Below are 144,179 nucleotides of genomic sequence, written 5' to 3'. Positions count from 1 at the left end.
TTTTCTTGTATATTTGAACAGTGAGAAGAAATCACTGGCCAAATAATCTCAATTACTTAAACATCAGACATACCATAACACCTAAAAAGCACTAGTAGTGGACAAAATCACCATGGACGAGAACTAAAATTTCTCTAGCCAATAGAACTCTGTTATATATTCACTCAAGCATATATCTAAGATGTAACAAATGGCTTGAGGCTGCTGAGCTACTCTCCTACCTGTTGCAGATTCGAAAGCCCTCTCCTGATCAAAGTGAAGAGTAGAGAGATGGGTGAAGAAGAAGCCAAGGGTGGTCTTGTGGTTCCCGATCAAGTCAGTGCTGAAGAAGAAGAGAAAGGGAACCGAGGAATGGGCCCTGTAGGCGAAGAAGCAAGAGGTTGATGCCGCGAAGAAGAAGACTGGAGAGAATTGAAAGCTTATCTTCAAAAGAGCAATGCAGTACGCAAAAGAGTACGACGAGCAGCAAAAAGAGTTGATTCAGTTGAAGCATGAGTCTAAATTGAAAGGAGGATTTTATGTCAATCTAGAGGCTAAACTATGGTTTACCATCCGAATCCATGGAATCAATGCAATCACTCAAAGGCCAGAAAGACTTTGAAGCTTTTACGTTTAAGACAAATATTTAATGGTGTCTCTCTAAAGGTAAACAAAGCAAGAATGAACATGTTGCATCGGGTGGAGCCTTGAAGAGTGTTCGTAAATTGATCTACAAGAGGGGTACCATTATGGGAAGCTAAACAAACAAAGAATTGCATTGAATGACGATTCAATTATTGAACAGGCTCTATGGGATCATGACTGTTGGTCCCCACTTTAAGAGGCAAATAACTTCTTATGGCCATTTAAGCTCAAGGCTCCATTGGGTGAATGGGTGGGTTGAAAAAGAAGAGCATCCATTATGTTGAGGGAGGAGATGCTAGAAACCGTGAAGATTACATCAACTTGGTGGGGTGGCTTTATTTTCAATTCACAGGGAGGAATGATTGAATGATAAAGAACTCAATAGACAGTAGGTTGCTTGGTACAGTTATAATCGCAAGCAGTGTCTAATGCCCAACATCCACAATTTGTTTACAAAGAAGACCAGAACTGATTCTTCCAAATCTGTGTCTACTCATGATGAGAGTTACATTTGTTATTGCTTTTGGGACCAAAAAAGAATTATTGGATTGGATTGATAATTTAAGAGAAAAGGGTTTTTTAAAGAGAAAAGGACAATAAAAAGAAAATAAAGAAATTTTTGATGGGTATTTTGGTAATTTAATGGATTCCGTCATATGGCTTAATGGTTAGGGAGGTATTTTGTCACACGGTAAAAGTTAAGGGGGTATTTGTCGCAAATTAAAGTATAGGGGGGTTTTTGTCACTGACCCCATAGTACAAGGGGGCCTTTGTAATTTACCCAACTTATTATTTTATGGATCTACTAGCAGGGACCGTGTGATGCACGGATTTATTAAGCGAAAGCTAAATAATAGAAAAGGGTCATTTACTAAAATGCTCTTTCTAGTTTCATGGATTTAGTAAAATCTACCCTATAGTTAGCATTTTACTAAAACACCACTTATAATTTGCAATGGATTTAATCAATCTTCCATCAGATGACAGTGGAAAATGACAGTGTTGACCCTAATGTTCATTTAAATAAATTTAATCAAAAGAAAATAAAAATAAAAATACAAATTTTCCCTTAATAAGATATGAGCAACTACTCTATTGGCTATATTTGGTCAATTTTGTTTTCTGTACAAAAAAAGTGTTAAGGGTATTTTTGGAATAAAAAATAATGGGTCTAATGGAAAAACAAACACTCCTTAATGAAATATTGATTAAGTAAATAAGTTGTAAAATATATGGGATGCTTTAGTAAAATGAAAACTATAAAGTAGGTTTAAGTAAATATGTAAAACTATAAGGAGTGTTCTAGTAAATGACCCTAATAGAAACACATAAGAGTATACAATTGTTTTATATTTTCAACTTTTAAAATAATTAATAATTATTCATATTATATATACTACTTTAATAAATATTTTACAATACAAAAATAACAATAATTAACTTCAGTTAGGTTTATTCATCAAACTGATGAAACCAATCAATTCGACTCGAGTTAGTCAGTTTTCTAGTATTTTAGGTCGGCTTTGGTTAAAAAATTTCTCAATTTGACCAAGTTGGATCAATTTCACTTTGGCCATTTGTAAACCGACCAAAATCAAACGACCTAACCATGGATATATATTAATATTTTATTTTTTAAATATAATTTTTAATATGGAAAAGTGGGAAATTTCCCATATTTCTTAGTATAAAATGTTTTATATCATAAATCTAATTTTTAAATTTATTTTTAATAATTTCACTATAATTTTTAAAATTAAATTAAATTTTTAATTTTAAATCTTTTGAACCGATTGACCAAATCAAAAAAGTTGACCCAAACCAATACAACTTGAGTGGGTTGGGTTTCACAAAAGGTCAGTCAGTTTTAGTTGACCAACTCCCCAACCTGAACAAGTCAATTTGGTTGGCCAAATAGCCTATGACTGAACTGAATCAACTCATGAATACTCATAATTTCAGCTAAATTAATAATCTCATCTCTGATAAATAAAAATAGTTTAATCTCCAATAATTAGAGAAAATTTATAGCGAAAATACACAATTATTTAAAATATATTGATAATGGAAAAAATACAATAATTACAAAAATACAATAAGCACTAAAAATATATTAACTTAGCCAATAAATAGTATAATCTCGAATAATAGTTTAATCTCTAATAAATATTAATCAATAAGTTGTAACACAAATACAATAAATACAATAAGTACAATAAAATAAATTTAAAAATTTCAATAATAGTAGTTTAATCTCCAATAATTATTAAAAGTTTTTGTTAAATAACAAAACAAAATAAATTTATACATAATCATTGAAAATACATTTATCACAAAAACCAATAAATAATTACTGAGATACAATAAATATTAATTTTTGTATATATAATTATATAATAAATACAAATTAAGAGTTTAAAATTATTATTCATAAATATTAATTTTTTTGAAAGTTATTTTCTCGAATTATTACTTGATACAAGTGAAATTAGTTATTTACAATATTATGTAAAAATATTAAATTATTATTAATTTCAATATTATTTTATAATTATTTTTCTACTTTTCATAAATTTTTTAAATTTATTACATAATTTTTTTTTTTATTTTAACTATTTAAAATCTAGTTATGTTAAATATTTTGTTATTTAAAACATTTTTAAATACTTAAATAATAAGTAAAATATTTATTATTTATTGAATTTAATTATCCATAAAATCTTAATTTATACTATTATTACATAATTTCATTCTTAATTTTGTAATATATTAAATTATTATTAATTTCAGTATTATGTTATAATTATTTTTCTACTTTGAAGAAATTTTTAAATTTATTACATAATTTCCTTATTTTAACTATTTAAAATATAGTTATGATAAATATTTAAATAATCTATAAAATGTTGAAATTTTTTTTGTTATTTTAATTTTATTTCTTTAAAGCTATTACATATTATTAAATATTTGAAAAACATTGAAATTGATAATTCGGAAAAACATAATTTAAATTATTAGTACATAATTTTGTGATGTATTTTGTAAAAGTGTAAAATTATTTTTTTTTTGTTTTTAATAAATATTTTAAAGATATTATATAATTTTGTTAGAATATTTAAATAATTCCTAAATTTTTTAATCCAAACTTTCTTTAGATGCATCTAGATAAAAAGTAAGGGAGAGGATAAATAGGAATTAGAGATAATTTATGAGAGAAACTCTCTATTAAATTAGAGATAATTTTGGAGATAAATAAGAATTAGAGATAATTTAGAAGATAAATAGGAATTAGAGATAATTTTGGAGAAAGTGGGGCATAGTGGGGGAGGTAGTTTAGGAGAAATTTTAGGAGAAGAGATTATTTAGGGTATTAAGAAAGTGCATCTCATTAGTTGTTTAAAAAATGACATGAAATTAAAAAATAAAAAATTCAAAAAAAAAAAGAAATTTTCTAGACTTCCTTGTTTTAATATATTAGCGGGGACCTGTGCAATGCACGGGATTTATTAAGCGAAAGCTAAATAATAGAAGGGTCATTTACTAAAATATCCCTTATAGTTTCACGGGTTTACTAAAATCTACCCTATAGTTAGCATTGTACTAAAACACCACTTATAATTTGCAATGTATTTAATTAATCTTCCGTTAGATGACATTGGAAAATGATAGTGTTGACCCTAATGTTCATTTAAATAAATTTAATAAAAAAAAATAAAAATAAAAATATCATTTTTGCCATTAATAAGACACAGACAACCACTCTATTGGCTATATTTGGTCAATTTTGTCTTTTGTACAAAAAGGTGTTAAGGGTATTTTTAGAATAAAAAATCATGGGCCTAATGGTAAAATAAACACTCCTTAATGAAAGGTTGATTAAGTAAATAAGTTGTAAAATATATGGGATGTTTTAGTAAAATGAAAACTATAAGGTAGGTCTAAGTAAATATGTAAAACTATAAAGTGTGTTCCAGTAAATGACCCTATAGAAACACATAAGTATACAATTGTTTTATATTTTCAACTTTTTAAATAATTAATAATTATTCATATTCTATATACTACTTTTAAAAAAATTTTCATAATACAAAAATAACGATAATTAATTTCAGTTAGGTTTATTCATCAAACTGATGAAACTGATCAACCTGATCAATTCGACTCGAGTCAGTCAGTTTTCTAGTATTTTAGTTTAGTTTTGGTAAAAAAATTTTCACAATTCGACCAAGTTAGATCAGTTTCACATTTGGCCATTTGTAAACCGACCAAAATCAAACGACCTAACCATGGTAATATATTAATATTTTATTTTTTAAAATATAATTTTTAATATGGAAAAATGGGAAATTTTCCATATTTCTTAGTATAAAATGTTTTATATCATAAATCTAATTTTTAAATTTATTTTTAATAATTGCACTATAATTTTTAAAATTAAATTAATTTTTTAATTTTAAATCTTTTGAACCAATTGACCAAACCAAAAAAAAATTGACCCAAACTGATTCAACTTGAGTGGGTTAGTTTTTACAAAAGGTCAGTCGGTTTCAGCCGACCAACTCCCCAACTTGACCAGGTCAATTTGGTTGCCAGATTACATACGACCGAATCGAACCAACTCATGAACACTAATAATTTCAGCTAAATTAATAGTCTCATTTCTAATAAATAACAATAGTTTAATCTCCAATAATTATTGAAAATTTATAGTGAAAATACACAAATATTGAAAATATATTTATAACAAAAAAAATACAATAATTATAATATTTACAAAAATACAATAAGTACTAAAAATATATTAACTTAGTCAATAAATAGTATAATCTCAAATAAATATTAATCAATAAGTTATAACAAAAAGACAATAAGTACAATAGATTAAATTTAAAAATTTTAATAATAGTAGTTTAATCTCCAATTATTATTGAAAGTTTTCTTTTAAATAACAAAACAAAATAAACTTATACATAATCATTGAAAATACATTTATCACAAAAAAATAATAAATAATTACTGAAATAAAATAAATATTAATTTTAGTATATATAATTTTATAATAAATGCAGATTAAGAGTTTAAAATTATTATTAATAAATAGTATTCTTTTTGAAAGTTATTTTCTCGAATTATTACTTGATATAAGTGAAATTAGTTATTTTCAATATTATATAAAATATTAAATTATTATTAATTTCAATATTATGTTATAATTATTTTTCTACGTTTTAGATTTTTTAAATTTATTATATAATTTCTTTATTTTAACTATTTAAAATCTGGTTATGTTAAATATTTGGTTATTTAAAATATTTAATTATTTAAATACTTAAATAATATGTAAAATATTGAAAATTTTAAATATTAATTATTTATTGAATTTAATTATCCATAAAATCATAATTTATACTATTATTACATAATTTCATTATTAATTTTGTAATATATTAAATTATTATTAATTTCAATATTATGTTATAATTATTTTCTACTTTGGAGAAAATTTTTAAATTTGTTACATAATTTTGTTATTTTAACTGTTTAAAATGTATTTATGATAAATATTTTATTTTTAAATATTTAAATAATCTATAAAATATTTATAATTTTTCTTATTTGAATTTTATTTATTTAAATACATTACATATTATTGAGTATTTGAAAAACATTTAAATTGATAATTCGGAAAATTATAATTTAAATTGTTAGTACATAATTTCATGATATATTTTGTAAAAATATAAAAATATTTTTTTGTGTTTTAATAAATATTTTAAAGTTATTATATAATTTTGTTAGAATACTTAAATAATTCTTAAATTTTTTAATCCAATCTTTCTTTAGATAGATGTAGATAAAAAGTTGGGGAGAGGATAAACAAGAATTAGAGATAATTTAGGAGGGAAACTCTCTACTAAATTAGAATTAATTTTGGAGATAAATAGGAATTAGAGATAATTTAGAAGATATTTAGGAATTAGAGATAATTTTGAAGAAAGTGGGGAGGTAGTTTAGGAGAAGAGATTATCTAGGTTATTGGGAAAGTGCATCTCATTGGTTGTTTCAAAAATGACATGGAATAAAATAAATAAATAATTCAAAAAAATGAGATAATTTCTTGACCGCTTTGTTTTAATACACACACACACACACACACACCAGAGGTAGGGATGGAAAATTTTCTCCATCCCTACCAAGTACCCGACCTCCTATACCTGATTGGGGACATCGAGACGGGGAGTGAAGTCCACACCTCGCCCCAACCCTAATTATATATATTAAATAAATGTGTATTTATATTATATTAAATATATAATATTATTTATGTTATTTACAATCTTATTTATATTATATATATATATCAAACTGTATTTAAAATAGTTTTTATTTTAATTTTACCTTTATTTTAAATAAATACCTTTCTAAAAACAAACTTTTAATTAAAAAATTCAAGGATTTAGGTCCCCGATGAGGAAGCCCTCTCTATCGATGACCAGGGATCTAGGCTAAAATTTTTGACAATGATTAATTTAAAACTCGAGGTCTAGATGGGGAGTATGATCCCTGCCCCAAACCTGCCCATTGCCATTCCTACCCTGGGGTTATCCTCTAAACCTATAACACCCCCCAAAACCATAAATATAATTCCATTATTTATGGTAATTATAAATGTAGTATCCAATACTTATGGAAATTATTAAAATTTACCAATTATTTATTTGAAAAATTAGAACTTTTATAATTTTAGTTTTACTAAATTAAAATAATCACTAATTATTGCTAAAAAATTATAGTAAATATCAAAATTATTGAAAATATAAATATAAATTTATATTTATTGAAATTAAATTTCCACTAAAAATTTTAATTATTAAATTTGCATTTATTAATATTTTAATTAATTACTTGTAGGGACCTGTGCGATGCATGGGATTTATTAAGTGAAAGCTAAATAATAGAAAGGGTCATTTACTAAAATACCCCTTATAGTTTCACAGATTTACTAAAATCTACCCTATAGTTAACATTTTACTAAAACACCACTTATAATTTGCAATGGATTTAATCAATCTTCCGTTAGATGACAACGGAAATGACAGTGTTGATCCTAATGTTCATTTAAATAAATTTAATCAAAATAAAATAAAAATAAAATACCATTTTTTCCCTTAATAAGACACGAACAACAACTCTATTGGCTATATTTGGTCAATTTTGTTTTTTGTACAAAAAGGTGTTAAGGGTATTTTTGAAATAAAAAATCATGAGCCTAATGGCAAAATAAACATTCCTTAATGAAAGGTTGATTAAGTAAATAAGTTGTAAAATATATGGGATGTTTTAGTGTGTTCTAGTAAATATGTAAAACTATAAAGTGTGTTCTATTAAATATGTAAAACTATAAAGTGTGTTCTAGTAAATGAATCTAATAGAAACACATAAGAGTATACAATTGTTTTAGATTTTAAACTTTTAAATAATTAATCATTATTCATATTTTTATACTACTTTTAATAAATTTTTTATAATACAAAAATAACAATAATTAGGCCCCGTTTGGTTTGCAGGAATAGGGGTCTGGAGCTGGAATCGGAATGGGCTATTCTGATTCCAACTATTTGGTTAGGCAGAATTGGAATCCCATTTCCATTCTTGCGGGAATGGCATTGCCCCATTTGAGGGAATGGCCATGCCCTGGTCCTCCCTTAGGAATGAAATCCCATTCCTACTAATTTTAATTTTTATTCCCATTCCTATTTGAACCAAACAGACTATGGGAATAGACCATTCCAATTCCGATTTTGAAGGATTTTGATTCCAATTCCAATTCTGAAGGATTTTGATTCCAATTCCAATTCTGATTCTGGATGTGAACCAAACGGACTCTAAATTTCAGTTAGGTTTATTCATCAAACTGATGAAATTGACAAACCCGATCAACTCGACCCGAGTTAGTCAGTTTTCTAGTATTTTAGGTTGGCTTTGGCTAAAAAATTTCCCAATTGGACCAAGTTGGATCTGTTTCACTTTGGCAATTTGTAAACCGACCAAAACCAAACGACCTAGCCATGGATATATATTAATATTTTATATTTTAAATATAACTCTTAATATGGAAAAGTGGGAAATTTCCCATTTCTTAGTCGAAAATGTTTATAGCATAAATATAATTTTTAAATTTATTTTTAATAATTGTACTATAAGTTTTAAAATTAAATTAAATTTTTAAGTTTAAATCTTTTGAACCAACTAACCAAACAAAAAAAAAAATTGACCTAAACCGATACAACTTGAGTAGATTGGTTTTACAAAAGGTCAATCGGTTTCAACTGACCAACTCCCCAACCTGATCAGGTCATTTGGTTAGCCAAATAGTCTACGACCATACTGAACTAACTCACGAACACTCATCATTTCAACTAAATTAATAGTATCATCTCTGATTAAAATTTATAGCAAAAATCCAATAATAAGTTCTATAAGACGAGAAAATTCACTTTTGTCTGCTCCCCACCATTCTTTCAAAATACTCATGCCCCAAAGATCTAATTAATTTCTCCAATATTTGAAATCCTCTAGTATTATTATTGTTGCATCCATAAAATTTCTTATCCAAATATTTCACTTCCTTCATGTTTGCCATAACCAATTGTTTCAATGAAGGCAGACTCCCAAAAGGAGGGAGGAACTTGCACTTATTGAAATTTTGAAGTTCCACAACAGTCAGGAGATCATAGCACATGATGAATTTCGGCATAATTATCCATGTTGGAAATCTTAACCCATCATAACCATATTGAGACCATCCTCAAAATTCTAAATGTGCAAATCACATTCTGAAATAAAAAAACAAGCATCTATTTACAGACAGATCATTTCAACTCCCATACTTTTGCATCGGTATAGATTAAATTACACTTTAGCATGGCAACAAACCAGTAGAAACAACCAAATTTGACATGCATTTCAGACTTTCTACTATATCTATATAAAAAATACTTTGTTAGAAGGAAAACGGAGGAAGATCTGCAGTGAAAAAGAGTGTGAGAGAGAGTGTGTGAACTCTAATAGCAAAAAGAAATCACCCTGATCCGGTCTGGTCTACAATAGCAAAACAGGGGAGGAATGAAAAAGAGAGAGAGAGAGAGGGGGGGGGGGGGGGGGGGGGAGAGAGAGAGAGAGAGAGAGAGAGGATAAGAAGAAGAAGAAGAAGAATAGGAGAGGAGAGAGAGCAAAATCGACAGCGACTTACCTTGCCATCGTCGGAGCTTCAGTCCAAATCCGTTCTTCTTCAGCTGCAAGGAGAGAGAAACGAAAGATGAGTGAGAAAGGGGTAGAAAAGTTGGAATCGGGTAGTGAAAAGGGTTTAGGGCATACATTTTGTTTTTCTTTTGTTATTTGAAGAATTGGGAATGGGATTACGATTCCTGGGGGTGGGTCGGGAATGGCCATTCCCTCAAATGGGGGGGATTGCCATTCTGCTTGAAATGGAAATCGGATTCCAATTCCACCCAACCAAACGTCTGAATCTATTCCGATTCCGATTCCAGACCCCTATTCCTACAAACCAAACGGATCCTTAGTTTAATTTTCCCCTCCAATAATAACTGAAAACGTCTCTTCTATTAATTTCATTGAGAATTAACGGTAACTTGAAACTTATGGGCGGATTTGTTACTCCAAAATAATTCAGCACCTTTTTGAATTCCGCCAAACCCAAATTGAACTGAAGCCTTCCTGCCCATTCGTGAATATTCCCCATTCATTCCTTTCCTCTCAGCCAAGCTCCCTTCTCTGAGTCTCTCAATAACTCTACCCTCATTTGAAGAACTTTGGAATTCACGGGCCACCAAGATAGAGATCATTTCTCATATAAAAACCATTATATGAGAAACAAACTTTAGGTTTTTTGGTCGAAGGGTAACAAACTCAAGCTAAAAGAAAAAGAAATCAATCATTTCAAAAGATTGAACTATTGAACCCCAGCTCTAAAGAACTGTACATCTCAGCTTCCATGTAATGTTCAAATGAGAATAACCATCCACCAAGACGAGCTACACCACATGGATGACTTTATCTTGCGCACCTGAAGAAAAAACATGAATATGTAGATTGATGTGTACCAACCAGAACTATGCATTCATCGATGGGTTTTTTCCATGTCCATAGGGAAATTTTGTCTATAGATTACAACATCCCTCATCCCTCTTTCACTGCAAATGATCAAGAAAATTTTTCTTGATCAAAAAGGCGCTGAATTATTTTGGATCTATCACACAAATCCACCCATTGGTTTCAAGGTAGCATTAGTTCTCAATGAAATTAATAGAAGAGGCGTGTTCAGTTATCATTGGAGGCCGCACGATGGGTCATGCACAAGGTTTTAAATTTTGTCGGTCGATACGTATTGTTTTGGAAGAGTTTTGATATACGGAAGATGTATAATTAGATGGTTTCATATTTTTTCGTCAGTATCGACTTCGTACATTAATAATATTAGCATTTAATTTCCCTTTCCTTTTTAAATTTAGGGAAATTATCTAAAATTCACCATGAGTTTTCAGCACTTCTCTTAAACACACAACTTTTTCAAAATGTCTAAAACTCACAGTGTCACTAACTTGACGTTAAACAGGCTAATGGGTGTTAATATATTACCATTTTAACCATCATAGAAAAATATAAAATATATACCAAATAAATTAACGGATATTAATATATTACCATTTTAATATTTAGACATTAAAAAAGGAAAAAGTTCAAAAAATATTTTCAAATATAAAATACATAAAAACATAAAAATTACAAAAATTAAAAAAAATTATAGAAATTGCAAACAAAATAAAAAAATTATTTTCAAATTATAGAAACTATAGAAATTGAAAAACAAAATCAGAAAATAAAAAATTGTAGAAAAAACACCAAAAATTATAGAAAAACACAGAAATTGTAAATAAATAACAAAAATACAGGAAATTTTATAGATTGTAGAAAATAGAAAAATGTAAAAAAACAGAAATTATAACAAAACACTAAAAATGCAAAAATAAAATAAAATTGAAAATTGAAAAAGACCATTTCTCCTCTTACTCACCATTCAAGGGTAATTTGGTCATGAAATTTGTTATTTATGCTGACATGGACACCTTTGCTAAGAATCATTTACGACATTTTATATGTCATTAAATGTTATTTAAGTCAAATAACTTGTTAAAACGACATGTTTTAACCGCCCTTAGCAGGACCTTAATTGCTTATTATAACAATTATTAATTAACCATTATGCCAACCTTAATTGCTTATTAAAACAACATGTTTTTTATATTTAAAGTAATCTTTCTTGCCTTGGTGGATGTTTCCCAACAAATGTTAAAATTTGATTATTAATATTTGTTAGGGGGCGCATCAGGAAGGTAGACGTTGAGGCATCCTGCCGAGGTGATTCCTACGAGAGAGAGAAGACGAAGGCCCGGTGGCGGGCCCCTTCGTGGAAGTCCCCCTCGAAGCAGCGGGAAGACCCCTTTGATCACCTCCCTTAGCAGGACGACCCTTCTGCGTCTGCCTCTTCGCCGGAGGTGCAGGCAGCACCTCGGCAGGCCTCTTTTGGCCACTCTCCCTCAGCTAGTTCTCCTCGGCCAGCTTCTTCCCTTGGCAGCCCCCTACTCTGTCGGGGGCCTGTGGTTGGGAGCTTCCCCCAGTAGGTGCGGGCCTCCTCTCCTCTCTCGCAGGAACTGCCTCAGCAGGTTGCCTCGGTGTCTGCCCTCCCGATGTGCCCCCTAGCTGGCCCTTCTTCCATGCCAGGACACTCTCTAATAACATTCGCTTGGCGTCCATTGGTATCTCTATGGAAAAAAGAAGCAAAAGGTTAGTGCACCAAAAAGAAGAAATAAGCCGAGCGTGTTAAATGGTTGTAGCAGGACTTCTCCTACCGAGGGGAGCGGAGCTGAGCCCTGCGAACACCAAAGGGAGCTCCGCCTCCACTAAGGGCTTGGCCTGGATCCTCCCCAGCACGAGTAGGTGGGATACCTCATCGACCTTCTCGTCCCGGAGTTGGAGGGGGGGAGCCTCTAGGACACCACACACACTTTCCCCCATTTTGGACGAATAAGGGGTTGACTACAAGTTTACCCTTCTGAGGCTGAAGGTAGTATACGCCAGCCTCAGTGGAATGCTTCTTTGGCATGAAGAGGGCACGGAATAGCTTCGTCGTCAGCTCTACATCTCGAAGCCAAGACACTACCAGCATGGCTACTATGGTCCTAAGGGCATTAGGGGCTAACTCGCTAATGGTGATCCCATACCACTTCAACAGCTTGGAGATCAAAGGATGGAGAGGAAATTTGATGCCAGACTCTAGGAAGTGCTAGTACACACAGATCTCCCCCTCCTCCAGAGTCCACACCCAGTCACCGATGTCGGGAACCCTAAGACTATAGGACCGGGGAATATGATATCGCTTGGCCAGGGACTTCACTTGGTTGACGTCCAAAATACTGTCGTACTCCGAATGTGGTAGGCAACCTATTGTCACCCCTCGGGCAGCGTACACAGCCACCGTCCACGGGCTGGGCTCAGGAACCTCTTCCCCCATTACCACCTGGAGGCATCCCTCGGTGTCGCGGATGCAGCACTTTCACAGGGAGAACCACCACCTCATTGGCTGCCCTTGGCACCCCTAGAGGCAGTCCTCTCCCTCAACACTTCAACCTCACGCCTCGGGGCAGGGACCTCGGCTACCGAAGAGCCTCGGCCGGAGCTAGCAAACGTGAGAGTCTGATAGGAGCTCTCTCCCGAGAGGTCGGGAAGCTCATAGCACTCGGGACCAAAATTAGAGCAAGACATGGAGACAAGGTGTTTACCTAAGGCGAGGGCGAAGGCTGAAAGAAACTAAGGTAGGCGATCTAGTTGAAGGCTCTAGAGGCAAAGGTCACTTGACAGCAAGGGCATCTAGAACCAAATGGAGAGAAAAATCATGACTAAGGCCCCTATTTAAAGGAAAATGGATGGTGCAGATCGTGCTCGATCCAACGACTGTGCAACAACCGCCCTCACGGCCCCGTTTTTCGACCGACACGCGTCACTTGCCTTGAGAAGATGAAATGACGCTGAGCGAACCAATGGGTCTGTTCGCCGTGACCCACCGGCCCGTCCGGTCATGCGGGCCAAGCAAGCGTGCGACCCAATTTACCTAGGATTATGTTTCCTATACGAGCGCAACTCCATGACCCGTCGCGGGCACAGTCCTGACCTGCCAGTTCGAGGACCCACGCCGCGCACGGCTCTGACTTGCTCCCACAGCAATTGAGTCATTAGCTCGGCCACCTCAACGTCCCCTCTTGGTTTCCATAGCCGAGGTCGAGGCCCCTGTGGCCCCACCATCACGATGACAAGGAACTGGGGCAGGGGGGAAAGGCATCCCCTCAGCCGCCCATGGATATGACCTCGGTCAACTGCGAATGCAAGATCGAGATGACACCACCACAGGGCTTACCTCGTCAAGAGGCCCAATGGTGCCTCCTGGCACTATCGGCACTCCCTTCGGTTGAAGCTGAAGCCCTCAGCCTAGACCTCCACCTCGGCCTCGAGAGTAGGGGCAAATGATGTAGGTGCATTCGGCTAAGCCAATGGCGGGCCTACATGTGTCAAGCGACGAAGCCCAGAGCGGAGCCAATCAGGGCACGTGCAGAGCCAAATTTGGCACCTTGCATGGGACCAATCAGGGCGCACGCGGAACTGGGCCTAGCAGGCCGCAAAGCCAATTGCGCAACGTCACCTAGCGCCCTCAAATGATTGCACCCCTTAGTATGGACTACATCCAGACCGTCTAAGGTTACTCGCCTCTAGACAACCTCAAGCATAAATAGGGGGTGACCCCCACAAGGTAAATGACCCAGAACTTAAGAACTCCCAAGCGCTCTTATCGCTCTTTGAGATCTCCTACTTTCCAGTGGCCTCGTCTGGGTGCTCATACCCAAGACCTCGCCCACCTTCCACCTCTTATTACTAACTTGACCGTTAGAGTCTCCGCCTCAGGTACCAACCCAGGGCCTTTGATGTGCTCTCCTACCTTGCAGGATTGACCTATCCGCCCTCGGCCGCCTTGGACACCTCGGCTTCGGGCACCTCACACCTCGGCTGCACACCTTAGCTTAAGGGTGAATGGACAGTGTTGACCTCGGTCAATCTAAGCACCAACAATATTTATATAATAATAAGATGAATACAAATTATATTTATTTATTAAAAATTAAGATATATATTAACTTGTATACATAATAAGTATTATCTAAATCTATATATAATAAATATTAGTATATATACACACATACATTTTAGTTCTTCTATTATTTTTCAATGGTTAGTTATTATATCTTGATACTTTATATAAATCATTAAAGAATGGTTTTTATGTTTAAATAAATTAGTTATAATCACATAAAATTCATTTTTATTGTTGTTCATATTTTTTAAGGATTTTTTTTTAGATTTTCTAGTGTATCCATGCGTATCTTGATTTTTCATCCGTATCTATACGTTTTCAAAGCGTATCTCGATACATCTCTTAAAATTACCATTCCGATACACCTTGTGTTTCTGATACTTTGAGCCTTGGTCATGCAGCAATTGATGTTGTCGTAGATGAGTGTTCTCTCACTCAACCCATCGAATTGACATCAAATTTAATTTGTTTACTTATTTTTCTTTTCTTTTTTTAGTTTTAAAAAATAAATTTTGAAGATATAAGACCTAAACTTATTGTTTAATTTTCACACACATGTGACAAACCGAGCCATGTGAAAGCGTGAGGTGACTAAGTCTATTTGATTGCACAAGCCAATTGAGGGGTGACTGGTACGTTAGATTGGGTATCAGAAAAAATAGCAAATCTCTTAAAGTATTCTTAATTTTAGGAAATTGACTTACTCTACCCCTATCCCTATTGTTTCCATATTGTCTTAGTACTCCCAAATTTTCTGACAGTTGACGTGATGTATATATCTTTTTTTTAGTAAAATCTAATATTACCCTTTGTGGATGATGCCCTACTTTCTTTAAGGGTTTTGTCCCGGTCACTTAAACCTTCAAAACCCTCGTCCTTTTTGAACAAACTCACCTCTGGCTGCTTCTGTTTCATCTTCTGAGACGATTACATTACAACGAAATCCAGAGAAGGAATTCTGTTTTCCAAATAGGTACAGAGGAAAGGGCTGCTCATGAGTTTTTCTTTAATGTGGGTATCCCACAATGTTCTTAAGCTTCCCTTATTGTCTTGAAGCTATTAATGAAATTTGCAAATAAAATCCACAAATTGTTTACAGCCATGCTTACCATCACAACTCCAACGCATTCTTGCATATGCGTAATTGATAGTAGACATTACATGAATCTTTACAAGGAGCAATTGGTGAATGCACGGTTTCTCTGTGCCTGAAAATTTCAGCAAAAGACTTGACATGCAAATAAAACAAAGATATCCAGTTTATCATTTCACTATGTCAATTTGTAGCTGTGATCAGGTTAAGAGACAGAAGCAAAAGTCGTATTGACTTTGTCTTTTACCATTACAATGGTCTCTGTTTTGATAGCTAAGCCATATTAGTTTGAGCATAATTTAGAATCCGATTATATAATAATATTTTACAACATCAAAACTTAAAAGCAGCTGCATTTTTTTTATCCTCCACTTAGAGTCGCATTGTTTTTCCCAATTTGGGAGGACTAGGTAACCTGTATAGAGACTTGACTACATCACCTTGCAATGATGGCATAATTTCTCTTATTTCAGAGCCTACTCTCAAGCACTACAAAGCTGCTTCTACTCTTCTGCTAATACTTGATCCAGCAACTCAACATCACCTACACTACTTGCTACTTCTGCAATCATTTTAAAAACTTCAGGCTTTAATTAACCCAACCAGAAGGTTTTTTCTCTCCTTTGAAGAGGGACAACAAGCATGGAACCTCTCCCTCCCTTTCACATTTCTTATTATAAAAATATTTCAGTCCGCGAGTGTAGTTTATTCCATCTCCGGTGAAAACATGCAGGTCTTTCAAATAGTTGTCTTGTCTGAACTACTCTTGAAGATTTAAAAAAAGAATAAAGGGTAAAATAGTAATTTTAACATTTTCATTAATAATTACCTTTGAATGTCAATTCTGAGAAAAATTAAGAATTAAGAGTGCTCTAGTAGACTTGATAGCCAAAAGGCAATGTGAGTTATTGTATTAAAATTTTAGTAGTTTGAAAACCGTTTGGTTAAGATGTGTTCTTTTGCACGAAGACATAATAAAAAAGTCGAAAAGCTCTATTTGGAGCCTCCCAAAAATAGCTTAAAATGGGTTTTTCACATCTTTTCAGGCAACATATTTTTTTCCAACCAAATGAGAAAAAACCAAAACATGATCTACCAAGCTTTTAAACAACCCACTGCCCGTGGTGAAAGATGCACCAAATAGGGCCCAAGCTAATTTATTAAAAATTAAGGATAATTTAAAATTGGACAAATTTCTTAAATCTTAAGACTGAAATCTGGCCCAAGCGGCGAAGCTTCTTTGATCTAAATCTTGGCTCTATTCTGACTCGGTGGAAAGGAATCTACTAAAATCTTGTCATTCTTTCCCATGCCTCTGCCTCTTGAGCTCCTCTCTCTATCTAGCTTTCTTGTTTCTCCAACTTCATTCTTCTTCTACTCACTCTCTCATTCTATCTCCACCAACGCTACTGCAACCACCGACAGCTTAGGGCCACTGACATTCTCAAACTAATGGCAACAAAGGGTTAGAACCCTAACCCTGTAAATCTTTTGGGCCTAAGCTTTGAACGTTCGATTCCAAGTGCCTAATATGAATTAATAATTTGCAGGATTCCTATTTGACTTACATGGAGACCTCAAGATGATATTGTTATTGAGTATTTGTTTTGCAGTTAATTACAACTAATATGATTATTTCATATTACAGATTCCATTATGACATTCTCCAAATGTATGTAAAAAGCGGCGGGGAGATTCGGCAGAATTGGAGGACCAACGAAACTATCGAGTTTCGATCATCGGGGGATGCAAATGGTCATGGAACTCACACGGTGAGGGATGCAAATCGCTGAGGGATCAACGAAACTGTTGCTTCTGACTTGTTACACCACCGGCCGAAAGTTGCAACGGTAACTGTTGCAGGCATGTATTTATCTTTCACGCGATTATTAAACTTTAAGGGTAAAATAGACATTTCATCTTTTTTATTACGATATGCTATTTAAAATTTTACCCCAAAAAAGAAATAATATATCGCCTAAGGCTACTGAAATCTAGGCACCCCAGTCACCACTTTTTTATCACATTCACATCACAAGAAATCCCTGCTTCCATTTATTCGTCATCGAACCTTGACACGCCACCGGAAGCTCTAAGCCTCTGACCGCTAAGTGCTAAGTCTCCTCTTAAAAACATGGTTTTTCAAAACCGGATTGGATCACACGGTTGGACTGGAAAAGCTGAAAATCGGTCATTTGATTGGTTTCGTTTTTCCCCAGAATTGTTTTTTCCTCCAAAATCATTGATTTTGATCAATAAATCAAATCGGCTGGTTAATCGTTCAAATGATTGGATCGTTCGAGTCGAATGGTTGAACCGTTCGAACTAGTAACCGGACCCCTGACTAGTTCGGTTTTAAAAACCATGCTTAAAAACAATTGTAACCTGAGGCTTTGGAAGACACTGGCAAGATAGACAAACAAGGATTAAAAAAAGCACCCTAAAACCTTAGTGGGTAAGGCGAAGTGATTTGCCAACTTGGCTACTAAAGAAAAGCACCCTAAAATTCCCCATTAGTTACCTGTACTTGTTTAGTGTCACTTTGGTCCCCAAACTTTAAAATGCGACAACAGAGCACTTGAACTTTCAAAGCCTGTCAATCCAATATCTACCATTAACCAATTGTTAATCAACCATTAAGTGGCATTTGAAAAAGACACAGATGCCTTTTAAGTATCATCTCATTTTCTTTATCAATCATCTAAATGTTGAAAAAAATTTAACAATTCTAAATCCTTACCTCTTCTATTTAAGAAAATTGGGGTTATGTCTTAGTGGCCATTTTGGTGACCTCAACATTATTGAACGAAGAAACAAGGATTTAGAATTGTTAAATTTTTATCAATGTTTGGATAATTGATCATTAAATGATAATTAAAGGATATTTGTTTTTTTTTAAATATCACTTAATGACTAATTAATAGCTGTTTAATGATATTTCAGATACTAAATTATCATATTTTTAAGTTCGGGACCAAAATGTCACTAGACAAAAGAATGAAAACAATATAAGGCGGAGAGTCTACGGTGCCGAGGGAGGAGAGGTCATTAGACGAGAGATGGGAAAGACCAAGTTGGTGGGAAAAGAAAATAATTGATTCGTGGAAGGAGAAGATAGCTTCTATGGCTAAAATTGCCATCGAGATTCGAGAGATACAGGCGCAATCCGGGTTTTCGATTCTTGCGTGAGAGGATCTCTGATGCCTTTGAAGTGAACTTGATTTCCGATCTTCAATTCTGGAGACCTGATTAAGAACATCATGATTCATGCCTCTTATTAATCAAACGTAAGAGTCACCATGTTTTTCCTGTCTATGTCCAAAGCACGGTGATTGATAGTCGGTTTTCAAGGAACATGGTGACTCTGTTTCTGGAGCGGATGGCTAAACGAAAGGAACTTGTGTAATTGTGTTTAGGAGAGAACAAAACCGGTATAAGAGGGAAAGCAGATGATCCAAACAATAAACAAGCAGGCATAGGGTGAACGATAATCTGCTCAAGGAGATTACAATTTAATCCCAAGAACAAGAGGATTTAATTTTTCCAATAAGTTCTAATCAGTTAGGCATGTGATGGATCTCGGATAGGCCAACCGGTGCCACTTGATCGGAGATTACATTCTCGGTGGGTTCCTTCGCTGTCATGTGGCGCTCGAGAGATCGTTACCTGGGCTTGGAAGTTGCCGCCACGGAGATCGATAAGAAGCATCTAAGCCACAAGGTGAATGATGATTTGCTCAGGAAGATTAAATTCTCAGGCCTCAGCAACACCCGACGCCCCAACATTTTTCGCCTTCATGAAGCTACAAGGTGGCATGGCCTTTTTTGTTCCGTAGTTCACGTTCTAGTAATCGGAGGGAGTTATTGAGTTTTCCTCCAAACTGCACCTTGTTTCATACTGTTGCAAATGGGGCGATCTTGCTACTTACGTTCATCGTCATAGAAGATAAGCCATGGCGAAGCATTTTATGAGGCAATTAGGTATGATAAACCCTGCTATTAACTTAGGGCTTCTATTACAGTTATCTCGTTTTTCTTGATGCATGTGGAAAAATGACAGAGGTAACTGATGCTTGTGCTATTATTAGGTTATTTTCTTCATCTTCAGTATTGCAAGTTCGTCAAAACAATCTGCTACATTAGAGATTTAAAATCACAGGCATAATGGGTACTATTTACAAACTAGTCTTTGTTGATGTTTTTCTGTGTTTTGTTGTGAAGACGTTCAATTGGACTATTACAAAATGAAGCCGAGAATGGACTATTGCAATGAGTTCAAGCCAGGAGATTTTAGTATTGGACTTGCAACCTAAGAGGTTTAATTTTAACTATGAAACTTAATTCATCCCATTGGATTCCTTCTGCCAAGGGCTTTACTCCATTGATGTGATTTGCTTCATTTATTTGTTCTATTCGGCTAAAATTTACAGAACCTAATGAGAATATGAGACAATCCAGTCCTAAAAGTTGGAGATTTTGGTGTTGCAAGGTGAGATATAGTTGTATAGTAGACCTTGAATCTGCACTTCCTTTCCATTTATATGGGACTTGAAGGTTTCTTTCCTTTAATTTACACTGCTTATACACCACAAGAAATTGGGTCATGTTGTTTACTTAATCTTGTTATGATGGACATGGCTGCCCTTTGGTGGGAGCCTTGTCCACTTGGCTGCCCTTTGTTTACTTAATATTGTTCTTGTTCTTGTGATACTGGAACTTTTATGAAATACATCTATATTCAGTTTGGGAAAATAAATCTGTAAGGCATGTTCTTTTCAAAGAGAAAGATCAAAATCTATTTTGATATCTGTGAGTAGAGTTATTGAAAGGAACAGTGAACTGGCTGAATTATCCTTAACCACAAATAATAGTGGCTGAAATGCACCTTCTGCACCTCTTACAAAGAACCAAGTCATCATTTTTAAACTCATAGTAGAGATAACTTTCTACTCCCACGATGTTGTACGATGCTCCTCCAGCAAAGAGTTGTTTAAGTATAATTGATGCAGAACCAAGGAAATAATTTATGGGAAAAAAACCAATATTCCAATTCCTGTACCAATTTCAGAATTTTTGGGTTATGGGATATTGGTATTGTTTCAGTTTTTTTTTTATTTATTTTATTTATTTATTTTCTAGTGTCTGGTTTCTTAAGAACATGGCTACTTTTTTTTAGATTTGCATGTTCTGGTTGTTGCAAGAAATTTTTCTTTTTTTCCCCTTTCTCTCACCTGTTTCTTCTAGGTGATCTATCCCATTGCTGTTTACCCTAACAGCAAGAGTCCTTTTCTCTCTTCTTATCAGTTTAAATCTCACGTTTCTAGACACTACTAAGGAGATCTGGAACCATGTCAAGCAACTTTATGGACAAGATAATGTCACAAGAACATATGAGTTGTACCAACTACCAAGATTATATCTTTCTCCAACAAGAGGATAAAAATGTGGAAGAATATCATGTTTCTTTGAAGAATTTAAGAAATGAACTTGATGTCCATCAGCCCTTGTCCACTGATTTAAGGGTACAATAGGAACAAAGGGAGCACCTAGATATTGTAAGGTTTTTATCAGGTTTGAGGACTGAGCTTGAATCAATATGGGCACAAATTTTGGGTAGTTTCCAGAGAAGGTTTAGTAAATCCATGTCTCCTGTATAAGGAGGGCTTCAACATCTCATGAGTTAGTGACCATGTTCCTACCTCATAGAGGTCAACCTAAGTAGTTTCCGGAGAAGGTTTCAAGGCTGAGGAGTATGGGGAAGAGTTAGAGGTGTCACAAGAGGTTTTGGCCATGGGCCTAGGGGTGGTTGTGGTGGGGGGGGAGAGAAGTAGGTGGTCAGTGGTGTAGGGGGTGGTGGTAGTGGTGGTAGAAGTTGTGGTGGACGAGGTTCAGTTTGTGAATGCTCACATTGTGGAAGGGAGGGTCACACAGTCAATTTTTGCTATGATTTGTATGTCCCCCATCCTCTTTAGGCTAACCATTGCTATGGAGGAAGATGATCTTGGTAATCGAGGCATCACAAATGATATGTCTACTTTAAGTGTTGGCAATGACAAAGGGACACTTTTCATGTTCTACTTCTTCTGGTATACCATTGCTATACTTGTGAAGTCAGGTACAATTTGTCTTATTTCTAGTTCCAAACCTTCACCCTAAGTAATTGATTCTGAAGCCTCAGATCCATAGTTTTCAAGGTGCCAAGGTGAGGCTAGGCGACAGGGGGGTGCCTTGTCACCTAGGTGGGCGCCTAGGCGGTGGATTTTTTTAAGTAAAAACATGTATCCTAGGGTAGTTCCCTAGGTTCCATAATCATATTTCCTTAATAAGTATCCATAATTTTCATAAGAAAAGTATAAATTTCATGTTAAAGTATAGAAAATCAACATATTCCAACATATTCATGAGAAGAAAAAGTAGAAAGAAAAGAAAATTAAAAAAATATAGGGGCTGAACCCCTATTTCTGTTATAGGAAAAGAAGAAAAGAAAAGGTGGAAGAAGAAGAAGAAGAAGAAGAAGAAATTAGTATATAAACACACAAAATTAGTAAAGAAAAAGAAGAAATGTGTTGATTGGACAACATTTTATGTTCTTCCTTTCTTATTGGTTCAGGTTTTGAAGTCTTTGAGGGTTCAATACAGCATTTTATGTTTGTGTTGTAATATGATGTTTTTCTTTTAGGGTGGGGTAAGAGTTTTTACCCCCCCTCCTTTTGTATTTTCTTCCTTCTCCTTTATTAATAAAAGTTTCTGTTATTGATAAAAAAAAATGTTTGTGTTGATTAAACTCTAACAAATAAGAAAATAATAAAAAGAAATTAGTATATAAACACACAAAATGAATATTTTAGTTTAAAAATGTATTTTATAATTATAACCTAAAAAAATTAAGAATATAAAAGATTTTTAAAAGATCTTTACAACACACTATAGAAAACTGCTTGGCGATTAGGCAAGGCAAGCCTCCAAGGGCGCCTGCCTAGGTGTCACCTTGACAACTATGGGTGAGGCTAGGCGACAGGGGGCGCCTTGTCGTCTAGTTGCCTAGGCGATGGATTTTTTTTTTTTAATGTAGAAAACATGGATCCTAGGGTAATTCCCTAGGTACTATAACTATATTTCATAAGTATAGAAAAGCAACATATTCATGAGAAGAAAAAGGACAAGAAAATTTAAAAAATATAGGGGCTGAACCCTTATTTTTGTTATAGGAAAAGAAGAAAAGAAAAAAGTAGTAGTAGAAAAGAAAAGAAGTGTTGATTAGATAAAATTTTAAGGTCTTCTTTATTGGTTCAGGTTTTGAAATCTTTGAGGGTTCAATACAGCATTTAGCAATGTTTGTGTTGATTAAACCCTAACAAATTAGAAAATAATAAAAAGAAATTAGTATATAAACACACAAAATGAATATTTTAGTTTAATAATGCCTATTTTATAATTTTAATGTCAAAAAATACAGAATAAAAAATATTTTATAATAGAAAGTACAAAGCTGCTTGGCGATTAGGTGAGGCGAGCCTCAAAGGGCGCCTTGTCGCCTAGGCGTCGCCTTGACAACTATGCTTAGATCATTTGACGGGCTCCCCAGACATATTTATGTCAATGTCTCCTCCCTCCACGTCCCAAACTGTCACTTTAGTTGATGGCTCTTCTTCCTTTATTACTGGTATTGGTAATGCGTCTCTCGGTTCTGACCTTAATTTACAATATTTTTTATGTATCTAAGTTTCCCTTTAGTCTCTTATCTGTGAGTAAACTTACCCAAGCTCTTCATTGTTTAATAATCTTATATCCTTCTATCTATTGCATGGTATTTGTGGTAGATTCATCCCCGGCAAAGACCAAATTTACTCCCTTTTGGTCTTCACCAGCCCCTGGGTTCGTTAAACTGAATTTTGATGGTAGTAGTGAAGTTTACCCGGGGTCTTCTGGCATAGGTGGAGCCTTTAGAGATGAAGAAGGAAAAGTCATTGCTTTATATTCTGGTCATATTGGTGTTAGTGACTCACTCCGGGCTGAGATCTTGGCAAGTGATGCTAATGAAAAAAGATTGTTTAATCGGTTAGCACAAGCTTATTGTTGAAGGGGATTCAAAACTGGTTATTGGCTGGCTGAAAAGAAGATAGTGGTCTATGGAAGTATGCTAATGAAAAAAGATTGTTTAATCGGTTAGCACAAGATTTGCAAATTTAGTTAAAGTGGGTAAAGAGAAGTTCCAACTCCTTCGTGGATACTCTTGCTAAGCAAGGGGTGGGAAGGGAACAACTGTTTTGGGCTATGTTGTAATTTGCTTGTTGCTTTTCCTAGGGGAGGGTTAAGAGGGTTTACCTCTCCCCTTTGTACACTTTTTCTTGAATTTTTATTGAAAGTTTTCTGTTATTCATAAAAAACAGAGTGCAATTGAAGATGATCTGTTTATTGTTTATTCTCTATTCTTCTGAACATCATCATTCTTGAGTTTCTCTTGATTGGCATTCAATTATCATAGATTGATTTTTTAATGAGTAACTTGATAATATGATGTTAGTACGATGGATAGGAATTATAGGGTTTAGCTTTAGCACGCAATGCAACTATAAATCATTAAATCTAAAATATAAATTTATTATACCATAACCATATGCAGTATAAGAAATTGGAAAACCCCCTTCTCAAGCAAAAAAAAAAAAAAACTACTGGGCAAGAAATTGTTGCTGCACAAGAAAGCCCTTTCCACTTATTTGCTTGACAAATCAACCATAGAATTCATTTCTCTTTTAAAAACCAGCCAAGAGGTTGAACCACTGTTCTCTCCAGGTCAATGGGTCAGCTGTTCTCTCCCATTAACTCCTATGTTTCATATAAAAATTACAAGATTTATAACTTGATCATTAGGTTGAAAGATAACAAATCCACCAATATGCCATGTTTTATCAATTTGTCATGAATGGATTTTGTGAATTTTTACATTTATTCATTTTTTCTTCTTAGTCAATTCTTGTCAATAAATGTTAAAATATTGATTATTAAGAATTATATGAGCCGTTTGATAGTTGCTGGAGATTCTGAATCGAACAACTTATTGCTTTGCCTTTTGGTGGATGAAAATAATATTCCCAACTTCAGCTTCAACAATTATGGAGCCTACAAGGCCACAACCTCCTTAAAAACTTATTCAATAAAAGACAAATAAGCTTTTTAGTTCAGCCACTTTAATTCTTATAACATGGTACCTTATAAATTTAAACACATTTTTAAGAATTAAGATATATACACCATTATTTAATTCTTCCATCAATGTTTACCAAGTCTTTCCTGATGCTTTGCACTTAATATAAACTATTAAAGTATGCGTTTTTTAATGTTATATTTTTTGAGATTTATTTGTTTTTATAGCTGATCCATGAGTATCTTAATTTATCCCCATATCTAAAACAGATTGTAATATGAATCTTAAAGCTCAGGGATCAGCATATCCTACATATATTAGATATTTAGATTATCAGTGATCAGAATTCTGCAGTCGCTTAACTGATTATTAATTTTTTTTGGTAAAGCAAACAACTGTTTAAATGAAAGGAATAAGGAATTCCTGTGTAAGAATGGCTATATCCTTTTTTTAATCTGTATATAGATTCTGTGCTTTGTTAACAAACGAAAATGTATAGAGTTCTGGTAATCTAAATTCTATTTTTTCTTTTCTCTTTTCTATTAATCGTTCTTTTGGTCATTGGCTGACCTACCCGTAAAATACTCGATTTAATCAAGTATCTTTAGAAGATTCAGTAAAATGATTTTACGTCGTTGCTAACGTTATGACTTCTGATCAAATTCAGCTACTTAGAATCAATAAAAATTTCGATTTAGACCCAAATGACCCAACATGGCCCTCTAGTCATTTTCTAATGAAAGATTCCCTTGTTCATGTTTTCAGAACCGTTCATCCGGGTTGGGTTGGGAAGAGGGCTTATTCTGTAGCAACCGGTGTCATGTAGAATCATCCTCGATATGTTCTACATTTTAATTTTTTGCTACTAAATTACCTAAACAGTTTACTTTAATTACTTGTAAGTTTCGTACCCTCTCATTCCTAGGTTTTGCAAATATGCTAAGAAATAATACTTTAGGCTGCGTTTGTTTTTAGTGGAAAATTCATCCACTTAATGGATGGAAAATTCAATAAATGGGTTTAAAATTTTTAGTGGACTGGGTGTTTTTTTTTTTATGTGATAATTGATATAAATATATATGATTATTGATGGAAAAGTCAACCAATGGGAAGGTTTATATTGAAAATAAACGTGTGAAAATACATACTAGGAGTAGAGTTTTACATTGATCCGTATTTATACTGAAAACAAGAGTTTTACATTGATCCGTATTTATACTAAAAATAAATGTGTAAATGTGAACCGATGGTGGAGTTTTACATTTACACCAAAAACACCTTATGCATGAATTCATGAAGTAAGTTTATGTGATATTGTGATTCTATTTTTTATTTTTTGATTAAAGGAGAAAAATATGCAATTACGTTGATTTTTTTTTTTAGGGTAAGTGCAACCTTGCTGTTTGAAAATTGACTAACATTACCCCACTATTTTTGACAATTGACTAGCTCTACCCTTATCATTAACATCTGTTAATATTCCGTTAAAACCCATACAGACGTGACCTTTAAAATTTTTTAAAACCCAATACTACTCTTGTCCCTTCCTTTCGACCCGGCACACCCTTCCTCCTCTGACCTCTTTCTCTTCCTTCTATCTTCCTCCCACAGTCTCCATCAACACCAGATCACCGGAGAGAACTGCACCATATCCACACCGTATGCACAGGACAAAGCCACAGTCTCAGACATTAAACATTGGCTTTGTCCTGTGTATTGAGATGCCTCATGCTCGCAATCACTTTGCACATGGGATGAGAAAGATGAATCACCAATGTGCTACACCTAACAAAATTTGGGAAGCTCATTTGAAACTGAAGGATGAATACAAGGAGGGTGAAAGAAAATTCCAGGATATGGTATATTCTTTCGAGCTAATGCATCCTTACGTTTATGAACCATCTCTAAATTCATTCTTTGAATTTCACTAGAAATGTGTTGTCGAGAGGGCTCAAACACACAAAAGAGCACTTTATCCTCTTTCTTCTTTAATAATGGAGGTGCTTTGTTGAAGAAGTAGAGAATGAGTGAATTGAATAGGGGCGGCGACGGTAGCAACGGAAGTGGTATGAGCAAACTGAATAGGGGCGACGATGGCGAAAGTCCGATCTTTCTCTCTCTCTTCTTCCTCCAAGCAACGATGGCAATGACAACCCCCTCTAAAGTCTGATCTTTCTCTCTCCTTCCTCTGGGCGAGGACAGTAAAAACCCCTCTAAAGTTCGATCTTTCTTTCTCTCTCTCTTCTTCCTCTAATCGACAGCAGTGGTAACCCCTTTGAAGTCCGATCTCTCTCTCTCTCTCTCTCTCTCTCTTCTTCCTTTGGGTGACGATAGCATCGACAACCCCTTTGGAGTCCGATCTTTCTTTCTCTCTCTTCTTCCTCTGGGCGATGGCGGCAACATTCACCTCTGAACTCCAATCTCTCTCTTCTTCCTCTGGGCGAGGACAACAATATTTGCCTCTGAACTCTAATATCTCTGTTCTTCCTTTGGGCGACAATGGCAGCACTGCCTTGTAACTCCACCCAGTGGTGGGAGTTGCAGGGTTGTCTTAGAACTCTATTTTTTAAGTTGCAAGGCAATTTAGGCATTTTGCACAGGTTTTGACAGAAGTTAAGGGTAAGAATAGAGTTAATCAATTGTAAAAAGGGTAGAGAGTAGCCTCAATCAATTTTCAAACAGTAAGGGTATGGTTAGTCAATTAGATAAATTATATGGGTAGTTTAAAAAATTTACCCTTTTTTTTACGGGATCGCCCCTCCCCGAAACCCCAATACTCTCGACCCCATTGACGACGGCGGGATTGAATCCCAAAATTCCAAATCCCCGCTACGACCAGCCAAGGACATTGTTGCTGGAAGTGGAACGTGGAAGACGATAGGGTTGGGAATGTAGGAATTTGGGGTGGGCCGCTCTCTCTTGTCTAGTCTATTCGCCTTTGAAAAAAATAAAGTTTTCCTTATTTCTTATAAAGTAGATGATAGTTGACGAACCGTCACCATGATTATGGAGAAAAGACAAATTAGGGCTTAAATTTTTATTAATGCTTTATTAGGTAGTCTTTTCAAATGTTCATGTAGTCTTTTTGCATTTACCAAAGTGAATTTGCAGGGTCCAACTGTTCAAGTCATACGAGAATCAAGCAAATGTAGAGATATATACTACACACGTACACGATAAGTTTCGTGAGATTTAGCTTTAGGACCTAAAATTAATAACTTCAGAAAAAGGGAGACAAAGAATCACATGCAAGAAGCAAAGGTTTTCTTTGCATGATTGCATGCCTTATGACGTTGAAGCTTCCCCTTCCAAACGTATCCTCTTAGGACCCTTCTCCTCACCTTGGCTGTAGGCATTTGCCACTCTGTTCTCTTTGGCTTCAACTGAACACCTTTTATAAGGTTTAAATCCTGTCCTCCGAGACTTGAGCTTTGCATGTCCAAGCTCGGTAATGAGAAGTCCTGTCTCAGTAGTACTGCCGCTGCTTATCAGTAACTCGTTCTTTTTCGTCCCTGGACGTTCCGGAGAAGCCTCCCATGTCTTACAGCACAGGTCTAACTGCAACTTGTCATCTTTATCTTTCTCGTCCGACTTCTGCTTTTCTTTTTCATTGGTGCATTTTGGAGGTTCTTTGCTATCATGTGGTGGTGAAAAGCTCTGCGGCAGCACTTCTCTGGAGAATAGTGCTTGAAAGGCTAGCCGTCCCTAACGAAGTGAGAAGAAAAAAAATCATAATAAGCGGAGAAGATATGAGCATTGAAAATGAATACAATAAAAATGCCATTTTTAAAGAAACCATCCAATCACTACCTCCTCCGAGACCTCCTTCCAGGATTCATTCGTGTTGCTGGTGTTTCTACTGCGACGATTATTAGGCTCTGCAGATGGATGGCTTAAATCTGGTTCTTTTGAATCTTCCTCTTCTTTCTCATGCTTTTTCAATGCATCTGTCTCTACTTCACTGCCAGACGGTGTATTAGAGCCACATGAAGAACGATCAACTTGTTTTCTGGTCTTTATCTTGGAGTCAAGGAACCCATTGACCAGTACTGGCTTCTGCACCTGGACTTTTAACTCGTTGTTTGACCTTACACCACCACTCTCAGAGTCGGAAGATGACAGAGGTGGTGATTTGGAATCTAAGCGTCGTGTTTCCAAAGCCTCAGAGAATTCTGGATCCAGCTGTTGATCTTTCCATGGAGGATCTTGAAGAGTATTTTCCATTTTTTCTTTGTTGATAACCGGAGGTTGGACAGTATCTGTCGATGGGGTTGCAGCTGTGTATGGAGGAATGCATGTAAACCCAGGGTGAAGAGGAGGGCACAGAGGCAGCAATCCATGGGCTGCCCACCATGCAGAAGCAGCTGCCACTGTAGCAGCAGCAATTGCTGCCAAACTAGGAGATGGGCTCATGTGCCTGGCTTGAAATTCTCCAACAGTACCAGGAGATTCCAGAGGAGCATCGGCATTGGTGCAGGGCCAGAATGATGCCGCAAGGCTTGCTGCAGCATGAGCTGCTGGGTTTTGCAGCAAAGTAGATACAACAAGGCTTGAAAAAGTGGAGGAGATGTTGATAAACGACCGGTAACTATCCTGGTTGTTGCAGAGTGGGGTGAAGGGAGGCGGAAAAGTAGGCAATGGTTGATGAAAGGAAGACCTTGAGGCATTGCTTTGATGTTCATTAATTATAGAGGCCGTTGGATCCATGAACTTTGGATTTCCATGAGCTCCTCCCACTTGATGAATGACAGATGCTGGATTTCCATGAATTCCTCCCAATTGATGAATGATAAATGCTGGATACGTCATGTCAGGGGACGGAATTTGCATGCATGGTCCTGAGATTCCATCCACAACATGCACGGGCACATGCCTTGGGTAGTTTTGATTGGTCTGCATCTCATTTTTTGACTGTGGATCAAGTTTTTCTGACTCCTTTCGTCCATCTTTCCTCTCTCCTTTTACCTGTTGATCTTCTGAATTTAGGCAGGATTCCCCCGAGTTTGGAGGCTCACTTACACCATTAAGGTCTGTATGGTCTGCATCTGCTGTGCCCGGTTTTTTATTCTTTTTGGCTTTGACAGTCAAATATGATTCTTCTATTACACCCCGGTCTTTCATCTCTTTCATTGAAGGCGTAGACTCCCTTAGGGTACATGGTTGACTGAGAACCAGAGGTGCTGCTATGGAACTTTTGCTTGATGAAGTCATTGAAACACAAGGAGCCTCTTGAAAAAGCGTAATCATTTCTGAGAAATTTTCTTCATTCATAGTTTCTTTTGATCTAGCTGATTTTTCAGCTTCAGCAGCTCCCTGATGAACATGCCATGACAAAAATAAAAAAAAAAACAGTTATGAAATTAAAGAAGAAAATGTAACAAAAACTGGAGACAATAAAGAATTGAGGTATAACCTCTGGTTGCGGGTCACTCTCCAAGTCCAGCATTTGTTTACCAGGGTACAAAGAAGATCCTGACGTCAATTGTTTTGGATCTTTAACTCCAGCTGGAGAGGATGTAGGTGCACCTGTACCAGTTTTCCGAGGGTATGGATTGCTTGGCTTCCTTTTAGGGCGTGGAGGAGGTATATCTATGTCAATAGCTTGCCCTAGAGGTATGCCTTTAGAAAGAGCCTCTTTTTCTAACTGTAGGAAAGTGTTTGTTAACAGTGGAGCTTCATTTACTATTCAATTACAAATAGATGGAGATAAGAAAGTTGATAATTACTGGATATGTGCACATATATTAGTGTCCTATGCATGTACAAATGATTTAGGAACTATCACAATAATCTGAATGAGAAAAGATAACTGACTTTGATATTGACATATATAGACAACAGATAACCTGCTCATAACCATATCCAATAACATCTTTTCTTTTTCTACTTTTTTTTTTGAACAAAAACCTTATGTGCTCTTCAGCTAATCAAACTACCCTTTAAATCAAAGAACTAGTTATCAAGTAATCTTGAGTAACAAGGAGATATATCTCTTGATCAATGCCAATCTAACAGAGATTATTAAGAAATGACGAATATGTTATTTATTACCAGTATATGAACTCACTAATAAAACCAGTAGGCCACATTAAATATAAGAACAAGAAGGCTCATGTATACATTAAACTATATTACTTTCTTAAATGTAAAGGCAATTGCATGTATGGATGAATCAAATGTTACTTTAATTGTGCAGAATTAATATGGTAGAACTATAACTTGCCTTTTGGTCTAGACTAACAAATTACTTGAGCAAGGAAACCTTTTATAGGTGGGTTATTCTTTTCTCATTCCTAAACAAGTTTCTCTTTTTTTGTCACATGGAAATATGGAATGATGAGTCCATATCATTGACAAGTTAGGTGACCATCTGAATTGCTCAAGCCCTTGTCAACACCAGCTATGTATGACCAGCCCTTGTCATACAATAAAGATGTTAAAGAAAAGGATGGCATGAAAGACACATTAGAAATACTAGACATTGATGATGTAGTACCATTAGCAAGGGCAACAGATTGGGATTCCAATAATGAGATGAGGAAAACACACATTGGAGATCTAGTCATATAACCAAAAGCCTTGGAATTAATGACCTAAGTGGAAGGTTGGGACCTTTGAGAAGACAGACAAGCCATACCTGTCCTGGGTAAAGTGACAATGTTATTGGAGGGAACAGACTAGAGCATTAGATACGTCATCTCTTTCCCTATAGTAGTACCAGAGGTAGGCACTATAGTATTTGACTATGGATCCATGTTAGCAACTGCATCCTTAGATAGCGTGCCATGATTTGCCAAATTGGAAGGTGGACCATAAAGATCATAACAAAAAATAATTGTATACCCATGAAGGCCACAATAGGTGCATTTCCTAGGACCACCACACCCCCTCTTCTACGACTTCTGCTATCTCTCAGTCACCATGTCCAACTACCATTTTTGGAGTAGCATGTCTTCATGTTACCACATCCCATGTTTTCAACCTACCGTTGACCCAAATAGTCAAACTATTTGAACCGTCACCTAGTCCAATTTCCGGGTATGATTTTCCTAATATTCGGAATTGACCAAAAATCATTTGACCTAGGCGGTTGATCCATTAACCAGTTCAACCTAGTCATTGGGTCACAAGTTATATACTAAAACATATTGAAACTTCCAAGGGCCATAACTTTGTGCTTGGTTATTGGATTGGGGTGATTTTTTTTTTTTTTTTTAATTTTTCAAGATCTACATGTTTCCAAGGTGCCTTTCCCCACTATTTTTGCCAAAAAACCCACTATATTAGGGCAACCCAACTTAATAATAAAAAAGAATAGAAGTTCAAGTTTGCCACTGTGGCACAAAGAATAGAAAAAACATAGAAAAAATAACATAAAAGCTAACTGATTTTAACAAAAACCATATGTATACATATTTTACATGTAGAAAAGAATTATGCATTATTTTATTGATATGTACATATTTTAAAACATTGATATATGCATATTTCATACATGCCACGGTCTGACCCAAAATCTAGAGGAAAAAACAGTTGAGCCTCTGTGTCAATTTTTAAAACATTGACCACATCCACCCCTCATGTTCTACATCCTCCACCTTACCTTTAGTAACTACAAGAGTAGAATGATCCACTATTAAGGGGTCAATCCTTGTATGTTATGGAAATAGTCTAGAGAAAATCTCAACTAAGGGAAGAAGGCCACTACCTAGGATTTTGGCATGAAAAGGTTTTATATTCTAGCTTGAGTCTGGATATCGATTGGGCTACATCCAACTATTCTCTTTGTTGTTGCTGTATTTTTGAATCAACTATAATGGGTTGGTGAACATTTAAGTCACTCCAAAGATTTTGGAGGGTAGCATTGTTAGTCCTAGATACTTTTGTCACCTTGTTGAAGTGAAATAATTTTGGTATAATTATTGATAAAAAAGGTCTTGATACAACTGAATATTGATATACCTTACTAACATTGTTCCATCCAGAATATAGCCATTGTACATGTTTCTACATCTCTTTTGTTATGTCCAAAACATAAGATTGATGTTTATTTTAGTGTCCATACTATTCCACAGCCATGTTATAATTTGGGCATTTGCTTGGATCTCCTTAGTGTATCCACTAGAACCAAGTAATGGCTGAGGATCAAGAATATATTGGAGTTTCCTTTTTGTTGTTAGGGCAACTTCTATAGACTTGTCCCAATGAACATAGCTCTCACCATTCAGTTTGATTTAAGTCATTTGAATAATAAAATAGTTTGGTGTTATCATCAGTCCAGGTTTTGGTTCATCATTGGAAGAAGCTATTTTACTTCATTATATTGACCTCTAACAATCTGAACACCAACTTATTTCAAGGACTAGTCCAAGAAACCTGGAAGAATAGAAAAACTGTAGAAACCTTGCAGTATGATTAAGATTTAATAAAAAGTAGAAGAAAAAGGATTTAGACCAATAAGAGAAAAGAGAAGAAGAGAGGGTTTGGAGAAGAAGGATCTTGGCAGTCTCCCAGCCTCCTAATTGTATTTCCTTAGATCTAAACACAATTAATAGTAGAATTACAAGAATTCCCCCAATAGGGTGGTGGTAAGAGTAAACACATAAAATGAATTTTAGGCCAATTACACCTAAGGCCCATTAGTGTAATAAAATAAGGAAAAGATAAAGAACTGAAAGGCTTCATATCCCAATAGCTCAACACTCCCCCTCAACCTGAGCATAGATGTCAATCATGCCCAGGTTGCTAATATACTATTGCAATTTGGGCTTTGGAACTCCCTTAGTCAATACATTGGCTAGTTGTTCCTTAGATGTAATGATTGGTGGACAAACTTATTTAGATGCAACTCTCTCCTATATATAGTGTCTATCTACCTCAATCGTTATGTTACATCATGTTAAATAGGATTACTTGTTTTAAAAATAAATAAAAATGAAAAATTTATTAAAAGGGCAAATTTCTTAAAGTACCCTTATGGTTTAGCTAATTGACTAACTCTACCCTTACTATTTACATATTGTCTTAAAGTACCCCTACTATTTCTAACAATTGACATTGTTGTTAAGTGCTAATGAAAAAAATGAAATGTCGAATTTTCCCTCCACTATTCCTCAAATTTTCAAAATAAAACCCAACTAATGAAAATTTTTCCCTCCTCCCATCGGTCACCGACGCCACCAACTACTACCGCCACCACTAACAGAGCTCCCTCTCCTCCTTTCTCTCTCCAATTGGTGAAGTTCCCAGTCAAAGTTAACAACCAAGGATAACATGATCCGAATAGTGTTCATTTTAGCAAATGGGGCAAATGTTTCTGTATAGTCAACTCCACACGTGTGTGTACCCTTTTGCAACTAACCTAGCCCTATATGTCTCAACTGTCCCATCTGTTTTGTGCTTTATTGTGAATACTCATTTACATCCCACTGGTTTCTTGCCTTTAGGAAGATCCACTAACTCCTAGGCGTTGATTTTTATGCAGAGCACAAATTTCTTCATTGCATTTGTCCATTCAGATATAGATAAGGCTTTTGCAACACTTTTGGGAATGGAAACACAATCAATGACAGTTAGAAAAAACACAAAATGAGAGTGAGATGTTTTCATAGGACAAAAAGTGGGTAATGAGGTGCTTAGTAGTACATGATCTAACACCCTTCCTGTGAGCAATTGGGACATCAAGATTATTGGTAGAATCATCAATAGCAATAGGTTTAGTGACATCAAGGGGAACAAGGGTACCTGGGTTCTCCTCTAAGGGGTCAGATGATGTTGGATGTATAGTTTCTGGTTGCTCCACACCCTTTGAACTTAGCTGTCCCTTACGGTGCCTCAGGAAAACACTGAATGGTGACGAGTCAGGAATAAAAGGGAGAGAAACCTGAGGAACTTGCCTCTCCACACTATTCTCCTCCTAAGTAGAGGCCTAGAAGAAAGATTTAGACTCAAAAAAGGGCACATCCATTGATACAAAGTACTTGTGTGTGACAGGATTAAACATTAAAGCATGTGTAGTCCTTTTAGGAAGATGGACCAAAAAAATACAAGGAATAGACTTGGGGTCCAACTTACCCCGGTTGGGAGATAAGTCATGAACAAAGCACTTACAGCCAAACACACATAAAGGGATAGAAAATATAGGAGATTGAGGAAAAAGGAGTTGATGTTGGGCCTTGTATTTTAAGAGACGTGATGGCATACGATTGACAACATAAGCCATGACCATCATAGCATCAACCCAGAATCATTTGGGAACATTAATGCGTAGCATCATACTACGGGTAACTTCGAGAAGATGTCGATTATTCGTTTCAGCAACACCATTTTGTTGTGGTGTTTTGGCACAAGAGCTTCTATGAAGAGATCGATGAGATGAAAAAAAAATCAGCTAAATCATGATGAAAGTATTATTTCACATTATCTGATTAGAAAATTTGAACTTCAACATGGAATTGAGTAAAAACTATGTGGTGGAAGTCTTCCACAATTCTAGGTACCTCTTCTCTAGAACACATAGGATATATCTAAGTGTATCTGGAATAATCATCAATGAAGTTGATAAAAATACTTGTACCTACCCTTAGTGGGTATGTTCACTAGGCCCCAAACATCATAAAAGACATGGAAAGGCAAAACAGATCTTGTATTACTTGAAGGAAAATTTGTTCTAAAATGCTTGCTCAATTGACATGTTTAACATTGCAATCCAATAATAGACATAGACTTAAAAAGTTCAAGAAACATAACTTTCAAAGACTCAAAAGACAAATGACCAAGGCGATTATGCCACAGCCACATTTGACTTTTAGTAGACTAACTCACTAACCAACTCATAAGACTCATAAGAGCTGATGCCGTAGGACCAGCTTTATTCTCTAAGATGTAGAGGCCATCAACCATATCTCCTTTACTAATTGTCCTTCCTGAGGCCAAATCCTGAAAAACATAGGAACGAGGAAAAAAAAGTTACACAACAGTTTAAGGATTGGGTAATACTACTAATGGACAACAAGTTTATAGGAAGTTTGGGAACATGAAGGACATGGGATAAAACAAGTCCATCCGGAAATGATACATATGCTTGACCAGAAATAGTGGAGAAGGACCCATCAGCTCGGCTCACTTTGTCCCTACTAGAGAGAAGAGTGTAAGTCTAAAATAAATTTGACTTATCAGTCATATGATTTGATTCCCTTGAGTCAATGATCCAAGGGGAATCTGGAATAGAGTCAGACACATGAAATGCAGAAGCACTTTTACCTAATGTAGAAGCAAAAGATGTAGAAGGGATAGAAGCCGACCTATCCATCTGTCCAAGGGTGCTACCATATAGTTCCAAGTGATGTCTTCCTTAGGGTCAGAACCAATAGAATGCTCTTGGGAAGTACCAGTAGTCAAATTTTGAGAATCTTGTGCAGCCAGATTTGCAGAGGTAAAATTTCTTCTGAGTAGGCTTCTTTGATGTATCTTGACTTTTGGTTGTCCACTTGGGCTTCCCCACTAACTCCCAACAGGTTTCACGAGCGTGTCTAGGCCTTTGGTAGTGAATGCACCACAATTTATCCTTGTCATCATTTTTCCTTGATTCTCCATTTTCCATTCTAGTTTTACCCTCTCTTGCAGCTAGGGTAACTGACTGCTCCTCCTTAGAAACATTCATTAGATTTTTTCTACTTTCATCATATTAAACCAAGGCATACACCTCCTGTATTGAAGGTTCTCTACTTCCCATGTCCCATGGAGTTGTTGAGATTCTATGGATAAAGAATATGTTGAAAGAATTGAGTTTTATGTCAATGGTCCTATGCCACTCTATTGTGACAACAAATCTGCCATTAACATTGCAGCTAATCTAGTCCTACATGATAGAACTAAGCACATAGAAGTGGATAAACATTTTATTAGAAAGAAGCTTGAAAGTGGGGAGGTGTGTACACCTTATGTCAGTTCTGAAGACTAGTTGGCCAATGTACTTACAATGGATCTTTGCCACTTGCGACATAATGATCTTTGTGACAAGTTTGGGCATGATAGATATCTATGTCACTTCAAAGAAGGGAGGGGAATCCAAGACTGAGAGGAGCCTAACTGTAAGAGAGCAGTCTGCTCTGGTGAATAGAGTGAGAAGTGGAAAGTGAAGGGAGAGATAGAGGAACACGACGAGAGCATTCATGGTAATTTAAGAAAAACTAAAAGGGCTATTTCGAGAGGCCATAATGCTGGTGGTAGCGGACATAATTTGGAAAACCACAAAGTGGTTAGGACCCAACTGAAGACAACTAAAATAAATAAAAAAAAGGGGACTAGTTAATTCACGTGGTTTGCATTAAAGAAAAAATGTCAGTGGATTTTGAGAAATCGATTGTGAAAGCTAGTATAATGGAGATTTAGGTGGGACCCAGGTAGTGAATGTTGAGTGTTTGGATAAGGGGAATACTAACCGACTTAGGAAGTCTAGAAGGTACAATAGAAATGTCTAGGTCTTTTTAGGCCAAAATTTAAAAGAAGCGGGGCATTGAGAAGGAGTGGCTCAATTGAGAAAAGGGTGGAAAAGTGGGTTTGGGTGATTGTCGAGTTTGATAAAAAATGGAAATAAGAGGATAATGTTGGTGACTTCTTTTGTTTCGAGGAGGTGAAGGTTGGAAAATTAGGTGTTGATTTGGGTCAAAGGGCCAAGACTGAAGAGAAGGAGCTGTATAACAGAGAGACTTGCAAGAAACCCCGTAACTTAAAAAATCCTAATGTTGTGCATGTAACGAAAATCTTCTCTAGGTTGAAGCTTGGTCTAGTGGAGGTAGGACCTACTAAAAACTACAAATGGGTTTATAGGAGAAGAGGCAAGAGAGGCATTTTGACTTTTGGAGCCGATTCTGGGGAGACGATAATGAAGGATCAACCTTCGGAATCCCACCTGGGGAAGGAGATCCAGGACAGTAAGGAGAGTGGTGTTGGCCCTGATTCTAAAACAATTTTGAAGGTGCAAAGTAATGATATCAAGGATAATGTCTTGGGATGCGTGACTCTTCGGAAGTTAGTCAATAGGGAGGTCACGATTGGAAAAAGTTTGGGTTTGTTTGTTTGTGGTGGTGAGGAGTTGGCTAGGAGGGCCTTTGAGGAGTTTGGGAGGAAAATTTGGAAGAGAAGATGAATAGAAAAGCATTGGGGAGAGGAGCCGAGGCTTGGAACGAGGATTTTTTAGACCAAGAAGTTGAGTTCATGGATGAAAACTAAGCCCTTATTTTTCAAGGCTTTTTGTTCTTTGCTCGAGTCTTTCTGTCAAGTCTTTAGTTTGTAAATTGCATGGTTGCATATCTAGGTGGGTTAAAGGTCTTGTTGTTTGTTGGGTCCGTTTGTTGTGTTCTTCTCTTGGGTGGTATCTTGTCACCTTCCTATTATTACTTTTTTCCCTTTTTAATGAAATTTTCTTTTATCTTTAAAAAAATGATAGATATCTATGTCCCAACTTGAGGGGGACTGTTATGTACTTATAACTATATATGTCGTAGGGGCATTGCTATCTTTTTACATTCTTTTTATTAGATGGATTGTCATCCTGCTATATATATTAATAGAGGTTTTGCTAGCTAACACTTTTGGCCCTCATTCTTTTCTCTTTTCCTCTCTTCTCTCTCTCTCTTCTCTCCCTCTCTTCATCTCTGTTTTCTTCCTTTATTGTTGATAAGAGGTAGCAACAATGTGTTTATGGTGGGTCTTAGAAAATTTACTTGAAGGTTCAAGGTGGAAGAGATGGCAAAGGATACCAGTTGTCATATTTTTTCCCTATCCATAGAAATAGAAGATTCACCTTTGGTAGCAGAAGCATCAATAATCACTCTATCCCTCAGTCATCTGATATGCACGTGGCCGATTCTTCTTTTGAGTTCCCTTGGGTGGAGAACAAGGCGATCTGGAATAATATGACCATGTTGTTTACAATAAGTACAAACATTCTTTTTCTTGCAATAAGTAGTGTGTCCAAACACTTTACACTCATAACACTGGGTTTTAGAAAAATCCTTGATAACAGATTTCTTACTCCCTTGTGGAATAAAGACTGTATTAGCCCCTGAATCTATCAGTTTTCCATCAATGTTTGTAGCAGTTGTAAGTCTTAGTCTCTTCTCTTAGCAGCTTCCCAATTACCGAATCCAAGTCTGGAAGTGTGCCCTTACTCAAAATGTTAGACCTTATTATTTCATATTCAGGTTGAAACCTCATAGGGAACTGGTTCACCTCTCTTCTCAAAACGTTTCTGAAGGTACTTAACACACTTAGAAGAGTCAGAAGGAACAATGTCAACTAATTCATATTCAGCCCACAAGTCAAGGAAGCCAACATAGTACTCCTATATCTTCTTATCTCCTTGAGAATAAGCAAAGATTTCAGATTCTATTTGACTAATGATAAACTTTCTTCAGGTAAGTATACATCTCATAAGCTGTACTCATTCTCCTCATAGGTACAACAACATGAGTCACAATAGAACTAAGGATCCAAGAGAGTAGTTTCCTATTGTTAAGCTTCCATTGCTGAAAAGCTTTCACTTCAGTTTCATCTGGTTTAGTAACAGTCCCATTCAAGTAACCCTCTAATCCTTTTCCTTTAACAAAGAAGTCGAAATAGAATATCCACATGCTTTAATTAGTTCCATCAAACTTCACAAGCATGACATCCATTTTTTCAGCCATCTTCAAGAAATAAACAGTCTGGAGGGAGGAAACAACACTGAAATTGATACTAAAACTGAGAAAACCAAGAAAACTAGTAAACTACCAATCAAAATTGATCAGGGTTCAATCTAGACACTTGGGGAATACCAACCACTGAAAAAGAAAAGGATTCTTCAAGGAAAAAAATCCTTAGCAACAATTTTGCAATGATGATATTCCAAAAAAGGAAGGTTACAGGACTGCTGATCCAAAGGAGGGATCAAAAACCCTTGAAAAAGTATCCACACTTAAGCCAAACAATAGATATGATAGATAACCCTAGGGCAACACCAGATCTGAAATCCTAGGCTGATTGGATCAGCTGTTTGAGAAAAAACAATAAAAAACCAACCTGCTAGGCATCTTCTCCAGGTGGAACACCAGCTTCTTGGACTGATCAAAACAATCTCCAAAGATCTCTCAATCCAGCAATCAAAGATGGAATAAAAAGCTCTTGAAACATTCTTCTAAACCAATGAATCAAACTTCTTTCATTGCTGAGTGAATCACCTACTCTGATACCATGTCAACTTGGTGAATTGAACAAGAGAGAAAACAAACAGTTCAGGGGTGTCAATAGAATGAATCAACCCCCACCCCAAAGAGTCCTTTATATATATAAAGATATGTACAATACCCTTACAAGGCTAAAGAAAGAGAAAAGAAAGAAATAAAGAATATGTAAGGTACAACAGGGACTATGATAGTACAATATAACATCATGACTCTTCACAACATATATGTATATATACTGCATGTCATAAATACTACTATATATATAATATATTTTACAAATTATATTATACTTGATTGTGGCGGATGGATGGCAAGTTCCTTATTTTTTAAAGAAAATAGCCAGGGTTCAAGCCTCTTAGCTCACTTTTTCTTTGAAATATGTGTAATAAAGTAATATATACAATAAAATTAAAGAGTTATTAATTAATAATTGAGCAATATACATAAATTAGAAGTCATGGGTTCAAGTCTTTCCATAGGCATTTTGAAATTTCAATTATTTAGTGACTCGGGTGGTTTCATGAAACTGGGACTAGTTCACCGGTTCTTCGGTTAAACCATTCAGTCAACTGGTTTTGACCAGTTTTCTATCAATTCCAGTTTCTAGGGTATGATTGAACCGGTTAGTGCTTGGGGTCACGATTCAATCAGTCTGATCAGCTAGTCCGGTTTGGTTTTCTAAACACTGGGTGTTACAAGTTATTTCATGGAAATGGAGGATTCAACCACATCTAGTGTATGAATCAATTCTTTGCTACGTGTGGTACCGTTCGTCAAAGCTTTTGCCCAAAACACCTCAACAAAATGGTGTTATTGAGAGGAAGAACAAGAATCTTTTGGTGGTCATTTGTGGCTTGATGCTTCGGATGCATGTTCCTAATAAGTTTTGGGCCAATGCAGTCCTTATAGCTGCTAGTTGATCAACCTCTCTCAGGTTCTACAACTTAGGGCCCCATCAATTGTTGTTTCCTATTCCCAACCTTATATTCAGTTCTATCATTGTTTTGTTCACAAATTGGGTATCCATCCATTTAAAAGGGTTATAAGGGTTAATAAGGAGAATGTTTCCATAGAATTAGTAGGATGGACAAAATGGAGGGGTGCCTCTAGAGTTTTTGTGATAGGTGAATACTACTTATGTCGAAAGGAACATTTATAAAATAGTTGTACTGCCATCAATGCCGTATGGAGTAGGGTGCAACATGTCCAAAAAATTAGCATGGTAGAAATGCATATGCTAAGATGGATGAATGGAAAAACTAGAAAGGATAGGATACAAAATGAAGTCATTTAAAGGAACATGGGGGTACCTCCAATAAGTGATAAAGTGAGAGACAATAGACTAAGATGGTCTGATCACGTGAATGGAAGATCATCTACTGATCTACAACACCCACAAGAATAAGCAATCCATTGTAAGTTAAGGGGCTAGAAGGGCTAGGGATTGACCAAAAAGGAAATGGGTTGTATTTAAGAAATGATTTAGGCATTCATAATTTAACAATGGATATGGCACTAAATTGAATGGAATGATGGACAAGATTCATGTAGCTGGCCCAGTATAGTTGGGGTAAGGCTTGGATGATGACGATGATTCAGTGTCCTAGAGAATCTACATATCTATGGATGTGCCCTTTGAGTCTGTAAATTATTTGATCAGACTTGATTTGCTTCCTGAAATAAAAAGGAAAGAGAGAAGAAGAAGGGAGGAAGAAGGAAAAGAAGAGAGGAAGAGAGGAAGAGAGGAAGAGAGGAGAAGATGAAGAGATGGTTCGGATGGTCTCTAGAAGAGAGGAAAAAAAATCAGTCTCCTAGCCAACCATAATAATATATATATATATATATATATATATATATATAGATTTCTAACTTTTAAGTACAAAGACCTTTGTGCCCCTCTTTATGTATGGGACACTTCAATCTCAGACACAATAGACAAAACAACTTAAAGTAAAACATTATGGAATGACTTAAACACCCTTGGACAGTTGATTCTAAATACTCCCCCTCAAGTTGGTGTGTATATATCATATAATCCCAGCTTGTTACATATATAATTCACTTTTCCCCAACTCAACCCTTTTATAAACAAATCAGCCCACTAACTCCTTGTGTCTCTTACAAAATGATAGTCAACTTCTATGTATTTTGTTCTCTTAGGGAAGACTGGATTAGATGCGATATGAACTGCAGCTTAGTTGTCACGGTACAACTTCATAAGATTGTTGAGTGTATATCCAATCTCATGGAGGGGGTTCTTTAACCACACTAACTCACAAGTTGTGTGTGCCATGGATCTATATTCAGCTTCAACAGTTTGTTTCTTGCTCTTCCACATTACCAATTTTCCTCCAAGAAAAGTACAATATCTTGCAGTAGACCTATCAAACATTGAGCCGGCCCAATCTGCATCTGTATAACCCTCTATTTCAAGACTTCCTCTTGATTTGTATAATAATCCATGACCTGGAGCCCATTTCAAATACTGTATAATTCTCAGAACTACATTCCAATGGGGAACCCAGGGCTTTGCATAAATTGGCTGACTACACTCACTACTGCAAAGGAAATGTCTGGCCGGGTAATAGTCAAATAATTCAACTTACCCACTAACCTCCTGTACCTCCCAGGATCATCAAATTCTTCACCTACATCAGTGCTTAATTAGAGGTTGGGCTCCATAGGTGTTTTGGTTGGTTTAGTACGCAACAATCTTGTCTCTTTTAACAAGTCAAGTACATATTTCCTCTGACACAAATTTATGCCATGCTTCGACCTTGCAACTTCTATCTCCGGGAAGTATTTCAATTTGCCAAGATCTTTTGTTTGAAAGTGACCATGCAGAAAAGCCTTTTATCAATCCCCAACTTATCACTACCTGTAATGACAATGTCATCTACATAAACCACCAACATAACCTTTCCTGCTTCAAAATCATAGCTGAACACCAAATGATCAACCTAATATTGCTTCATACCGAAATCTTTAACTACCTGACTAAGTCTACCAAACTAGGCACACGGAGTGTTTCAACCTGTAAATTGCCTTTTTAAGTTTGCACACCTTACCATCCTCCCCTTGAGCAACAAACCCTGGTGGTTACTCCATATACACTTCTTCACTAAGATCACAATGCAAGAAGGCATTTTTAATGTCAAGTTGAAACATGGGCCAATCTAATGTAATACAGGAGAAGGCCAATAAGTTCTATGCATGTTGGGACCACTCCAAGACATATAAGAAGTTGAGATGATGTTATTGATCCAATCGAGTAAACAGTTACCAAGTTAGCACCAAAACGGAATTTCTATCTTAGTTTAAATTTACCAAGTTAGCTCTAATGCAAAACTTTTACCGTAGTTCGTAATTACCAAGTTACTGTTACATCGTGATTTCCAAATTTTTGTTCAATTAGGACTTTTTTTGAGGAGTTTTAGTAGGATTCTATTAAGGAGTGTTATCATAGATTAGGAAACTTTCTTGTAGAAGCCATAAGGGTGTAAGTCTATATAAAGAGTAGCTAGGGCAAAGCTATGACAATTTTTGGTTGATTTTCTCTTAATTATTCAGTGAAGAATTCTTTTTCTTATTTATTTCGACATTTGCTCTTTTCTTTGAAGTTTCTCTAAATGTGGTTTATTTTCTATGCCATTTGGTATCAGAGCTCAAGTTTGATCCTTCTTTAGATGGTGACTCTTAAGAAGAAACAAGTGGCTCACATCATGGAGCAGAAACTCAACAACAAAACACAAGAAGAGATGGCATAACTAAAAAGACAAGTTGAGGCCCTTGCTTAGGAGTTGAAATCATTGCATTTTTGTTTGGAACAGGGGCAACAACTCCAATGCAAGTATCTCCACTTGTTCCTTTCCATCATCAAGGCAAGTAACCAGATCGGCTGTAGTTGCAGGTGGTGACCAGAGATAGTGGAAAACCGGTCTCAAGATTAAGATCCTAAAATTCCATGGATGTATACTTCAAAAGAATTCATGGACTAGCTTTTCGTGGTAGAAGAAATCCCTGAATTCAAGGAAATTCCAAAAAATAAGATTGTATCCTTAAGAACCTCTCGGTTTAGAGGGCGAGTAGCAGCATGGTGGCATCAAATGAAGGTTATGCGACAGAAAAGAGGCAATGAAAATATTAAGACATGGGAGGAACTCAAGGGTTGAAATTGATATAGTATATGAATACAAGGATTGAAGTATTGGTATCGAGTATCGTATTGGACAGCTTAGATACGGATACAAATACAAATACGCTTTGGAAACACATGGATACGCTAAGGTAACACATAAAAATTTTATAATAAATTAATAATATTAAATTTAAGGTTAAATAATCATAAATAATGTATAAATATATAGAGAATGTATATTTTAATAGTGTATATGAAAAAAATATATTACAATTAATATAATATGATGCATAGATATCATACAATTTTATTGATAATGTATCAATCAAGAGTCCAAAATGCAAAACATATTTTCCTATTATATTTTAATTATTATATCAATTATTTTCGGTTTTACTATTTTTACTTTATTACATTAACAAAAAGGTCAACCAAATATTAAATTCAATTTATAAATTGTATAATCTCAACATAAAATCAAATCTATTAAAATTTCTAAGATACATATCATATGCAAATTCACAATTTTTGACTTTTAAAATGATTATTCCATTATTATATTTTTATTCCTATAATTTTCTAATTAAAAATCTTTGTTTGGTATAAATGTAGATTAGTAGATTTGATAGGTTCAATTTAAGATTATATTCTTGAGTATTTTGTAAACAGTTTGTTTATTTCCTAAATAACAAGTATGATTTTATGTAATGTAAATTAATATATATATATATATATCATGTTCAAATTTATAAACACAAAAGGCGGAGTGGTGTGTTGGTTTATAGGTGTGGACGTTGAGCTCTCCCAGCTTTTGACAAGATTTCGATTCCCTCCACCCTTCTTTTTCAGAAGAATATGCACATTCGCATCTTGCGGGTGGCATATTGTTCTATATCGGTCCGTATCAATATGTATCGGCCGATGCAGTCCGATACGGACCGATACACACCCGTATTAGCGGGATACACATGATTGGCACGATACATATCTAGTCGTAGCGTATCTTGTGCCGGACACTAACGATGCCAATACGATACGCCCTGTATTAGACGTATCGTATCGATATTTCAATCCTTTCATATTTTATCAAGAGATAAAAAATCTAAGGCAAGGAACTGATATAGTAGATGAATATAAAATGAAATTTCATCTATTGGTGGCACATAATGAATTAGATGAAAATTGAGACTAATTGGTGGCTAGGTATATAGGTGGGTTGAGACCATATATTTGGGATGTATTAGACCTATTTGAATGCTATGATGTCTCTATGGCACACCAACATGATTTGACCATAGAAAAGCAAAGCAACAGACCTAACCAATTGGGCCAAACCCAAACTAATGTGGCCAGAACACCCCCATATAGTAACCTACATCCACATCTAAATCTAACTACCAGCCGTAGTCCGGTGGGCTGAACCAAAACCAAGGTCGTGGACCTAATCAAAATCAGGTTGGTTTACCTGAGCCGAAGTGTTTTAAGTGTAGTGAACCAAGCCATAAATTTGTTGAATGCTCAAGGAGAGATAAAAGAAAAGGGGAAATGTTTGTATAAGGCGAAAGTGAACCCCAAATGGAAGCATTTGACTATTCAACCCCACTTGTATTTGACTCTTATTATAATGAAGAAACCTTAGAGTGAGAACTGGTGTATGGAGATGTGGAAGAGGCCTTGGTGATGCAACGATTATTCCTAACTCCTAGGGATGAATTGTTGGATTGGCTAAAAATAATATCTTCCACATCACGTGTATTATGGGTGGAAAGATAACAAGCCTTGTAATTGATAGTGGGAGTTGTGAGAATGTTATAGCAGAAGAAGCCGTCCACAAGTTGAACCTGAAAACTCTACTACACCCTCACCCGTACAGGCTTGCATGGTTAAAAACAAAGAATGAGGTCTTAGTCACACAACGGTGTTTAGTAGGCTTTTCTATTAGCAATAATTATAGTGATTGTGTGGTTGATGTTGTATGCATGGATGCTTGCCATTTGCTACTTGGGTGCCCGCGGCAATTTGACCACCATATAGTGCATGACAGGCGAAAGATCACCTACTCTTTTGAGTTTAAAGGGAAAAGGTTGACTTTATGTCCATCACGAGAGACTCTAACTAAATCGAAACCCGGGGAGGGTGCTAGCCTCTTTGCCATGGCTGAATTCACAAATGCCTAGAAAGAGACTGGTGTTGTTTATACTTTAATTGAGAAGGGGCTTGAGCTGAAAAGTATGGGGGTTCCAGAGGAGGTGAGACCTTTGCTTGATGAATTTAGTGATGTGTTTCCTGAAGACTTACCTGCAAGATTACCACCATTAAGGGATATCTAACATTGCATAGATTTAACACTGGGTGCTATCTATGGATTTTGACCTTAGTTAGGTATACAAAGGTTGAAAACATTATTTTTTTATTTTCGTTTGAATGATGGGGCAATCTGGAAGTGAGATGAAGCAGATCCTGGTGTTGGGGGTTGGTTCCGTAGATTCCATTCTGATAGGGGTGGCTACAATTAAATTTGACAAAACAAATAACTTAGCTTGGGCACAATTTGTTAAGATCCATGTCTGTAGTAGAGGTAAATTCTACATAGCCCCATGTAAGTCAACACTATCTTTGGGTCCAAAGAAGTGCAATTGGGCTAACTGATGGTTTAGCAAAACAGGGGGCATTGAGACAACAATTGGTTTGGGTTGCACTGTAATGAGGGATAGAATAGAGTTGTATAAATACCTCCCTAGACAAGAAATGTTTACAATCTGTATTTTAATAAAATACATGTTTATTGATAAAAAAAAGCAACAATTTCTACTACAATTGGAGGCATGAATACGTCCCTAGACAAGAAATGTCCATTCCTTTTTATTCTCTCTTTGATCCTCCATGTAATCACCAAGAAACCTCAAAGTCGATGTGCTGAAGGCATTGAAAAGAGAAAAAAATCTGGGAAGAAAAAGCTCTAATACCATGTTAGTTATTCGATTAAACCTGATTTACTTCCCGAAATAAAAGGGAAAGAGAGAAGGGAGGAAGAAGGAAAAGAAGAGAGAAAGAGAGGAGAAGATGAAGAGATGGTTCGACTAGTCTCCAAAAGAGAGGAAAAAAAGCAGTCTCCCAGTCGACCAGAATAATATATATATATATATAATATGGATTTCTAACTTTTAAGTACAAAGACCTTTGTGCCCTTCTTTAAACACTCTAACAGAGCCTTAGTCTTGTTCTCTTCTCTCATTAGGGAAAGAAGTGTAATCTGCTTGAGGAGAGGCAACTCAACTACCTTTGCCTATTCTCATGTCCTTCCTTTGCTTGGAGTCTAAGTTTGAGCCTACTCTGTGTTCAATCTCATCTACACAAGGATCAACACATGTATCAAGGTGTAGAACAACTTGAAGCTATGCAACATTGCAACCTTTCCACCAAACTATTTTTTAGCAAACTTGAAGGTAGCACAAGTCCATCACAATTAAGTATTGTTTCTTTGATGATTATAATATTCCCATCGCCCTTCATGAAGGTATACAATCTGAGGTTGTATTGAGGATCCCTTCCCTTTTAGGTTAGCTTCTACTATCTAATCCCTTTTGATTGCATTTAGTTACATTTTACAAAGTGCTGTACCCTTGAAACTAATGTAGTTCCATTAATTCCTTCCTTGGATAAAGAGTTAGCTGAGAAATTGATTGATTTTTTACACCATGTGGAGGATGTTCTCTTGGCTAATTTCATTACTTCTCTCATGAAAGTAAAACAAGCATATGATGAATTCTATCAAGGTAAAACAAGCATTAATGGAATGAAGAGGTCCAAAATATGATCTAAGTAAAACAAGCATGTTACAAATATTGGCAACAAACTAAACAAAAAGTAGAAAAGTTGGAAAATTTTAAAAACCACAAAAAAGGAAGTAAGAAAAAAGTTAAATAAAAATGAAGGTATATTATGAATTTTATCATAAATTAGCAAATATGAGAGAAAGAAAAGGTAAATATTTAAATCATGTTAGGTGCATCAGAGAAGAAGAGCAGAGTGTTGGTAAAAGTAAAAGATGAGGAAATCAAGGAAAGATAGACAAACTATTCTGAAAAATTATTAAATGAAAAATGTGTAGAAATTGCCAATAGAAAAGAGGTAATTGACTCTAGTAGTACTAAAAATAACATGTAATAATGTTTTAAAAGTGCAAGGTGCATTTTACACTCGAGGCGCAAGGCGAGATGCACACCTTTTAGAAACAAGACGCAAAAATGCAAAAAAAAAAAGCAAAAATTTTAAAAAAATAAAACATTAAACATAATATTAATTAAAAATATAAACTTAAATTTTCAAATAAATGTTTTAAAAAATTCTATTATCTCAAATTAAATACATAAACATAACGTGTAAAATACATTCAAAATGAAAATTTAAAAATAAAATCAAACATATATAACATATTCAAGCATGTAAAACTCTCAATCTCTCTATTTTTTTCTCAATTGCATTACTTCAAATAGCTAATGCAATATTAAACATTTTTTGCATTCTTGATTCTATGAACGACTTTTGTACCAAGCCCCCTGAGGCAAGCCCAAACAATCCCATGTTAGGGCTGAAGTGCAAGGTGCATGCCTAGGCACACTAGGCATATGCCTTTTAAAAGTGTTGTGCTTGGGGCCTAGGCAAGGTACACACCTTAAAATGTGCCTTGCCTGTGTGCCCAAGTGCACCTTTTAAATCACTGCATGTACTTTGTAAAATTAGAATTACTGAAGTAAAGGGGGCACTAAATAAGATGAAGAAAGGAATAGTGTTAGGACCTCATGGTATTCCAATGAAAGTGTGGAAGGTAGGGGAGAGGTAGGCTTATTGTTTCTAATCAAAACATTTAATAAGATAAATGGTGGTTATATTTATAAATAAAGGTGTTATACAAAGTTGTAATAATTATTGAGGGATTAAACTCATGAGCCACAATACGAAACTTTGGGAGAGAATAAAAGTTACAACATGAAAAAAGTATATTAGAAAACAAATTTGGGTTTATGCCAAGGAGATTGTTGAGAGTGTAAGGACATTTATGTCCTTTCATGCCTTTTGTATTTGGGTTCCTATTCAAGGGCCCATTTGTAATTTTCTTCAAATGTTAAGAAAAGGCATTCTTCAGGGTGTGAATAGTAACACACCTAGTACTTTAACTTGGTATCAGAGTGTCAGAAGATCAAGGAGAGCATCAGTTGTTGGTTGTGACTCGCAAATGATCCTGCTGACATCAACACGCCGCCGGTTGACGTCAGTAGCCTGTACAGTTGGCGGCGTCTATTTGCGGTTTTGACACCCATTGATGCCCCTCATTTTTGGAGGAATTTTGATATGTATATGGAGGTATGAATCTCTTTTACATTTTTCTTGGATTTTTCAGATGAAAATTGGAAAAAAATATAGATTTGGAGTTTAGGGCTTGCATGCTCGCATGGTGGGCTGGTTGCTGTTAAATCCAGTTGCGTTTGAACTGTAGTAAATTTTTGAGATTACAAGGAAGCAGTCTCATATTTTTTTTGGAGCTCTAAAACTTTTTTGGGAATTTTTTTTCTTCCCCTATTTTGCCGCCAACACCTTTTTTCTTGTTTTATTGCTGTAGCCCGTGTTTAACCTTCAAGGAAAGGTGTTTGGGTGTTCAACTAGTGTTGGGAGATTGTGATATTGGTGAGAAAAGTGTTTTTAGAGGGGTGGTGCTCAATGGACTCACACAAGGATGTGTACATACGTACCTGTCCTCCTAAGAAGTAATGACAGTGCTGGAGGGCAAATTACTACTGTAAAACTTAATGGAACAAATTTTCTTGAATGGTCTCAATTAGCTAAGCTTACAATTAGAGGAAGAGGTAAGCTTGGGTTTATTACTGGTAAGGAAGCTAAGTCGAAGCCTGAAGATCCAAATTATTTATTCCAAATGGGAGCAAGATAATTTGTTTGTTATGTCATGGCTTGTATGCTCTATGCAACATCACATTGCCTGCAACTATATGTTCCTTTGAACAGCTAAGGACATTTGGGACAAGTTAACTTCAACTTATTCTCAAGTGAAGAACACAGCTAGAATCTATCAGTTGCGAAGAGAAGCATGTAATATGCGACAGGGGGAGAAATCGGTGGCCATGTATTTCTCTTCCTTACTGTTAGGTTGAAGGATTTTATGTATTGATGGTTCGGCTGATAAGTGTTCTTATTAGCTTGTATTTGTGTTTAAGTTGTTATGTACTGGGCCTATGTTAATGGGCCTAAGTTGGTGTTTTAAGTAGTCTGGGTGTCCCATCACTAATCAGAGGTATTCCAGACATTTCTTGTAACATTGTACTGTAATTTAATATATATGTTAGTACTGTCGACTGGGTTATGCAATTCGACATTCTCAACACCTCTTGGTCTCCTCTTCTCTTCTACAACTTCGGCTACAACATTTCAGCTTACATGGTATCAGAGCATTAAGCAATTTCCTGGTTATAGCCGACGCCATCTCCTCTCTCTTGCTGTCTTTCTTTCTTTTTTTTTATCTTGGTTGCTGCAGTGAAACCCTAAGGTTGCAGGAGAACAATACAAGGTTCGAACCTAGGGTTTCCCTTGGTTGTAGGGTGCAAGGGAAGTAAGACCCAAAAGTTGATGTCCTACTAGACTGTTTCTAGTAGTGAGTAGCCATTCAGCTGCTAAGTGATTTCAGCAGTCCTAGTATTGGCCGTAGGGGGGAACACTCTCTACAGTTGCAGTAATCGAAGCCCAAGAGAAGTCTGCATAGTGCAGTGGTGGAGAGCTCTCCACTTCAGGTCGGTTACCAGCTCACAGGACACCTTATTTGCTGCTGTAACTGAACTTCTTCAGAACTGTGATAGTCTCGACAAGTCTGAACCAGTGTTGCGAGTTGTCAAAACCTTCTTCAATACTGCAACTAGTCTTTTTTCAGCACTGTGAACACTTTGGCTAGTTTGAAACAATGTTATCTACACAGAGTCTGCAGACAAGATGTCTTCAATATCCAGAGAGGTCTCTTCTAGGGATATCAGACCTGGTGGGAGGTCTTCAAATCTGGAAAACCCGAATCTGCACAGCTTGTAGATTACAAGTGTGCTGCTGGATGAACACAACTTCAAGGAGTGGTCCATCTCTGCAATGCTTTTTATTACTTCCCGTGATCTCACAGGCTACTTAGATGGGAGTAAGAAGAAACCTGACGTTGGCAGTGCGGAGTATGCAGTGTAGCGCAAGGAGAATGCCACAGTTATGTCCTGGCTGCTTGCCTCTATGACTCCACGAGTTGCCAGGACTATTCAACACTTTCCCACAGTAGCCAAGATTTGGGAAAAAGTGTCTAAAACCTATGGACAGAAGAAAAATAATGCTAGAATCTATAGATTGAATCAAGACATTACTGCCTTAAGGCAAGGGGATATGACAGTTGCAACATATTTTGCAACTCTGGAAGGACTTTGGGAAGAACTTGACCATCACTTGATTTTGGACTGGGAAAATGCCAGGGACAAGGAGAGACATGATAAGCAGATTGAAGAGAGCAGAGCCTTTAAGTTCTTGGCTAGCCTGGACCCAGTGTATGAGGGCATAAGGTCACAAATTCTAGGAAGAGATGAACTGTCCGAGTTACATCATGTTTATTATCTGGTAGGGAATGAAGAAGTCAGGAGAAAGGAGATGCAAGTTGACTCTCAGATTCAACCAGTTGAACAATTTGGTGAACATTCAGCCTTGATTTCCACTAAGGGAAACAAACATCCAGACAAGAAGCATCTTAAGTGCACTCATTGTGGGGATGAGAGACATGCAAAAGAAAAGTGTTGGGTCCTATATCCTCACCTGAAGCCAGTTGCATTGAGAAAGGACAGGAAGCAACAGAAGGGTCATGCGGCGAGTGGGAACCTTGTCACTAGTAACAATGGTGACAACTCACAGAGTATACCAACAATGGCTTCTTCTCCCATGGGGCAGGTTGCTGATTCCTCTAGAGCCGGTGCCTTGGGCTTCACTGCTAGTGAGGTAGAGGTCCTTAGCCGGGCTTTAGCCTGTCTAAGGAGTAATTCTTTTGCTTCCACCTCTCTTGCCAGATCAGGTATAGTCTCTGCCTTTAGTGCAACTAGTTCTATTGACTCTACTTCTTGGTTTATTGATTCCGGTGCAACTGACCACATGACACATATGTCCTCCTTATTCTCTTCATATCAATTGTTGTCTGGTCAGGATAAGATGAGAGTTGCTGACGGGTGATTGACCTAAGCAAGGACCTCTCTCTTAAATCAGTTCTACATATTCCCAGTCTCACCTCAAATCTTTTGTCTGTTTCAAAACTTACAAAAAATTTGAACTGTAGTATAACCTTTTTTCCTACCCATTGTGTCTTTCAGGATAGATTGACGAGGAGAACGATTGGGAGCGGTCATGAGTATGGAGGCCTCTACTATTTTGATGCAGACATCGGTTCAGCCTTACAAGCATCTGTTGCTAGTAGTCCGGAGAGTGTGGAGTCAATAGCTAGGTTGCATCTGTGGCATGCTAGGCTAGGTCATTTACCTTTCTCTTCATTAGAAATGTTGTTTCCCGAATTGTTTAAGGGCATTTCAAGTCAAAGTTTAGTCTATGAAGTATGTCAAATGTCAAAACAAGGTAGAACTGTTTATCCAATTTCCAGTAATGAAATTCGAGCTCCTTTTGATTTGGTTCATTCTGATGTTGGGGCCCTTCACCTATTGTTTCTATTGATGGCTTTTGTTACTTTATCAGTTTTATTGACCTCTACTCTCGATGCACATGGATCTACCTGTTAAAAGGAAGAGATGAAGTGCCACGGATAACTATGGCATTTTGCAAAATGGTTGAAACACAATTTGATAATAGGATTAAGCAATACTGGTCAGATAATGCTGCTGAATATTTTGAAAAATCCTTGAACTTATTCATGGAAGATGCTGGCATGTTACATCAATCATCCTGTGCTAATACCCCTCAGCAGAATGGGGTTGCTGAGCGCAAGAATAGACATCTATTGGAGACAATTCGAGCCTTACTATTCCAGCACAAGGTTCCCAAGCAATACTGGTCTCAAGTTGTATTTACTGCATCATATCTGATAAATCGGATGCCATCTAAGGTGTTGGGTATGAAAATCCCTTTATCTGTTCTATGTCCTACTCTTCCAGACTTTCCTCTTCCTCCACGGGTCTTTGGCTGTATATGTTTTATACATGTGAAGGATCCAAAGAAGTCCAAGTTGGATCCTAGGGCTACGAAAGGAATATTTTTGGGGTATTCTCCTACACAAAAGGGTTACAAGTGTTATGATCATGTCTCCAAGAGAAAGTATGTCACCAGAGATGTGGTCTTTTTTGAGTCTCAACCCTATTTTCAGTCTTCTCAGAATCCTCTTCAGGGGGAGACTAGTGGGATGGAAGAGGATTCTCATTCTCCCTCCTTTTTTGTTCCCCTATCTGCCTCGGGCCTTCCATCCTCTTCTTCTACTCCTAGTTGTGGCATCCCGGGTCAACCTAGTGAAGCTCCCACTGTGCCGATTACCTCTCCCGATACTGCAAATATCCCTGAAGGCTCCAGTAGGGAACAAAAAGAGATACGAATCACCTACAACAGAAGGAAAAAGGGCCCTTAAACTCATGACAACAACCAGTTGGACTCAGATCAATCTATCTCTGCAATTCAAGGTAATTCCAACACACATACTTCTGATTTGGATCTTCCTATTGCTCTCCGTAAGCCTATCCGTTCTTGCACCACTCGACATCCCATTGCTGATTTTGTTTCTTACTCACATTTATCTCCAGCCTATCACTCCTTTGTATCTGCTCTTTCCTCTGTTCATGTTCCTTCTAGGTACTCAAAGGCCGTGTCTGATCCAAGGTGGAAAGAAGCTATGAATGAAGAAATGAAAGCCCTAATGAAAGCAAGAACTTGGGAATTAGTGGATCTACCAGAGGGGAAGAGCATTGTCGGGTGCAAGTGGGTGTTTACTGTAAAGCATAGGGAGGACGGGTCCATTGAGAGGTACAAGGCCAAGCTTGTGGCAAAGGGGTTTACTCAAAAAGAAGGGATTGACTACAAAGAAACCTTTGCCCCATTAGCAAAGCTCAACACAATTCGGGTCCTATTATCATTGGCAGCAAATTTTTCATGGGAACTTCATCAGCTAGATGTGAAGAATGCCTTCCTAAATGGTGACCTTCATGAAGAGGTATTTATGGAACCTCCACCAGGCTATGACTTTGATAGAAAGGTGTGTAAACTGAGGAAAGCATTATATGGTTTAAAGCAGTCTCCTCGTGCATGGTTTGAGAGGCTTTGTGGGGCCATGAAGAAAGTGGGGTACACTCAGAGTGGTGCAGACCATACCTTGTTCATAAGGAGACAGGATAGCAAACTTACAACACTCATTGTTTATGCGGATGATATGGTGATTACCGGGAATGACTTGGAAGAGATCAAAAGACTGAAGGAGTTTTTAACTTCTGAATTTGAGATCAAAGACTTGGGGCATTTGAGATATTTTCTTGGGATTGAAGTTGCTAGGTCAAGAGAGGGAATCTACATATGTCAGCAGAAGTATGTTCTTGACCTCCTAGAGGAGATAGGCATGATAGGGTGTAGACCAGCAGATACTCCAATAGAACAGAATCATGGCCTACAGGAATCAGTAGGGGAGGACTACTGTGATAGAGAGAGATACCAAAAATTGGTAGGGAAGCTGATATATTTATCTCTCACTCGACCAGATATTGCTTATGTTGTGCATGTTGTCAGTCAGTTCATGCACTCTCCAAAGATCCCTCATATGAAAGCAGTTGAAAGGATTCTCAAGTACTTGAAGACTTGCCCAGGAAAGGGAATTATATTAAGAAAAAACAATAAAATTGAAATTGAAGCTTATACTGATGCAGATTGGGCCGGTTCTGTTGGGGACAGAAAATCAACTTCAGGATATTGTACATTTGTGGGAGGGAACCTAGTTACATGGCGTAGTAAAAAGCAAAATGTAGTTGCTAGATCAAGTGCCGAAGCTGAATATCGAGCTATGGCTCACGGGGTTGCTAAACTCCTATGGCTCAGGACTCTTCTTAATGAGCTTGGCATTAAAGCTGAGGGCCCTCTCAGACTGTATTGTGACAACAAGACTGCCATCAACATTGCAAATAACCCTGTGCAACATGACATGACAAAACATATTGAGATTGATCGACATTTTGTTAGAGAGAGAATAGTCTCAGGAGAACTCTGCATTCCTTATACTCCATCTGAGATGCAAATTGCAGATGTATTGACTAAAGCGTTGGCTGCAGCAAAATTCGTAGAGCTTCTTGGCAAGCTAAACATGATTGACATCCATGCTTAGCTTGAGGGGGAGTGTTAGGTTGAAGGGTTTTATGTATTGATGGTTCGGCTAATAAGTGTTCTTATTAGCCTGTATTTGTGTTTAAGTTGTTATGTACCGGGCCTGTATTAATGGACCTAAGTTTATTTGGTGTTTTAAGTAGTCTGGGTGTCCCATCACTAATCAGGGGCATTCCAAACATTTCCTGTAACACTGTACTGTAATCTAATATATATGTTAGTATTGTCGACTGGGTTATGCAGTTCGACATTCTCGGCACCTCTTGGTCTCCTCTTCTCTTCTACTACTTCGACTACAACATTTCAGCTTACACTTACAATCAGTTTGGGAATAAATGAATCATTTAGAAGCTTTGGAGTGGAAGGATCCTATTGATGCTGAACAATACAGGAAGTGCATTGAGAAAAACCAAGTTTTTGATTTCCTTGCTGGACTGAATGCCACTTATGATTTCACCAGGCAACACATCCTTAGTGCTGATATTTTGCACTCTCCACAGCATATTCTTTGGTGTAGAATGAAGAGAGTAGGAGGATTGTCATGACACAAGTTCCTGTCAGTGAGCACACAACTCTTGTGTCTACAAAACCCAAACAGAGTTCTGGTAAACCTGTAGCGGTAGTTTGTGGATATTGCAAGAAGCCAAGGCACACCAAGGATAGGTGTTGGAAACTAAATCCCCACCTAAAGCCTGAGAAGTTTAAAACCGGAAAGAAGGTAAATGCTCATGTTGCTACAGCTAGTCATGATTCTCAGACTCACGTACTTGAGGGAAATTCTTCTGCTCAAGCATCTACTTATGACACCTCTGATGTGATGGAAAAATTGAGAGACAACTTGCTCCATCTTGAAAAGAGTGGGTTGCCTACATTTGCTGGTTCACATACACCTTCTAGTGCCTTGGCAAAATCAGGTACTGTACTTGCGTGCCATGCCTCATCCTCTAGCTCTTGGATAATTGACACAAGAACCAGTGATCATATGATTGGTATGCCTTCCTACTTTACCACATATAAACTTTTTTTAGGGAAAGGTAAGATTATTGTTGCTGATGGATCTCAGACCCCAAACTCGGGTTTGGGTGAACTTACCAACAACCTTTCTCTAAAATTAGTTCTCCATGTCCCACAACTGCATAGAAATCTCTTATTTGTTAGCTCACTTACAAAGTCTCATAATTGTTCTATAACCTTCTTTCCATCTTATTGTGTCTTCCAAGATCTAAGAACAGGGAAGACGATTGGCAATGGACATGAAGCCGATGGAGTTTTTCTTGATCAGTCTCCAAAGTTTGGGTTAATGTGTCAGTCTAACCTATCATGATGAAAAACTAAGTCAATTGAAATTGTGGCATCACCGTCTTGGGCATGTGTCTTTTGGTTCATTGAAGTTTTTGTTTCCTAGTTTGTTTAAGTCCTTGTCTAGTTCTGGTCTACAATGTGAAGTCTGTCAACTAACAAAGCAATGTAGAACCACATATTTTGCAAATAACAAGAGAAGTAATGTTGCTTTCCATTTAATACATAATGATGTTTGGGGACCTTATTCTATTCCATGTATGGGTGGTTATAAATATTTCATTCTCTTTGTTGATGACTACTCGCGGTATACCTGGTTGTATTTGATGAAGAGCCAAGATAATGTTCCTTCAATTATAAAAGGCTTTTTTAATATGGTGGAGACAATTTGAAAAGAAGATTAAGATTATTAGATCTGATAATGCCAAAGAATAATTTGAGAAGCACTTACAAACTTTCCTTGAAGATAAATGAGCAATTCACCAAAGTTCATGTCCTCATACCCCCCAACAAGATGGGGTATCAAAGAGGAAAAACAGACATGTGGTTGAAGTTGCTAGGGGATTGTTATTTCAGGATGTATGTCCCAACTCGGTGGGGGGATGCTGCACAAACAACGTATATCTTATTAACAGGCTTCCTTCGCGAACCCTTCATCTCCAGTCTCCTCAATCCTCATCAGCTTCTTTTTTCCTAATGAGGATACCTTCTATCTTCCTCCTAAGGTCTTTGGGTGCGTCTATTTCGTCCATGACATGAGTCCTAGGTTGAAATTTGATCCAAAGTCTATTAAGTGTGTCTTCTTGGGATATTCTTTAGTCCAAAAAGGGTACCATTGTTATGACCCTCACTTTGGACAAAGTTATGTGTCGAAAGATATCACATTCTTTGAGTCTACTCCCTTCTTTTCCTCTTCTCGTCCTTCTCATCAGGGGGAGAATGCTAGTGAAGATCGGACTTGTCACTAGTGGTTCGTTAGACAGAAAAAGAGGATGACTCCAGAGATTGAATGTCTATTACAATCCGATTTCCCAGACTAAGGTAATCAGGATTCTGAACCTCCTTTTGTCTTTGATACTTGCGGTGAACCCGTTACTAAGCCTCCTAGTGTGGTTTTTTACCTTAACCTTCCTATTGCAGTTCATAAAGCAAAAAGGACGTGCTAAATATCCTATCTCAAATTATGTCTCCTATGATACCTTATCTCCCTCTTATTGTGCCAATATCTCTTCCATTGCTTCTGTTTTTATCCCTCACAGTGTTACTAAGGTAGTGCAGTTCCCTCATTGGAAGGATGCTATGAACCAGGAAATGGAGGCGCTTGAGAAAAATCAAACATGAGAAATTGTTCATCTTCCAGTGGGCAAAGTTCCTGTTGAATGTAAGTGGGTTTACACAGTAAAGCATAAAGCTGATGGCTCAATTGAAAGGTATAAAGCTCGGCTTGTGGCAGAAGGGTACACTCAATATTACGGCATTGATTATCTGGAAACCTTTGCTCCAATAGCCAAGATGAATTCAATTCAAGTTATCATGTCTCTTGTTGCCCATTATTCTTGGCCCTTGTATCAAATGGATGTTAAGAAGGCCTGCCTTAATGGCAAGCTTCAAGAAGAAGTTTACATGGAACTTCCTCCTAGAGTGAACATCCCTGGGAGTGAAGGAAAGGTTTTTCGTTTGAAGAAATCTCTTTATGGCCTTAGACAGTCCCCTAGAGCTTGGTTTTATAGATTCAGAAAAGCTATCTTAAAATTTGGTTTTTCTCAATCTCAAGCTGACCATACCTTGTTTATCAATCTCAAGCTGACCATATCTTAAAGTCATTGAGAAACCATCCGGCCCCGGAGCTTTGGATCTATCCATCAAGAAAATTGCTTCATGGACCTAGTTGAAAAGAGAGGAAGAGAAAGAAGAAGAAAGAAGTTTCAGCAATAGGTTGTGGAAGAAGAAAAGAAGGGAAGAGAGAAAAGAAGAATTTGAACCTATCTCTAGCCCCCTTTAATCACTTTTATTAATAATTCTAAGTCTGAGTACAATTACTTGGATGCCCTTAATGGGGCGACCAGCACTAAGGAAATAATTAAAGAAAATAAAAGAAGGCCCATAACTAAGAAACATAACTTTTAAATACTACTTAAAAGAAATAAAGAACACTAAGGCCCATTCGGCCCATTCTCACTACACTCCCCCTCAAGCTGCGCATAGATGTCAATCATGACTAGCTTGCTTACATAATGTTGAAGCTTTGCCTTTGGGACTCCCTTAGTTAGAAAATCTGCTAGTTGCTCTTCTAATGCAATGAAAGGTAGGCACACCTCTCCTGAAGCCACTTTCTCCCGTATAAAGTGTTTGTCTACCTCAATGTGCTTAGTTCTATTATGTTGAATTGGGTTGTGAGCAATGTTAATAGCAGTTTGGTTATCACAATACAACATCAGTGGTTCGTCACATGAAACACCCATCTCATTAAGGAGAGATCTAAGCCACAACAACTCAAAAACACCATGGGCCATAGCTCTATACTCTGCCTCAATGAAGATCTAGCAACCACTGATTGCTTTTTGCTTCTCCAAGAAACAATATTTCCGGCTACCACAGCACAATATCCTGATATGGATCTCTTGTCATCCACATTTCTTGTCCAATCAGCATCTGTATATGCTTCTACCTTCATGTGTCCATGTTTAGCAAATAATATACCCTTCCTAGGGGTTCCCTTAAGGAAGCATAACACCCTTTCTGCAACGGCCATATGTGTGTCTCTAGGAGCATGCATGAACTGGCTGGTGACACTCACAACACATGAAATGTCTGGACGAGTCATACATAGATAAAGAAGTTTCCCCAATAATCTTTGAAACACTCCCCTGTCAGCTAACAGTTTATGATTCACATCAATAGGGGTAGAGGCAGGTTTAGCACCAAGTTTTCTAGTCTCAATCAAAAGGTCTAGCACATACTTCCATTGAGAAATAAATATACCTTCCTTGGACCTAACAACCTCAATGCCCAGAAAATACCACAACTCCCCTAAATCTTTAATTTCAAATTCAGAACTGAGGAACTTCTTGAGAGCATTAACTTCTTTTGTATCACTGCTAGTAACCACAATATCATCTACATAAACTATAAGAAATGTCACTAGAGTGCCTTTTCTCTTAACAAAGAGGGTATGATCTGATTGAGTCTAATTGTAACCGAATTGGACAAGAGCATCCCTAAACCTGTGAAACCAAGCATGTGGAGATTGCTTCAGGCCATAAAGAGATTTCTTCAATCTACACACCTTACCCTACATTTCCTTGCCATATATACCAGGAGGAAGGGACATATATACCTCTTTAGTGAGATCACCATTCAGGAATGCGTTCTTAACATCAAATTGATACAGAGGCCAATCATAGCTCACTACTAAGGATAAAAGAACTTTCACCAAAGTCATCTTAGCAACTGGAGAAAAGGTCTTAGTGTCTATTCCATATACTTGGGTATATCCCTTGGCAACAAGCCAAGCCTTATACCTCTCAATTGACCTATCTGCACAATACTTGATAGTGAAAGCCCACTTGCACCCAACAGGTTCCTTCCCAGCTCACAAGTCAACAATATCCCGGGTATTGTTTTTATGAAGGGCTTTTATTTCAGTACTCATAGCATCCCTCCAATCTGGTGTGGCTAAGGCCTCTGAAACAAACTTTGGGATGGATTGAGAGGAAATGGAGGCTAGAAAGGCATAGTAGGATGGGGGTAGCAAGCTATAGGAAAGGTGTTTGGAAATACAATGAGTTGTACATTTCCTCTTACCTTTTCTCAAAGCAATGAGTAGGGGGTGCTGGTGGGATCAACCTGTGTTTGCCTTGGCCTTTGCCGTTGGTACCACCTCTGGAGAATAGGATGAGTGGAAACAACTAGAGGACTAGAAGGAGGAGGGGGAGGAGTAGGAGTGGAAGACCTCAAAGGAAAGGATCCCTCCATGGGAATGGGAGTAACTGTGGAGGGCTCGACACAAGACTCAATTGGAGTTGGCAAAGGAAGGGATGAAGAAAACAACTCAAAAGATCTCTCCCCCTCAAAAGGATGGCTATCAAAAGGAATTGACTCTGCAAAGGTGACATCCATGGAAACAAACCGGGTGACACTAATGGGATCAAAACAATAGTACCCTTTCTGTGTGGTAGTGGTGAGGAAAAAAAACCGAAAAACCAAACCGACCGAAACTGAATCAAAAAACCGGTTAACCAAACCGGTCGGGTCGGTGTTTTTAAAAAACCCAAGGTATCGGTTTGGTTTCAGTTAACCAATATAAAAACCGGCGGTTAACCAAACTGATCGGTATACCATGTTTTTCTATATATTTTATATGTATATTATATATACTTTATATATTATAAATTAATAAACATGCATTATATTTAAATATATATTTATAATATATTATATATTATCTATTATTTAAAATATAATGTTTTATATATATTTTTATAATATATATTATAAAAACTAAAAACCCGAAAAATCGACGAATCGAACCGATGGTTAACCGAACTAGCCAACTAGTTAACCGATTGGTTTCGGTTCGGTTTCGGTTACCAGTTTTCCAAAAACCGGTACTACCAGTTCGGTTAAAAAAAAGGGCCACGGTTCGGTAACCGAACCGTGAGCACCCTTACTGTGTAGAGGAATAACCAAGGAAGATAAAATTTTGAACCTTAGGGGTCAAACTTGTGTCTTTTGGAACTGAGAATGTGGACATAACAAGTGCAACCAAAGACCCTCAGAGGAATAGAGAAAATCTCAACATCAAGAAAGAGGACTTCAAAAGGAGATTTTAACCCCAAGAATTGAGAAGGCAAGTGGTTAATAAGGTAGGTAGTTGTTAAAACTACATCACCTCAAAACTTTACAGGAGCATGGGTAGCAAAAAGAGTGCTCCTTGCAACTTCCACAATGTGTCTGTTTTTCCTCTCCGCTAATCCATTTTGTTGTGGAGTGCGTGCGCAAGAATTCTGATGAATAATCCCAAACTTCTCAAGATAGGAGGTAAGGTCCTTCTCAAAAAATTCCTTATCATTATTTGACCAGAATATTTTGATGTGGGTATTAAACTGAGTATGTGTTCATGGAACTGTTGCACAAGTTTAGGCACTTCAGCCCGAGAGCACAAAAGGTAAATCCAAGTATATCGTGAAAAATTATCAATAAATAGGATGAAATATCCATACCCGCCCATACATTGTAAAGGATAAGGCCCCTACACATCAGAGTGAACAATATTAGAAGGAACAGTTGATCTTTTATTACTTGAAGGATAAGTGCTCTTACAATGCTTTCAGAACTCACAAGGCTCACAATGAAGACTCGATAGACTAATTCCTTTAAATAACTCTGGAAACAACTAACTCAATAAAGAAAAGGACAAATGACCCAAACGACTATGGCATAACATAATACAACTAATGGACTTTGGAACAAATGCAATTCTCTTAGGTTGTACTTGGCTCTGCTCAGGCATGTCTAACAGATAGATCCCATTCACCTCATGGCCACTCCCAATCACCTTCTGAGATTCCATGTCCTGAAAAACACAATATGAAGGAAAAAATGTTACACTACAATTCAGGGATTTAGTCAAATTACTAACTGAAAGTGGCTACATTTGCATTTCTACATTTTTCTAGTTTTAACCCTTTTTCCACCATTTTCTTTCTTGAATCTAATAGGAACGAGCTCTGGATGCAGCTTCCAACACGTGTCTTTAGTGTGTTTAGGCTTCTTGCAGTATCTACAAATAACATCTTTCTTCCCAATGCTAACCTTTGGCTTCATCCCATCATTAGCATAGTGATCAACCTGCAGCTCACCAGTTTCTATCCACAGGTAATGCTGACTAATGTGTAGTTGTATAGAATTCACTAACCAACCCACTACTGTGTAGTTTTCCTACATCCACCTTTCATAGGTAAGATCATCCTCCTCCGGTTTCTTCTTGCTCCCGGTAATATAACCCCATTTTTCTCTACTACACACTTGTATCTTAATAGATTGAGACCAAGCTAAATAATTAGTCCCATCTAGCCTCACAGTAGTCACAACCCCAAAAAGATTCTCCACTGACCCCCATGTCCAAACCCGAAATCTATGGAATATTTGGTCTCTCCTCTAGTTTGCTCCGCTGAGTAAACGGATGCAAATGAAAATCAAATTAGGGCTTTACTAGGCTAGATTTACTGTTCTAAGCAAAGAACAACCTTTCAACCCCCCCAAAATTAGGGTTTCACAGGGTCCTACGGGATGGGGAGAAAGAGAGAAACTTCAACCGCCCCTTCCAGAGGTACTAGAATTCAATCCAACCAAAACCACCCCTAATAGAAATCAAAAGGCTTGCCTCTGATCCCCAAGCGCCTGGTTCGAACTGTCTCTACGACCTGTAACAAGGTTTCTCCTGTTATTTAGGGTTTTCGGGAAAAAACTCCAATAACTTGACCTAGGCTTCAACTAAGGATGAAAAACCTCTACAAAACTCTCCAAAAACCTTCCTAACTATGTATGGTAAAGAAAGGAGAAAAAAGTCGAAAGTGAGAACCCACTCTGATACCAAGTTGAAAATTACACCTACAGTAATTCAGGTAATGCAAGAAAAGAAGAAAAGAGAGAAAGAGAACGAAGAAGAAGTTTCAGCAATAGGCTGTGGACGAAGAAAAGAAGAATTTGAAACTCTCTCTCTAGCCCCTTTTCATCACTTTTATTAATAATTCTAAATCTGAGTACAATTACTTGGATGCCCTTAATGGGGTGGCCAGAACTAAAGAAATAAGTAAAGAAAATAAAAGGACCATAACTAAGAAACATAACTTTTAAATACTACTTAAAAGAAATAAAGAACACTAAGGCCCATTCGGCCATTTCTCACAACAGACCTCTACACTGAAAACTCTTTCTAACAGGGCAGCTTTGGATTCCGACACTCTATCCCAATGTGATTCTTCCAATTCCAAATTGCTTTCAACCGAGGAGGCAAGCATTGATTTGAAATGATCCCACAAAGCACCTTTCAATTTCCTCCTTTGAGTTTATTGCTCTTCCCTCCACCTCAATGCTAGAGATTTGATTTTTTCTTCTCCCATTTGCTAGTGAATGGAAAATTTTGATGTTTCCGTCCCCCTCCAGAAGCCATTTACACCTTGATTTTTGTCTCCAAGAAATTTCTTCCTTCCTTAGGATCTCCTCTTTACGGGCTTCCTTTTGGTCCAATTTCTCTATTTTCCTAGCTAATTCCTCCTTTATGACCTCGAGTTTTCCAAATTCTTCTCTGTTCCACTCCTTAACATTTTCCTTCAATCTTTTCAACTTCTTGATGAATTTCACCCCTTTCTCTCTAGCCCTAATCCCACCTTCTGATCACCCATCTTTTACCTTTAGCAAAAAGTTTGGAACTTCCAGCAACATATTCTCAAATCTAAAGGGTGTAGGGCCTCCAATAAGGTTTTAAAATAAGTAGGATTAAAATAGAATATATGCTATGTAATTTTAATAATAAAAGGATTGCAAATTAGGGTAAACTTAGAATTGGAGATTCAAAGATAACTTAATGTAACCAATTCCCTTACCTTGGTTTAATAAGTCATAACAAGGGAGAGAATAACAACTGAGGTTAAAATGAAAATTCTATAAAGTAGTTGTAAGGCTAGCAAGGCTATATGGAGTAGAGTGTTGGGTAGACAAGAAGCTATTAGCTAAGTAGGGTTTTGTGCAAACTCCAGGAGATAACGACTAGGAGGTGTATTAAAATGAATACCCCGGCCTTTAAAGGGCAAGCTTTATTAGAGGGTACTTGATATATACAATTAGAAGCATGCTCCTATTGGGCTATATACAAATACAAGATACAATTGAATACAATAGGACACCAAGAAATAACATATTTTAAATACAAGTTTTGTAACACACTTCTCTTCAAACTAATGCGGGGTAAACATTTTTTGGTAATAAATAAAAAAGAAAAATTTTATTAAAATCAAAATTAAAGAGTACATCCCCAAGAGGTGATGAAGAATCACCAAATAAAAGCACAAATTACAAAAATATGACCTCCCAAATTCTAACTCTAATGAAGACCAAAAATTATTTTCAAAGCCTTCCTTTGAAACACCTTCAAATTCTGGTAATATCAAGGCCCAACCCCTAAATCACTTTTCATTCAAGAAAACAACTCGATCCTTACGCTTATTGGTCATCAATGATTCTTCATTTTCTTCCAAAATTCCTAGAAAATAGCAAAAGGAATGCAGCTCCAAACAATCTTTGCATCCTATTTCCCCTCAATATAGGCTAGTTATCGAATATTTTTGTAGGCGATCTTGGATTCCACATGTCAAGGTTAAAAGGCTAAATAAGTAACCCCATAAATACTTTGAGAAGTGGCAAGCAAAAACAAATGCATCACGCTCTCTTCAGACAAACATAGATAGTATCTCCAAGCCAACTGAATTTCCTTAATTTTAATATGGTCTTGACTCTTGAGTAAGAATGCTATCCGATGCCACCAACCAAGCAAAATCCTGCACCGGATTTCCCTAAACCCCCTTACCATCAGACTTCCCCACCTAACTTCTTTCCAAATCATTGTAAAAAGGTTTTATCAAGAAAACACCATTCCTACTTTCTTTCCACCACCTCATATCGCTTATTTTTGCTTAGATTTCCATCCATTGTAACTTTGCCATAAGCTCCACAAGTCACTCATGATGAACATGTGTTATACACTTGGTAAGGAGGTCAACAAGCTGAAGTTTGGAAGATATGAGGAAGCATGATAATGCCAACAAGAGACAATGGTTAGTGATAGTGTCAGCAAGGGCAGCTTGATCAGATATTTAGGTGGAGGTTTCATGTAAACAGTTTCCTTCCAAATACCATCAGGAAATGCAATAGTTATGTCCATCTAGAATATTGGCCAATGATGAATGGCAAACAAAGCAAGGATGAGATAAACAATGGTCATCACAGGGGAAAAGGTGACCTCATAAGCAATGCTATGTTCTTGGGTGTGTCTTTGAGTAACTAGGCAAGATTTGTGTCTCTCAATACTTCCATCTAACTTCAGCTTGACTAAGAACATCTATTTACTACCAATGGAGTAGAAATCGGCTGAAAAATAAAAAACTGTAGAAAGAAGTGAAAGATAAGTAGATTTTTGTGAGAGAAGAGGAGAGAGAATGGAGAATGGAAGAGAAGGCAATCTGATCTGGCCTCCCTCTTCCATTAATATTTATACTTTAAATAAAAAGTATGTACAATGATAGATATGCCATTAAAGGGGCGGCTTATGCAAATAACTTAAAAGAAACATAAAAATTGCTATTCTAACAACTTCCAAATAATGGGTTGTGGTCCCCACTTACGTAGGTCATGTTTAAGCTTGCTCTTTGCAACCCCCTTGGTAAAGACGTCAACCAACTGTAAGTCAGAAGAGACATCAATATGCTGTCCTATCATGCTGAATTGGGTTGTGGGCAATGTTGATTGCTGCTTGATTGTCATAGTATAACATTATAGGCTCCTTTGCGTCAATCCCAATCTCACTCAACAAGGACCTAATCCAAAAGCAGTTCTGAGACACCACCTTCCATAGATCTATACTCGGCTTCTTTACTTGATCTTGCCACCATTGATTATTTTTTACTTTTTCATGAAACCATATTTCCTCCCATAAAGGTGCATGCCCTTGATGTAGATCTCTTATCATCTAGGCACCTTGCCCAATCCGCATTTGTGTAAGCCTCCAGTTTCAAGTTCCCATGATTAGCAAATAAAATTCCTCTACTAGGATCTTTCTTTAGGTTATCCTATCAATAGCCTCCCAATGCTGAACCCAAGGAGCATGCATATATTGGCTCACAACACTGACAACATAAGAAATGTATGGATGTATTATGCACAAATGTAGTAGTTGGGCTACCATTCTCTGATATCTCCCTACATCCTTAACCAACTCACCATTTAAATCTATGGCTTTGGTCAATATGAGTATCAATTGGTTTAAATCCTAGCTTCCCTATTTCCTATAGTAAGTTTAGCACATACTTTGAGAGATGAATATCCCATGCTTGGACCTTGCAACCTCAATTCCCAAAAAATACTTCAGTTCACCTATGTCTTTAATTTCAAATTCTTGTTGTAATGACTTCTTTAGTGCATCAATTTCACTCAGACCATTCCCTGTAACATATCATCCACATACACAACCAAAATTGACACAAATGATCTTCTCCTCTTCACAAAGAGACTGTGATCCGACTAGATCTGTGTGTATCTAAAATGGATCAATGCCCCCCTAAATCTGTCAAACCATGCTCTAGGTAATTGCTTTAAACCTTATAAAGATTTCTTCAGCCTACAAACCTTTACTTTACCAACCTCCTTATAAAAACTAGCTAGAAGGTCCATATACACCTCCACTTGCAAATCATAGTTAAGGAAAGCATTTTTTATATCAAGCTAGAAGAGTGGCCATGAGTTAGTAGATGCTAGAGATAAAAGAATCCGAACTGAACTCATCTTAGCCACTGGTGCAAAGGCCTCCAGATAATCTATTCCATAGGTTTGTGTATACCCTTTTGCAACCAACCTTGCCTTATACCTCTCTATACTGCCATCTACCCTATATTTCACAGTAGACACCCATCTCCATCCAAATGTCTCCTCTGCAGGAAGATCAACTATTTCCCATGTCTAATTCTTAATCAAAGCTTCCATTGCTTCTTACATAGTTGTTCTCCGCTCAAGTTTAGGGAGAGCCCCATTGACATTCCTAAGTATAGGCATAGAATCTAGGGAAGAAATGAAGGCATGGTAGGAGGGAGATAAGCCACTGTAAGAAAGATGGTGTGGAATGCAATGGGCTGTACACTTTCTCTTTCCCTTGCGGAGGGCAATGAGAAGATCAAGATCAACCGCAACATCAGTGTTAGGTACAAGAATATCATCAATAGGATTAGAAACAATAATAGGCTCAAGGGAATACCTAGAACCATAGTTGTCAAGGCGACGCCTAGGCGACAAGGCACCCTTTGAGGCTCGCCTCGCCTAATCGCCAAGCAGTTTTATACTATGTATTACAAAATACTTTTTTATTCTTTATTTTTTGGCATTATAATTATAAAATAGACACTATTAAACTAAAATATTCATTTTATGTGTTTATATACTAATTTCTTTTTATTATTTTTCTTATTTGTTAGGGTTTAATCAATATAAACATTGTTAACATTGAACCTCCAAAGACTTTAAAACTTGAACCAATAAGTAAGGAAGAACTTAAAATTTTGTCTAATCAACACATTTTCTACTACTACTACTACTACAAATAAGGGATCAGCCCCTATATTTTTTTTGAATTTTCTTTTCCTTCTTTTTCTTCTTATGAATATGTTGATTTTCTATATTTTAACATGAACTCTATACTTTTCTTATGAAAATTATGAATAATTATTAAGGAAATATGGTTATGGTACCTAGGGAACTACCCTAGGATCTATGTTTTCTACAGAAAAAATCCATCGCCTAGGTGACAAGGCGCCCCCCTGTCGCCTAGCCTCACCTTGGTGCCTTGAAAACTATGCCTAGAACTGTATTAGTTGAACCTAGAAGCTCAGATGATCTGATGGAGAGTGGTGTGGGTTCCCTTGTTGGAGCATGTGGAATCATCCCTCTTGCATTGGTGTTGAAAAAACTGAGTGCCAAGTCGTAATGGGTCAGGTAGTGACACTAAGGCTGAGTTTGGAAGGAGTACAAATGCAAATATGTAGAGTGCAAAACCTTATATTTTGTATGTATTTACGCTGTACATATTTGATGGTGGAATTGGTGGTGGAGCTTGTGGAACAAAAGGAATAGGAAGAGGAATAGACTGTAAACTCTCTTCCTCAAAACACTCCCACTAAAGAGAATCACCAGAGAAAAATATGTAGACTTAAAGAAGGTAACATCTATAGTGACAAACCTGCTCCCTGACATTAGGTCATAACAACAGTATCCTTTCTGCTTTTGAGCATATCCAAGGAAGACACATTTCTTGGCCTTAGGGTCCAACTTTCTATGATGATGACCAAGAATGTGAACAAAACAAACACACCCAAAAACTCTCAAAGGTATGTGAAATATCTCCTCCTTTGGAAACAAAAGACTATATGGCACCATAAACCCAAGAATGTGTGAAGGTACATGGTTGATCAAGTAAACAGCTATGGTAACTACATTACCCCAAAATCGAACTAGAAATTAAGCACACACCATAAGATTTTTTGCCACCTCCACAATGTGTTTATTTTTCCTCTTTGCTACCCTATTCTAATGTGATGTATAAACACAATTGCTCTGATGAATCACTCCATGCTCTAAAAAATGTGGCTAGATCCTTTTCAAAGTACTCTCTAGCATTATCTCATCTAAAAATCCTAATCCTCACTCCAAACTGTGTGAGAACCATTTGATGGAACTGTCGTACCAAAGTAGGTACCTCATCGTGTGATCTCATCAAATACATCCAAGAATATCGAGTGTAGCCATCCACGAACAAAAGAAAATAGCGGTAGCCACCCATGGAAGAAAGTAACCAAATGATCCTTGATGATATGCATGTAATTGGAGTGAATGGATATAACTGGAGTGAATGGATAAGATAGATTAGGTTAAGAAGGGCCTTGGGGCTGAACTACAAGTCTGTCCTAGAACTATGAAAAGTTTTTATTGAGGAAAAATAGATGTAGACTGTAGAGTTGGAAATCTTAATAAAATTTTGTAGGCAAGTTTAGGATGTAAAAATATACAGGGCAATGAAGTCTTCTAGGGTTTTTAGTATGTCTTACATAAAAGGCTGAACAATCTGCTTTGTAATGAATAGTATTTTAAAAAACAATAAAGGCTTGAGAAAAAGGGCCTCAAAGATCAACCTTAAAGCTCATGCCTAAAAGTATAAAGCACATTCATGACACCTATGGGTGCCTTTATTTTTTGTGTTTATATATGTGTATGCACATAATGAGCTTGTACCTCTTCTTTAACATATTTAAAGTGATTTTGCAATGCTATTTAACATTTAGAGCTTCTTAATGGTTATGATATGCCTTTCTCTAAAGCTCTTAATATTCTCAACTCATTTATTTGTATGATCATTTATTAATTTGTACATTTTTCTTAGACATAACCATACTCCTTTCTTTGGATATTTATATACTTTTCCTCATACTAGTTTGATAATTTTATTAAAAAAATGGAAACCCATGCATTAAGGCTCACGAATTGATGGTTATACCTCGCACATCTCAAGGTCCTTGATCCTAGCATCTTGCCTCCACATTTTTAAACATTGTTAAAGAAAACCTAAATTTTTTAGACAACATCAAATTTTGTATATCAATCTTTTATCACAATAAATGAAATTCATGTTTGTTACCACTCAAGAAAATCTAAAATTTTTAAAATCTAGGATTCTAGGAGAGTTGTGCTTCCATTCTCCACACTGTTAAAAAGCAAGGTTTTTTTATCCTTTCTTTTGCAGACACAAAAAATAGGATATTTATCTAATACTGTTTAACCAGTTTTACGCATGTTAAACTGTATACAGAATGGGCTGTTTTAGATTACCATAACCTAAAAACTATTTAATTATCACTTAATATAATATTTTTATATTACCTTCAATATCATTGAGAGACAGTTAAGTGCTAATTTGACTTAAACATAACTCATGCATTAGAAACATCTAAGAAAACTAAGCACTAGTTTGTAAAATTGCATGCTTGTATTAGGACTGCAAAAAAAAAAGGGGCTGGTTTGACCAAACAGCATTACTGCTTGGTCAAACCAGCCCCCTTTGTTTCAAGAGAGATTTAAGTTTATCAAACCAAGTATGTCAGAATTTGACAGGGTAGAGAGTTTCTTGTTCTTATAGGATTTGTAGAACCTCTCCCCTCCCCCCCTCCTTATTCTGCTCAGTAGAATGTAGCAAATCCAGGATATCCGTTATTTATTGTTGGATCTATTTAAGTATTCAAGTCACCCTAAAGGACAGTTTATTCATTGTAGCTAATCAGAGTAAATAGGGTGCTTAATGATGGGCAGTTAAGTAACTTTCCATCTTTTAGGGCATGAGAATCAAGTTAGATTCTCAACCCATTTTCTCTTCCTATCTTTTCTGTTTGATTTCTCACGGAAAACACATAGTAATCATTTGATTACGGCTCATCTTGGAATTAGAGCACCCTTCAAGTTCAATCTGCTCTAACATGGGTGCTAATGGGGCAAGGGAGAAAAGATAGGCATTCACACCAGTCACTCCAGAAACTTCTGCATTGATGAGTTAAACAAACCCTGAGCACCAGTCCCAATGTGTCCCAACAATTTTTACTCACCTCTTGTAGAGAACCTTTGGGTTTCTCTTGATTTTTGGGCAGAAGCACTAGGAAACACTTCTAGGCAGCAAACAAGACTTGAACCTTTCTCCATCAGAATGAAAAAAACCCTACTTTACTGTAAAATAAGGCAACATCAATAGATGTGATCAGCACCTTCAAACACCTATATACTCTGCTAATCCTAGGAATACATGGTTTACGACAATAAAGAAAAGAGAGAAAAACCCTACTTTGCTACCAACTTGACATTTAGAGTAGATAAATCAAAGAAAAAATAAAAAATAAGCTGCTGAAATCAAGAAACATTTGCAGCAAAGTAGAGAGGAAAGAGAGAGAAGAGAAGAGAATGAGGAGAAAGAGCACTTCAATTCTGCCCATAATAAGCCAATTCGACAGAAATAAAAATAATAGATGAATTCAAGGCCCAAGGCCTACTAACAGCCCAATAAGAAATAAAAACTGATCCAACAGATCAAAACTAATATAAATAAATGAAATATATTTCCTAGTTTGTTCTCTCAATGATCTCATTTCTCAACACTTCAAGCATACCATTTATGAATTTTTAAAGTGTTAATGCTATAAAGTATATCCAGAAGTTCCCATGCAGTAACCAGTGTTGAATTGGATACATATTGTGTCCAATACTGATATGCTAGGCATGTACGGAGTATCCAGGTATCATAGCATGCACATCTTCAAAGAACCATGCCTTCATAGGATAGAAACTACACCAAAGGAATAATCATCACTTTTGTATGTGGAGAAAGTCACGATCCATAAGGTAAATATGATCCCTTTCCTGAACCCCCTTGGGAATCTGGAAATCCCTATTAATTTTATAAAATTACCTCTTCATACATTATCATTAGAAGAGTGGGTTCATACGGTTGAAACCTCCCACAAATTGCAAGTGATTACTGGCAGAAATATCCTTGGGGTTCAACCAAGTAATTTAATTCTTGCCTTAGGAAATTGTTGTTTTCACAACTAAAAACACCCCATATCAGATGCCCAAAATAGAATTCTTTGTATGGGAGAATCTCAAACTCAACAGTCCTTCCTCTAGAGTATAGAGGGAAAACTTTATGGTGTCTTATCACCTCCTCTAGTGCCCTTCTTTTTTCCAGTAAAATCCTATTATTTCTTTCCTCCCAAACCACCCAACAGATTTCTTCCTTTGTAGTTCTCCAAAGAACTTTCCCTCTTTTTTTAGGTTGCCTCAAGTAGTCAGGATTGAAAATGCCCACTACATCTTGAGGGGGGTCCATCTGCAACTAAAAAGAGAACAGAAAAACTCCCAAACTCGAAGCACAAAAGCACAGAAGAACAGTAAATAAGATAAGGTCTCACTACTTTCCTTGCATAAGGAGCACATGTGAGGAGAAATTCAAGCAAAAGGCCCTCTTCTCTGCAGCATATCACTAGTTTTACCTTGCCAAGGAACATTTCCCAATAGAGAGCTTGAACTTCAGGTGGGACAAGCTTACTCCATATTTCTTTCACAGGGAAGTCCACTAATTAGGGGTTAAGTGAGACGAGGAGTTTGAAAAAAGAGGAGCGAGAGGAAAGACTGTCTAGTGAGCCTAACCAAATTTTAGAGTCCACAAGGGACGGGTCCAGCAAAACTTGACCTAGCAAATCCAGTAGCTGGATCAAGGAAGAACGTTCATTTTCCCTTAATCCTCGTCTATAACCCAGGTTACAATTTAAGCCAGTTGGACCAAAAGTTCCCAATCTAGAAACAATTTCCCCCTTGAAATCAGAAATATAAAAGAGATCAAGAAAAGTATGTTCAGGGATAAAGTTCCACAAGCTATAAAGAACTTTCATCACATGATATTTACACAGTTTCATGTCGACACTCAAATATTACATTCATATAATGCAAAGGAGTATTTCAGAAAAGAAGTTATTGAGTACTTGGGAAGTAATGGTGTACTACATCAAAGTTCTTGCCCTCACACACCACAACAAAATGGTGTTGTTGAGTGGAAGAATAAACATCTCTGGAGGTTGCCTGCAATCTTTCATTCTAGATGAATGTTTCAAAGTGTTTATGGGCTGATGATGTTCTTACTGATGCCTACCTAATAAACAACATGCCATCTCGCATATTGTAATTTAAGGCCCCACATCAATTTCTCTTCCCTACCTCTCTGTTGTTTTTGTCCCTAGTTTTTTGAAGATAAATAAAAAAAAAAGGAAAATTCATTAAACTCAAGAAAAAAATCAGCAACCTTACAACTCCAGCTGATTAGACATCACCTAAAAGCAACAATAGGAAACAAAACAACAAATACCAACTCAAATCCCCCTCCCCCCATCAAGAATTGCCAAGCCACATCATCTCCAACTTAACAAATAGCATAAAACCTATCCACACCCCAAGCAACAAAGCACCCTTACTTCCTATCCATTCCACCTTCATGATCCAACTTATTCCATAAAAGTCCTTCCTTGCAAAATCCTCCTTACCCGCAAAAACAAGACCCTATCTGACTCCTTAGATAGAATTGAAAGTGTCAAAACCCCCCACCTCCAAGATCACTTGATTCTGATTAGTTGGTAATCCTTTTTATCCCCCTTTTATTCTTGTCTTTGGATTTCACTTTCTTCCTCCAGTACAATCTCTTAAGTTTATTACAAGGACCTGATCCACAAATATTTCAAACTGGAGAAGACCTTCCTAAGATGGACCAACCGAGCATTATTTGGTCCCTTTAACCTTTTTGGATTCAGCAGAACTTTGCAATTGGTTCTGTCCTCCTTAAACACTTAACCCTTACCAACCTCCAACCTCTTCCTTCCCGAATCACCACCCAATCTCCCAACTATCACATCAACAAATTCTCCTTTAATAGGCGAAACCTCATTCCCACCCCCCTTGTAATTTTCACAAATCTTCTCACCACTTACAATTGCTAGCTCTATCAAAACAACTTCATCTTCTGAGGTTGCCATCTTTGACTTTCCAGTTGCCCTAGCCTCATCTTCCTTCCTTACTAGAATGAGGTTCACCACAGGGCAAGAGACTAACTCCTTCCTGTCAACTTCAAATTGCTAGCTTTCAACTTCACCTCCTACCAACTCCTCTTTCTCTAGAACTTCAACCAGATAGAAAGCAAACTCCCCTCCCTATCAACAATTCTAACCTCATACACAACACCTTTATGACCCTCTATGGGATGGTCACCATTTTGAGAACAGTTTGGAGAGAATCACTACAAGTTGAGGTTAAACCTACCTAACCACACTCACTTGCATCACCAATGATTTCCTTCCTCTTCACCACCCAAGAACCTACCATTGATGAAACAAGGAAAGGATGTGCTCATCTCCAAACAAATATGCTTGTCAAAAGCTTTTTCCGTGCCATGTTGGAACCCACCATTGCACCTACTATCAGTTGTCTACAGCTGATGCAAGTTAGGAAACGTTCTTACTAGGATCACTCACGACTTCCACTAAACATGAACTATATCAAGCTTTTGCATTGCTTTTCCAAACCCGGTGATAACCCACACCCACTCTTCCTCTTCTTTTCCTTTGTACATAGGCCTTCCATTGTCCCTCTTTGTGATTTTCATTATCAATATTATGTTCAAAACTCGTCTCCTTCCTCAGGTAAATCAGATCCTCGGTCTATACCCTGTATTTTCCTTGGTTACCTATCTACACAAAAGGGATACAAATGTTATGACCCTGTGTCTAAAACGGTGTGTATTTGTATAGATGTAATGTTCTTTGAGTCTCATCCCTCTTCCCTACCTCACCTCAAGGTAATAGTGAGGTGAGTCTCTCTCTTTCCATTCCTATCACTCATTCTTCACAGACTTCACCTTTGTCATAGATGTCTCAACCTCCTCAACCTTTGAAGCAAGTCTACATTCATTCCTGTCACCACAAGAATCAATCATCAAATTCAAGCAAGGAATTGGAGGTGGTGCTTTGAATGCCAGCAAAATGTCATGAGGCAGATCTGCACATCAGCCCTTTCCTCAACTAGGTATTCCTGAACCCATCCCTAATGATCTTAATTTACCTATTGCAATCTGTAAGGGTGTGACGTCTTGTACCAAACATCCTATTTCTCATTTCACTTCCACTGCTACTTTGTCTCCTTCCTACTATGCCTTTGTTTTTTTTTTACCGGTAGAAAAAAGATTTTATTAAAATTTGGAAAGAAGAAAAGAGAAGTACAGCTTTTTAGCCTCTATTCTGGGAAGAGTTATTTGCTATCAGGGGTTTACGGGAAGGCCCTAGGTGCATATGGGGAGATTTTAATGTTATCAGATTCTCGAGGGAAACAAATAATCCTAACCAAGTGATCACTACTAGTATGAAAAAATTTAATGCTTTAGTGGACACCCTTGAGCTAAAAGAGCTTCCCTTATTGCAAGCAGACTTTATGTGGTCAAACTTCCAGTCCCCCCCTACTTGTACCAAGTTGGATAGATTTCTTTTCTCTATTGACTGGGAGGAAATGTGGGGTACCCTAATCTCCAAAGCCTTGCCTAGAGTGACTTGGGATCATTGTTCCATTAGCCTTGAAAAGGAGCATTTTGGAGGAGGTCCATACCATTTAAATTTGAAAATATGTGGTCTGAAGACTATTCTTTCAAGGAAAGATTGAAGTTTTGGTGGGGAGAAGTCAGATCCTTAGGAAGTGATAAATTAGTGTGTTTCAGCAGAAACTTTAAGAGACTAAAGGAGAGAATTAAAGCTTGGAACAAAGAATTTTTTGGAAGAGTAGAGGAAACCAAGGAGAAGATAACTTTGAGAATTGAAGAGTTGGACAAAAAAAGAGGCTCAACAAACTCTAGCTGAAGATGGAAGGGCAGAAAGGTGGAAACTAAAGCAATCGCTAGAAGAGTTATTAAGGAAAGAAGAGATTTGCTATAGGCAAAAATATAGGTGCAAATGGTTGTTGGATGGGGATGGGAACACACAGTTTTTTCACTCTAGGCAAATGGAAAATGGGAGAAGAAAGAAAAATACCATTCACAGTGTGCATGTGGAGGGTCAGGAGATAACAAGGATCTTTGTAAATCATTTTAAAGCCCTTTTGCAGGCCCAATTGGGGGAAGTACAAGGCTACCGGATTTGGACTGGGATAGAGTGACAGTGGACCAAGTACAATTTTTGGAAAGGAGATTTTCATTGGAAAAGATTGAGGAAGCAATTTTCTCAATGGAGAGATCAAAAACCCCGGGACCAAATGGTTTTTCAATGGCTTTCTACCGGAAATGTTGGGATTTTTTGAAAACAGACCTCTTGGAAGTCTTTAATGATTTTTTCCACAAAGGGGAGATCCCCCCCCCCCTGGAGTAAATTCCACTTTTATTGCCTTGATCCCAAAAAAGAATGGGGCAAAAACCACTTTTATTGCAGTGTATCTATTCCCAAAAATGTTGCAAAGGCTTTAGAACTACCTAAGTGGAAGAATGCAATGCAAGAAGCCTATGCCCTTCATAAGAATCACATAAGATCTTGTTGTTCTTCCAAAGGGAAAGAAGCCTATAGGTTGCAAGCAGGTATAGTCTATGAAGGGATTTTCTTAGATGTATGGATTGATTATACAAAGACTTTTGCCCCTGTTGTTAAGATAAACACTATAAGAGTTCTCTTGTCCTGGTTGCAAATTTTTCTTGGCCACTACACCAATTGGATGTGAAGAATACATTCTTGAATGGTGACATGGAGGAAATATATATGATCTAACCACCAAAGTGGTTCAATCTCCTACGGTGTGGTTTGGGAGATTCAACAAAGTGGTTCAGTAAGTTGGTTTTAAGTAGTGACAAGTAGATCTCACGATATTTATAAAGAGAAAGGGCGACCTTGTTGCTATCTTGATTGTGTATGTGGATGACATGGTCACCACTGAAAATTGGAAGAGATTAAAAAGCTGAAAGATTTCCTTGCATCTCAATTTGAAGTTAAAGATCTTGGTCCTATAAACTACTTCCTTGGCATTGATGTGGCCAGGTCAGAGAAGAGTATTTTCATCTTTCAAACTATATATTTTTTTTTTCTGATAAATTCATCTCTCATAGTATATACTTAAAAACTAGGCTGTAAATCGACTAATACCTCTATGGATGTTAATCATAAACTTGGTGATAATAGTGGAGAGGCATTACCTAACCCTCAGACATTTGCAATGAGTGTCCCAAGCTAGTACATGCACTCACCTAACAAGACCTCTCACATTGCTATTGCTGAACAGTTCCTTAGGCTCAGTTTGGAAGTGGTAAAAATACAAATATGTAGAGTGAAAAACCTTGTATTTTGTACGTTTTTGTACTATACATATTTGTATTTGTACTCTTTCCAAACTGAGCCTTAGTTACTTAAAGAGACAACATGCTAGGGGTGTAAATTGCTACCCAAATTGAAGTATTTACACTGCATTGGGCCCAGGCTTTCGGGATGGGCTCCATTGAAATTTTGAGAATTTCCCAACCTAAACCCACCCAAGTTGCACCCTAACCCAGGAAAAGGGAGTCTCTTCTCTAAGTAGGGACATATTAAGGTGGAAGGGTATGGTAATGCAAATTAGGCAGGACCTATGGATGACAAAAGGTCCACCACTGGATATTGCATATTTGTAGGAGGAAATCTAGTTACAATGGAGAATAAACAAAAGGTGGTAGCAAGATTAAGTGCAGAAGCTGAATATAGGGCCATGGCTCAAGGATTTGCAAAGGTCCTATGGCTAAGAAATCTCCTTGCTGAATTGGGATTTTAAACACCAAGTTTTATTTCTTGTATTGCGACAAGGAAGCCATTAGCATTGCACACAATTTAGTTCTTCATGAAAGAACCAAGCATATAGAAGTTGACAAACATTTCATCTATGAAAGAGTAGAAAACAAGGGAATTTTGCATACCTTTATTAATTCTAATGAGCAAATTGCAAGTGTGTTTACTAAGAATGTTATTACCTTGTGCCACTATGAGTTTTGTAACAAGTTAGGTATGTATGACATATATGACCCAACTTGAGGGGGAGTGTCATAGGAAACAGTTTATATGTATTTCTAGGTGTAAGGGTATTATTGTAATTTGACATTTTTATTTAACACTCTTGCCGGTGCCACCACACCCGATCATTGGATTCTCCACACTTTCTTCTCTCTTGTCTGACTACTCATCTCCTTTCTAGTCCTCCTATTAGAAATGACAAAGAAGAAGAGTATGATATTTTATTTAGTAATAAGAGAATAATAGGTCTCTTACATGTTTAGATACAACTAGAACCCAGTAATTCATGAATAATTCCATATATTGAAACGGCCTTTCGAAACAAAAACAAAGAACTTCTAGGCATGTCCTTTTTAGCCTGCCCCAAGCTCTTCTAGGCACTTAAACTTGAAATTACTATACTTCCCTTACATGTTTAGATGCAATCAAAGCCATAATAATTCATGAATAAAACTTCATATATCTAAACAGTTAAGTGAACAGAAACAAAGAACTATTGTTTTTATATAAAAAAACTTTGTTATCATATAAGAACATATTATATCAATTATTTGAGTTAACTTACAAAATTAACTCAACTCAATTTAATTGAGCCATGTTACAACCATATTGGGTTGACTACATGAGTTCTGTCCAACACTTCCACCATTCCACTTTGTTAATTGCTATATCCATTGTTAACTTATGGGTCCTAGAATAATTTCTCACTATTTCAACCCATGTGCTTTTTTTAGCCTACCCCAAGCTCTGCATGCGACAAAGCCATCTTAAACTACTATTCTTCATTCTATCACTTATCGGGGCAATTCCTAGGTTCTTACAAATATGATCATTTCTCATCCTATCTCTTCTAGTTTTTGCACCCATCTCCACATTTCTACTACAATAATTTTTTTGGACATATTTCTTGGCTGCCCTGCTCCCTACAAAATTTCTAGCCTTATAACCATTTATAAATGTAAGGAAAATTTTATATAATTTCCAAAGTTAAATCATAATTATTATATACTCTTTATCACCAATAAGAACAATGATATTAATTATTTGAGTTAATTTACAAAAGAATTTCTATTGATATTTGTCTTTCTTAGAGTGAGTGAGTGAGTGAGTGAGAGAGAGAGAGTATTGATTATGATTGAGTCACAAGTAATAGAAAAAGGAAAACAGGGAGAGGTAAAAGATTACGAGGAAAGAAAAAGAAAGGGAAAGGGAAGAAAGAATGTAAAGATGAAGATTGTATGTTGGAATCTAAGAGGCCTAGGAGGTCGAAGAAAGACAAGAATGGTCCTATGCCCCTTCTTGGGGGGCTTCTAGAGGTATTATAGCTATGTAAACATGGACCTTTATGAATGTTTGGAGGAATTTGTGGATAAATTCTCGATGTCAATGAAACTAGGGAATAAGGAAGAAGGATTTGAATGGGTGGTAACGAATATTTGTGGACCCACAAAGTACAAAGAAAGGGGGAGTTGTAGGCAGTGAGAGGATTATGACAAGGACCTTGGTGCTTGGGAGGTGATATCAATGTGTTGAGATATATGCATGAAACAACAGAGCCCAACCAAAGGCTAAATACCAGTATGAGAAAGTTTAATTCGTTCATAGGTTCTTGTAAACTGAAAGAACCACCTTTGCTCTGAATATCTTTTACTTGGTCCAGTTTTCAAGCCAACCTTATTTTCTCAAAGTTAGGCAAGCTCCTTTTTTCAGTGGACTAGGAATCCCTTTGGGGAAGCTTAATCTGCAAAGCATTGCCAATAACAATATGAGATCACCATCCAATTCTATTAACCCAAGAGATATTCTCTAGAGGCCCCTCCCCTTTTGAGTTTGAGAAAATGTGGATGACACACTCATCTTCTGCAATATAAGATCTTGGTGGGCTGAAAATGTGAGTGGAAGATGGAAGAAGTATAGATTTATAAAAAAATTACAAGTTTATAACTATTGAAGTCAAGGCTAAAGAGTTTGAATAAGGAGGTTTTTGGACCTGGATGCAGTAATTTGGACATACAAAGACAACACCAAGAAACAGGGATTAAGACAAGGGACCCACTATCCCCATTTCTTTTTGTCATTATTACTGATGTGTTAGGGAGACTCGCTATTAAAGCCATAGGGGCAAGACTATTTTAAGGCTGGAAGGTGAGAAAAGAGGAAACTATGTTAACACATCTGCAATTTGCTCATGATATAGTGTTGTCCAGTGAGGATGTCGGGGTGGAAGGGGCAGAGAATGTAAAATCCTTGATAAAATGTTTTGGATTGGTCTCAAATCTGAAGGTGAAGATTGAAAAAAGTTGTGTAGCTAGAATAAGCATGAACAAAGAGGAACTAGGAAGGATTGCAGTGGGTGGCAAATACAATATCTTGGTCTCCCTCTAGGAGGAAATCCAAGAAGCAGTGGATTTTGGGATCCAATTGTGGAAACGTGTACAAAGAATTTGTCAACTTGGGAGGGGTATTTTTCACTAGGCAGTAGCATAACCTTGATCAACTCAACTTTAGCAAACCTACCAGCATACTTCCTTATGTTCAGGATGCCAAGTGTAATAGCTAAGAGTGGAGAAGATCACGAGGGATTTTTTATAGGAGCAAGGAGACTCCAAGAGGGATCACCTTTTAGACTGGAGTATTATGTGCAAAGGTTGAGGGATAGGAATTCAACATTTCTAAGGAAATGGTTATGGAGATTTCCAATAGACTCCGGAAAGCTTTAGCATAATGTGGTAGCAAGTAATCATGGAGACACTCAAATGGTTGGTATGCTAGTTTAAATGCAAGGGCATCTTCCTTCTCCCCTTGGAAAGCTGTGATTCTATTGCTTCTTCATTTCCATAACCATACCCAGCTTTTTGTCGACTCTAGGAATAAGGTCACTTTTTGGGAGGATTAATAGTGGGGAGACAAACCACTCAAGAAAGTTAACTTGATCTTTACTCTATCTCCTCTCTCAAAGGTAGACCTATTTTTTCTTCTACATCCTCCTCTCTGGCTGTCTTGGATTTGATTAGTTCCTTAGAGTTTTTCTTTCAAAATCCTTCTACCTGATTCAGAATTTGGACTGCCTCCTCTTCTGGTGTATTCTCTTGCGCTTCCTTTTTTCATATCATCGCTTCCTCTTTACCTCTCATTCATAGCTTTTTATTTAAGGAAATCTGGGCTAAACCTATTCCTTCCAAAATTAGACTTTTTGTTGGGAGGTGTATGGTGTAGCACCAAGGATCTTTGACACTTTTGGACATAGGAGAGAGCCAATCGACATTGAGTCCCTCTTTAACAACTCTTTCTTCCTGGTAGCCTCTAGGAGAGCCAGGATGATATGGAAGTGCTTGAGGGGAGCAGCCTTTTGGGTGATATGGAAGGAAATAAACAACAGGTTATCAAAGAAAAGAAATGAACCATTGAAATGGTGAATAAAAGTATACAAATCACAGCCATACATTGAATCAAAACATTGAGGAACTCCATTTTCCAAGTGACAATCTGCCAAGGAATATGAGTGTAATAGCAGCCACCCTCTCCAAAAAGATGTGATATCATTGAGTTGGTCTCCCCTAGCAGCTGGTGGAGTTAAACTTTGATAGATGTAGTTTGTAGTTTGGGTAACCCAGGAGAATCTGGTATAGGTTGGGGCATTAGAGATCAAAAGGAAAGCATCATGGCACCATTTTCAAGACCTATTGGGGTGGAAAACTCAATAAAGCATAACTTCTAGAAGTATTGCATGGTCTAAGAATGGCAATGTCTCTAAATTTGAGAAATGCCGTAGTAGAGGGGGATTCAAACGTGGTTTAATGGCTTCAACAAAACAGGTAAGCCCCTTGGCAATATTGGTATCAGTTGAAGGAGCTTAGAAAGTTGGCAGGTTAAGTAATTGCAAGGTTATGAAAAGAAAAAGTAATTGCAAGGTTCACTTGGACTTACATATCAGCAAATGAACACTGATGCAATGGCTAGGAAAGGGATGAACAGTGCATATATGCTTTGGGGTAATCAGTTGTAAGAAATTATATGTAGGGTGAGGAAATACCTCACATAAAGTGATCAATACCACAAGGATGGTTACTCAAGTCTCACCATCTTGATACTACTATGTGCATTAACATTTTTGCAATTAATAAAGTTTTCACTGTTACTGGTCAGGAGAGAGAGAGAGAGAGAGAGAGAGAGGTTTGAGTCACATTTACATGTCTTCACTCTTTATTGAGAAAGAAGATAGGCGAACTCCATAGCAGATAAGATTTTGATAGGATGAGTGCTTTCCGTATAAGTTTCCACAATTTTCAAACCAAAACAAATCAACTTACATAAACTATTTGTGATGAAACAATTTTCAAGTTGTGAAGTAATTCAACACTTTCAAAAACTAAGTTGTGCTGTTTAGGCAATCCAGGAGAGCCAGGAGTTGGAGGGGTAGTAAAAGATGATAGAGGAAGCATATCACTAAACTTTTCAGGGGCTGTAGGTTTTTGCAATTCCTTGAGAGCAGAATGCTAGCTATTATTCAAGGCTGCAAGTTGATAGTACAAATACCAATGTTTTAAAACATGGGAGCATGAAACAAGGTGCTACACTACCTGGAGGCATGACGCATAGTTCAGAACGTAAGAGGCATAAACCTCCTTAAGAAGAGGGGGATGAGGAGGAAGAAGAAGAGGAAGGAGGATCTCATCATTTTTTTATTCTATCTTATGAAAGATATCTTGTATTAAGAAGAATGAAAATGCATAACAGTAGTTGAGGGGGATCTAGGGGGCAAAGCCCCCCAGCCAATGGGGTCTGAGGGCTTCGCCCCTGACCCAAACTTTCTTTCCCTTTTCTTTCCTTCCCTTCCCTTTCCTTTTCTCTTTTTTTGTTTTTTTTTTTTTTTTGATAAGTTCCTTATCTTTTCTCTTTTATTCATCTCTTTCTTTCTTTCTTTTTCTTTCCCTTCCCTTTCTTTTCTTTTCCTTTCCTTTCTTTCTTTTATTTTTTCTTTCTTATTTTATCATTCTGTCTTTTTTGTATGAAGCATGCACGAGGCACATGAAGTGTACGCCTCTAGCATACCTCATGCAAAAGGCATATGAGATATACGCCCTTAAGGCATAAACGCCTTTGGTAGTGTTTTAAAAGCACAAGGCACAAAAAAAACACACAAGCCATTTTGCACCTAAGGCACAAGGCACAAGGTAGGCCACAAACCTTTCTGAAGCAACGTGCAAATTTAAAAAAAATTCAAAATAAATTAAGAAAATATTATAAGTAGTATTAATTAAAAAATCAAGATTTAATTTTAAACTAAATGTTTCAAAAAGCCTATTAACTTAAATTAAAATACATAAAAAACATATTCAAAGTGAAAATGCAAAAATAAAATAAAAAGTAGCATATAAAACATATTTAATCATATCAAACTTTATTTATTTCCCAATCACATTATTTCAAATAACTAATGTGATGTTAAACATCTTTTGTTCCTAAATTTACAAGCTGCCTTTGTACCAAGCCCCTTGAGGCAATCCCAAACAAGTCCATGTTAGGGTCTTAAAGTCTTAATCCCTACAAAAATGATTTTATAATTTTAATTATCCTTTAAAAATATCATTTATTAGGATGAACAAATGAACAACATTAGCAAATAAGGGTTCTTATAGCAAAATGCACAAATTTCAAAAAGGCACACACTTCGGCGAGCACATAGCCCCAAGCGCAAAAAGCACCAGGCATGCACCTTTAAAAGTGCTACTCATGAGGTGCTCCTCGAAGCACTTTAGGGGCACAACACCTTGCGCACAAAGTTGGAATGTTGTGATCATCAAGGGAGACTACCAAATGGAATGTAGCTTACGGTTGAAGTTGAAAAATAAAAAATAAAAAAAAATGATCGATTGCTAATTGAATGATGATGTCTCACATAAACAAGTATAGTTGTTTTGGTCAGCCCTACATGAGAATTCATGGCCCAATATGAGATTTTTCTCTTTTTTCTTCTCTTTCATTCTTTTTTTTCCTTTCCCTTTTCTTCTTTCTTTTTTCTATCTATCTTTTTTGTATGAGGCACATGAGACTTACGCCTCTAGCATTCCTCATGCAAAAAGCATATGAAGTGTATGCCCCAAAGGCACCAATGCCTTTAGCATATGCATCAAGGCGTTTTGGGGGCAGCTCACTTGGAGGTGTACACCTCCCACACCTTTTAAAACATTGAGAACAACAGAGTTGGAGTGCTATAATTATTGAGGGAGACTATCAAGTTATCATATATCCTAGCTAAATTTAGAGGAACCACCCTGGAGGTTCAAAGCAATGGTTAGAGAAGCTAAAGCAATTGGAAGAAGCCTGAACTGCTCGTTCAGGTGGATTACCAAACCAGCCAACACTCTAGCTAACGGCTTAGCCAGAGCAGGAGTAACAAGACAAGGGTGTATATGGAGCATGCCAAGACCTGGGATCGATGTGTAATTTTCTAGCTGTCTTCTATTCATTGTATGGTCGGGTCAATGCTGTGTTTTGTATAGTCTCTACTGTCTAGCCTAGACAGCCCAGGGACATTGTTTTTTAAGGCACTTAATACAAATACCTCGGTTGATTATTAAAAATAATTGTAAATGCAAAAAGGAAAAGATGAAAGATGTTAAAACATGATGACCATCTGATTAAATTCTAATCATACTTGAGATAAAAGCTAATAAAAATAGTGAAACACCAAAAGTATGCCTGTTTGAATTGTTCATTGGCAAGACTCCTCCAAAAAGAAGCACTAATCAACTAATAGAACTTTGGAGGAGTAGGTTATAAAACAATTCAAGAATTAGTATATTAAACTAATTAGAGATGCCAAAGCTTCTTATCAAATGCAAGTTTTAACTGGAATTGTCCAAGATTAATATGATCGGGTTTGATAAACCCATAAAAATGTAAAGTGACTTTTTGAAATTCCACAACTTGCACACACCAATGCAGAGTCCTTACAGAACTTAGGGTATCAAGATTGACAACCATCAGCATAGTTGTGGAAAAAGTTGTGTTGCAGATAAAAAGTACCAGCTATGATTTATGGACTAAGAAATCTTATGTAGATATAATATTCCCATAACAAGCATAGCAGCAAGAAGGTAAAAGTAGACCTTTGAAAAGAACTTTTGTGCATGACTTCTTATCTGCACGGCAGTCTTTGTTCCAATATGTTCTGCATACCACAAAAATAAAAACAGAAGAGAAGGAACAGATCTCCAAGTAAGCGAAAATACAGATCAATAGAGCGTTTTGGGTAATTCCTAACACGAAATATAAATGGATCCAAATCCATGGCTCAAAACAACAAAAAGAACTGATCATGGCAGCCACCTCAAGGCAAAAGGAACAATTCTTCTGCAGCTGTATGCAAGGAAGTAACCTGAATTTAACTTTCTAAACTAAACCAACACAAGGAATTAAAGACTGAACAAAACAGAACCTTCTATACGCTGCCATGCTCGCCCATACAGTCTCAATGCTTCTAGGAACTTGTTGTGCTCCTCCTCTGTCCATCTCTCTCGTTGTTTAGTTATTGTATACGGCTTCCTCGTCTACTATTGGGGAAAAATCAAAATTCAGGATCCTGAGCAAGATAATGGTCTAATTTCATAGTTGATATTATCAAAAGGAGGAAAGAAAGGGACTATGAAAAGGGGGATATGAATTTTTCACTAACAGTAATCACCTTTATGATCAAGTCTTCACCAGAAGAATAGACGTCCATTACAGGACGTCTGCAGCTAATCGCTGCTTCAAATCTTCTCTACAAGCAAGTGATGCATCCTCGTTCTTCCATCTCTCTCGATGTTGTATGCTCGAAACTAGTCGTGCTGCCGCAAACGTAACCTCATAACTTAATTCTACTGCAAAAGAGCAACAAAACACCGCGATAGAGATCCGTCTCCGCAACTAACAACAAAAGCTACTACAAGATAATAATACTGATCCACTAAAAGAAGAACCAAAATAAAAAAGAAAATCCCATTTTTTTTTCTTTTTCAGAATCCACCGCAGCAGAGACGCTTTTCTGAATCCGAAACAACTTTAACAAATCCACTAAAAGAAAATTCCCTTTATCACAATCCTCACCAAAACGAACCGGATGACGCCGGAACCTTAGAACGTAAAAGGAGCTGAATCAGTAATCAACAACGACCCGTAAAACGAGCCATCATCAGTTAGACGTCCTCATCAAAATCAGAAAAGTGAGGAAGTCTCAAAAGAAAAAAAGAAATAAAAAGAACTAAAAAATCCAAAACTCACCTTCCGAGACAGCCATTGAATGCTTAGACTGCCGGTGCTCTGACCTGGTCCCTGAGGTCTGATCATGAACAGAGTGAGTTCATCGGAGGTTCGCTGGTTGGAAAACAAAGATATTCCGGCAGCGATGGATCGGAATCTGAACCAATTAGTCGGGGAAGGAGGGCCCTAGCTGATAGGACAGTAGCAAAGAGGGGGGAGAGAGAAAGAGAAGGAGAGAGAGCGAGCGAACGAGAAACAAAGCAGTAGTAATTTGGAGTTTGGAGTCAGGCGTTTCAGAGAGAGCTAAAACCAGAGACGCCCTTGGCTCACAGAGACAAAACACTGAGACGCAACCTCAGCCACTACAATTTGTTGTGAATTTATTTTTGCAAGAAAAAATGGGGGATTTATTTGAGGCTGGCATGGAAGGAAAGGTAACCGGCTAGGGAGATGGGGATGTCAAGAGGAAGGAGTTCACAAGATGGTGACAAGTGGCATCACCGTAGTGGCGGAATGCTAACTTGACAAGAGCACCTCGCGCTTTTCCTGCAGGAGAGAGAAAAGGCGTAGACAGTAGAGCCGTTGTCAATCCTCATCCACAAACACCCACAAGCTGGGCCCTCGGGATACCTCCTCCAGGCTCCAGCGAGCCCGTAAAAGCGTATCTTCTATTCCTACAGGAACATTACAGCCACGTGGCGGCTGAAGGAAACTGTCGGTATCCGGTCATCTCGTTCTGTCTGAGTACGGGTTCTCTATACCGCCGTTCCATGTGCTTACTATTCTCTTTTTTATTAATTAATTAATAATAATTATGGTTATATTTGGATAAGCTTCTGCTTCGTGTTTGACTGTTTTCCGAACAACAAAAACAAACAAGCATAAAGTTTGCTTGGTGTTTTTACTGTATCGTTTTGTAATTTGGTGAATATTGTTTTTACCGGAAGTTGTTTAGATAATAGCATAAATAAGTGTTGAGGTTAATAGGTTATATTGTCTACCAAGTGTTGAAATTTATGATATAAAAATTGTCAATTGGGCCATGCGGAACTTATAAACGAGTTCATTAGAAAGTCATTTGAAGCCACAAGCTTAGTTTGGGGATAGTGCAAATAAATTGTATACTTCCCAAATTCAGTCGTAAGAACTAGTAAAAAGAGAAACAAAAACCTCCATCACAAAAGACTTCTCATTGATAAAGTTCCTGTTAACCTAGACAAGTCTACAATGCAGATCTGCTAAGCTATAAATGTCATTCAGAATCGGCCAAGCCTCAGGTGGGAAATCGAAAGACTTTTCATTGATAAGATTAACTATAGTTTTGGAATCACAAAAGATCAAAATACTTTGAATGCCCTTACTAGTAGCAAAGTAGCACCATTCTTTCACTACAAGAAAAATGAGCTAGGTTGGCGCTTACTAAACCGCCGGCATAGATATGAGCTGGTGGTTCAGTGGTCGCCTTCTATAATTGCGTCGCCCTAGGTCATGGACGCTAGTCTAGAAGACAAAGACACCGCCATCCTAGGGACCTGGTCCAACCATTCATTTGCTAGCGGTGTTTAGAGAACCGTCGGCTTATATAATGCACGGTGGCAGTCCAAACCGCTGGGACAGGCGGCCTTGACCACCGGTTTAGTTATTGATTTGGCCTTACAGGGCCCACAAGTAGCAAACAAAAAAGAACCAGAGTCATCTCTCACTACAAAACCAAAACCACTAGATACCGGGTTTGAGAACCTTCCATCTATATAGGCTTTACAAAGAGAACCCAAAAAAGATTGTTGTACTGCAGCTTGAGCTTGAGGAGAACTATGATGCAAACAATCTGCTAATTCTTGTTGGGAAGCTTTCTCTACTTTCCTCATCAAACTGTTAGCAGACAAGATAGTGAAGACAACATTAGGGATTACACTATTGAAAACAAAATCATTCCTCACCTTCCAAATTAGCCAAAGCATTATAGCTGAGTACTCCAAAGCAAAGTGCACAAAGGATGGATATGAGTCTAACTAAGCTATCCACTAGCCCCACCATTCTGCAAAGGATGAAGCAAAATCTAAGTTGGTAAACTAGAGATTGAGTCTACCACCAAACCATGGAGCTCCGGCATGATTACAGAGTCTAAGAGAGCATGAAGGATGCTTTCATTGGATCCACCACAAAAAGTGCACCTCTCATTTGACCCTATACCTCTATTCAAGGTTTTAAAAGACTAAAGGCGTAGTTGAGGTGCTATATCCCTAAAAGGTGAGGCGTAAGCCTTAAAAAAAATAATAATTACAGTTTATACATGGTAAAATTAATCTATGAAAACCAAGATAAAATGAAAAAGAATAGGATACAAACATCTAAATTCCATAAAACTGAAATTTTATAGTTTATATAACCAATAAGTCCAAACATCATGTCATCTTCATTCTTTTAGGGGGTGTTCTTTTTTCGGATTTTGAGAGGGGGAAAAGTTGGTCAATAGGATTTTGATTTCCATTGACCAAGAAACCCATGTTCTTTTATCAAATTTATGTGGGCATTAGGGAAAGTTTATTTTCCTAGGTATCACTTACCTGGTAAATAACTTTCCAACCTAGGGGGAAAATTGCCAACACTTGAATTTTTATGGACAAAATGGTCATTTCCTTATTTACATGAGAAATAAAAGAAATTGGGTAAATGCATTTACCCGGGTAAGTCTTTTCTAGGAAACACTTACCCGAATAAGTAACTTACCGAAAAGCGAATAGGGCCTTAGTGTCATATGCATATCCCAAGGTTTCATAAAAGAAATCTTCTCCATGGGATTCACCTTTTGCAACCTATCAAGAAAACATAAACCTTTTCCATGGTTTCATCAAAAAAATACCTTTCCCATGGATCTCACCTTTTCAATCCTATAAAAGAATCATAAACTTCTCCCATGGTTTCACAAAAGAAAAAAAACCTTTCCCATGGGATTCACCTTTTCAAACCTATCAAAAAAGTTATAAACTTCTCCCATGGTTTCATAAAAAAAAATTAAAAAATAAACATTTTCCATGAGATTCATCTTTTTCAAACCTATCAAAAGAAATCATAAACCGTTTACATTTCAGCTTTCAAATCCCCAAAATCTCAAATTATTTAAATTATCAAAAAGCTTCCATCATCATAATTGGCTTCATCCATAGGATCATATGAATACTATATATTTTTTCAAAATAGTATATAAGAAAGTAATATGGATTATGGAGAAAGACTCCCTTTTGGCTTTTGAATTTTTATTTGCATTTCTCTTTCTCTTGGAGGATGATTTATCTTCCTCCATCACCTCATCAATATAATTTTGATCAATCCCAACATCATGAAGAAGTGATTCAAAAGTAGGAAGTTGTTCTTGGGCATTTAATGCATCATTTTCAGTTATCCACTCATCATCAGATTATATTTCATCTAAACAAAGTGGATCCTCTATTGTTTTCTTCCTTGCTTCTCTTTGTCTCAACTTGAGATTGTACATGATATACAATGAGTTAAGTCTCTTTTGTTGTAGATGGTTCCTTCTTTTAGTGTGGATCTATTTTTTTTTACAAGTCACAAAATATTAAATTAAAATTTACAACTCATTAATATAGCATCAATCTTAACATTTAAATGTTAAATTGATTACCTGATTGAAAGAGCTCCAATTCTGCTAACAATTGAATGAACTTCATGTGAGACTTAACACTTTCATAGCAAACTTTCATAAATAAAACATTTTTTCCCTATTTCTCTTTCCCTTACCTGAGGTGCTTACCTATAAGATAGTGATTAGTCCATTCAGGGTCGTTTACCTATAGAAGAAGGCAGAGTTTGTTCCCTCTCGAAATTCCAAAAGCATACTTGAGAAAAGTCAGTTGTTGATCAAGGGTTCTATAGTCGAATTTCCTTTGGACCTCCCAAACCATAGTAAAGCCATCATTCTTGTCCAAATTGGGCTAGAATTGTAGTTGGTGAAGCATAGTAAATTCCCTGTGAATAATGCTTGATCCGGCATAAAACAAAGGTATCATCCTAACTTAGTGCTTTGTTGATTAATCAAAGAAGGGATTGGAAGCTATCCTCAATTATTTCTCTTTCCTCGATGATCCCATGAATTCAAAAAAGTCACTAATTAACCAGTTGAGCTTATGCATTAGACTTTTTTTAGCAAACTAGCCAAATCCATAGGATACACCTCAGGGGTCATCAAAGGGCTAAAAAAATGATGAAAGAAAAATAAAGAGGAGAAAAGAGAGAAGGAAAAAAAGAGAGAAGAATGAGAGTACTTGAGGGGTTTTTGCTTGGCATATATTATGTTCAACATGTGCTTCTTCAATATGTGACGTACAATCGATAATGAGATGAAGGGAGGCCATCATTGGCCGCTTGTTTGACCTTGTGCATTCAATCCTTGTAATATAAAGAAAAGTCCCCTACTTGGCCCTTTGAGCTGTTATGTCAACTTTTTTTTCATAATAAACACTTCCAAGCAAGTGGGCATCTAAATAAGCAGAGTGCAATTAGAGTAATCGAGCAAGAGATCAAACAAAAAAGGAGAAAAATAAAAATGAAAGGAGGAGAAGGGTAAAAATAAAAAACAAGAAGAGAAAGAAGAAAAGAAAAAAGGAATGAACTTTTGACAATTTTGTTGAGAATGAAATAATCAAGGAAGATTAATGCATTGGCAAAATGGAGAATCAAGAAATAGTCAGAAGAAACTGGAGCAGTTAAGGTAATTTTATAGCCATGGGATCCTTTGTGATGACATCTACGCATTAGTTCTGATTTTGCCTACCTATTTACATTTCATCCCAAAATAAAGTCATCTCTGATTAATAAGAAGGTACAATTCATGTTGATGAAGAATATGAAGTCACCACCTAAATTTTTGGGAATTTGGGAATTTAGGAAAACCCAAAAATTTTCAAGAAAAATGTTTTAGTTTTCTTTCAAATTCGTAATCTGACGGAGATGAGATTCTTAGAGTCCAAAGACCAAGGTACGGTGTGGGAAGGTGTTAGGCACCCCACACATGCTCAATTGCACTGACCTCTACTTCACCAATGTTCCAAGGAAATTTTCAAAACATTTGAGCTTGAAATAAAGTGATAGATAACACACTAAATTGACCAAAAAAACTATATTATACTAAATTAAACAAGAGAGAAAAGCTAACAATGATCTAACAATTAAGAGGAGAATAATAGTTAATAAGCATTAAACAATGAAAGAACACCTCAGTAATTAGCTAGAAAATTCAAATGACAATTTTGGCGCACAAATTCTAAGGTAGGAAACCACAAATAATAATTTAAAAACAAATAGAAATGGACAATATGCAAGGAATTCTAATTTGACCTAATACATATGCAGGGGATGAAATGAGATTAGCTACTAATTTGATCTGATGCTAGTAAAGAAGAAGAAATAATTGAAGACGATGTTTTTTTAAGTCATGCTGAAGGATGTAAAAGACAAAAATTAAAGTTGTAGTAAAGAGGATTCCAACTAGAGGGCTTGGATTGAATCTTGCTTTGGGTCTCAAGATGGAGTGGTAAACAGTGTCGGAGTTGGATGATCTTGGTACCATTGGACTCAGGATTTCGAGATCTATCCATGTATAAGGCTGGATTTCAAATTTCATGTGGCATAGGGTTCAGGATAAAAAAATGATCCCGATTGGAATCGATTCTAGTTTTGGATCTTGAGATGAAGGGGTGAATGGTGTCGGATTTGGGTGATCTTGATATTGTTGGATTTGGGTATTTTGTATCTACATACCTATGGTTTTGGATTTCTGATTTAATGTGAAATGAGGTTCATGATCAAAATGATTATGATCAGACGATCATAATCGATTCCAGCTTTGGGTCTTAAGATGATGGGGTAAACAGTGTCAAACTCAAGTGATCTTGGTGTTGTTGGATTTGAATTTTTGGGCTCTACGATCGGAATCGATTTTGGCTTTGGGTCTTAGGAGGAAGGGGTAAACGGTATTGGATTTGGGCTATCTTGATGTCATCGGATTTGGATTTTTGGGCTCTACATACCTATAATTTTGGATTTCTGATTTGATGTGAAATGAGGTTCAGGATTTTCTGGTATCGGGTGCTAAGATGAAAGGGTAAACGATATTGGATTTGGGTGATCTTGGTGTCGTTAGATTTAGATTTTTGGCCTCTACGTACATGTGGTTTTCTAATTTGGTGTGAAATGAGGTTCAACGTCAAAATGACTCACATCGGGCAATCGGAATCGGTTCCAACTTTGGGTCTAAAGATGAAGGGGTAAACAATGTCGAATTTGGGTGATCTTAGTGTCGTTGGGTTTGGTTTTCTGGGCTCTACATATCTATGGTCTTGGATCCTTGAGGCCTCGACTTTTGTAAAATTCAAGAAAATACCCCTAGGTCCACTACAAGGTTAGATGAAGCATGCTTGAAGCTCAAAATAATACAGAAAGACTACGAGGCACAAAAATTGAGTGTCTATAAGGGGAGCCTTAATGAAAAGAAAAAAAAAAAAAAGAGAGAAAAAGAGAAAGAAAAGAAAAAGATGATGAGAGTAGCACTTGAATTAAATTTCTAAAGATATGATCCAAACATCCGATTCCTATATTAATTATTATTTGAGCCTTTTAACCCATCATTTGTAAACTCCATCACGTGTCGTGTTTCATCCTAAAATATAAGGCCTCATCGGTCTTTGAAAAATTGATAAATTAGCACTGGACAGACCTATGTGGCTGACAATGAAGGTAGTGAATTTCAACTGTGTTTGAAATCCGATTTTGTAAAATATATTTATGATATATATATATATATATATATATTAATGTTTTATGAAAAATGTTTGTAAAAGGTTTTAATTCCTAGGATCCATCTAAATATGGAGTGTGACACTGCATCTTGTAGCCAAATGAGAGATCCTTTCTTGTCGGGCAACGTTTGATCATTATGGATCGAGAGGTAAGTGCAAGAGACCATTACATGACTGATTACCTAATAGACTTTATCTTATTTAAGTCCATTATCCTTGGGCCTTCATAGGATGACTGAACTTAAGGATCTTTCTAATAATACCACTATAATTTATTAAGTATAAATAATTTGAATAAACAAACCAAACTGAAAATAGACCCAAATTGATACAACCAGAGCTGACGGGTTTTCACTAATGGTTAGTTGATTTTGGATGACAAACTCCCAACTTGATCAGGTCGATTTGGTTGGTAGAACAGCTTGCAACCGAACTAAACCAATCCTTAAACACTCCTAATTTTAGCTAAATTAATAGTTTAATCTCCAATAATTATTGAAAAATTATAGCAAAGATACACAATTATTGAAAATAAATTTATAATGAACCAAGTCAATTTGGTTGGCGAAACAACTTGCAACCAAACCGAACCAATCCTTGAGCACTCCTAATTTCAACTAAATTAATAGTCTAATCTCTAATAAATAACAATGGTTTAATCTCCAATAATTATTGAAAAATTATAGTAAAAATACACAATTATTGAAAATAAAGTTATAATTGATATCTAATAAAAATACAATAAATATTAATTTTTTGAAAGTTATTTTCTATAATTATTAATTGATATAAGTGAAATTAGTTATTTACAATATTATTTAGTTATTTAAAAAATATTGTTCTTTAAATTTTTATGATATTTATTATATATTGAATTTAATAATCTATAAAATTATAATTAGTACTACTATTACATAATTCGTTATTAATTTTTGTAAAATATTAAATTATTATTAAATATTACAAAATCTATTATAATTATTTTTCTATTTTAATAAAACTTTTAAATTTATTACATAATTAACTTATTTAAATATTTAAGTAATATGTAAAATAAAAAATTTTAAATTATTTGAATTTTATTTATTTTAAAGTTATTATATAATATTAAATATTTTGTTATATAATTATTTAGATATTTTTAATACTTTGTTATTTAAGATTTTTAGGTAGTTAAATGTTTAAATAATGTTTTATTTTTTAATGTTAAATTTATTATTTGAATAACATTTAAGTTGTATACCTCATAAAATTATAATTTATATTGTTACTACATACTTTCATGATGAATTTTGTAAAAATATAGAATTATTAATATTATCAATATTATTAAATCTATTATAATTATTTTTTTTTTGTTTTGAATAAATATTATAGTTTTATTATAATATTTAAATAATTCTGAAATTTTTTAATTAAAACTTTCTTTAAATAGATGTAGATAAAAAGTGGGGGAGTGGATAAATAGGAATTGGGGAAAAGAGATAATTTAGGAGATAAATAGGAATTAGAGATAATTTAGGAGAAAGTGAGGGATAGTAGGGGTGGTAGTTTAGGAGAAATTTTAGGAGAGGATATTATTTAGGATATTGGGAACGTGTGTGTGTGTGTGTGGGGAGAGAGAGAGAGAGAGAGAGAGAAGATAATTTTTATGGGAAAGGAAAGCATCTCATTAGTTGTTCAAAAAATGACATGGAATGAAAAATAGAAAATTCAAAAAAAGAGAAAATTTCTAGACTGTTGTCTTTTAGTATATATACTAGTTGGAACCGATGCAATGCATGGGATTTTCTAACCAAATTGCAAATTAAAGTCAATGGACTTTTAAAGAGCCCTAAATACTTATAAACCCCTTACCACAAAATTTCATTACAGATATCATCCATTTAACCCTTCATCACATTAAGATTTTAATTTGGGCTATCTCATTGGCAAAGATATTCATTTCTTAAATGCCCTTGATCATACCATTTATGGACCAAATAAACCCCACCAAATGATCCAAGAGACCAATACCTCTAGAAACCCCATTGTCAGCACCCGATTTTGCTCAATTTTTCATCGAAACCCCAATTTACCCTAGACACCCGATCACACCGTTTTTGGTCCTTCTGAAGTACCTAAAAATCCCTGAACACTGTCATCAAACCTAGGACCTCCTAAGATATCTACCCTTGAAATTTCAACCCAAGATTCCCTCTGTTTATTCTTTCATTAAACTAAGATTCCCTTTCGAACCCTCTTGTTAGCCTAAAGCACCCACAACCCAAATCTCCTTGATCCTAACACCTCCGAATCAATTAGACAATACAATTGAACCCTAGACACACCAAAAACATCTACCCATAAATTGTCAACCTAAAATTCTCTTATTTACCCCATTATCAAATAAATATTCCATTGCGAGTGTTCTCGTTGATCCAAATTTCTTTAATTTTGGCCCTCCAAAATCAATCAGATGTTTCCATAAGATCATAGACACTCTAAAAACCCTACCCATAAAAATTCAGCCCAAAATATTTTTATTTTCCCCTCAATTACACCAAGATTTCATTTGAAAGCTACACATTGACTGGATCAAGTCATTTCTGAATTTGCTTGATCTCAGCATAATTGGGCCAATCTGACCCTACCAATCAACCCATAATGCTAAAAAAATATCACCCTGCCAAATTTTATAAAAAAATTCCCTTATTTTCCCCTCCATCACACCAAGATTTTGTTTCAAAGTTAATAAATTAACCAAATCACTATACCTTTAAATCTACCTAATCTAAGCCTATTTAGGCCAACCTGACCCCACCAATCGATTCAAAAAGCCTAAAAACCACACCCTATAAAATTTCAACAAAAAATACCCTTGTTTACCCTCCATATAAAAACATTCCAATTTGGTCAATCTCATTGGCCCGTACACACATAACCACTGTATATACTCATATTCATCCCCACCCTTCATTTTTTAACCCAAAATACCCACCATTAAATTAGAATTTTGTTTTGGCCTCCTTAGACCCAAATTAACTAAAATACCCCCCGAGCTTACCAAAATACCTAAAATAAATAAATGAATACCATAATTAATTATAGTATTTTTAATGATACTTTTGTTATTAATTCTGGTATTTATTTTAATTATCTAATTTATATAATTAATAAACATTATTTATGAAAATACTATTAATTAATTAATTAATGATATTTTGATATAATTAATTAGTAATTCATTAATTAACAATATTTTTATTAATTGTGGTATTTATTTAATTATGTAACAATATTAGATGTATTTTTTGTAATATAATATTTTATTAATTATGATATTTAATTAAATAAATAATGTAATTAATTAATAAATACTGTTAAATAATGTATTGCTAATACTGTTGATTAATTAAACAAATTAAATTATTAAAGAAATATCATAAAATAATGTTAATCAATACTGGTTATTAGTTAAATAAATATTGAAAATATATTTATCAGAAAAATACAATAAATAAGTAATAAAAGTACAATAGATATAAATTATAGTACATATAAATATATAATAAATAAAGATAAAGATTTCAAAATTATTATTAATAAATATCAATTTTCTGAAAGTTATTTTCTAGAATTATTAATTGATATGTGTAAAATAATGTTTTTATTATTAGTACATTTACGATTGCAATTATTATTCTATTTTTTAATATCTATTAAAAGCTTATTTGAAAGTTATTACCTACATTTGTTATATTTAATACCTCAAAATTATTTAATCTATTTTTCATTATTTCAATAATATTTAAAAATTTTAAATTATTTATATTATATATTCTTATTATCAATATTATTAAATCTGTTATAATTATTTTTGTGTTTTTGATAGAATGTTTAAGATTATTACATAATTTATTTATTTAATCTATTTTATTGGTTTTTGAATAATATTTAGAATATGATTTAGTTATTAATTATTTTAATATCTAAGATATTTAAAATTAGTTATTTACAATATTATTCGTCCATTTAAATAATATCACAATTTAGTTATTTCAATATTACTTCTTTATTGAATTTCATAATCTATAGAATTATAGGTTATACTATTGTTACATAATTTTGTTATTAATTTTGTAAAATATAAAATTTTTATTAATTCAAAAATTTTGAAATCTATTGTAACGATTTTCTACTTTTAAAAATTAAGTTTATTACATATTTTCATTATTTTAAATGTTTAAAATTTCGTTATTTAGTTATTTTAACTATTTAAAATTTATTACGTAATTTCATTATTTAAAATTTATTTATTTTAAAGTTATTACATAATATTAAATATTTTTCTATACAATACTTTTAATATTTAATTATTGAAAATTTTAAATAATAAATTTTAAAATTTTAAATAATACAATATTTTATATTAGATTTTGGTAGAGAGAGACTTTAGGAACAGTTTTAGGAAGGGATAAACATAGAGGAAAGAGGGGTGGGCCAAGCATTATGAGGTGTCATTATGATAGAGGGAAAAGGGAGTGATGAGGTGACTTCATGGGGGAGTAAGAAAGGCTAAAATGAGAGGGACTGAGAGTTCTCCCTTGTCAGGTATCAGACTTTTAAAGTCGATTGACAGTCCTATAAAGCAATCAAGGAGCATTTGAAGAAACATGAAAGACTTTTCTCCAATAGTGGAGCAAAGCAAATTGAATTATGTACCCACTTAGCACAGGTCCATGGGTCTTTTGTTTTATGGTTTGTTTTACTTTGATCTTGGGTACGCTTTAGGGTGTTTAGAGGGTATGGGCCGAGCAATTTTGGTATTCTCTTAGCTATGAAGTTTCGGTGTTGTGGGCCTTTTTGTACCCTTTGCTTCTCTCTAATATAGTAGCCATGTAAATTAGATGAATTGGATTAAGGTTAAGGATTTAACCCAAGACTAATCCTAAATAGGAATTTTAGCTTGGACCCAAATTTGCTGACCCAAACCCCATGCATTGCATGGGTTTGCTTTCCATTTACTCAAGTCTAATTTTTTTTCCTCAAAGCAAAGCTCGGATGATTGATCAAGAGAACCTATACTATTCAAGTCCACTGATAATAATCTTACATGATCCGGGAATAAAATGGTAAAACAAGAGAAAAAATTGTATTTTACTTTGTTAGGTAAATATATAAAGAAAATAATGGTATGAAAAATGGTAGCATCTTTTCTAGGGGAGCAACGTATATACCCTATATTCTTCTTTGTCCGACCTAGTAATTATTTTGGTAGATTTTAGCTGGATTGTGAATTTATGTAGAGATATCCTGTAACAAAAAGTTTGAAAATTAAAGTTTTAAATAGAGGACTAAAAAAAAAAAAGTTTTTAGGCTTTAGGATAGCCAGTCCAAAAGCTAGATGTGTGGTTCAGCTTATAGCTACACGGCTAATTGGTTTTAATTTACATTTACAAACATTCATCTCCTAGTTTTTCACACAACTTGGATGTCTTTATTTTGATTCATAACCTTAGTTTGAGTTCATGAGGTGTCTACGACTTGTGAAAGCATCAATTACATTAAATAGTTGTCATTTTGATAATGAGCTTATTTGTTGTACTCCTCCCTGAATGAGATAAAACTAAAAGGAGATGCTATTTAGTATGGGCCCACTTAAACCCCCGGACTCAAATGGCTTATCTCCTATCTTTTCTCAATCTATTGGAATATCACAGTAAAGGATATCCTCTTGAAAGCCCAGTGGACTTTAGGCCCATTGGGCTTTACAATAAATACAACATATAAGATATAACGCGTATATGATTGCTAGTTGCTAACAAAAATCAGCCTCTTCTTGATAAGCTTATCTCGATAAAGCAAAACGCCTTTGCTCCAAATCGTCAAAACTTTGACATCTCAACTATTTTCCAAGAACTGGTGGACCATATAAGGCATATAAAACAGGTAAAGAGAGCTTTTTAGGCTATGTTTGGTTTGAAGTAAAAGGTAGGGAAAGGAAAGGAAATATGTACAAACCTTATATGGGTTTTCCTGCCTTTCCTTTCTTTTCGTTACCTTTTCCTTCAACCAAACTCAGCCTTATGTAAAAGTTGGTCTTGATTTAACAAGTCAACTTTTACTTCACTTACTCAATTATATGGGTTTTTCTCAAATTTTGAGATCTCATAAGATTATGCATTGGTACATCCTCTACTTTCATTTAGTTTTAGCTTAGTTTAGTAAGAGTGTAAATATAAATATGTACAGTGCAAAGCCTTGTATTTTATATTTCTAAATCTGTATTTGCACTGTACATGTTTATATTTGTATTCTTTCCAAATTAAATCTTGGAAGGAATACAAATACAAATATATAATGCAAAACCTTGTATTTTTATAACTTTTTTTTGTATATTTTTACTGCAAATATTTGTATTTGCATTCTTTCCGAACTAAGCCTTACCTCCGTAAGGTAGTTACTAGCGGCTTGTTCCATTAATTTCTCGATTACACCCACACAGTACTAATTCCACGAAAAAGAAGACTCCTGAAAGCCCAGCAAACTTTAAGCCCATTGGGCCTCATAATACAACATAATAAGTTCATTGCGAAGGTGATTGCTAACAAAATTCAGCTTCTCGCTTTTTCTTGATAAACTCACCTCAACAAATCAAAGCACCTTTGTCCCAAAATTGTCAAATATCTGGCAACTGAATTATTATCCCAAATAATTGATGCACCGTATAAGGCCTAAAAGGGGTAGGGGGATTTTTATGCTATAAAGTTGATGTTGCAAAGGCCTATGACAAAGTTAATTGGGACTTCTCAGACAGCATTTGGCATTCTTATTTTAAAGACATATCTCCTTTTTGCAGTTAAAAATTCAATATTCATAGGGACAGTTTAGCTGCAGAAAGGAGGTAAGTCCTTAAAATAAGGAATGCCAAATGCAGCCTTAGTTTGAATCATGGATTACGTAGGCTTTTTTCAAAGTTTGGGATCTTATAACCAAGATTATAAATTGGTACATCCTCTATCTCCATTTTAGTTTTAGTTAATGGCCAATTCATCAAGCCTTTTAAGCCAATTATTCTCCAACGTCTCTCATTATCATCATTTCTGTTCTTTTTTTTTTCCTTGGAGGTATTGTTTCGGTAATTTCATAAATTGCATTCTCTGATTCTAGCCCAATTAATGAGAATTCGATGCAAAGGCTGAGTTATTTTTTCAGAATTACTTCTCTTTGAAGTGTTGCATAGAAGTACTTCCGAAGGTGATACAAAGAAGTGGCTCTTTTTCGTGTGTATCCAAATGCCCTTTCACTATTGTTACTTTTAGCAACAATATTTTTAATTTTAGGAAGTAAAGTACTTTTACAAAAACACTTTTATAAAAGTATTTTCATAAACTATTTTCATAAAAGCACTTATGAAAGCATTTTTGTAAAAGTACTTTTTATAAAAACACTTTTATGAAAGTACTTTCACAAAAATACTTTCATAAAAGCATTTTATGAAAGCACTTTATTCACTTTGGATTGGATATTTTGAAAATTTGAAAGAAAATAAAGGACAAAGACCACCAAACACCCAATATAAAATATGTGCTTTTTTAAAACAAGCACTTAAAAAAGCTGGGTGCCAAATTCAAATAAGTGCTTACTTGAATAAGCACTTGTTTTTAATCACTTATTTTATTTTTAACATAAACACTCCCAAACATGGCCTAAGAAATGAAGGACTTGTCTTTTTTTTTAAAAAAAACCAATAAAAAATGTGTCTAGTTTGTTTTTAGAGATGGTAATTTTTCCCATGGCTCACTTTGGCAGGAGTATAAATACAAATTTGAAGAATACAAAACCTTGCATTTTCTATTATTTTGTATGTATTTGTACTGTAGATATTTGTATTTGTTCTCTTCCCAAGTTGAGCTCATAAAACTAGGGCCCTTAATTCCCTTGCCCCCAAATGGGGTAGGTTTTTCCCGTCATTTCTTTCCCTTTTTCTACCTTTTACTTAAACCAAACATAACCTTGGGTTTAAGGTTAGTACCCAAATTGTCTTGCCACCACTCTCAACTCCACCCCGTTGTCATTTCTTAATTGCTGTTAAAATTTTAGATTAGTACCTTGTACTCTACGGATAGTGTCAAATTAATACCTGAACTTCAAATCCTGTCACTGTAGTACCTAAATTTTCAAAAACTATCAAGTTGGTCCAAAACTATCAGCAGACATTAAGTGTCATATTAAAAGACAAAAATGTCCTTCACCTATCACCTAATTTTCTTTATCTACCACACTCACATAAAACGCTTCGCCAGGTGTGTTTCCCTCTATATTTGGTGCTCTGAGTCGAACATTCACATCGTTCATCTTCAATGTTGTTGTTGATGCAAAGGACTGTGTTACTGTCAAAGCTCACAGCAATGTGAAGGACTGTGTTACGTTTTGGCCGGCTCAACTGCTAAAGGATGCTTGGTTGCATAAGACTTGCCCCTCAACACATTTGCTTTGGTGTCATAATCTAACAGTCTAACCAAGCAAACACATAATCATATTAAGACAAATAAATTGACAAGAAAAACCCATTATCACAAAAATTAGCACTTCTTTCTTTCCGGAGAGCAGAACATGTACCCTGTCCCATGACGAAACGAGGAGATTATCGCTGTGATTGGAGAAGCAAAGGTTGGAAATGCCATCGGAGGGAGGGTTGGATAGCGCTCTTCCCACTAGGGTGGAAAGGACCGTAGTCATAGTCCTTGGTTCAATTTAAAATTAAAATTAGGGCTTTTCTACTGTGAGCACAAATGGAAGAATGAGGAAGTGAGAGCTATAGCTCTAGAAGTAAGACCGGAGAAAAAGGAGAGAGACGGAATAAAAAGTAAAAGAGTATGAAGAGAAGAGAGGGACAAATGTATTAGAAATGTAAACTGAGAAATATATAGAAGGGACACCTCGTCAATGCTGGCGGAGGAGAAAAGGGGAAAATTCTGCAACTTTCACATGTAGAAATGAAACAATCTAAAGGATGACACATTGCCGAATACCTATTCAGATTTTGTGTGTGTTTAGGAGACGTTTGAGACCCAAACAAATTAAAAAATAACAAAAATGTTTTGTTTTTTTTACATTTTAGTTTATTGAAACCGCATAACCCAAAATTTGTTTACTGTTTGTGTCTCCCCTCTTTTCCTTCCTTCTCCACTGCTTGTCCATGTCTGCCCGCATCGGCACAAATATTCGAGTCCTACCCCTAGCAATCCAAATGAGGAAGTGGTCTGATACCAGAGATTAGTTACAGGGTGGACTTGTCAGCAACTGGGTCCGTGTACAGCTCCAAGGATTTGATTCAATTAGGTAGGGTTCGTGTTCAGCTACTGGAGACAGTTGCAGGCTCGAGTTGTTAGCAACTTGTTGTTTGGTATTGATGACGTTTATAAGATAAGTATTTTGTACAATTTTGTCTTGAAAAATGAGATAAATCTGCTTAATTTTTTACACCTCAGCGCCATTAGGTGTCACTAGACAACATTAGGCACCATATAAGCCAAAAAGTGATAATTCGGTTTTGAAAATGAAAAACATCAAATTTGGTGTTTTTTAATAAATGGTTCACACGATTTTCGAGAGAGCCGTTTATCAAATAAATGACTCAACCAAATAACTTTTTAGGCATTTTTTTGTTAAACGCATCTCCAATGCTGAGCTGACACCATTTCTTCGAAAAGCTACATTGATATCAAACACCATCTTGGTCTGTGTGCAGTTCTTGGAGATCAGTTGTAGGGCAAACTTGTCAACAACCTCAGCCATGGCTTATGATTTTCCTTACTTTAAGAATGAATTAAGGAAACTCAGTTTTCTTAGTAAACACACCAGTGTTCCATACATCGGCATCGCATCACTTATGTAGTGATTCACAGTAGAGCGAGCAAATATGCGGATGGAAACAATCAATAGTGTCTATTATGGTTCAGTCTTAAGGTAGAAGACAATGAACAATGTCCTCTTTTGAATGATAGCATGTCATCACATGATAAGATCACTGATAGACCACTAGTGGTAAGGACTAAATTGACAGTTTTTGAAATTTTAGGTATTATAGTGACACGATTGAAGTTCAGGTACTAACTTGACACTACCCCTAAAGTACACGGTATTTAATTTAGAATTTTCCCTTTTTTTAATCATACCTGAAATGAAGAGATAGTTTTGACTTTTGACTTCATATTTGCTTAAGACAAGCGTGTATAATGACTTACATAACTAATTACAAACATGTATGGAGTGTTGTCAATACCCGATTTTTGCTCGACCCGTCACCTGAACCTCCAATTTACCCCAAACACCTGATCAGACCCACTTGACCTCTCCGAAACACCCAAATACCCAAAAGTCCCAACTTTTAGCCTCAAAGCCCTCAAATCCACCATTAAATATGCCCAATACCAATCCGATGGCCTTGATCAAGCTCATTTACACCTCAATCCTCAGATCTGTCACCACCATTAAACTCAAGACCTCACAAAATACCTATTGACAAATCTCAAATCAAAATTCCTCCATTTATTTTCCCATCAAATAGAGATTCCATTTTAACCCCTCACGTTAGCTTGAAACACACACAACCTAGATCCCCTTGATCTTAACACACCTGAACCGATCAGACCACACCATTAAACTCTGAATACATCAAAACACCTACCCATGAAGTTTCAACCCCTCATTTGCCCTTTCATCAAACCAAGATTTTGTTCTAAAACATCCAATTGACCCAAATTCCTACAATCTTGGCCCTCTAAGATTAATAAACCATCATATCCCAGACACCTCCAAATAACCACTTGTAAAATTTCAGTTCAAAACACCTCTGTTTACCCCTTCATTGCAACTAGATTCCGTTTCAAGACTCTTGATTGATTGGATTCCAAATCCTTTCAATCTAAGCCCACCTAGCCCAATCCGACCTTACCAATCACCTTAGAATACCCAAAAACCCTACCCTATGAATTCACCTAAAATTGCTCTTTGTTTATCCCTCAATTGTACCAAGATTCCATTTCGAGGCTCTGGATTGATCAAATCAAGTCTTTTTCAAATTTGCCCAATTAGGACCCAGTTGGCCCAATCCAACCCCACCAATCAACTTAGAATGTCTGAAAATCCTAGCATTTCAAATTTCAGTAAAAAATATCCCCATTTGCTTATCCATCTAAAAAGATTCCATTTTGACTAATCTTAAAGGCCCACACACACAAAACCACTCTCTACGGTCAGGGCCATCTCAACCCTCTGATCATCGACCCAAAAATTCTCATCATTGAATGAAACGTGGTTTGACCCAACTTTTCAAAATTACTAAAATACCCATGAATTTCCCAAAATTTACCAAAATGCCCTTAACCCTACAGCTAAGTTTTCAATCTAAAATAATACATTGTTCATCTTCTTCCTATTTCGAGCGAACACCGAACCCAGCGGTGGTCGATTTCTCTCTCTCTCTCTCTCTCTCTTTTCATCTTCTTCTTCCTCCAATCCCAATTGTCGTAATCTATTCGAATAGGGAAAAAACACTGTTCATCCAATATTCTTCAGGAATTTCATTCAACTCTAGGTATTGTCGGATCAATAGCAACCAACCATTGAGGTTTCTTTCATTAAACTTCGAAAGATCCAGCTTCACTGTTCTCTATAACCCCACCAGGCTCCTATGAGACACTTGTCCTCCTTTTTCTCCCCGAGAGTTGGTACTAGCATGGTATGTGTAATCATCGTAGACTCCTGGTAGTCGGTCAGTCTCCAAAAGTCCGGAGAAGGCAACGGGGATGCAAGAGGATATGAGGAAGAGAGGAGAAGAGAGGAGAGAAGGGAGAGTCCCTTTCTCAGAAACCCTAGGTCAGGATTATGATTCTGTTGTCTCCCCTTGGGGAAGAATTGCTCTCCCCCTTTTATAGAGAGGGTTAAGGCCATCAGGGAAGGAGTTCTTTCTTGCTAGGAAAGAGGATCTCTCCTATTAGGAAAGGAGGTCTTATTAAGGGATTATTATTAGAGAATCCTATCCCTTTCGGATTCTCTCCGTACGTGACCCAATTGCACTGACGTGGCGCGGGTGACGTCATTGTTTGGCAGGCGTACTTTCATTAAACTCGCATGCGTAACTTAAAAATGTACGTGTAATCGGTATCTACGCCCGTTCTACTGTGATTCCGTGGTTCTGTGATGGTGTCGGGTTCATCACAGTTTTGCGCGTGTTCGGGTTCATCGGAAATCCGTGTGTCTAGGGTTCATCGCAAACCCACATGTGTCTTATCTTTATCGTAGATTTGTTCTAGCCAAAGTTCATCACGACCTGTCTTGGGTGTGAGTTCATCGCAATCGTGGATCTGTGTCGTGTGATGGGTTCTGGATTCATCGTAGGCGTCTGTGTAATATTGGTTTGACACCTTTTGTACTCTGAGAGTCTTAATGACCACTATGTACCTACATTAGCCCCCCTTCTTATCGGTAAGTGGGACCTTATTGATAAGCACTTTACCTTCCTATTTGTTTTTAGATCTTGGGGTGAGTTGGGGATGCATCTTGTGTTTGTGCGTTTCAACCCCCTTGACTATTGATGGGAAGGAAATTAGCAAAAGACACTGGAAATTACTATGTGTACTTCTCCTTCCTAGCAGCGGGCGAGCTAGTGCTGAGTTTTCGTATCTCAGCCCTCATGGCCATTGACAAGGGGAGGGGGTAGCGAGAGAGCGTATGGGATTGTAATATGTATTGTCTTTTTCTGGTAGTGGTTGGGTTTGTGTGGTGTGTTTTTTGAATTTTAGCCCCTCTGACCGTTGGTAGGAAGGGGGGTGGCTATAGGTGATCTCGTTGCTGCTTTGGTGGGCGCAACCTCTGTATCTTGATAGAATGTCTTCTATCAAGATACACTCAGGTGAGGTTTCGCTAGGTGTGTGGCCTTCATCCTAGAGTGGTCAAGGTCGATCTCTCGAAGTCTACTAAGAGGCTGGAAGCCCTCATGGAGGAGTGTGGTTGTCAGCGTGAGTGAATGCCTTATGCACAGAGAAAGAAGAATATTGAGTGTTGCTCCGATTCCCGAAACATCACTAAGTGCGATAGGGTGGTCTTTATAATGCAAATAATCTTAGCACACGGGTAGGAAAGGGGAATTGAACATCTCACACAGAATGAGATAAATGTTGTCGTGCCTCAAGAAAATGAGTCTCTATGTGTGCGATATGGTTAGGGCTCGAGACTAAGTCCCTCGTTACCTTTTGTGATGAAGTTTTGTCAAAACATGAGAAAAAGCACCGGAACAAATGTTATTCTTAACAAGTTATCACTCGTTCGAAATTTTTGATCTTGTAAAAAAAACTTTATCGCATATTAGCTTGTAGTGAAGAGTCTGAATCAAATTCGTGCGTAAAGTGGATTGGAAGTTGTGTTGTTTGTGAATTTTTGTCACGACTTGTATTAGCGCATATGTTAAATGGTGATCAAATCATTTAAAGTTGGCCACTTTGTGCACTCCGTCGCAAATAAGTACTTTTCGTAAGTATTATAGGATTTAATCGCAATCGAACATCATTACGAGTGTAATCAACAATTAATTGTGAACTAAAATAAATCGTGCGTGTGTGCCTAGGATTGCCAATATTGCAAGTGGAGTGTTATTGCTAATATTGGGCGGGTGAAGTTTGTCTTCCCATATTTTATTGTGGTAGGGGTCATATTTCTTGTCAACGGAGCCCCCCCAATAGTTTCACGGATGTGTGTGTGTGCCTAGGATTGCCAAGGCTTGTTTGTGCCTAGGGTTACTAGGGCTTTATCTGTGCCTGGGGTGTCCAGGGCTTTGTAGAGATGCCTGGGGGGTCGGGGCTTATTGTTGAGGTGCTCAGGGTCTTCAGGGCTTTGAATTGCATGGAGCATGCGACATCGTGGAACCGGTCACGGCATCGTGGAATCGGCTACGCCATCCTGGAACCGGCTAGGGTATGAGTGTGCGCCTGGGGTTGCCAGGGCCTTTGCATGGAGCATGTGGCATCGTGGAACCGGCTACGACATCATGGAACCGGCTGCGACATCCTGGAATCGGCTAGGGTATGAGTGTGCACCTGGGGTTGCTAGGGCCTTTGTATGGAGCATGCGGCATCGTGGAACCGGCCACGACATCGCAGAACCGGCCAGGGTATGAGTGTGCGCCTAAGGTTGCTAGGGCCTTTGCATGGAGCATGTGACATCGTGGAACCGGCCGCGGCATCTTGGAATCGGCTAGGGTATGAGTGAGCATATGTATATATATGTATAAGAGGCATGGTCCATATTCATCGCACCAATCGAAATAAATCCATTAGCAACAATTATAACATACTATTCAAAATGTGTGAGTGTACCATGACTCTGAATACATTGCAAGATATGTAATGAATGCATAAAAACTCATTTCAGAATTTGTTAACTCAACTCCGAATCATATTTCTTTATTGTAAAAAAAGAAAAATCATGTCTTAAAACCACACTTTTGAAAAATAGCGATAAAATTTCAGAGTTAAATAATAACATATTTACATATTTTAGAAGATGGCATTAAAAAATCATGTATATGTTGGTGGGTTGGTCATGAGAGACTCGTGATAAAAAGAGTTGTTCCACATCCTAAGGAAACATTTTGATAATACGAGGAAATAAAAGAACAAACTAATAATCATTTATCTGAGGGCTGTTTACGAGAGTTAATCATTGACATAGTAAAGGATTACCTAAAACTCTAATCTAAGATCATAGTCCCTAACTAACGAAAGACTAAGAGGGTTTAAACAACATGAAAGCACCTAAGTAAATGAATTAATTGAATATGATAATAATAAAAGGCATTAATCAATATCAAAGGGATCCCGAGTATTATTTTATAACAAAAAGAATCATCAATCAATTACTGATCCACAATTTTTAGTAATAGAGAGTCTGTTATTTTGACTTATTATTTAGGAAGTAGCTCTATTAGTCGGCTCTACAATATATAGATAATGGAAAATAAACAAAATAAGATGGAAAGGGCATGCACTTGATAACTATGGGACAAATAAAAAGATAATAGGGCAAATACAATTCCTAGTTTCTCATAGGGTCTCAAAGGAGTCAATAACAAGGGCCAAATAGAATCTTAATTATTCTCTCTTCATTCCTTGTTAGATCAAGCGGGATTTTTTAGTTATTTCTTCTTGAGTGATTAGAAATCTGATTTCCTTAAATTTTCATTTCATTTCTTTTTTTAATTTTCTCCACTCGAAAATCCTATCTACTCAAATGTTTCTTCCCAATTCTCTTCCTAATGGGTTTCTTTTCCTTTTATATTTTCGTTGCATAAATTAAACCAATTAAATTGTTTAGCTTTTGGATAACCAGAAATCCAACATCAATTATATGGGTAATGCGATCTCATTAATGATGGAAACTTGGATGATGGGTGCGCAATTTTTGATAAATATATGATCCTTCCCTTGAACACTATAAGAAATTTGGCTTTTGAAACTGAAGTATAAAAGTTTAATGGCTGCTAGTTGATTAATTATTAGTTTATTGAATGTTAAGTCTGGATTCTGGAATATGTTACTTATATAGATTTCTATTTCATATTTTATGAATCATCGCCAGTCCTATAATTTTACAAGTTTATCATATGTTCTTTCATTACTTGTAAACTCTTATGCCTTGATACATTAGGCCTTACCTTTTCATTATTTACAAACTTTCAGTATCATTGTCTATTCTATTATTTTACAAGTTTCCTTTCTCTGTTATATGCATACTGTTTGTGAGAGCACTACCAAGTGGTTTTATAATTTCCTTTCTCTATTATTTTACAAGTATATGCAGTATCTTTTCATACAGTCTGCCTACCCAGTTGACGAAAGAATAGAATTAAAACTAGAAATCACGAAATTAAAACCAGAAATTATAAAATCAGAAATTAGAACAAGCCTAAACACACGGCTAACCAGATACCACCGAAAAGAACGAAACTATGAAACCAGAACCACATCTTGAAGCAATCCAACACCGATCACCAAGACAAATCAGGGTCAGAAGGGAATATGGATAGGCATTAAAGACAGTATGTGGCGAGGCTGTTATGCCAGGTGTTTCCTTTGATTTTGGATTTGCTACGGTGGACACTACACATATCGAAGTGTTAAGTCATCCTGATGTGGGCCCCTCATCTAGTTCAATCCTCAACATCCACATAATCAAAGAGAGACGGATTATGTAAATAAATAAACAATACGAACATGACCGATTAGCTATTTCTCAGCAGTGTTTTGGATCATTGCGTGACAACAGGCTATGACCGTGCGCCACTTGAGAGCAGGTGTACCACCACCAATGACAAACAGAATTGGTGTGGGGGAAGAGTAACTTGCAAATGTGGGGCAAGAACCCTATGGGATGAGGTTCAATTCCTCACAATTCCGCTCTTCTCGTCTCATCGCTTTGGTGAGTCCAAGAGGATTTTGAGATTAGACATTTAGTTGAAGAGAGGAATTGATTCTTCTGCTAATTACGCCAAAATATTTTTTTTTAGATCAAGGATGCAGCAGAAATCAATTTTCCAATTAAGGCAATAGGGGTGGAATGTGGAGTTGAAGTTTGAATAGCCTCTGTTCATTGTGGAGTTGAATTGGTTATCTCCAATTCAATCAGAAACAAAGAAGACATGAGAAAGTAAATCAATCAGTTTAATAACAACTTTGACAGTTTTTTAGGAGTGGATGAACTTACTCTAAAAATGAGAGTTACCCACTTCTCAGATTTTTGTTTAGATTAGTTATTAGGGGTTTTTACCGTTCAGTACACCCTTAGGTGGAGCTACTAGTAGACTAAGGGTGGACTGAATTTTTCCATGGATTGATGCCAAATTCATGGGTAGGATGCGGTTTATAAGGGGGGGGGGGGTGGGGCTAGGAAGGGCCTACAAATTAAAAATTCCTAATTATTAAATGTGTGACACCTGTGCCACTTGTCTGAATAAAGAGACTTTAAATATATAAGTAGCGTTAACCAATTTAAAAATGGGATGAACTTACTCTCTCTCTCTCTATCTATATATATATATCAGACTACAACCCTCACCATTCAGACGTGGCTTTTTCAAATTTAGACACATGACATTTTCTGAAAAGTTGTTGTTAAAGCTCATAGTCCATTACCACCATTTAGATAAGTGGTGAAGTGGCATTCTCATTTTCTAGAAAGGTAGACATGAGCCCACAACCTAGGCTACAGCTCTCCACCATTCAGACACATGGCCTTCTCATTTTTTTTGGAAAGCTAGACACGTGGCATTTTCTAAGAAGTTACTGCTAAAGCCTACAACCCACAACCACAATTTTCAATCCATTCCTAAAAAAATGTAGAAAATGCAAAAGTGGTTATGTACAACCACTTTTGCCAACATTCTATCAATCTCAGTTAATCATTAACCCTCTACTTATCATAACAAAAGAAAACTATCCATTATTGAAAAGCTATTTTTTGAAATTTTAATAATTATTTAAAATATTAATAAATATAAATTTAATAATATTGATTCCATAATCTAAATTTAACATTACTAATTCTCTATACTTAGTACGGGATCATTCATTAGTATATATTTAAAGGAAAGTTTTTTTGCTACAACCCTCCTACCATTTAGACACGTAGCATTTTTTGAGAAGTTGTTGTTAAAACCCACAATCCACTACCACCATTTAGACAAGTGGCCCTTCTCATTTTCTATAAAGCTGGACACATGGCAATTTCTGAAAAATTTTTGCTAAAGCCCATAGCCCATTACCAAGCTACAACCCCTCATCATTTAGACATGTGACCTTCTCATTTTTTTGGAAAGCTATACCGATGGCATTTTCTGAGAATTTATTGCTAAAACCCACAATCCACTACCACCATTGAGACACGTGGCATCCTATTAATTCAAGAAATAAGATTCAAAAAGTGGTTAGTTTCACTCCCAAGCATTCTCAATAGACATTAATTATTTATAAACTCAACACATGTTTATCCATAGTCTATTAAATACAAATGGTGGAACCCATTAAAAGATTACCATAAACCAACGTTTGTTTTTAAATGATTTTTTTTTCAAAAAGAAAATACTTTGTTAATTACAAACTTGATTTAACTTTTAGGAAGCAACCTAATTTAACTTTTTTCAAATTTCCAATTAAGGAATTTAAGGGCAAATTGGTCTAAAAAAGTTAATCTTTAGACTTTTCACTATTTCTGTAATTTCCTTCTAAACATATTTTATTTTGTCAATATATCAAACTTCATCAATTTTTTTTTGTAAAAAGCCCATTATATAATAACTTTAGTGTATTTATTAAAAACACAAAAATAATTATAATAGATTTAATAATATTCATATTATTAATAATTTTATGTTTTACAAAATTCATCATGAAAAGCTATTCAAATAACAAAAAATTGACACTAAAAAATAAAATATTATTTAAATATTTCAATAACTAAATATCTTAAATAACAAAATATTAAAATATATAGATAATTATATAACAAAATATTTAATATTATGTAATAACTTTAAAATAAATAAAATTTAAATAATGAGAAATTTTAAATATTTTACATATTATTTAAATACCTAAATGTTTTAAATAATGAAATATTTAACATAACTAGATTTTAAATAGTTAAAACAACAAATTTATGTATTAAATTTAAAACATTTCTTAAAATTAGAAAAACAAATATAACATAATACTCAAACTAATAATAATTTAATGTTTTACAAATTAAAAACAAAGTTATGTAATAATAGTATAAATTATAATTTTATGGATTATTAAATTCAATAAATAATTAATATTTTAAATTTAAAAAGTGATATTATTTAAATAACTAAATAATATTGTAAATAACAAATTTCACTTATATCAATTAATAATTCTAGAAAATAACTTTCAAAAACTAATATTTATTAATAATAATTTTAAAATCTTAATCTATATTTATTATATATTTATATATATACTAAAATTAATATTTATTGTATTTTTAGTAATTATTTTTAGTTTTTTGTGATAAATATATCAATAATTATATATAAATCTATTGTTGTTTTGTTGTTAAGAAAAATTTCAATAATTTTTGGAGATTAGACTAAACTATTATTTGAGATTAAACTATTTATTTACTAATTTAATATATATATATATATATATATTTAGTATTTATTGTGTTTTTGTAATTTTTGTAATTATTGTAGTTTTATTAGATTGTTTGACCAACTAAATCGACCTGGTTAAGTTGGAGAGTTGGTCACTTGAAACTGACTAACCATTAGTGAAAACCAGCCAATTCAGGTTGTATCGATTTGGGCCGATTTTTGGTTTGGACGATCGGTTCAAAAGATTTAAACTTAAAAGAAGTATATAATTATTGTAAAAGCATATTAAAAGAAGTATATAAAATATAAATAATTATTAATTATTTAAAAGTTAAAAATATAGAACATTTGTTTCTTTTATTTACTTTTGCTTAACAAATCCCGTGCATCGCACGAGTCCCCACTAGTGTGTGTGTGTGTCTATATATATATAAAGACCGTATTTGGAAACGATGCAAATAGAATGTAAATGCTGGTTCAATGTAAATATGCACTTTGGTTCAATTTTGCTAATATTTGGAAAGAACGCATTGACAATGATATATACACAATTTCTAAGGCATATTTATATAAAAAATGAGATATAATTTTATATCGAGAAAAAGAAGTAAATTTGCATTCAAAGTGGGCTTTTGTTAAAAAAGTTATTTGATAAGAAGTAAATTTATCAATGCAAAATTAACTCAACTTTACATTTGTATGAACTGAAATGCACTTAATATATTTACATTTACATTCTATTTGCATCATTTCCAAACACGGACTTATCGTAAAAATTTGAATGTCACAAAATGTTATGCCTTTATTTTCACTAGCGTTGAAGGGTAGACTGGTCCTGATAAATAAGTCTAGGTTATAGGCTACATGTACACAATTAATGCAAAAGATGCTCCATCATGCCAGGTATGTTATTGTCTGATCCTTGGTCTTGACTAAAAAGCTCTCGTGGTGTATATGAGGTAAATCATAGATTGTTACCCTGGGGTAGTGATACTTAATTAACCCCTCTAATTTTCATTTGTGAAAAATATGAAGTATCTGTAATGAACTTTTAGATATAATCACTTTGCCCCTCGTCATTAACACTCCATGATTAACCTGAGAAGAGATATTTCATGTGATTGTCATATATGAGTTTAAACATTTTTAAAATCCCAAGCTGCTTTTAATTATGTCATTTTATAAGACCATTTTCAGGATATTGGTAAAGTACAACAAAAAATGAAAAATACTAGAAATACAACAAAAAAACGAAGACAAAGAGGAAGATGCAACAACAATAGAAAATTGTAAAAAGATACAACAAAGAAAAAGAAAAGTATAGAAAAATAAAGAAAACATATAAAAACTCTAAAAATTGCAAACAAAACTAAAAAAATACAATAGAGACACCATTCTTTAACATGCTTATTTCCATGATTTTGATATTTTCTTCTCTCAGTCCATTGAACCAAGGTTTTTAAAACCAACCTGGAAACAAAACCGATCAAGGGACCGTTTTCCGGTTCGGCGGTTCAACTGTGCAGGTCGAATAGTTTGAATTGTGACATCATAAATCCATTAAAAATAAAAAATATATTTATAAATAATAAAAATAGCATAAAATTAAATAAAATACAGAAAAAATACAGAAAATAAAACTATCTAAATACAAAAATAATAAAGTATAGAACACATAGAAAATACAAAAAATACAGAAAAAATCTAAAAAATACAGAAAAAACACAAAAAGAATTAAAAAAATACAGAAAATAAACTATCTAAATACAAAAATAATAAAGTACATAACACATAGAAAATATAAAAAAGTATAGAAAAATTCTAAAAACTACAGCAAAAATCACAGAAAAATCAAAGTTAATTAAGCAAATGTGAGTATGTGACAACACTCCCTCCCAGAAAATATGCAAGGAATTAAAAAATTAATAAAGCAAATGTGAGTATGTGATTCTCTGTAACTAATTAAGCAAAATTAAAATAATTAAGCAAGGAAGTAACCAAAAAAATTGAAAGAATCAATTAAACTACTGGTTTTAAACTCTTGTAAGCATTTAATACCTTCACGGTTTCACTGTCGGTAATGGTGGTGTGACGGTGTTGAGCTCACAAAAATCGCCGCTGGTGGACTCTAGTTTGGTCGCTAATGATTGTCGTTGCAACTCTGGTTGAGAAGCAAACTACTGCTTCCAAGTGCCAACTGCTACTGTCGCAACATGTTAGAAACTGCTAGTCGCTGCAAAACCCCCGGTTGCCGCTGCAAGTCCTTGATAAATAGAAGGTTATTGCTGGTTACAAAATACAAACCACTTGCCGCTGCAAAACTGCCATAGATGAAGCCTCACCGCCATTGCTTGTTGCCGTAGGTCGTCAGGGTATTTAGGACTGAGAGCTGGGAAACTTACAAATGAGCTGGGATTGGGGATATGGGGGTCTTTTTTGTTTTTATTATTCTTTTAAATCAGCGAAAATGAAATACGTAACCCGCAAACCGCTACTCAGGTTGAACGATTTAGTAGTTCAACTGCCTGGGTCAGCGTTTCTTTGACCTTTTCAACGGGTTTTTAAGTTTTAGTGGTTTACAATATAATCGGACCTGAGGGCTGATCAGTTACTGGTTTTTTTGGACCGACCATCCGGTCTGGTCTAGTTTTGAAAATCATGTCATTGAATGTTAAATGGGCATTTTAATAATTTTATTTTTATTGTCAAAACTGTCAACAAGGCAAGGGCAAAGTGTTGGAATCTGAAATTTAGGGGGCTAAGTGTCACTATCCCCAAAGTAGAAGGTGGAAATCTGTTAATTTACTCATTATGTTTTATTTATTGTCAAAACTCTCAACAAGGCAAGGACAAGGTGTTGGAATCTGAAATTTATGGGGCTAAGTGTCACTACCCCTAAAGTAGAAGGTAGAAATCTGTTAATTTACCCTTTATGTTTTTTTGTTGATAAAATGGAAATCGATTCAGGAAGTATAAGCAACAAGAGTAGAACTGCAGAACTGCTCCCAAACCCATTATATGCAACAACTTCCCCTTAGAGTGAGAGGCCATAATAGTCGGGGCAAGGTCCAAAGTATTGATACTCGTGATATGCATAAACGTTTGTATCGAGAAGGCATACTTCCCTCTTTAAGTTTTTATTTTTTTTTTCAAAATTTTACGGGGGGTAAACCTTAGGCTTGACTATCCCTTGAAAATGGTCAAAATCTAGAACCCCTAGAATCTAGCATATCAATACCTGAAAGGTCATATACTAAAACATTTCCTATAGTTTTACAGATTTATTTAAAGCTACCTTGTAGTTTTTATTTTACTAAAACACCCCTTATAACTTGCAACCTATTTACTTAATTTATCTTTCACTAAGAAGTGTTTGTTTTGCCCCCTGAAAATAGTAACATGATCACCTAAACTGAGTAGAAAATACCAATGTTTTAAAAACTAATTAGAAACGGAAGTGCTTTGATAATTGGTTTCTGGGTCAGCGGTTCGACCGCCTGGGTTGAATGGTTTGGGTAGTTTGACCTTTAGATTAGAAATCTAGTATATTAGGTGATGCGGCGCGATCCGGGCACTCCTACCTGGCGGCTGATAGGCTCCTTGCTGGCAACGAGCGGCACCTGAGAAGATGAAATGAAGGATTCCCGGGGGCTTGCCCGGTGGTAATACTCTGATGCTTAAGTTAGTACTGTGTATGGAAGTAAAGAGGGCAAATGAAAGCTAAGAGTGGAGGTCGCACTTATCACTATATTCGAGAGGTTGGAGGTCTCAAGAAGAAGTTTCTCCTCTGCCCTGAGGGCTTTTATAAGAGCGCTCTTGCGAGACTGGGCATAACCACCACTGGGTCCCTGCCATAGCCGTTACCTGCCAGGGCTGCGCAGGTGGCCGTTGGGACGTACTCCTTACCCGGGCGAGTGACACGCCCTCAAAGTGACAGGCACGCCTCCGCCTGCTGAGAGACGTGGGCGCAGACTGTCGAAAGGACAGGGACTGCGCCGTTAGTTAGGGATGTGGCCCAGTCTGACTGGTATGGCCTATTAAATAGAAGCTTCCTGAGGAATGCTCGTGCGACCCATTCCCGAGCTACTTTGCAACGAGCTCCGAATACTTCAGAAGCACCCTTAGTAGAATTGGTCCTCGGTTGACTTGCCTTGTTCGGGAGCTCGGGCGAGCTGGCTTTCTTAGCTCGCAAGTTAAATTTTGCCTCGGAATATCCCTTGAGGTAGCTCGGGGGACCTAGAGCTCGCATTGTGGCGAGCCCCTCCTTTACCCCGCTACCATGCAGCGAGTTGCTTTATGAGCCTATCACTTAGCCGTACCGGAATACAATGTTGAACTGTCGCTTACGCTAAGTCAGCGTCCACGTGTTGCCGTTTCATAGGTTGGGTCAAATCATCCTTCATCAATTGCCCCCCACTCCTAGGGCTAAGAGTGCCGCCTTAGCGCGGGGAGTTTATGAAGCGCGATGGACTGATTTGACCGAAATTCAAACTTGATTGACCGTAATAAATGCATTGGCAGGAATCAAGAGATCTTCTAACTCCTCCGACTTCTCGGATTTCGAAAATGTGCTGAGGTGGCCTTTAATTCCGAATGTCGTGCGGCTATGACTATCTTAATCGTGGAAGATGTGCCGCCAATCGCCTTCGGTTTTCAAAAGGCGTGCGGTCAGGGTGCCCACGGGCCGTTGGATCTGTTTCGTTCCAGGCCGTCGGTTTGAGAGGGCGAGGGCTATAAATGGGGAGCCCCCCTCGGCCCTACCTCCATCCACACCATCTTGCTTTGGATTCTGACGATGCGTACTTCGCCTGGTCTACTCGAGTTTCTCATTCCGCCCCGTTCCGTCTACTCTGGTGAGTCCCGATCGCCATCAGCCATGTCTGGGTATCCACGCCATACCTACCACAGGGGCGATGGTTAGGATGATGATGATGCTCCCTCGAGCTCAGGGGGAGACTGGGAGCATATCCCGGAGGCTCGGGAGGCCTATGGTGACATGGCGTCCACTTCTAGGGGGAGGGAGCCTGATACCTTTGGCCCTTCCTTGATGACAGCAGAGAGGCTCAGGTCTCTGATCCGCTACTTTCGCTTTCCTGGGGACCTGGTTTATAGCCTCCCTACTGGCAACTTCCCTTGGGAGCATGGTCCCAATGAGATAGTGATCTTTTAGGAACAACTCGAGGCTGGCCTGTGTCTTCCCCTGTACCCCTTGATAGTGGAGGTGCTGAACCATTTCAACATCACTATTGACCAGCTTCACCCCAACGCTGTTCGAAACATGGTTGGGACTATATCCCTATGTCACGAGTACTGCCTCCCTTTGGACCTTGACATTTTCGCCCCTATCCTTCGTATAAAGAATGCTGCTCCTGGGGTTCCTTCGGAGAAGCGCTTTTACTACCTCTCTCCCTGTCACGGCTACAAGCTCTTGTATGAGCTGCCGAATAAGATCCCCGCCTGGAAGCGGGACTACTTTGTGGTCCATAACCCCGAGGGGTGGCCTTTTCCCACCGCTTGGAGGGGCGCCATCCAGGACCCCGGGGCCGAGCTGAACCTTGAGATTCGGAAAACGATGCTGTCTTGGGCGTTGGTAGGCTTCCTTTGCTTGGACTACTTGGCCGAGGAGAAGCTCGTGCAGGCAAGCTTGAGCTCGGGTAGGTCGGCCTTTTAGGTCGCGTAGTGTCTTGTGACTTGTGTACCCATGCATTTTGCTTCCTGTTGGACTAATATCTTGTGGTCTTTTGGCAGCCATCATGTCTAGTGCCGATTCGCGCCGCCTTCTCTCGGGTAGCCAGAGACGCCAGGTGAAGAGGACACGCCCCGACCGGACCCCTCCTTCGGAAAGCACCGAGTTCAGGTCAGCCGAGCTGGTCCTGCCCTCTCCTCCGCCCGAGGTTCCGATGCCCCCTCCTGAGGGGACTAGTGGGGTCAACCCTGGGGGAAGCGAGCCCTCTCTGTCGGGGGAGGCCCCCTGTAACCCCCTTCAGCCCCGTCCTTACCCCCGGTTCCCAGTGGGAAACTAGGAAGGGGTAAACGATTATCTGGTAGCTCGCCGGAGGAGTCGGAAGGCAATCAATAATGACGAGATAGCTCAGTGGGGGAACATGGAGCCTAGGGATCTCTTTGCGTTCGCCTCTGCCCACTGCATGGTGGTAAGTGGCCTTTTTCCCTTTTTCCCTCTCATTTTGCCCTTTTTCGCTGTCTTCTGATCTTCTTTTTTGTCGATAGGTAAATTCCGTCATCCATGCCATGGCTCTCCAGACGCACATCCATCGCGTCGATGCCCTCGACCAACGTGCTGCCAATCAGAAGCTCCAGGTCGAGCTCGACCGGACCCGGGGCGAGCTCCATCACACTCGCAAGGGGAGCGAGTCTCAGGAGCTGCTCGTTCATGACCAGGAGGCTCAAATCACTCGGCTTACTGAAGAGAGCGCACGCTATAGGGAGGAATCGTCGAGGATGGCGGGGGAGAGGGAGCTCCTCAGGCAACAGGTGCGGGAGTTGGAGTCCACTCTTCTGAATTGGACCCAAAACTTTGACAGATGGTGGAGGCTGAGCGAGAGAAAGCAGTCTGGGATTTTAAAGACTCCCAGAAATTTCATGACCTCCAGGCGGAGTATGGATCGGGTTCGTACCGCTCAGGGTTTAAGCTCTGCTGGTGGCTGGTTCGGAAGAAGTTCTCTGGGCTTAACCTCGACGGCATTACTATGAAGGGTCTGTCCCCTGAGACAACAGACCAAGTGGATGAAGAGGAGCCTGACTCTCCGGAGGATGAGGAGGCGGATCCTTGAGGTGGCGTTTCTCTGGGCTTCTGTGGCTTCCGGGTGCCGTAAACCCGGTCTTTCACCAGTTTTTCGGTTGGGCGGTTGTGCCCCATGATGATCAAACCTTTCCCGAGTTGTTTGGCTTCGTTGCTGCACTTGTTATTTTCCTTTACTGCATTTGTTTGTTGTTTTTTTTTTTTTTTGACAATGAAAGTCTCTCCCCTCTTCTGAGTATGATGAACTCCTTTTATTTTGCTAAAGCGATCTCATCATTTGGGTTATTGAAGTTACCTACCCAAAGTAGGGCTCTTCGGTAGGCGTTCTCCCTATTGGTTACGTTTAGGGCCTCCATGGCATACCGCGAAGTGATTACTCCGTACGTCCGAACTAAGCATTGGTTGGTTATCCCTTAGTTCGACCGACGTATCGAGACGAGCTATGCTTCGGAGGGTTTGAACCCGAGCTGCTTATGCCTATAATATTTCATACTTTGCCTTCGCTATTGAGGTAGCTATCTTTCTTCTCGCCGAGGTCTTTGTTAGCTCGGTGTTTTGGGCCTTAGGCTTAGGGAGGGACCCGTAGTCTGCTCTTGGATTCTCCTAAGCCGAAGTGGCGATTGGGGTCTTCTTGTGCCGAGGTCATGTTAGCTCGGTGTTTTGGCCCTTAGGCTTTGGGAGTAGCTCATGGCCCACTTGCTTCTTACATATAATATTGCCTCAAATTGACAATATTCCATGCTCGAGGTACTTGTTTCCCTTCGAGGGTCTCGAGCTCGTATGTTCCTTCCCCGAGCACTCGTTTCACTCGGTAAGGACCTTCCCGGTTGGACCCAAGTTTGCCAGTGCCGGGTTCAGGTACCATAACTTTACGAAGGGCCAGGTCACCAACGCGGAGGTTCCGCTTCTTGACCCTAGCGTTGTAGTACCGAGCTACTCTCTACTGGTAGGTTGTGGTCCTAATGTACGCGAGATCCCTTACTTCGTCGAGTAGGTCGAGGTTGGTGCGTAGCTCATCTTCATTTGTTTGATCACTGTATGCTTCTAGGCGCAACGTAGGTACTTCGATCTCTGCGGGGATCACTGCTTCGGTGCCGTAGGAGAGATTGAAGGGTGTTTCTCCCGTGGCGGTTTTCTCCGTGGTCCGGTAGGCCCATAGGACACTGGGTAGTTCATTTGCCCACAATCCTTTAGCTCGATCCAGCCGTGCCTTTAGTCCGCGGAGGATGGCTCAGTTCGTGACTTCTGCCTGGACATTTGCCTGAGGGTGCACGACTGAAGTAAAGTTCTGTTGGATCCCCATGTCTCGGCACCAGTCTTGAAATTTTATGTCCTCGAACTGTTTGCCATTGTCGGAGTTCAATACTCGAGGTAATCCGAAGCGGCATACAATGTTCTTCCAAAAGAAGTTTTGGACATTTCGGGCTGTTATTGTTACGAGGGGTTCGGCTTCTACCCACTTGGTAAAGTAGTCCACTGCTACCACTAAGAACTTCCTTCCACCCGTTGCTGGTGGGAATGGTCCGAGTAGATCAATACCCCACTGTGCAAAGGGCCACGGACTGGTGAGGTATTTGAGGTCGGCAGTGGGTTGGTGGTGAACATTGGCATGTCTCTGGCATTTATCACATTTTCTAACGAGTTCGATGGGATCTGCCTTCATCGTTGGCCAATAGTACCCTTGTCGAAGCACTTTCTGGGCGAGGGCCCTGCCCCCCAAGTGTCAGCCACATAGACCCTCATGGGTGTCGCGGAGTACAAGTTCAGCTTTGGAAGGTCGCAAGCAACGCAGGTAGGGGAGTGTGTAGGATCTCCTGTATAGCCGCTCGTCTATCATGACGTATTTAGCTGCTTGACGTTGCACCCTTCTGGCTGCATTGCGCTCTGCAGGGAGGGTCCCATGTAACAAGAAGTTCATGTGTGGGTCAATCCAGCTCGGCTCTGCTTGAATGACGGAAGTGACCTCCTCTGCCCCCCTAAGAATGCTAAGTCGAGACATGTCCTCTATGTACATGGTTCTCATGGTGATGTCGCTAGTGCTGGCTAACTTGGACAAGGCATCGGCCTCAGTGTTCTCTGACCTTGGGATCTGTCTGATGAAGTGTGACTAGAAGTTGAGCAGGGCCTCTCTGACTTTGGCTAAATAGGCGACCATGGTCGGCTCGCGAGCTTCATACTCGCCCGTGACCTGGTTGACCACGAGCTGGGAGTCGCTGCAGATAACGATGTGCTTGGCTTTTACTTCTCTGGCTAAGGCTAGTCTGACTATCAACGCCTCGTATTCTGCTTCATTGTTAGATGCCTCGAATTCAAAGCGTAGCGCGTATTCCAGTTTCATGCTGCTCGGGCCGTGCAGAACTATTCCGGCACCACTACCCTGTTGGTTCGAGGAGCCATCTACGTGAAGGATCTAGGTCTCCTCATCCCAGCTCGCGACTGACCGAGCTAGGAGAGGTGCCACACTGGCTACTACTTCACGGGGTTCAGACTCGACCGACTCAGGAGCTTCGAGCTCACCCGAGGTGGGAGCCTCGCGCTCAACCGACCTGGGAACTTCGGAGCTGAATGTGCATTCGGCTATTAAATCTGCTAACGTTTGGGCCTTAATGGCAGTTCGCGGCTTGTATTGGAGGTCGTACTCGCTGAGCTCAATGGCCCACTTCGTCAACCGACCGAAGACCTCGGGCTTAAGCAATACTTGCCTCAGAGGTTTGTCGGTAAGAACGATAACAATATGAGATTGGAAGTACGGGAGGAGCTTCCGAGCTGCAATTATCAATGCGTATGCTAGCTTTTCCATTTCTGGGTATCTCGTTTCTACCCCCTGCAATACTTTACTAACATAATAGATGGGTCGTTGGACCCGATCTACTTCCTTTTTTAGTACCAAACTGACCTCCTCATCGCTTGCCGAGAGGTAGAGTTCTAAAACATCGCTCTCATCGTGTCGGGTTAGGGTCGGCACGCTAGTAAGGTATTCCTTGAGCTCGTTGAACACGAGCTGGCAATCTTGGGTCCATTCGAACCCTTTGCTCTTTATTGCCTTAAAGAACGGCAAACAGCGGTCCGCCGACTTAGACATGAAACGGCTTAGGGCGGCTATGCAGCCATTCAACCTCTGAACCTCCTTCGGCTTCCGGGGCGGTTTCATGTCTAAGATGGCCTTAACCTTATCCGGGTTGGCTTCAATGCCTCGCCGGTTAACGATGTATCTTAGGAACTTACCCGATGTTACACCGAATACACACTTGTTTGGATTCAATTTCATATTGAACTTACGCAAAATTCCAGAAACAGAATGCAAGTCTTGTATTAATACATGTGAGAATTGGGTTTTGACGACCATATCATCTACATAGCATTCTACTTTTCTACCGATTAACGGCGCAAACAATTTATTTACAAGCCTTTAAAAGGTTGCCCCTGCGTTTTTCAACCCGAAGGGCATAACCTTGTAATAATACAGACCGAATTCAGTGACGAAGGCAGTCTTTTCTTCGTTTGCCGGGTCCATCTTGATCTGGTTATAGCCCGAGGCGTCCAAGAAACTTAGCAACTCATGCCCTGAGGTCACGTCCACCAAACGGTCGATTTTGGGGAGTGGGAAGCAGTCTTTTGGGCAAGCCCGGTTCAGGTCGGTGTAGTCGACGCACATGCGCCACTTGTCGTTGGCCTTCTTTACCGGGACGGGGTTGGCTACCCAGCTTGGGTAGTGGACTTCTCTTATGAAGTCCGCTACGAGGAGCTTCTCGACTTCCTCATCGACCGCTTTCCACCGTTCTGGGGCTAGGTTGCGTTTCTTCTGTCTAACGGGCCTAACTACAGGATTAGTGCTCAGCTTGTGAGTTATGAGTTTGGGGTCTATACCGGGCATTTCTGCCGTGGACCATGCAAAATATCTAAATTTTGAAGTAAAAACTTACCAGTTCGGATCGTAGGGGCTCCTGGACGGAGGCGCCGATCTGGAGCATCCGAGCTAGGTATGCTGTTGAGGTCGGGACCGCGACTGTTTCTTTCGTGGGTCGTTCCAGTTCAAGTTAATCAGTCACCTTGGTTTTCCCCTTTAGGGCGGCAACGTAGCACTTGCGGGACTCGACCTGGTCGCCCTGCGCCACTCCCATACCGAAGTCTGTTGGGAACTTCATAGCCAAGTGGTAAGTGGAGACCACCGCCCGTAAGACATGGGTGATCGGCCGACCTACTATGGCATTGTAGGGAGAGGGGGTCACTACCACTAGAAAGTTGTGTTCGAATCTGACTACACAAGACCATGTGCCGATCTCTACAGGTACTGTTATTTTCCCAAGGGGCCGGACTTCCTCTCCGCTAAAGCCTACCAAAGGAGTGTCTGCAGGCTTCAAGTCGCTTTTCTGCAACTGGAGCTGGTCAAACGTGGCTTTGAAGAGTATGTCAGGCAAGCTGCTCGAGTCGACGAGTATGCGCCTAACCTCGAAGTCGTTGATTCTTAGCTTTATTACGAGCGCGTCGTCGTGGGGGTAATGGACCCCTCGCGCATCATCTTCTGTGAAGAAAATTGGCTCTTCCGTTCTTGGCCGCTTAGGGGGGTTCTGCTCCTCCCGGGCGACCTCGCGAACCGACGTCCGAGCTGCCGCTGAGGTGCACCCTGCAACGATCGAACCTCCCACTATCATGTGGATGGTTCCGCGAACTGGCCTCTCCTCTGGAGGCTGTCTCTGTGGTTGTTCAGCTGGCCTTTTACTAGACTCGGGAGCGTCTTTACCGTGCTCCCCTTGCTGACCTGTTCTGTTACTATTACTATTGTTATTATTATTTTGTACAAAGTTTCTCAAATATTCGCGATGGATGAGCTCTTCTATCTCGTCGCGGAGGTTTTTACAACTCTCGGTGCTGTGCCCATGGTCTTTATGAAAACTGCAATACAGACTCTTATTTCTTTCACTGGGATTCCCCCTCAGACGGGGCGGCCACTTCACGTACGGGGCGTCCTTGATTGCCATCAGGATTTTAGTGGGGTGTAGTCAGCTCGGTCTGGTGCGGGAGCTCGGAACAACTAACCCGGCTTTGCTCCCCAAACTATCTCCTTTTTTCTTCGGATGTCCTCTTGACTGGAAGGTTCCCCTTCTCTCTTTCTTTTTTCGGGTGCGCCCTCACCTTTCTGGTTGATCTCCTCTTCAGTGGCTATGAACTTATCCGCGAGCTTTAGAAACTCGGTTATGGTCGCGAATTGGTTGACGACCATGTGCCACTTGAACTCTTTGTGCTTTATGCCCTTCTTGGCCGCTGCTGGGCGTACGACGGGGTCCAGGCGCGGTATCTGCATACAAGCATCGTTGAACCGCTTGATATAACTTTGGATGGACTCTCCCTCTCTTTGGGCTACGTTGAAGATGCTTTCTTCAGTCCGCGGGCACCGCTTGCTGGTGACAAAGTGGGACGTGAAGGCTTGTGCGAACTGCGCCCAACTTCTTATCGACCCGGGTGCCAGGTTCCGGTACCACGTGCGGGCTGCTCCCCTAAAAGTAGTGGAGAAGGCCACACACATGCATGACTCACTGGCTCGCGCCAGGTGCATCTGTGACTGAAAGGCATCTACATGATCTTTCGGGTTAAACGACCCGTCATACTTGTCAAGAGGGGGAAGCTTGAAATCCTTGGGCATCGGGACTGCTAAGAGTTCGGAAGACAGGGGGGACGGAATTGAGAGGAGGGGAGCTTTATCTTCGGCCGAGCCTACCTCTTCTTTGCCCATGGGCTCGGGCAAATTGCGGGTGACAGATCGGCGAGCTCGGCGGCGGCATCTCTGCTTCTTGGTGGGCTCGGCGTTCGTGCTGCTCACCTCCGCGCTGTCTGGAATGGTTTGGGCTGGAAGTAGCCTGGTCTGCTGGTGATGGCTGCGGATAGAAGGGACTTGCCTAGAGTTTGTTTCCAGGGTCTCGAACCGGTTTTCAAGGATCGGGGTTCCGAACTTTGACTGTCGAGGCGACGTTGACCTGCCGGGCTGGGGCCCTCCCGACCTGTCCACCTGCGGCGAGATCGGGGTAGCCGGTTTCTCCCGTCTACCGTGGGGGGAGGCCTGGTTTTTCGGGAGATTTTGGGGGGCCTCTCCTCGGCCGGAGTGCTCGCTCTGGCGGCGAGATTTGGCTTGCTGCGAGGCCAGGTGCTGAGGCTGGAGCTGAGGCTGTTGAAGCTGGGGTTGGGGCAGCTGGGGGAACTGCTGCTGATACTGGTACTGGGAGACCTGGTGCAGCACATGCTATTGATAGAGCTGAAGTTGTTGGAACTATTGCATTTGGGCTTGCATGGCCTTCATGAACTGCATCAGATCTTCCAGCTAGTTCGGGCTGGCCACTGGGGGCACGACCGAGGGTTCGATGAACATCGTTCCGACTGTAGCAGGGAGTGGGGCGATGACAGGTGCCATTGTGAGAGGCACGTTCAAGCTGGGGATTCCGTCCGCTGAGAGGGGGACGGTGAACTGTCCGATATAGATAGTAGGAGACTGGGGCTGTTCCCTGGAGTTATCCATTTCCGTGCTTCGTCCGATGTTGCTAGAAGAAGCCATGAGCTTTGGATTGTTTCAAGGAAGAAGAAGGAACTGATAGAGTTTGGAGAGAAAGGCTTTTTGAAGCGTATCCCACAGACGGCGCCAAATGATGCGGTGCGATCCGAGCACTCCTAGCTGGCGGCTGACAGGCTCCTTGCTGACAACGAGCGGCACCTGAGAAGATGAAAGGAAGGATTCTCGGGGGCTTGCCCGGTGGGAATACTCCGATGCTTAAGTTAGTACTGTGTATGGAAGTAAAGAGGGCAAATGAAAGCTAAGAGTGGAGGTCGCGCTTATCACTATATTTGAGAGGTTGGAGGTCTCAAGAAGAAGTTTCTCCTCTGCCCTGAGGGCTTTTATAAGAGCGCTCTTGTGAGACCGGGCATAACCGCCACTGGGTCCCTTCCACAGCCGTTACCTGCCAGGGCTGCGCAGGTGGCCGTTGGAACGTACTCCTTACCCGGGCGAGTGACACGTCCTCAAAGTGACAGGCACGCCTCCGCCTGCTGAGAGACGTGGGCGCAGACTGTCGAAAGGACAGGGACTGCGCTGTCAGTTAGGGACGTGGCCCAGTCTGACTGGTACGACCTATTAAATAGAAGCTTCCTGAGGAATGCTCGTGCGGCCCATTCGCGAGCTACTTTGCAACGAGCTTCGAATACTTCAGAAGCACCCTTAGTAGAATTGGTCCTCGGTTGACTTGCCTTGTTCGGGAGCTCGGGCAAGCTGTCTTTCTTAGCTCGCAAGTTAAATTTTGCCTCGGAATATCCCTTGAGGTAGCTCGGGGGACCTAGAGCTCGCATTGTGGCGAGCCCCTCCTTTACCCCGCTACCATGCAACGAGCTGCTTTATGAGCCTATCACTTAGCCGTACCGGAATACAATGTTGAGCTGTCGCTTATGCTGAGTCAGCGTCCACGTGTCGCCGTTTCATAGGTCGGGTCAAATCATCCTTCATCATTAGGGTTCTATCTCCTTTTACGAGAAAATAGAGAGCTAGAGCTAGGTGGTTGTAGATAGATCAGATTGGATTCAAATCAGGGTATATCAGAATCCGATTTGATAGAGTATATCCAAGATTTGATCCAATCAGATCTCACAGATGGTGATTTGAATATAAATTTGTTTAAGGATGTCAAATATCCGAGTATGATCTAATCCTATTCAATTTCTAAAAATTTTAATAATTATTAAAAGAAAAAACATAACAATTTATATAAAGAAAAATAAATAATATAATTATTTTTTCAACTATTTTATCATATATATTAATATATACATGTATTTTTAAAAAATTACAAAAAGCTATAATACAAAATTATTTATAAATAAAATATGTTAATAAATGTGTTAATATATACATGTATTTTTATAAGTAAATATGTTTAACATATATAGGTTGGTTCGAATTGGATCCTTTTGTTTCGGACAGGGGGTTATCTAAATTCGATTTGATCCGAAAATCCGATAGAAGGTGATTCGAATTTGACAGAAATAGGGTTGGATTCAAATTGGATCGGATCATGATCTGATCCATTTGCACCCATAGGAAGGAGGGAAGGAAAGAAAGAAAGAAAGAAAGAAGGCAACAATGACGACAATCTCTTTCTCAGATCTAAGATTTGAGATCTAAGATATTGTTTCTCTCTTTCTATGATCTTAAATCTCTGAGATCTCACCTCTCTCTTTCTCTCTAATCTCTCTCTCTCTCTCTCTCTCTCTTTGATCTTAGTGATCTCAAATCTAAGAGCATGTCTCAGCCCCCTCCCCATCTCTCAATCTCTTTTTTCTTCTTTGTTAATAATCTTAAAAAAATAAAAATTTTTATTAAACTGTAAACTTCTACCTAGGTTGAATAGTTTAGCGGTTTGATTCTGGGTCAGTATTTTTTTGACCAATTCAATGATTTTTTTTTTTGAAAAAAGTGATCTAGTCTAAAAATGGTCCTAGATACATGACCGGTTCCCCAGTCATATGGTTCAACCATCCGATCCAATCCAATTTTTAAAACAATGGAAAATACTTAAGGGTATGATCCCATGATTGTTTATTCCAAAAGCACCCCAAATACTTTTTTGAACAAAAAACAAAATTACCAAATAGAACCAAATGGAATGGTTACTCTTGTCTTACTAGGGGCAAAAATGATATTTTTATTTTTATTTTCTTCTAGGGGAGGGTCAAACCACCAAACTCCATTATGACACTCATACCTAGCATGAAAATGAGTTGAAGAGTTATAAGATAGGTTCTCAAAAACCATAAAACAGATTCCAAACTACTAAGTTCAAGCATAATTTCAAAATTTACAATAATCCTAAAAAATTTCCTAAAGTCTTCAACTTCAAGTCCCACTTTCCTCTTTTTTTGGTGATAAATTGGATGATGTGTCATATCCTCATTTATCTTTTAGAAAAATGCACATCTCCACTGCTTTAATCTATCATTAGGCTTTTCCTCTTATGTAACACCCTATTTCCCGCACTTAAAACATGATTCCGATGCTACTGTGTACACTGATGGGATTTGTAGATCACATGACATGCAACAAGCACATGATAATTATTTTCCTACGCTTTCAAGCAGGCTAAAATATAAAAAATTTTCTATTTAGGCAGAAGTGAGGAAACTTAGAAAATTATTTTACAAATAAAAATTAAGCTCATTGAAAAATGAACTTGATGTAAAGACGAGGAAACAATGCCTCTACTTATTAAGGATCACAGCTTACCTTTACGTGATGTGGTATTACTATTACTACAATCAGGGGCGGAGGAGGATTTTATGCTGGGGGGGGGGGGCAAATATTAATGAATATTGATTAGGGGGCCAAAAATTAATAAACAAGTGTGAGGGGTCAAGGAATAAGTGAAACATCAATAAGGACTATGAAGATTTTCAAGGCATAAGGGGGGCCATGGGGCCATGGCTCCCCCTCTACCACCCTTGGCTCTACCCCTGATTACTATGTTCAGTAGGTGGCATTGAACCCACATTTTTTTTAATTTTGGATTCATATAAATTACACATACTAAGTAATAGATTTTTAATTTCTTCTTTTTGTGTACCTAGATATGTTTGCATATTTTGATTATATGAATTAAGTATTATATTTACACCTTTTAATTTTATTTTAGGATTTAATATTATTGTAGGTAAACAATATAAAAGAGAAATATGTTCCCAATATTTTTTAAATTTAATTTCCATTTGTTCAACAATATTTTTAATACATTCTTTAGTTATACATTTTGAAAAATAACCACTAATTATAAATAATTGATTAAGTAAAATAGAGGAAGTTGGATAAAATTCTTTGTTACAATTTTCTCATTTTCCCAATCAAATTTAGTTATCATATTATTTGGCATTTTTTTATTATAAAAATTTGATATAATTTCTCTATATGGTATACTACTTTCTAATATAGCATAAGTAGAATTCTAACTATGTTGGACATCTAACATAAAATATTTTTATACTTTTTCTATATTGATGATATAAATTTGTAAAATCTTGTTTCCTTGCATTGAAGATCTAAAATATGAAATACAATTTCTATTTTTTGAAACATGTTTTGAAATAATATTTAAACAATGTTTTGAAATCATATATTATTTATATAAATATATAAATAATCAACATATTCCAAACTATTTTTTGATTTCTCTCCTACCAATCATATACATGTCTAACTTCAGTTGGCCACTTATTCAAGTTCAACCCAGGCCAACAGTTTGTATCAGCCATATGCTCTACATGAAGCATGTTTATTTTGTACCATGGTGCATTAGAGACTGTTAGGATATGTGTTGCTCACTTGAACATGCAATTACGTTAGCCTTTGAGCTTTAAATTAGACTACATTAGAACAACCTAGTTTGCTATAGCTTTAGTTATGAATATGGGGGCCTAAGTTTCCACGTGTCTCACATTTTTTAAATCAGAACCACTCTTAGATGGGTCCCTCTTGGAGAAAAATCAGAGATGAACTTACAGAAGAATATAACCCTGTGGTGTTATAGGAAGATAAAATAATACAACTTATTATTTTGAAGTAAGTAGTGCCTAAATCAATTGGTTTGAACTTTGAAGGTTAGGTTATATGAGTGCCAAACCAGAACTGGTGTGTTCACTCGTTATTGGTTATATAGACTGTTATATACAATGTGTTGAGAAACAAATCCCAAGTTTTTGTGGGTTCAGCTAGTCCTTGGTTATAGCCTATTATATACCGAAAGGGACCATTCACTGAATAGCTATTCCTTGGTTTTATTTTTGTGGGTTCAGCTATTTCCACCTAGTTTCCATTCCCATTGAGATTTGAGACTAATTCCATCCAGACTATTTCCACCTAGTTTCCATTCCCATTGAGATTTGAGATTCAACGTAATTGAATTGGATTTGGATGATTTGAATATCTAACTGGTCGAATTCGGATATCTTATTCATATCAAATAGTTAATTGGATTCGAATTTGGATATGATGTGTTTCGTTTCGATAAATATTTGAATTCGATCGATTATTTAATTCTTATGTATAATATATAAAATATTTAAATGTTTTATATAATTTATATATATAATAATTAAATTATATAAGTAATTTATATATATATATATATAAATAAACTATTTATTTTATGTATTTATTAATTACCTAAAATAATTAATTGGTCGAATTCAAATAGAATTAGATATTTGAATATTTAATCGAATTCAAATTCAAATATTAACTTTCAATATCCATCGGATATCGGATTCAAATTCAGATATGAACTGATCCGTTTACACCCCTAATAGCTAACCCTCTCCTCCATAAAAAAGATGCATAGCTGAGAATGAAAAGAGATGAATGTAGTTAATGTATATAACCAATGAACAAAATATTCCCATTTCTTCTTTACTAAATATAGTCTCCATTTGTTTATAGTGCAAATCTGAACTAGATAGAAAATCTCTTTCTATAACAACAGGAATTCAAGATCCAAACATAAAATTGGAAACATCAAATCTTCTTTCCACTCTTTCCTATCAAAGGGAGCTACATTAAACTTAAACACCCCTGCTATACCTAAACTACACTCATCACCCACTTGAAAAATCTAACAAGCTGAAGCAATTAAAAGCATCATGTTATATTAGGAGGTTGCTTGAGAGCAAGGGATATGATGGAAGGATCTAAAGTATGTAATTGCATTTTGTATGTTCGTTCCCGCCGAATCTCTCTTAAAAATAAAGCTTCGACAACATCCCAGAGAGTTTTGGGCGATCTCAATGGTCCCTTTCCTGCATTTCTTGGAAACATTTCCACTCTTAGGCAGCCTAATCTATGTTACAACCCATTTACACCAGAGGGCGAATCCAGTGAACCCATCAATTCACGGGGTGCGTGCACCCTCCAATGGGAGGCGTGTATGTCACCCTTTTTGAATCCAACAATCCCGTTAAGGTTAAGTTTGGTTCACACTCCCGTTAAGCAAGTCAATCCGGTTCAACTGGTTAGAAAAAGACAAAATAATATGAAACAAGTCTTTTTGCCTCTCATTCGTTCGAATTCCCCTTTCTTCCATTTTCATTTTCACCCGAGCCCTGGCCCAAGAGCAAGAGATCACCAATGGCAATTTCACCAAGCTCTGACGACATAGAGTCAAGTGGCAGACGACAGTAAGCATTTCTTCTTCTGTTTCCCCTTCCAACCCTGTTATTCCTCTTCCTGCTAGGAGACTACCGGCGACAATTTCACTGAGTTCCCACCTTTAACTTCATGATTCTCATTGCAGAGAATATCCTTTAAGAGTTATGATTCATATGGCTTGGTTCCCTCTCGCCTTTTGTGTGTTGTGTTGTATAGTTAAATTTAACCATCACGGCTGTTGTATAAGTAGCCTTAGAAGATCAAAAAAGGTTTCCAAGTTTTCTCGATATCATAGTTGGTTGTTTTGTTACTGTTCAACGCACAAGACAGATTCTAAAATTGGTAATCAATTATAGATAACATAGAAGTCGGCCATGGAACTTGGACCACAACCTCTTCACCATCAATTAAACAAATTTTTTGTTATTATTATTATTTTTTTTATGCAGACAACCTCATCTCTCTAGTTCCCCTCACTCCAATTTAAACCGAACTTGTCTCATCATCCTACTCTAATGGTTGAATGGCACCGTTGGTATTAAGCATGTCGACTAATCCAATTGGAGCAAATTGGATTTTACTCGATAATAACTGTTGAAAAGCAAAAGGTGGGCCAGTCGGTGGTCCACCGAAATTGCAACCGGTGGCCCACCGAGTTGTGCCCACCATTTGCAAACCACTGATTGTGGTTTGCTTAAGAAATTTTTTAAAAAACTCATTATACCCCTAAGCTCAAGTATAAATAGGGATCCCCTATGTTATTTCATACATACTCTATTTCATTTCAGTGTATAGTGTATATAGTGTGTTGAGAGGAGTATTGAGTGTTGGGTACAGGTGAGATTCCGGTGAGGCCATTTTGTACTTTCTCCTGTTTATAGAAAGAAGGAAGCTCCGAGTTGTTGCCCGTGGACGTAGGCATTTTGGCCGAATTACGTAAATCTGGTGTTCTCTATTCTTTATTTTCTTTTTTGCTATCTGCTTTTATTTTGTTTTTGTGCACGTACAAATTATATTATTTCTGTTGTGCAATTCCAACAATTGGTATCAGAGCCACATGGTTCTGTTCCGGGATTCTGCCGAAATCTGTATTTGCTGTTCCGGTATTGCACGTGTTGAATATGGTGAGTTCGAGCTCTACCCGGTTCGACATACCAAAATTCAATGGATCCAACTATGCAATATGGAAGCTGAAGATGCATGCTATGTTGGTGAAAGAAGATTGTGCAATTGCCTTAGAAGGAAAAGAGAAGAAGCCAACTGATATGAAAGGCAAAGATTTTGAGAAGAAAAACCAGATAGCCATGGCTGATATTCTTCTTGCTTTAGAAGATTCGGTTCTATTCAATGTGTCCAAGGAAACCACTGCCAAAGGTTTATGGGACAAGTTGCGGAATCTCTACGAGGGGAAATCGATGTCCAACAAAATCTTTTTTCGACGACAACTCTACAATCTAAGGATGAAGGACGGAGCCCCTTTGCAAGTACACTTGAATGAGTTCAACACTCTATTTAGCAAATTAGCAGCTGTAGAGGTACACATTGATGACGAAGAAAAGGTTGCTCTTTTGCTTTGTTCTATGCCAAACTCTTGGGATAGTTTGTTAATGAATCTGAGCAATACTACAGATCTGTCATTAGAATCTACTATTTTTATGTTGCTTACAGAAGAATCTCGTAGAAAAGTTGGTGAGAATTATTCAGGTGACGCAATGATGGTACGAGGTAGATTGAATGAGAGAAACAGCTCTATCAAAAATCAAACAAGATCCAAGTCAAAAGGCAACAAGAAATGACTCAAGTGTTGGAATTGTGGTAAGAAGGGGCACCTTCGAAAAGATTGTCAGAAACCCAAAGCAGAGCAAAATTAGCCCAACTCTAACAAAGATCCAGCTTCAAATAATTCCCAAGGAAACATCGCAGAAGGAAGTGATTCATTAGAAGATGGTGAGGTATTGTCTTTTGATTCATGTGAAAATTTAAAGCATAACTGGATATTAGATTCTGGTGCTTCTTTCCATATGACGCCATGTAGAGATTGGTTTTACACATACAAATCGTGCGATGGTGAGACTATTTACATGGGTGATAATAGTACATACAAAATAATGGGAATTGGAGACATTAGAATTACTATGTTTGACGGCATCACTCGTACAATCTCTGGTGTACGGTATGTTCCTGAACTACGAAAGAGTCTCCTGTCACTGGGAAAGTTTGATGAAGACAGTTAGAAGTTTTCTGGAGAAAATGGCCAATTGAAGATTAGTAAAGGAGCTATGGTAATTGCAAAAGGCAAATTACAAGGGAAGCTATACCACTTGATCGGGGATACCATGGTCAGCGATGCCATCGTTGCAAATGCTGTGACCGATTCTGTCATGATTTGGCACAGACGTTTGGGTCATATGAGCAAGTAAGGACTTAAGGTACTTCTTGATCAAAATCTACTTCCTGGTTTAAAATCTACTGATTTGAATTTCTGTGAAGATTGTTTATTTGGGAAACACCACAGAGTTAGTTTTCCCAAGTTTAAAGCTAGGAGTAGAGATGTATTAGATCTAATACACACTCTGATATGTGGGAAGATACTACAGAATCTCTTGGAGGTTCATTATACTTTGTCTCTTTTATTGATGACTTCTCTAGGAAAGTATGGGTATATTTACTCCAACGGAAGAGTGATACTTTTTCCTATTTCAAGAAGTTCAAAGCTCTAGTTGAAAATCAAAAGGGGAAAAGAATTAAGTGTCTAAGAACCGACAATGGGAAATAATATACCTCAAAATAATTTGAAGGATTTTGTAATGAGCACAGCATTCTGAAACAGTATACGGTTCCATGAACTCCACAACAAAACGGAGTTGCTGAATGGATGAATCGTACACTTATGGATCAAGCTAGAGGCATGTTGAGTGCAGCTGGGCTGGAGCAGTACTTTTGGGCAGAAGTAGTCAATACGACATGTTACCTAGTAAATCGCTCTCCCATTATGACACTTGATTGCAAAATTCCAGAAGAGGTATGGTCAGGAAACCCTGTTGATTATTCTTTCCTATGTACCTTTGGTTGTGATGCTTATGTTTGGATTTTAAGGAGCAAAGGACCAAGCTAGAGGCAAGGTCCAAAAAGTGTATTTTTCTTGGCTATGCAGAACGTACAAAGGGATACAGATTGTGGGATCCTACTGCCCACAAGATAGTTGTTAGCCGAGATGTTGTCTTCAATGAAGACTCGATGCAAAAAGAATCAAGCTCTAAGACAACAGAGAAAGTTGAAGTGGAATCTTTTCAAAAGATTCAAGAGCAACAAATTGATACAACTGTTGATGTACCTGAAGAGCACATTTTAAATTTTGAAGGAGAGACTCACGGTGATCAAGGTCGATCGAGGAGAGCTACAAGACCTCCTGTCTGGCTTCAGGATTATGTAACAGCTTATGCTTGCATTATAGAAGAGCACGAGCCTTGTTCATACCAGGAAGCATGCAAATGTCCAAATGCTCGTCATTGACAAATGGAAATGGAGGAAGAAATGGAAGCTCTGAAGAAAAATAAAACTTGAGACTTAGTCAAACTACCTAAGAATCGAAAGACCATTGGTTGTTGATGGGTGTACAAACTCAAAAAGAATACTAGCGGGAATATCGAAAGATACAAAGCTCGACTAGTTGTAAAAGGATATGCTCAGAAATCAGGTACCGGTTTCAACGAAATATTTTCTCCTGTTGTTCGATTAAGTACTATTTGTATTCTGTTGAGTATAACTGTAGTACTTGACTTGGAACTGGAGCAGTTAGATGTTAAAACTGCATTCTTGCATGGTAATCTTGAAGAAGAGATTTATATGACTCAACCTGAAGGCTTTGTCGAGAATGACAAAAAGGATCTGGTTTGTCAGCTGACCAAATCACTTTACGGTCTAAAACAGGCGCCAAGGTGTTGGTATAAGTGATTTGATTCTTTCATTGTGAGCTTGGGTTTTAGAAAATGCGAAGTAGATCATTGTGCCTACACATACTTTGGTAATGATCACTTTATCATTTTGCTGTTATATGTTGATGACATGCTAGTTGCAAGTACTAATAAAGGAAGTATTTCAACACTAAAAGCTTGTTTAGCTAGGGAGTTTGACATGAAGGATCTGGGGGCGGTTAATCAGATTCTTGGAATGACGATATATAGGGATAGAAAGAACAAGAAAGTCTGGATAACTCAAAAGAGTTATGTTCAAAGGGTCTTGCGGCGCTTCAACATGCAAGATTTCAAACCAGTCAGTATCCCATTTTCTGTTGGTTGCAAGTTTTCTTCGGAACAATCACCTAGCACTGAAGCTGAGAAGACAGAGATGTCCCACATACCATATTCATCAGCAGTAGGGAGCCTTATGTTTGCCATGGTGTGCACCAGACTAGACATTGCACAAGCAGTGGGAGCAGTCAGTAAGTTTATGGCAAATCCAGGAAGAGATCATTGGACTGCGGTGAAGAGAATCCTTCGGTATTTGAAAGGTACTTCTGAAATCTCTATTTGTTATAGTGGCCAAAGTTTAAAACTAGTTGGTTATGTTGATGCAAATCTCGTTACAGAAGATCCACACTAACAACAACATTGCTGATTTATTGACAAAGCCAGTGATGAGAGGGAAGTTCATCTGGTGCAGGACTTCTTTGGGACTTGAAGCCACATAGGAAGAGATGATCGGAAGCTACTCTTGAGCGAGTTTCTTCACTATGAAAATTGTCTTCAAGTGGGAGAATGTTGAAAAGCAAAAGGTGGGCCAATCGGTGGCCCACCGAGCTGTGCCCACCATTCTATTTGGTGCCACCAAATAGAACGGTGGCACACCATTTGCAAACCACTGATTGTGGTTTGCTTAATTATGAAGAAAATTTTTAAAAGACCCCATTATACCCCTAAGCTCAAGTATAAATAGGGGTCCCCCCTATGTTTTTTTATACATACTCTATTTCATTTCAGTGTATAGTGTATACAGTGTGTTAAGAGGAGTATTGAGTTTGGATGTATTGAGTGTCGGGTATAGGTGAGATTCCGGTGATGCTATTTTGTACTTTCTCCTGTTTATAGAAAGAAGGAAGCTCTGAGTTGCTGCCCGTGGACGTAGGTATTTTGGCCGAATTACATAAATCTGATGTTCTCTTTTCTTTATTTCTTTATTGTTATCTTCTTTTATTTTGTTTTTGTGCACGTACAAATTATATTATTTCCGCTGTACAATTCCAACATAACTTCATTGGATAAACTGTAAGAAGCTCGAAATTATAAGGCTCCAACGAAATCTCCATATGTTCCCATGACTTCAAGGGCATCAACTTCTTCGCCTGGAACATATAAACAACAAACACTTGTACCCGTTCAATGGAAATCAGGTTCTTTCCGTTTTTCATTCAATATCATTTGGGTTCACCGTAACCGACACAGCATGCGAAAACTCGGAGGCACAATTGTTTCTTCGAGCTTGATGGCACCAACCACCAACCTCTCGCTCGGTGACATGCCATCCGAATTAGAAGGCAATTGTTGTCGGAACTTGGTGAAACAATGAAATCATTACCGGTGGTCTCTTCTTGCCAAAAGAAAAGGAAAAAGATATTAACGAAGATGAATAACAGGGTTGAAAGAAAAAAGGTATTTGTACCTGTAGAGATGGTAAGGTACAGAGAATAAATAAGGTAAGACTATACAAGATAAGATGCAGCTTTAAGATTAGATAAATATCCCAAGAATCAAGCAGAACAAAAAATCCGGTTCCTAGAATCACGTAATCACGGTAACAATAACAAAGGGGCTTAACTGTTGTTATATGTGGTAGGATTCTTATAGGGGGCTTAACAGCTATCATATGAGAGCTAATAATATTTTATTTGATTAATAGAGTGAGGATAGTAGGAAATCTAGACTGATCTTGAGGTTGTATACGATGCTTACCGCCTCCCTCCCCCTAAAAAAAAAAAAAAAGAAAATCTTTGTTTGCTTTGCTCCTATACAATGAAGTCAAGGTAGCGATTTTCAAGTAGAGAAGCCATATTATATTATACATTGGATTAAGATAAAAATGCCATCTGCAACAGTGGTTTGTTTGGTGGAGGCCCCTTTTGTATATTCATCCTATTGTATTAATTAATTAATTAATGGTATTAAAAAAAGGATGATGAGTGATAACCAAAATATTAAATTTCAATTAATAAAGCATATTTGGAATGACTGAAATATTAATTATGTATTATGATCACTGTTTTCAAAATCGGACTGGAAACTGAGAACCGGTCATCTGATTGGTTCCACTTTCCTCCAAAACCGTTGATTTTGGTCAACAAACCGCTGAATCAGCCGATTAGCCATTCGAATCGTTCGAATAATTTTGATCATTTTTTAAATTTTTTTATTTTTTTTGTCAGAACAGGCCGACCATTCGAATCAAACAGTCGGACTGTTTGAACCGATAACCAGACCCCTGACTGGTTTAATCACCGGTTCGTTTTTAAAAACCATGAGTATGATTGATAGCGCCAGTGATAGTTTCCACCTGAACGACTCAGCTTATACAAAGTCATAGATGAATACAAAAACAACCATAGTTGTTTGTATTTATTGGACGTCATCCTTCAATTACAAGAACCAAACACATTTTCTTATTATTTCAACCATCATGCAGCAATCTTCAACCCTAAGTTACGTACCTTCCGTTTGGACACATGCATCAGGCACAAAGCTCAAATATTTGGACAATTAACAACCATGTTGGCCCCTCACTAAGAAACATCAAATACCAATTGATACTGATGGTATACGATTGAGATTTATGTTGATATTTCAATCCTAGAACAGAAGGTATTGTTCTTTGCTTGGAGGTGGGGATATGTAAGACCAAACATGTAGATGGATGATTCTTACCCGAAAAAAAAAAAAAAGAAAAAGAAAAAGAAAGAAAGAAAAACATAATTACGATCGGGTGTTAGAGCTAGCGGTCTTCAACGTTTTTGGAAACACTTTTCACATCACTTTTCCTAGTTACTCATAAAGTTGGTGGATCATGGATGGAATATTTGTTTTAAATTATTTCTTTCTTTCTTTGTGTTTTTTTTTTCTCTTTTAGCGTTAATTATTTAATATATCCTGTGGTTGCCCTTCACTAAACTATTTAAATGCTTATAAAAAAAAACTACTTAAACATGCTTAAAAGGACAAGAATGCCGTTGGATATTCATTAGATTTTCAAAATATGACTAGTCTCACAGTGCTTGAAATTTGAAAATTCAACTTTAAACTTGAAATTTCAAAATATAATTGTAATCGCTACTCTTGCTTTGGTCATCCTTTCGAAGCTCATAAAACCTCCAAACTTAATTCAACCTCTATCTAGACTCATTGAAGAGGTGAGGAAAGAAAATCCCCACCTGATTAGATTTAGGTTGTTGGGGTTACATAATTTGAAGAAGAAAATTAATAATATAGATGGGTAAAAATGGGATTAACAAAGGATGAAAATTGAAAAACTGACACTAATAGATCATCCTGTATAAGATAGGTGAGAATATTTTTGCAAACCACAAGTATACTTAGAATTTGATCAAACCACATGTTATGAGTAATTAACCCTTTGTATTAAATGGTCATTTAAATTTTACTTTTTTCAATTTCTTTCTCGAAAATTATAAAATATTAAAATAGTTTGGAGAATCATCTCAATCGGTTCGCTAATCGCTACCATTTGTTGGGATCGGTCATCGGCTGAATATCTTGTCCGCCGCCGGCCCGCCCCCGGTAGTTGGTAAGAGTCGGGATTCTTTGCAAGAAAAAAGTGTGTATTACGTTACGAAGTCAATTCCACCCAATGCAATTGTTAGATTGTGGACCCTGGCTACCAGCTATAATACATAGGCCTTACCTCAACCATCCAATGGATCAGGATCAGCCCTCCATCCATATTTCCAAATCGTTTAGTAATCCTTCTATTTTCATGACACATATTATCATTCCCGCTTGCTGAGAGCAATACAGGACATTGAGTGTCGGTCCACCAAAAGTGTGTGGATGAAGTTAACCGAAAAAGTCATCTCACTAACCATAAGTTGGGCCCAAAGTTGCCAGCTTGGGAATGTCACCTCACCTACTCTAGAAAGAGAGAGAGTGAGATGGCAGTGTTTTTTGGTGGGTGGGTAAATGATTTATGATTTAACATCCTGTCTGTAACAGTAATAGACTGTAACATCTATATATATATGTGATCCTTTCCTCCCCATTGCTCTGTGCCAATCATCCATTCACCCCTACCCCCACCGGCTCGTCCATCCTCTTCGGTCTTGTTCGTTATTTGTTTTGGCAGTCCTAAAAAAGAGAACAACCATGGGTTCGACCAAGACCCAGATCAAAATTGCAGACCAAGAAGAGGAGGAAGCTTGCAACTACGCCATGCAATTGGCCAGCGCTTCGGTCGTACCCATGGTATTGAAAGCAGCCATCGAGCTAGATGTACTGGAGATCATTGCTGAAGCAGGCGCTGGGGCTCACATCTCGACCTCTGAGATCGCCTCTCATCTTCCTACGCAGAACCCAGATGCACCTGTTATGCTCGACCGTATGCTGCGTCTCCTAGCCAGCTTCTCCATTCTTACTTGCTCCCTACGCACCCACGACGATGGACGGGTAGAGAGACTCTACGGCCTTGCACCCGTGTGTAAGTTCTTGGTGAAGAACGAAGATGGAGTGTCGATGGCTCCACTGGTGCTCATGAATCAAGACAAGGTCCTCATGGAAAGCTGGTACCCTCGCCTCCCCTTTTCTTTAATTTCAACTTTCTTTTTATTCTCTGATTTTAACAATTTTTTTGGTTAATCTAAACAAGGTAAAATATTTTATTATTATTATTATTATTTTTTAATTTTCTGACGAGAGGGAGCAAAGAGAATAGGAGCGATCGAGAGTGGTTTTGTGACAAGCAGTGTCAAACACCGGCCGTCCATAGGCTCAAAAACTCAAACGGTTGGTGGCGAGTGGCGAGAGAGGCAAGCAACGGAGGTTGCTTTTGTTACGCCTTCGATCCCTAATTCCTTTCTCTTCCCTTCCAAATTGGACTATTTGATTTGAGGGATCCAATCCAAAAGATACTAGTCTTTTTGGCCGGGTGGGGTTGAGAGTTGAGACTTTTGAGAGTGCAAATACCATTGCGGGGGTTGGTACTTGGTAGAAAAAACACCGTTTGATCGAGATCAGGAAACTTTGAATGGATCATAGCAGCTAATCAGCATGGAGTGGACCCTCATCTGTTAAAAAAAAAAAAAGATTTTAAGGAGGGTTGAGGGTGAGACCGTGAGAGAGGGGGGTCCATTGAAAATAAAATTAAAACTGGATATTAATTATGTATGCTTTTCGATCAGCTTTTGCTTCCGGAGAAGTATATAATTGTATTTATAATTAAACAAACAGGCAAATTAAATAATGTAATAGTAATAGATTGGTTAAAGGTAACAGATTGAAAAGGGGGCGATGGTCACTTACTTAAACATATTAGGGGATTGAGAGGAAATGCTAAAGTGGCATCATCATGTAATTACTGAGGAGGGTAGGTAATTCTGTTGTGTAGGTACCATTTGAAAGACGCAGTGCTTGATGGGGGAATTCCATTTAACAAGGCCTACGGCATGACTGCATTCGAATACCACGGCACAGACCCCAGATTCAACAAAGTGTTCAACAGGGGAATGTCAGATCACTCCACCATAACCATGAAGAAGATTCTTGAGACATACAAGGGATTCGAGGGCCTCAACTCCGTGGTGGACGTCGGTGGGGGAACTGGAGCTACACTTAACATGATTATTTCCAAGTACCCTTCCATCAAGGGCATTAACTTCGATTTGCCTCACGTTATTGAAGATGCCCCATCCTATCCTGGTACTCCTCCTCCTCAATCTCCCTTAATTAATTATTATTATTATTATTATTATTATATATCTATCATTCATTCCATCATCAACTCCATCTTAATTATCATAATCCCAAACGATCGGTGTAGTGGAAAAGTAGGTCCCACTAGCTACATGGTATGGCTGATGGGCGATGATATTGATGAATGATATCTTTTGTGTTTTTTTTTTTGGAGCAGGCGTGGAGCATGTTGGAGGAGATATGTTTGTTAGTGTACCTAAAGGAGATGCCATTTTCATGAAAGTGAGTACCACTACACCACCACTAATTCCTACTGCTTTTGCTTTCTAATAGAGAGTCTCACTCTTTCTGGATAGGAGCTACTAATTAAATAAATAACATTAATGTTGTATATTGGTATTGCTGACTCCATCAAACACTTGGAGGTTTATTTTTATGCCTATGGGATTCATAGTGATATTTTGCTTGACCACTTGTGTGGTTGGATGAATTTGCAGTGGATATGTCATGACTGGAGCGATGCACATTGCTTGGAATTTTTGAAGAACTGCTACCAAGCGTTACCGGAAAATGGAAAGATAATTGTCGTCGAGTCCATTCTTCCGGTAGCTCCCGAGACTAATCTTTCCGCCAACGGTGTGTTCCAACTTGACAACATCATGCTGGCACATAACCCTGGAGGAAAAGAGAGAGCCGAGAAAGACTTTGAGGCCTTGGCCAAGGGCGCCGGATTCGCTGGAGTTGGAGTTATGTGTCGCGCTTTCAACAGCTATGTCATGGAATTCTATAAATCTGCTTGAGGACTCGTCTATCCTCTCTTTGGCTTTGGCTTGAGTTCCCCATTCCCATTGGTTGCAGTGTGTGGGTTTGTGTCTCACTCGATCTCGTGTTTGTTTCTTTATATATTCACGGAAATCAAAAATTTCATGTAATTCTTACTTTATTTGAGGGCTAATATGTATGCTTATAATTACTATCTTCAAAATCAAACGTAACGTGACACGTCCTTATAGCACCAATTGGCAATCTTTTATTTTTTTTTGTAAGTCGATCCTGAAACACCAACTTGATACATTCGACTATTCGAGAGTAGACAGAATAAAAGAAAAAAATGGGGATCAAATTAACAATAAGCATAATAAATGGAATTTACTCAAAGAGTTGTTGAACAATGAAAGCGCTACGGTATTGACCGACTTTTTTTAATTACTATATGACAAAACTGAAACAGGGTATTTGACTATTGTACGCAAAGGAAACCAAACTAACATATTTTTTATCATATTCGCTGTCACGTAGCATCCATCAGTTCCCCCAATTAAAAGAGGCTAGAAATCCACAAGAGATGTGCTATCCACAAGAAGAGTAACCTTCCCACACTTGGCCGAGGCACAGCAAGTCTGTCTGGACTGTGAACAACTGGTAAACATTAAAGAAACTCATTTATCATTTTTCTGCCCGAGAATTTGACATCAAACCATGGTTAGAATTCATCCTATTTGTACGGTGAATTTAAAATTTTGAGATGGTTTGAATAGTCATTTTCCTAAATTCCCATCTTTGGACTGTAAAAAAAGTTGCTGCACTACGTCATCCCACGAGAAAAAAAAATTAGAAAATTCACTACAGCTATACAGCTAATCTTGAATTTTCTTTTCGGATCCTTGTCGAATCGGAGCCATTGCCATTGGGGTCTCTATTTAAATTAAAGTAAATGACTTGTGGAACCTCTCTTTTCTTGGTCAAACATAGAGGCTTGACTGCAATAGATATTGAAATTTGAAAGGGTTAAACTATAACAATTGGTTTTAAAAATTCAAAGTTCGATAACGATGAGGGTGAATTTGACCCTTCATTGACATGATGACACCTGACATTTCGTGACAATTAAGTACTAACTATTTTATGCAGTACTTTATAGATACTCAGCATCTGGTCAGTCCGATACTTTACAAAAAGTCGATACCTAGCCTGCCCTCAACTCGACCTAGTCAACTCAGGACCTAATCCACTCTTACCTCGATCTCGTGCATGGGATACGACAATCCTGTATATAATTTCTTTTCTTGACTGATTCATGGCACAACAAGCTTATTGACTAGTGGGCTAAAACCGTGTGAATCACAAATTAATTAATCTTTTCCTCTTGCCATGGCCCATGGGTGGCGCGGAAAGCCCACCGCTACCAGAAGTCCAAAAGAGTGGGTACTGGGCTACTGGCACTTGGGTAAAAGTGAGCGAGGAAAGAGCTGAGCAACTACGTACGTACCTACTCCGTATTTTGGGTTAGGTGGGACCCTCACCCACTCCATTGACATTGACTGATGCTCTCGCCTCTCGGTAGTTATTTGAGATATATATGAACGGAGCAGCATTGATATATCATATCATATCATCATCCGTCGGCCCTACTGCTCACATTTCAACTCGTGAGATAGCGTCGAATCACCCCACACAGAATTTAGATGCACCCAAGGTTTAAAGTATCGGATACGTTTAATGTATTAACGTATCGAAAAGGTAATTTTAAGATATGTATTAAGATATACTTTGTATAGACATGTATATCAGAGAAAAATTAAAATATGTGTAGATACGTATAGA

The 144,179-nt window shown here is 37.4% G+C and overlaps 2 protein-coding genes and 1 pseudogene across 17 annotated transcripts; 2 read left to right on the top strand and 1 right to left on the bottom strand.

The window, feature by feature from the left end:
• The first annotated feature begins 240 nt into the window (after nt 1–240).
• Nucleotides 241–1,015, top strand: LOC104585796 (large ribosomal subunit protein uL30y pseudogene; annotated as a pseudogene).
• Nucleotides 1,016–28,104: 27,089 nt separating this feature from the next.
• LHY (Homeodomain-like superfamily protein) lies at nt 28,105–86,304 on the bottom strand. 16 transcript variants are annotated; one of them, XM_088896194.1, is made up of 7 exons: nt 86,214–86,304; nt 85,968–86,082; nt 85,639–85,700; nt 71,534–71,651; nt 30,496–30,726; nt 28,893–30,395; nt 28,105–28,787 (listed from the first exon to the last, which is right to left on the bottom strand). In XM_088896194.1, exons 5-7 carry the CDS (start codon nt 30,526–30,528, stop codon nt 28,368–28,370), a joined length of 1,956 nt encoding a protein of 651 aa, XP_088752320.1. In that variant the 5' UTR covers nt 30,529–30,726; nt 71,534–71,651; nt 85,639–85,700; nt 85,968–86,082; nt 86,214–86,304; the 3' UTR covers nt 28,105–28,367. The 16 variants fall into 16 exon arrangements, with proteins under 16 accessions (XP_088752320.1, XP_088752315.1, XP_088752317.1 ...); XM_088896189.1 differs by having other exon boundaries at nt 30,496–30,764; nt 85,968–86,079; XM_088896191.1 differs by having other exon boundaries at nt 85,968–86,079.
• A 53,616-nt stretch (nt 86,305–139,920) lies between these two features.
• OMT1 (O-methyltransferase 1) lies at nt 139,921–142,594 on the top strand. The gene is made up of 4 exons (XM_010242748.3): nt 139,921–140,449; nt 141,271–141,581; nt 141,793–141,857; nt 142,073–142,594. Exons 1-4 carry the CDS (start codon nt 140,034–140,036, stop codon nt 142,373–142,375), a joined length of 1,095 nt encoding a protein of 364 aa, XP_010241050.1. The 5' UTR covers nt 139,921–140,033; the 3' UTR covers nt 142,376–142,594.
• Nucleotides 142,595–144,179: the final 1,585 nt, after the last annotated feature.

Source organism: Nelumbo nucifera, chromosome 1, assembly GCF_055504915.1.
Source record: "Nelumbo nucifera cultivar China Antique chromosome 1, China Antique-T2T, whole genome shotgun sequence".
Classification (NCBI taxonomy): Eukaryota; Viridiplantae; Streptophyta; class Magnoliopsida; order Proteales; family Nelumbonaceae; genus Nelumbo; species Nelumbo nucifera.
This window is presented reverse-complemented; position numbering and strand designations above follow the sequence as displayed.

Excerpts from the sequence above, each read along its gene's own strand:
- LHY (XM_010242752.3), bottom strand. The coding sequence starts at position 86,252 with ATGGACGTCTATTCTTCTGGTGAAGACTTGATCATAAAG. Across the intron at positions 86,080-86,213 it reads GTGAAGACTTGATCATAAAG|ACGAGGAAGCCGTATACAAT; the intron begins GTGATTACTGTT and ends CCCCAATAGTAG. Across the intron at positions 30,727-85,638 it reads CACAAAAGTTCTTTTCAAAG|TTAGAAAAAGAGGCTCTTTC; the intron begins GTCTACTTTTAC and ends ACTTTCCTACAG.
- OMT1 (XM_010242748.3), top strand. The coding sequence starts at position 140,034 with ATGGGTTCGACCAAGACCCAGATCAAAATTGCAGACCAAGAAGAGGAG. Across the intron at positions 141,582-141,792 it reads AGATGCCCCATCCTATCCTG|GCGTGGAGCATGTTGGAGGA; the intron begins GTACTCCTCCTC and ends TTTTTGGAGCAG. Across the intron at positions 141,858-142,072 it reads GAGATGCCATTTTCATGAAA|TGGATATGTCATGACTGGAG; the intron begins GTGAGTACCACT and ends ATGAATTTGCAG.